Raw genomic sequence first — 143,497 nt, forward strand, 5'->3', positions numbered from 1 at the left:
CTTGCTTTTTGGGTCAATTTTCAACGTGCTATATTTTGGTATTTTTTGGCAGTTTTTGCAGGTTTTAATGCCATGGCGTAACTCAGGACGCTATTTCATGCTGTTTTGAGGTGTTTTTAAAGCTGTTTTTGGGAAATGCCATTTTTTGACATTTTTGCCATACTATAGCCTTGCTTTTTGGGTCATTTTTTTGACATGCTATATTTTGGTATTTTTGGCAGTTTTTGCAGGTTTTAATGCCATGGCGTAACTCAGGACGCTATTTCATGCTGTTTTGAGTGTTTTTAAAGCTGTTTTTGGGACATGCCATTTTTTGACATTTTTGCCATACTATAGCCTTGCTTTTTGGGTCATTTTTTTGACGTGCTATATTTTGGTATTTTTTGGCAGTTTTTGCAGGTTTTAATGCCATGGCGTAACTCATGGGACGCTATTTCATGCTGTTTTGAGGTGTTTAAAGCTGTTTTTGGGAAATGCCATTTTTTGACATTTTTGCCATACTATAGCCTTGCTTTTTGGGTCATTTTTTTCAACATGCTATATTTTGGTTTTTTTGGCAGTTTTTGCAGGTTTTAATGCTATGGCGTAACCCAGGACGCTATTTCATGCTGTTTTGAGGTGTTTTAAAGCTGTTTTTGGGAAATGCCATTTTTTGACATTTTTGCCATACTATAGCCTTGCTTTTTGGGTCATTTTTTTCAACATGCTATATTTTGGTATTTTTTGGCAGTTTTTGCAGGTTTTAATGCCATGGCGTAACTCAGGACGCTATTTCATGCTGTTTTGAGGTGTTTAAAGCTGTTTTTGGGAAATGCCATTTTTTGACATTTTTGCCATACTATAGCCTTGCTTTTTGGGTCATTTTTTTGACATGCTATATTTTGGTATTTTTTGGCAGTTTTTTTGCAGGTTTTAATGCCATGGCGTAACTCAGGACGCTATTTCATGCTGTTTTGAGGTGTTTAAAGCTGTTTTTGGGAAATGCCATTTTTTGACATTTTTGCCATACTATAGCCTTGCTTTTTGGGTCATTTTTTTGACATGCTATATTTTTGGTATTTTTTGGCAGTTTTTGCAGGTTTTAATGCATGGCGTAACTCAGGACGCTATTTCATGCTGTTTTGAGGTGTTTAAAGCTGTTTTTGGGAAATGCCATTTTTTGACATTTTTGCCATACTATAGCCTTGCTTTTTGGGTCATTTTTTTCAACGTGCTATATTTTGGTATTTTTTGGCAGTTTTTGCAGGTTTTAATGCATGGCGTAACTCAGGACGCTATTTCATGCTGTTTTGAGGTGTTTTTAAAGCTGTTTTTTGGGAAATGCCATTTTTTGACATTTTTGCCATACTATAGCCTTGCTTTTTGGGTCATTTTTTTGACATGCTATATTTTGGTATTTTTTGGCAGTTTTTGCAGGTTTTAATGCCATGGCGTAACTCAGGACGCTATTTCATGCTGTTTTGAGAGGTTTTAAAGCTGTTTTTTGGGACATGCCATTTTTTGACATTTTTGCCATACTATAGCCTTGCTTTTTGGGTCATTTTTTTGACATGCTATTTTATGGTGTTTTTGGCTGTTTTTGCAGGTTTTAATGCTATGGCGTGTACTCAGACACGCTATTTCATGCTGTTTTGAGGTTTTTAAAGCTGTTTTTGGGACATGCCATTTTTTGACATTTTTGCCATACTATAGCCTTGCTTTTTGGGTCATTTTTTTGACATGCTATATTTTGGTATTTTTTGGCCGTTTTTGCAGGTTTTAATGCATGGCGTTACTCAGCACGCTATTTCATGCTGTTTTGAGGTTTTATTAGCTGTTTTTTGGGAAATGCCATTTTTTGACATTTTTGCCATACTATAGCCTTGCTTTTTGGGTCATTTTTTTGACATGCTATATTTTGGTTTTTTTGGCAGTTTTTGCAGGTTTTAATGCCATGGCGTAACTCAGGACGCTATTTCATGCTGTTTTGAGGTGTTTAAAGCTGTTTTTGGGAAATGCCATTTTTTGACATTTTTGCCATACTATAGCCTTGCTTTTTGGGTCAATTTTTTGACATGCTATATTTTGTGGTTTTTTTTTGGCAGTTTTTGCAGGTTTTAATGCCATGGCGTAACTCAGGACGCTATTTCATGCTGTTTTGAGGTGTTTAAAGCTGTTTTTGGGAAATGCCATTTTTTGACATTTTTGCCATACTATAGCCTTGCTTTTTGGGTCATTTTTTCAACATGCTATATTTTGGTTTTTTTTGGCAGTTTTTGCAGGTTTTAATGCCATGGCGTAACTCAGGACGCTATTTCATGCTGTTTTTGAGTGTTTTAAAGCTGTTTTTGGGAAATGCCATTTTTTGACATTTTTGCCATACTATAGCCTTGCTTTTTGGGTCATTTTTTTGACATGCTATATTTTGGTATTTTTTGGCAGTTTTTTGCAGGTTTTAATGCCATGGCGTAACTCAGGACGCTATTTCATGCTGTTTTGAGGTGTTTTAAAGCTGTTTTTGGGACATGCCATTTTTTGACATTTTTGCCATACTATAGCCTTGCTTTTTGGGTCATTTTTTTTGACATGCTATATTTTGGTTTTTTTGGCTGTTTTTGCAGGTTTTAATGCTATGGCGTAACTCAGCACGCTATTTCATGCTGTTTTGAGGTGTTTAAAGCTGTTTTTGGGAATGCCATTTTTTGACATTTTTGCCATACTATAGCCTTGCTTTTTGGGTCATTTTTTTGACATGCTATATTTTGGTATTTTTTGGCGTTTTTGCAGGTTTTAATGCTATGGCGTGTACTCAGCACGCTATTTCATGCTGTTTTGAGGTGTTTTTTAGCTGTTTTTGGGACATGCCATTTTTTGACATTTTTGCCATACTATAGCCTTGCTTTTTGGGTCATTTTTTTGACATGCATATATTTTGGTATTTTTTGGCAGTTTTTGCAGGTTTTAATGCTATGGCGTTCTCAGTACGCTATTTCATGCTGTTTTGAGGTGTTTAAAGCTGTTTTTGGGAAATGCCATTTTTTGACATTTTTGCCATACTATAGCCTTGCTTTTTGGGTCATTTTTTTGACATGCTATATTTTGGTATTTTTTGGCAGTATTTTTTGCAGGTTTTAATGCATGGCGTAACTCAGGACGCTATTTCATGCTGTTTTGAGGTGTTTTAAAGCTGTTTTTGGGACATGCCATTTTTTGACATTTTTGCCATACTATAGCCTTGCTTTTTGGGTCATTTTTTCAACATGCTATATTTTGGTATTTTTTGGTAGTTTTTTGCAGGTTTTTAATGCTATGGCGTGTCTCTCAGTACGCTATTTCATGCTGTTTTGAGGTGTTTAAAGCTGTTTTTTGGGACATGCCATTTTTTGACATTTTTGCCATACTATAGCCTTGCTTTTTGGGTCATTTTTTCAACATGCTATTTTATGGTGTTTTTGGCTGTTTTTGCAGGTTTTAATGCTATGGTGTTACTCAGCACGCTATTTCATGCTGTTTTGAGGTGTTTTAAAGCTGTTTTTGGGACATGCCATTTTTTGACATTTTTGCCATACTATAGCCTTGCTTTTTGGGTCATTTTTTTGACATGCTATATTTTTGGTATTTTTTGACCGTTTTTGCAGGTTTTAATGCTATGGCGTGTTTACTCAGCACGCTATTTCATGCTGTTTTGAGGTTTTTTTAGCTGTTTTTGGGACATGCCATTTTTTGACATTTTTGCCATACTATAGCCTTGCTTTTTGGGTCATTTTTTTGACATGCTATATTTTGGTATTTTTTGGCAGTTTTTGCAGGTTTTAATGCCATGGCGTAACTCAGGACGCTATTTCATGCTGTTTTGAGGTGTTTTAAAGCTGTTTTTGGGACATGCCATTTTTTGACATTTTTGCCATACTATAGCCTTGCTTTTTGGGTCATTTTTTGACGTGCTATATTTTGGTGTTTTTTAGTTTTTGCAGGATTTTAATGCTATGGCGTGTCTCAGCACGCTATTTCATGCTGTTTTGAGGTGTTTTAAAGCTGTTTTTGGGACATGCCATTTTTTGACATTTTGCCATACTATAGCCTTGCTTTTTTGGGTCATTTTTTTTCAACATGCATATTTTGGTGTGTTTTTTGGCTTTTTTTGTTTTAACAACTTTGGCTATATCATGCATGGAAGTTTTCACACGCTATTTACACACATGCACACACATTTCAAGGTGTTTTTAAAGCTGTTTTTGGGAAACTATGTCATTTTTTGACATTTTTTGCCATACTATAGCCTTGCTTTTTCGGGTCATTTTTTTGACATGCATTATTTTATGGATTTTTTGGATAAGTTTTTGCAGGTTTTAATGTGTTGAACTCACACGCTTTACATGCTGTTTTGAGGAATAAAATAACTTTTTGAACAACAAATCATTTTTGACATTTTTGCCAAACTATAGCCTTGCTTTTTGGTCAAAACATGTGATTTTTTGAATTTTTTGACATTTTGAGGTTTTATCAGGTGTTTTGAAATAGTTTTGATGCAGGTTTTTAAAGCTGTTTTTGTCAAGGATCCATTTTTTGCAGAGAGGCAACCTACTAAAACTTTTTGGAAAAATTTTTTCCAATTTTTAACTCCATTTTCATTTTTTTAATTTTTCCTAACCGAGGTTAACACTTTTATGTGTCCTTTAAGATGCATGTTTTGAGGTGTGAAACAGCAGGAAAGATGCCATGGTGTCACCTTCCTCAGACTCGCTTTTTGAGGTGGAAAAAGCTGTTTTTGGGGAAAGTTGCAGTGTTTTTTGACATTTTTGACGGGCAGCTCGCTATTTCATGCTGTTTTACCTTGCGGTTTTTGGGTCATTTTTTTTAACATGCCATAAAATTAGCTTTTTGAATTTTTTTGCGATGTTTTTGCATATTTTTTTAATGCTATGGCATTGTCCTTTCATTGGCTCTTTTCATGCTATTTTTGAGGTTTTAATGCTGTTTTTGGGAAATGCCATTTTTTGACATTTTTGCCATACTATAGCCTTGCTTTTTTTTTGGGTCATTTTTTTGACGTGCTATATTTTGGTATTTTTTGGCAGTTTTTTGCAGGTTTTAATGCCATGGCGTAACTCAGGACGCTATTTCATGCTGTTTTGAGGTGTTAAAGCTGTTTTTGGGACATGCCATTTTTTGACATTTTTGCCATACTATAGCCTTGCTTTTTTTGGGTCATTTTTTTGACATGCTATATTTTTGTATTTTTTGGCAGTTTTTTTGCAGGTTTTAATGCCATGGCGTGTCAGGACGCTATTTCATGCTGTTTTGAGGTGTTTAAAGCTGTTTTTGGGAAATGCCATTTTTTGACATTTTTGCCATACTATAGCCTTGCTTTTTGGGTCATTTTTTTGACATGCTATATTTTGGTATTTTTTGGCAGTTTTTGCAGGTTTTAATGCCATGGCGTAACTCAGGACGCTATTTCATGCTGTTTTGAGGTGTTTTTAAAGCTGTTTTTGGGACATGCCATTTTTTGACATTTTTGCCATACTATAGCCTTGCTTTTTGGGTCATTTTTTTGACATGCTATATTTTGGTTTTTTGGCAGTTTTTGCACTTTTTAATGCCATGGGTGTAACTCAGCACGCTATTTCATGCTGTTTTGAGGTGTTTAAAGCTGTTTTTGGGACATGCCATTTTTTGACATTTTTGCCATACTATAGCCTTGCTTTTTGGGTCATTTTTTTTTGACATGCTATTTTGGTATTTTTTGGCAGTTTTTGCAGGTTTTAATGCATGGCGTAACTCAGGACGCTATTTCATGCTGTTTTGAGGTGTTTAAAGCTGTTTTTGGGACATGCCATTTTTTGACATTTTTGCCATACTATAGCCTTGCTTGCTTTTTGGGTCATTTTTTTCAACATGCTATATTTTGGTGTTTTTTGGCAGTTTTTGCAGGTTTTTAATGCCATGGCGTCAGGACGCTATTTCATGCTGTTTTGAGGTGTTTTAAAGCTGTTTTTGGGAAATGCCATTTTTTGACATTTTTGCCATACTATAGCCTTGCTTTTTGGGTCATTTTTTTTTGACATGCTATATTTTGGTATTTTTTTTGGCAGTTTTTGCAGGTTTTAATGCTATGGCGTGTCTCAGCATGCTATTTCATGCTGTTTTGAGGTGTTTTAAAGCTGTTTTTGGGACATGCCATTTTTTGACATTTTTGCCATACTATAGCCTTGCTTTTTGGGTCATTTTTTTCAACATGCATATATTTTGGTATTTTTTGGCAGTTTTTGCAAATTTTAATGCCATGGTGTCTAACTCAGGACGCTATTTCATGCTGTTTTGAGGTGTTTAAAGCTGTTTTTGGGACATGCCATTTTTTGACATTTTTGCCATACTATAGCCTTGCTTTTTGGGTCATTTTTTTTCAACATGCTATATATTTGGTATTTTTTTTGGCAGTTTTTGCATTTTTTGGTTTTAATGCCATGGCGTGTCTCAGGACGCTATTTCATGCTGTTTTGAGGTGTTTTAAAGCTGTTTTTGGACATGCCATTTTTTGACATTTTTGCCATACTATAGCCTTGCTTTTTGGGTCATTTTTCAACATGCTATATTTTGGTGTTTTTTGGCATTTTTTGCAACTTTTTAATGCCATGGCGTACTCAGCACGCTATTTTCATGCTGTTTTGAGGTGTTTTAAAGCTGTTTTTGGGAAATGCCATTTTTTGACATTTTTGCCATACTATAGCCTTGCTTTTTTTTTGGGTCATTTTTTTGACATGCTATTTTTTTGGTATTTTTTGGCAGTTTTTGCAGGTTTTAATGCTATGGCGTGTCTCAGGCACGCTATTTCATGCTGTTTTGAGGTGTTTTAAAGCTGTTTTTGGGACAAATGCCATTTTTTGACATTTTTGCCATACTATAGCCTTGCTTTTTTGGTCATTTTTTTGACATGCTATATTTTTGGTATTTTTTGGCGTTTTTTTGCAGGTTTTAATGCTATGGCGTGTCAGGCACGCTATTTTCATGCTGTTTTGAGGTGTTTTAAAGCTGTTTTTGGGAAATGCCATTTTTTGACATTTTTGCCATACTATAGCCTTGCTTTTTGGGTCATTTTTCAACATGCTATATTATGGTATTTTTTGGCAGTTTTTGCAGGTTTTAATGCCATGGCGTGTCTCAGGACGCTATTTCATGCTGTTTTGAGAGTGTTTTAAGCTGTTTTTGGGAAATGCCATTTTTTTTGACATTTTTGCCATACTATAGCCTTGCTTTTTTGGGTCATTTTTTTGACATGCATATTATATTTTGGTATTTTTTGGCAGTTTTTTGCAGTTTTTAATGCATGGCGTGTCTCAGGCACGCTATTTCATGCTGTTTTGAGGTGTTTTCAGCTGTTTTTGGGACATGCCATTTTTGACATTTTTGCCATACTATAGCCTTGCTTTTTGGGTCATTTTTTCAACATGCTATATTTTGGTATTTTTTGGCAGTTTTTGCAGGTTTTTAATGCCATGGCGTGTCTTCAGCACGCTATTTTTCATGCTGTTTTGAGGTGTTTAAAGCACTGTTTTTTGGGACATCCATTTTTTGACATTTTTGCCATACTATAGCCTTGCTTTTTGGGGGTCATTTTTTTTGACATGCTATATTTTGGGTTTTTTGGCAGTTTTTGCAACTTTTTAATGCTATGGCGTGTCTCAGCACGCTATTTTAATGCTGTTTTTTGAGGTGTTTAAAGCTGTTTTTGGGACATGCCATTTTTTGACATTTTTGCCATACTATAGCCTTGCTTTTTTTTGGGTCATTTTTTCAACATGCTATATTTTGGTGTTTTTGGCAGTTTTTTTGCAAGGTTTTAATGCCATGGCGTGTCTCAGGCACGCTATTTTCATGCTGTTTTGAGGTGTTTTAAAGCACTTTTTGGGACACATGCCATTTTTTGACATTTTTGCCATACTATAGCCTTGCTTTTTTTTTTTTGGTCATTTTTTTGACATGCATATATTATGGTTTTTTTGGCAGTTTTTGCAGGTTTTAATGCCATGGCGTGTCTCAGGACGCTTTTTCATGCTGTTTTGAGGTGTTTTAAAGCTGTTTTTGGGACATGCCATTTTTTGACATTTTTGCCATACTATAGCCTTGCATTTTTTTTTGGGTCATTTTTTTGACATGCTATATTATGGGTTTTTTTGGCAGTTTTTGCAACTTTTTTAATGCCATGGCGTGTCTCAGCACGCTATTTCATGCTGTTTTGAGGGTGTTTAAAGCTGTTTTTGGGAAATGCCATTTTTTGACATTTTTGCCATACTATAGCCTTGCTTTTTGGGTCATTTTTTTTTCAACATGCTGCATATTATGGTGTTTTTTTGGCCGTTTTTGCAGGTTTTAATGCCATGGCGTGTCTCAGGCACGCTATTTTCATGCTGTTTTGAGGTGTTTAAAGCTGTTTTTGGGACATGCCATTTTTTGACATTTTTGCCATACTATAGCCTTGCTTTTTTTTTTTTGGTCATTTTTTTGACATGCATATTTTGGTGTTTTGGCAGTTTTTGCAAGGTTTTAATGCTATGGCGTGTCTCGGCACGCGCTATTTCATGCTGTTTTGAGGTGTTTAAAGCTGTTTTTGGGAAATGCCATTTTTTGACATTTTTGCCATACTATAGCCTTGCTTTTTGGGTCATTTTTTTGACATGCTATTTTTATGGTTGTTTTTTGGCAGTTTTTTTGCAAGGTTTTAATGCCATGGCGTGTCTCAGGCACGCTATTTCATGCTGTTTTGAGGTGTTTAAAGCTGTTTTTTTGGAAATGCCATTTTTTTGACATTTTTGCCATACTATACTATAGCCTTTTTTTTTGGTCATTTTTTTGACATGCTATATTTTGGTTTTTTTTTGGCAGTTTTTGCAAATTTTAATGCCATGGCGTGTCTTTTTCAGGACGCTATTTCATGCTGTTTTGAGGTGTTTTTCAGCTGTTTTTTTGGGACATGCCATTTTTTGACATTTTTGCCATACTATAGCCTTGCTTTTTGGGTCATTTTTTTGACATGTCTATATTATGGGTTTTTTGGCAGTTTTTGCAGGTTTTAATGCATGGGCGTGTCTCAGGACGCTATTTCATGCTGTTTTGAGGTGTTTAAAGCTGTTTTTTGGGAAATGCCATTTTTTGACATTTTTGCCATACTATAGCCTTTTTTTTTTTTGGGTCATTTTTTTCAACATGCTATTTTGGTGTTTTTTGGCATTTTTTGCAGGTTTTAATGCCATGGCGTGTCTCAGGCACGCTATTTCATGCTGTTTTGAGGTTTTTTAAAGCTGTTTTTGGGAAATGCCATTTTTTGACATTTTTGCCATACTATAGCCTTGCTTTTTTTTTTTTGGGTCATTTTTTTGACATGCTATATTTTGGGTTTTTTGGCAGTTTTTTGCAGGTTTTAATGCCATGGCGTGTCTCAGGACGCTATTTCATGCTGTTTTGAGGTTTTTAAAGCTGTTTTTGGGAAATGCCATTTTTTGACATTTTTGCCATACTATAGCCTTGCTTTTTGGGTCATTTTTTTGACATGCATATATTATGGTGTTTTTTGGCATTTTTGCAGGTTTTTAATGCTATGGCGTGTCTTCAGCACGCTATTTTTATGCTGTTTTGAGGTGTTTAAAGCTGTTTTTGGGACATGCCATTTTTTGACATTTTTGCCATACTATAGCCTTGCTTTTTTTTTTTTGGTCATTTTTTTGACATGCTATATATTATGGTATTTTTTGGCAGTTTTTGCAGTTTTAATGCCATGGCGTAACTCAGGACGCTATTTCATGCTGTTTTGAGGTGTTTTAAAGCTGTTTTTGGGACATGCCATTTTTTGACATTTTTGCCATACTATAGCCTTGCTTTTTTTGGGTCATTTTTTTCAACATGCTATATTATTTTGGTATTTTTTGGCAGTTTTTGCAGGTTTTAATGCCATGGCGTGTCTTCAGGACGCTATTTTCATGCTGTTTTGAGGTGTTTTAAAGCTGTTTTTGGGAAATGCCATTTTTTGACATTTTTGCCATACTATAGCCTTGCTTTTTGGGTCATTTTTTTGACATGCATATTATGGTGTTTTTGGCATTTTTGCAGGTTTTAATGCTATGGCGTGTCTCAGGACGCTATTTCATGCTGTTTTGAGGTGTTTTAAAGCTGTTTTTGGGACATGCCATTTTTTGACATTTTTGCCATACTATAGCCTTGCTTTTTGGTCATTTTTTTGACATGCTATTATTTGGTGTTTTTTTGGCAGTTTTTGCAGGTTTTTAATGCTATGGCGTGTCTCAGGACGCTATTTTTGCATGCTGTTTTGAGGTGTTTTTAAAGCTGTTTTTGGGACATGCCATTTTTTGACATTTTTGCCATACTATAGCCTTGCTTTTTGGGTCATTTTTTTTGACATGCTATATTTATGGTGTTTTTTGGCTTTTTTGCAGGTTTTAATGCCATGGCGTAACTCAGGACGCTATTTCATGCTGTTTTGAGGTGTTTTAAAGCTGTTTTTGGGACATGCCATTTTTTGACATTTTTGCCATACTATAGCCTTGCTTTTTGGGTCATTTTTTTGACATGCTATATTTTGGTGTTTTTTGGCAGTTTTTGCAGGTTTTAATGCCATGGCGTGTCTCAGGATGCTATTTCATGCTGTTTTGAGGTGTTTAAAGCTGTTTTTGGGACATGCCATTTTTTGACATTTTTGCCATACTATAGCCTTGCTTTTTTTTTTTTTGGTCATTTTTTTGACATGCTATATTATGGTTTTTTGGCAGTTTTTGCAGGTTTTAATGCCATGGCGTAACTCAGGACGCTATTTCATGCTGTTTTTGAGGTGTTTAAAGCTGTTTTTGGGACATGCCATTTTTTGACATTTTTGCCATACTATAGCCTTGCTTTTTGGTCATTTTTTTGACATGCTATATTATGGTGTTTTTTGGCCGTTTTTTTTTGCAGGTTTTAATGCCATGGCGTTTCTCAGTGCACGCTATTTCATGCTGTTTTGAGGTGTGTTTTAAAGCTGTTTTTTGGGAAATGCCATTTTTTGACATTTTTGCCATACTATAGCCTTGCTTTTTTTTTGGTCATTTTTTTGACGTGCTATATTTTGGTGTTTTTGGCAGTTTTTGCACTTTTTAATGATATGGCGTTTCTCAGCACATGCTATTTCATGCTGTTTTGAGGTGTTTAAAGCTGTTTTTGGGGAAATGCCATTTTTTGACATTTTTGCCATACTATAGCCTTGCTTTTTGGGTCATTTTTTTGACATGCTATATTATGGTGTTTTTTTTGGCTTTTTTGCAGGTTTTAATGCCATGGCGTGTCTCAGACGCTATTTCATGCTGTTTTGAGGTGTTTAAAGCTTTTTGGGACATGCCATTTTTTGACATTTTTGCCATACTATAGCCTTGCTTTTTGGGTCATTTTTTTGACGTGCTATATTTTGGTGTTTTTTGGTTTTTTTTGCAGGTTTTAATGCCATGGCGTTTCTCAGCACGCTATTTCATGCTGTTTTGAGGTGTTTTTAAAGCTGTTTTTGGGACATGCCATTTTTTGACATTTTTGCCATACTATAGCCTTGCTTTTTTGGTCATTTTTTTCAACATGCTATATTATGGTGTTTTTGGCCGTTTTTGCAGGTTTTAATGCCATGGCGTCTTTTCAGGCGCTATTTAATGCTGTTTTGAGGTGTTTAAAGCTGTTTTTTTGGAAATGCCATTTTTTGACATTTTTGCCATACTATAGCCTTTTTTTTTTTGGTCATTTTTTTGACATGCTATATTTTGGTGTTTTTGGCAGTTTTTGCAGGTTTTTAATGCTATGGCGTGTCTTTCAGCACGCTATTTCATGCTGTTTTGAGGTGTTTTAAAGCTGTTTTTGGGACATGCCATTTTTTGACATTTTTGCCATACTATAGCCTTGCTTTTTGGTCATTTTTTTGACATGCTATTTGGTATTTTTTGGCAGTTTTTGCAGGTTTTAATGCCATGGCGTGTACTCTCAGCACGCTATTTCATGCTGTTTTGAGGTGTTTAAAGCTGTTTTTGGGACATGCCATTTTTTGACATTTTTGCCATACTATAGCCTTGCTTTTTTTTTTGGGTCATTTTTTCAACATGCATATTTGGTGTTTTTTTTACCGTTTTTTGCAAGGTTTTAATGCTATGGCGTTCTCAGCACGCTATTTCATGCTGTTTTTGAGGTGTTTTTTCAGTTTTTTTGGGAAATGCCATTTTTTGACATTTTTGCCATACTATAGCCTTGCTTTTTGGGTCATTTTTTTTGACGTGCTATATATTATGGTGTTTTTGGCAGTTTTTGCAGGTTTTAATGCCATGGCGTGTCTGGGACGACGCTATTTTCATGCTGTTTTGAGGGTGTTTAAAGCTGTTTTTGGGACATGCCATTTTTTGACATTTTTGCCATACTATAGCCTTGCTATTTTTTTTTTTTTGGGTCATTTTTTTCAACATGCTATTTTATGGTGTTTTTGGCTGCTTTTTTGCAGGTTTTAATAATGCCATGGCGTAACTCAGGACGCTATTTCATGCTGTTTTGAGGTGTTTAAAGCTGTTTTTTGGGACATGTCACATTTTTTGACATTTTTGCCATACTATAGCTATAGCCTTGCTTTTTGGGTCATTTTTTTCAACATGCTATATTTTGGTGTTTTTTGGCGTTTTTGCAGGTTTTAATGCCATGGCGTCTTTTTCTCAGGACGCTATTTCATGCTGTTTTGAGGTGTTTTAAAGCTGTTTTTGGGACATGCCATTTTTTGACATTTTTGCCATACTATAGCCTTGCTTTTTTGGTCATTTTTTCAACATGCTATATTTTGGTGTTTTGGCCGTTTTTTTTGCAGGTTTTTAATGCCATGGCGTACTCTCAGGACGCTATTTCATGCTGTTTTGAGGTGTTTAAAGCTGTTTTTGGGACATGCCATTTTTTGACATTTTTGCCATACTATAGCCTTGCTTTTTGGGTCATTTTTTTGACGTGCTATATTATGGTATTTTTTGGCAGTTTTTGCAGGTTTTAATGCCATGGCGTGTCTCAGGACGCTATTTCATGCTGTTTTGAGGTGTTTTAAAGCTGTTTTTGGGACATGCCATTTTTTGACATTTTTGCCATACTATAGCCTTGCTTTTTTTTTGGGTCATTTTTTTGACATGCTATATTTTGGTGTTTTTGGCAGTTTTTGCAGGTTTTAATGCCATGGCGTCTTTCTCAGGACGCTATTTTATGCTGTTTTGAGTGTTTTAAAGCTGTTTTTGGGACATGCCATTTTTTGACATTTTTGCCATACTATAGCCTTGCTTTTTGGGTCATTTTTTCAACATGCTATATTTATGTTGTTTTTTGGCTGTTTTTGCAGGTTTTAATGCCATGGCGTGTCTCAGGCACGCTATTTCATGCTTTTTTGAGGTGTTTTAAAGCTGTTTTTGGGAAATGCCATTTTTTGACATTTTTGCCATACTATAGCCTTGCTTTTTTTTTTTGGGTCATTTTTTTGACATGCTATATTTTGGTGTTTTTGGCAGTTTTTGCAACTTTTTAATGATATGGCGTGTCTTCAGCACGCTATTTCATGCTGTTTTGAGGTGTTTTAAGCTGTTTTTTGGGAAATGCCATTTTTGACATTTTTGCCATACTATAGCCTTGCTTTTTTGGGTCATTTTTTTGACATGCTATATTTTGGTATTTTTTGGCAGTTTTTGCAGGTTTTAATGCCATGGCGTGTAACTCAGGGACGCTATTTCATGCTGTTTTGAGGTGTTTTAAAGCTGTTTTTTGGGACATGCCATTTTTTTTTGACATTTTTGCCATACTATAGCCTTGCTTTTTGGGTCATTTTTTGACATGCACATATTTGGTGTTTTTTGGCGTTTTTGCAGGTTTTAATGCTATGGCGTGTCTGCACGCTATTTCATGCTGTTTTGAGGTGTTTTTCAGCTGTTTTTGGGACATGTCATTTTTTGACATTTTTGCCATACTATAGCCTTGCTTTTTTTGGTCATTTCATTTTTTTGACGTGCATATTATGTTGTTTTTTGGCTCCATTTTTGCAGGTTTCTATGCTATGGCGTGTCTTTCTCAGCACGCTATTTCATGCTGTTTTTGAGGTGTTTAAAGCTGTTTTTGGGAAATGCCATTTTTTGACATTTTTGCCATACTATAGCCTTGCTTTTTTTTGGGTCATTTTTTCAACATGCTATTTTATGGTGTTTTTGGCAGTTTTTGCAGGTTTTAATGCTATGGCGTGTCTCAGGACGCTATTTCATGCTGTTTTGAGGTGTTTAAAGCTGTTTTTGGGACATGCCATTTTTTGACATTTTTGCCATACTATAGCCTTGCTTTTTGGTCATTTTTTTGACGTGCATTATATTTTGGTGTTTTTGGCAGTTTTTGCAGTTTTAATGCCATGGCGTAACTCAGGACGCTATTTCATGCTGTTTGAGGTGTTTTAAAGCTGTTTTTGGGACATGCCATTTTTTGACATTTTTTGCCATACTATAGCCTTGCTTTTTGGGTCATTTTTTCAACATGCTATATTATGGTGTTTTTTGGCGTTTTGCAGGTTTTAATTCTATATGGCGTGTCTCAGCACGCTATTTCATGCTGTTTTGAGGTGTTTTAAAGCTGTTTTTGGGAAATGCCATTTTTTGACATTTTTTTGCCATACTATAGCCTTGCTTTTTGGGTCATTTTTTTGACATGCATGCTATATTATGGTATTTTTGGCACCGTTTTTGCAGGTTTTAATGCATGGCGTGTAACTATTTAATGCTATTTCATGCTGTTTTGAGGTGTTTAAAGCTGTTTTTGGGAAATGCCATTTTTTGACATTTTTGCCATACTATAGCCTTGCTTTTTGGGTCATTTTTTTTTCAACATGCTATTTTGGTAGTTTTTTTTTTGCAGTTTTTGCAGGTTTTTAATGCCATGGCGTGTCTCAGGACGCTATTTTATGCTGTTTTGAGGTGTTTAAAGCTGTTTTTGGGACATGCCATTTTTTGACATTTTTGCCATACTATAGCCTTGCTTTTTGGGTCATTTTTTTCAACATGCTATATTTTATGGTGTTTTTGGCAGTTTTTTGCAGGTTTTAATGCCATGGCGTAACTCAGGACGCTATTTTTCATGCTGTTTTGAGGTGTTTTTAAAGCTGTTTTTGGGACATGCCATTTTTTGACATTTTTGCCATACTATAGCCTTGCTTTTTGGGTCATTTTTTTTTTTGACGTGCTATATTTGGTATTTTTTGGCAGTTTTTGCAGGTTTTAATGCTATGGCGTAACTCTCAGCACGCTATTTCATGCTGTTTTGAGGTGTTTTAAAGCTGTTTTTGGACATGCCATTTTTTGACATTTTTGCCATACTATAGCCTTGCTTTTTTGGTCATTTTTCAACATGCTATTTTTTGGTGTTTTTGGCAGTTTTTGCAGGTTTTAATGCCATGGCGTAACTCAGGACGCTATTTCATGCTGTTTTGAGGTGTTTTAAAAGCTGTTTTTTGGGACATGCCATTTTTGACATTTTTGCCATACTATAGCCTTGCTTTTTTTTTTTGGGTCATTTTTTTGACATGCTATATTATGGTGTTTTTGGCAGTTTTGCAGGTTTTAATGCCATGGCGTAACTTGCAGGACGCTATTTCATGCTGTTTTGAGGTGTTTAAAGCTGTTTTTGGGACATGCCATTTTTTGACATTTTTGCCATACTATAGCCTTGCTTTTTGGGTCATTTTTTTGACATGCTATATTATGGTGTTTTTGGCAGTTTTTGCAGGAATTTTAATGCTATGGCGTAACTCAGCACGCTATTTCATGCTGTTTTGAGGTGTTTTAAAGCTGTTTTTTTGGGAAATGCCATTTTTTGACATTTTTGCCATACTATAGCCTTGCTTTTTGGGTCATTTTTTCAACATGCTATTTTTGGTATTTTTTGGCAGTTTTTGCAGGTTTTAATGCTATGGCGTTTCTCAGGACGCTATTTCATGCTGTTTTGAGGTGTTTTAAAGCTGTTTTTGGGAAATGCCATTTTTTGACATTTTTGCCATACTATAGCCTTGCTTTTTGGGTCATTTTTTCAACATGCTATATTTTGGTATTTTTTGGCAGTTTTTGCAGGTTTTAATGCTATGGCGTAACCTCAGGACGCTATTTCATGCTGTTTTGAGGTGTTTAAAGCTGTTTTTGGGAAATGCCATTTTTTGACATTTTTGCCATACTATAGCCTTGCTTTTTGGGTCATTTTTTTGACATGCTATATTTGGTATTTTTTGGCAGTTTTTGCAGGTTTTAATGCATGGCGTGTCTCACGACGCTATTTCATGCTGTTTTGAGGTGTTTTAAAGCTGTTTTTTGGACATGCCATTTTTTGACATTTTTGCCATACTATAGCCTTGCTTTTTGGGTCATTTTTTTGACATGCTATATTTTGGTGTTTTTGGCTATTGTTTTTGCAGGTTTTAATGCTATGGCGTTTTCAGCACGCTATTTCATGCTGTTTTGAGGTGTTTTAAAGCTGTTTTTGGGAAATGCCATTTTTTGACATTTTTGCCATACTATAGCCTTGCTTTTTTTGGGTCATTTTTTTGACATGCTATATTTTGGTATTTTTTGGCAGTTTTTGCAGGTTTTAAATGCCATGGCGTAACTCAGGACGCTATTTCATGCTGTTTTGAGGTGTTTAAAGCTGTTTTTGGGAAATGCCATTTTTTGACATTTTTGCCATACTATAGCCTTGCTTTTTGGGTCATTTTTTTTGACATGCTATATTTTTGGTATTTTTTGGCAGTTTTTGCAGGTTTTAATGCCATGGCGTAATAACTCAGGACGCTATTTCATGCTGTTTTGAGGTGTTTTAAAGCTGTTTTTTGGGACATGCCATTTTTTGACATTTTTGCCATACTATAGCCTTGCTTTTTGGGTCAATTTATCAACATGCTATTTTTGGTATTTTTTGGCAGTTTTTTGCAGGTTTTAATGCCATGGCGTAACTCAGGACGCTATTTCATGCTGTTTTGAGGTGTTTAAAGCTGTTTTTGGGACATGCCATTTTTTGACATTTTTGCCATACTATAGCCTTGCTTTTTGGGTCATTTTTTTTTGACGTGCTATATTTTGGTATTTTTTGGCAGTGTTTGCAGGTTTTAATGCCATGGCGTAACTCACGACGCTATTTCATGCTGTTTTGAGGTGTTTAAAGCTGTTTTTTGGGACATGCCATTTTTTGACATTTTTGCCATACTATAGCCTTGCTTTTTGGGTCAATTTTTCAACATGCTATTTTTGGTATTTTTGGCAATTTTTGCAGGTTTTAATGCCATGGCGTAACTCAGGACGCTATTTCATGCTGTTTTTGAGGTGTTTAAAGCTGTTTTTGGGACACACCATTTTTTGACATTTTTGCCATACTATAGCCTTGCTTTTTGGGTCATTTTTTTTGACATGCTACTTTTTTGGTATTTTTTGGCAGTTTTTGCAGGTTTTTAATGCCATGGCGTAACTCAGGACGCTATTTCATGCTGTTTTGAGGTGTTTAAAGCTGTTTTGGGACATGCCATTTTTTGACATTTTTGCCATACTATAGCCTTGCTTTTTGGGTCATTTTTTTTGACATGCTATTTTATGGTATGTTTTTGGCTGTTTTGCAGGTTTTAATGCCATGGCGTAACTCAGGACGCTATTTCATGCTGTTTTGAGGTGTTTAAAGCTGTTTTTGGGAAACGCCATTTTTTGACATTTTTGCCATACTATAGCCTTGCTTTTTGGGTCAATTTATCAACATGCTATATTTTGGTATTTTTTGGTAGTTTTTGCAGGTTTTAATGCTATGGCGTTTCTCAGGCGCTATTTCATGCTGTTTTGAGGTGTTTAAAGCTGTTTTTGGGACATGCCATTTTTTGACATTTTTGCCATACTATAGCCTTGCTTTTTGGGTCATTTTTTTGACGTGCTATATTTTGGTGTTTTGGCAGTTTTTGCAGGTTTTAATGCCATGGCGTAACTCAGGACCCTATTTCATGCTTTTTGAGGTGTTTAAAGCTGTTTTTGGGACATGCCATTTTTTGACATTTTTGCCATACTATAGCTTTGCTGTTTGGGTCATTTTTTTGACGTGATATATTTTGGTGTTTTTGGCAGTTTTTGCAGGTTTTAATGCCATGGTATTTGTCAGGACGCTATTTCATGCTGTTTTGAGGTGTTTAAAGCTGTTTTTTGGGACATGCTATTTTTTGACATTTTTGCCATACTATAGCCTTGCTTTTTTGGGTCAATTTATAAACATGCTATATTATGGTGTTTTTGGGGCTTTTTTTTGTAGGTTTTAATGATATGGCGTTTCTCAGTACGCTATTTCATGCTGTTGTGAGGTGTTTTAAAATCATTTTTTGGACATGTCATTTTTTGAAATTTTTGCCATACCTGCCTTGCTTTTTGGGTCAAATTTTCAGCATGCTATAATATGGTTGTTATTGGTTGTTTTTGCAGATTTTAATGCCATGGAATTTCTCAGCACGCTATTTCATGCTGTTTTGAGGTGTTTAAAGCTGTTTTTGGGACATGTCATTTTTTGACATTTTTGCCATACTATAGCCTTTCTTTTTGGTTCATTATTTTGACGTGCTATATTTTGGTGTTTTTGGCAGTTTTTGCAGATTTTAATACCATGGCGTTTCTCAGCACGCTATTTTATTCTGTTTTTTACATTTAATGATGTTCTGAAGTTTTTCAGCTGTCTTTGGGTCATGTAATTTTTTTGATATTTTTCACCACACTATAGTATGACTTTCGGTTATTTTTTCAACATACTATATTATGGTCTTTTTAGGCTCTTTTTGTAAAATAGCATGTAGAGACACGCCATACATTAGAATGTTGCAAAAACGGCCAAAAACATCATAATATGGCATGTCAACATGGTATATTATAACGTTTTGACATTTTTCGACATGCTATACGATGACCTTTTGGACATGTCATATTTTGACATTTTTCAACATGTTATACGATGATGTTTTTGACATGCTATACCATGATTTGTTTGGCCATTTTCTCGACATGCTATACTATGTGGTTTTACTTGTCTTTTGGACGTCATATTTTGACATTTTTTGCCCACTATACTATGACATTTTTGGTTGTCTTTTCAACATACTATATTATGATGTACAATAACATGTAATATAACATTCTATACTATGACGTGTCCCACCATGTTATTTTATCTGGTTATGGACATGTGACATATTGCTGTACTTCAGTATGGCAGTGTTTCCCATTAATATCAAAGACTAAAAATGACCCGAAAATGTTACAAAAACGCCATAGCATGTCGTCAAAAATGACTCCAAATTGTCATAGTCTCATATGTCATCAAAACCACACGGAAAATCAAACCAAATTGCTACTTTATCGATTCGAGTCTTTATCTTTATTTGTACATATACAACGCAGCCAAAGTCAAAGAGCTGGAACATGACGAATTTGTGGGAATTATCTATTGTGGTATTGCTTTTTTCCTTATTTTAACAGACTCTTGATGGTGATATTAAAAGATAGTTTCAGCTATAAATACATAGATCACAAAGTTATAGAGATGTATGGTAAGTTGCAGCATTCTGTTTATGAGTGATATTTTCATGCAGATGGATGAATGATTGAAAGAGGCTCTCTGGTCTCAGTAGTATAATTCCTGATCCCACCAACCTAAAAGATTACAAGCCGTAGATTAATAAAACCTGAATAGTTACAGAGGTGTTAATGATGAGAGGATGTTAAATGGTTAGAGAGAAGGATAAAGAATCATGGCTTACTTCCTGGATATCTGCGGACTCCCAGCTTCCTGATCTCGTCATAGACGAAGATTAAAATACCATAAGGAAGAGGAACAAACCACCACTGGACTCTGGAGAGAAAACACAAAATGTAAAATTAGACAACAGACTACCGTTTTTTATTTTTAATATCAAATATTAAAAAAGCATTGATTATAGTGGAATATTCATGATGTTTTTATTGTTTTAATTAAAATGTGTTTTCTCAGAACTCACAACAAACAGACCAAAGCAGCGTAGCTAAGTCCATGACTGAGTAAACGCCACCACTTCCTGTTTCAAGTTTAAAGCCATCTAGTGAGATATTCACAGTCCAGCCATATCCCGGCTTCTGACTTTTGTCTTGTTCCTTCTAAACCAGTCTGAGTCTTGTGTTCAGATGGTAACCACAGTCGGTCTTTACCTGATAGGCATGAAATTGAAGATGTTGGGCATTCCAGGGCAGTAACAGAGCAGGTTACCCAGGCAGAGCTGGAAGATAATGGCAGTAACCAGGACACGATTCCTGAAAACACACCAAAGTAACAAAACAGAGTCACAACATGCAGATTAGTTTAGGTTTAATTATTCCCATATAAATGCAGAGTTTTATAACCGTGACAGCGCGAGATGTAAATAATAATGGCGTCCCTCTCAATTGAGCTGCAATGCTAACTACCTCAGTGGTGCTAGGCGAGCTAACAGCAGATGCACACTTCTTTCTGTGCAGTGATTCGTATGGTGAGTTTAGTTCAGTGAGAGAAAATAGTTCCTACATGAAACTGCTCTCAAGGTGTTTGGTGGATTCACTTGATTAACCAGGTCATAGCTGCTGTAAAGAGACACTGCTGTCGAATTTTTCAAATGTACTTTATTGGCGTTTCTAGCACCACAAACTGAGTGTCAGCTGGTTTCATTATATTGGAGAAAAGGCAGACGTCTCTACCGACATTCGGCAACTCACACCAAAACAATCTAGACTGATAAATAGCACTAGAGGTGAGAGGAAAGACGTGTAATTTTGATTTCGGGATGAACTGCCCCTTTAAGAAACATTGTGCCTAACGATGTGTTGAGGATGGGTTTTCGGTGACCTGAAGAAGCCTTGCTGGAACACGGAGAGACGGCGAGTTTTCCTGATCAGCACATCTGAGATCTGACAGATCTCTATGCTCACGAAAAACACCGTGTAGCAGGTATACTCCTGGTACAGCCTCTGACTGAAGGTCTGTTTACAGAGGACATGAAGGAGGAGTTATTTGGTTACTATGCTGATAAAAAACAAAACATTCACTCCACCCATGGACTTCCTGTATGATTAACATGAGACAGAAAGTGTATACAAACTAACCCATTCTTGTCCATAGCTGTCCTGCAAGTCCTGAAGATGAACGTCCTCCCACTGAGAGCGCAGGCCCACACACAAGAGTGGAAACCAGCCCTCCTGCGCCATAGCTGTGAAATAATCTGTAAAACCTGCAAAAGACTGGATGGCTCCTAAAAAAGAGAAAGAAGAAATTAAAAAACGACATAAACGGCTGTGAGACATCATTCTGAGGGTGTATGGGGTCGTGGCTCAGCCTCCTGTGGAGGGATTCTGAGTTTACACCGTACCATCTTATTTTATGACATTGTAATTTATTTTTCAATTTATTTTTGTATTATTAATATACTGGTAATTTTGTTTTTGGTCTTTGTTACGGGGTTCCCCTACTTTTTCATGGACAAAATTCAGGGTTCCTACAGCTTAAGGAAAGTTAGATTAAAGAGTTTTTAAACTTCTATAATGCCACTCGGAATTAAGTTTAAGGCCAATTTTCTGTTAACAAAAACTGAACACGGAAAATGTATTTTGCCCAAATGTTTTTTGTAAAAACATATGCCATTTTTGTCCAGTAAAAAAGTTAAATTATCTATGTCAAATGTTGGAAAAATAACTCTTTTTAGAGTGAAGCACAGCAAAATCTGGCATTTCTGGACATTTTTCTTTGTGTTTTTCAATCTGCATGTGAGGACCCACTGCTTTGGTTCCCATCATGGTGAGTTTAAGACATGGAATTTATTTTTTTTAAAAAAATTTTAAAAAAAGACTTTTGAAAGATTAATTTAAGTCAACTTAAGACCAATTAAGGCCTTATTTTTTGGATTAATGAATTCAATGCCTTTTAAGATTTTAAGGAGCTGTGGGAACCCTGAAAAATTTCCAAACTTTCCCATGACACTTCAAAGCTACATAATAAAAAAATTTTGTCTTGCCGATTTGACAGGCATTTTTTTTTCATACACTTCTTTAATTCAAAGTCATTTATTTAATTGTGCAAGGGTGTAAAAGTGAATTAGCTGTCTATTAGCAGGTTATGCATGGATTCATTAACCCAGAAACATTCAGGAAAGTTTTAAGTTTGTTCAATTTGTGTTTTTTTTGGAACCAACACACACACACACACACACACACACACACACACACACACACACACACACACACACACACACACACACACACACACACACACACACACACCGATCTGGAAGTACGAGTACACAGCCAGGGCTTCGTTTACAAGGCGATCACGTCGAGGGTTCCTGGGCTTCAGGTGCATGATGTCACTCTCTGCTTTCTCATAAGCCAGAGAGACGGAGGGAAACTACGGGACAGACAGGAAGAAACAATGATTTGTCATTATTACAGCAAATACGGTGGTGAGGAAGGTTATGATGGAGCTGATTCAACACTAATGTCACCAGATCAGTTGCTGTAAGGGATAAAGGTGATATGTGGTCTTTCAAAATAAAAGCCAGGGGTCTTATGGCAAAACAGCAAATATAAGACGCCGTTATATTTCATGAAAATAAATAGCCAATTATTAACCGGAAATAAGTCACTTGTTTTCTAGCTTAAATGGTACAAATAACAATTACTCACAATGTCAGTGGCCAGTTCAATGAAGAGAATCGTGATGCAGCCCAGAGGAAGAGGCACGCTGACGGTGATGTAGATCAGATATGGAGTCAGCTCAGGGATGTTCTTGGTCAGTGTGTAGGCGATAGACTTCTTCAGGTTGTCAAAGATAAGACGGCCTACACACACACACACACACAGGCACACACACACACACACACACACACACACACACACACACAGGCACACACACACACAGGCACACACACACAAACGCACACACACACACACACACACACACAGAGGCCTCAACTCAATAAAACAGCTCATGTATGCATGTAAACATACAAACTGTTCATTGTTCAGTAGTTTGTCCTTTTACTGCATACAGTGACCACAAAGTTAATAAGGTATAATCCTTTCAAATAAAGTGCTCTTTTGTAGTTTCTTGTACTGCTTGTTTTTTGTTTACTCTGATAAATACTTATGTTTTACTTCAGATTCAGTGATAATATTTACAATATCAGAGACAGGATTGGGAGACATCCTTGAAAAGAGACGGGGGGTTTTATAGTGTCATCTCATGTATGACCACCATCCCGTAAACAGATCCACGTTTTAGTCAAGTGTTGATATGTGAGCCGTTCTCCCTGACCGTGGACCTTGAGTTATGATTAAGCCACAACCTCCAGGGCTGAAAAATTAAGCCAATGCTGAAGTGCCGTAAACTGCATGTTCTCCAATGACCTCTTGAGGCTCCATAAGCGAGTCAATCCCCATTAACCCCCCATTGCCTTGAACAGGCGGTATAAAAGGGGTTACCCTTCACCATAGCTGTAAATGCACTGTGCTAACCAAGCTAGCAGCTAGCTCAATTTTAGTAATCCTTCTTCTCTAATTCTCACCCTGCTCCACTCCGGTGACGATAGAAGCAAAGTTGTCGTCCAACAGGATCATGTCTGCGGCGTTCTTGGCAGCATCTGACCCGGCGATCCCCATGGCGACACCGATATCAGCCTTCTTGAGAGCCGGAGAGTCGTTCACACCATCACCTGTCACAGCAACGATAGAGCCCTGGAGAAAGATGGAAACATTCAGACACAAGCCTGGAGATGTAGTCTGATCAGACACTGGATATGAATACATGCAAAACAACATCTTTCCTGCTGTGTCCTCATAAACGATCCTCTGAGCTTAGTCAGCTTCACAGTTATCTTTGATTTCTTTTAAATTAAATGTATAGGAAAACTTATTTGGATACATGTTGTTTTTAAATTATGAAATGAATTTCACTCATCACAGAATTAAGAGGTCACCGGTAGCAAAGTGTGTGTGTGTGTGTGTGTGTGTGTGTGTGTGTGTGTGTGTGTGTGTGTGTGTGTGTGTGTGTGTGTGTGTGTTTACCAGACGTTGACAGCTCTCCACAATAATCAGTTTCTGTTGAGGAGATGTTCTCGCAAACACCATCTCAGGATGATTTCTCAGCGCCTCATCCAGCTCGTCACTGCTCATCTCTTTAAGCTGACCACCGCTGATCACGCAGGCACGAGCGTCCCTGCATACGGACAACACAGCGTTGGACAGAGTTACAATAACTAGAGGAAGACTTGTGCATTCAGGCAGTTCAGTGAATCTCTGGTGAATAAGACGGCGGAGAAGGATTTTGTAGCTCTGCACTGTTGTCAAACACTAAGAAATACACATAGTGCGATGGACAGACAGCCTCTTCTTTGAGTAATGCACGTCTCTGTGACATATCGAGTGTGGACGACAGTCGTGTGAATACCTCTTGTTGACTTGCTCCACAGGTATGCGCTTCCTCGTTGCAATGTCTTCCACGGTTTCACTGCCCTCTGAGATAATGCCTACGTTAGCTGCTATGGCCCTGGCTGTAATTGGATGGTCCCCAGTCACCATGACAACCTGAAGTTTCAAGATGAAATGTTATGACACAGTGAAGTTTCGAAGTGAAAACTCGTTTACGTGTATGTGGGGCGATGTGAACACACCCTGATACCAGCGGTACGACATTTCATGACTGCGTCGGGCACAGTGGCTCTTGGCGGGTCAATCATTGAGATGAGACCAGCGAAACACAATCCTGACGTGGGGAAGTTCATGTCATCAGTGTCGAATCGATAGCCCCGAGGAAACTCCTTCTCATTCAGATAGAGATGACAGAAACCTGGGAGAGGCAGATACAATAAATGAAACAAAATATATATGTTGTTTATCACAAAACGTGTCTGTGTACTAATTAATTTATTATCAGAGCATTTTTATATCAAATACTCACTCCATTATATGTTGAATTTGTGGAGAAAATGTTTTTTAATAAGCCTCCATGGTGAACAAGAATTAAAAATCTGATCTCAATGAATTAAAGGATCCATGTTTAAACGGCAGCTAATCTCTATCAAAACATCCGTTTGCAAACTCTGACAAAACTCATGCAGTATAATCCAAGCCTCATTTAGTTTGGTTTTACCAAAGTCCCACAATAACACTAATTGATAAAGGTAGCAGTAGATGAGCCGCTCCTGTGTTCAGCGAGTTAAAATAACTGTTTTGTTGTTATGGAGTCTCGTTTTGAAGTTTAGCTCCCTGTCAGAAAGGGCTGTCTTTTTGGGAACTACTGGGATAAATGAGACTTGGATTATATTGCACGAGCTGTGTGCGAGTCTGTGAATGGATGTTTTTGATATTTTCACTCTTGTTAAAGATGGAGCCCTTTACTTTCATTCATGAAGAATTTTTTATCAGTTTTTGGATTCTTTAGAAGCATGCAAGAAAAAATTTCTTCACACATTAAACATAACACTGGGTGAGTAATTTGATATACAAATGTTTATTTGAAAGGTTTAAGTATTACTTTGAAAACTGAAATGTAGAAATATAACTGATTGTGTATGATGTGAAGAAGACATACGCTCTTACCCAGTACTCTCTCTCCCAGTCCTCCCAGGTCCATATAAGCTGTCTGAAAGGCTTCACTCCACTGCTCATCCAGAGGCAGCTCCTGGCCTTTTATCAAAATGGTGGAGCAGCGCTGTAAGATACGTTCTGGTGCTCCCTTCATCACCAGCAGGTAGCGCAGGTCCAGAGGATCCTCCAGTTCATGGATAGACAGCTGGAGAGAGGAAAGGGTTGATAGAAACTGAATAAAATTAACCAGAGCGCTTAGATCTTCAGTGAATCGCAGAATTAAAACAGAGCATCACATTATCAAAGTAGGAAACTCCAGATGATATATTACTTCAAAAAACAAAACAAAAAAACACTAATATTTTGCCCATTATTCTTCTGGTTTAAAATGCAGTGATTGATCAAGGATCATGCTATCTGCTCCCACCTGGAACTTGTTGGTGGAGTTGAAGGGCACTTCAGCTGCTTTCTTGAAGCGATTACGGTAGTCCATAACGTTCCCGACAGTGAGCTCGGTGAACTTCAGCAGAGCGGTCTCTGACGCATCTCCCACTACAAGCCTCTGTGTGAAATGTCAGAGATACAAAGAGACATAATTAAATGAACAAACAAATAAACAAATATATCCTCAGAATAATGACAAAAAGTGGAGACTGGCTTCTTTAATCACAGCAGACCCACAGGACTGTTGGCTATCTTAAGGCTGTGAAACACCAAGCCGACATCCATATAAAATGTATAAAATTATTACACTTCCACTTCTTGTGAACTGAGCTGAATAGCCAATCAGAGTGACGAGACAAACTTGACACACAGTGCTGAACTGCATCTCAAATAATTTTCAGGTTCACAGCTTTCAAATTATGTAAACTGCTTCTACAAGGCAAAAACTGTTGACTAGTTATTCCCCTTAAAAAAAAGAAAAAAATATGTCTTTGGTAGGTCTCAGTGGGTTAAAAAAAACAAAACAATGTAGGTAAAACTTATATATATATGTTCACACACAGATGTTTACTATAGGTGTCTTGTAACAACTTGTACCTTAGGAATCGGCACACCCTCCTGATCAGGTCTGAATGTAGCTCTGTTACAGAGGGAGGCCACTCTCGCCAGTGAACGCCATGTTTCTGAAGACTGGTCAAAACTCTGGCCTGGAAACAACACAATAATGGGATTACTTAACAATTACTTAACTAAAGCATTCATCCACCTTTTAAATACATGTAATAGTTAAAATTATTTCATCTACATTATAACATTGCTAACAACAACAGTACTGATTGATCTGTGTCATCCGTTACCTGACTGATCTTCAGTGGTATCAGCAGCGTGGATGTGGTTGTCGAACCAAAGGTGAGCTACAGTCATCCTGTTCTGGGTCAGAGTGCCCGTCTTATCAGAACAGATCACCGAAGTGGAGCCTAAACAAACACAGTTTAAAGTTACAATCTCCAAGATCTCTGTTGTGTTCTTTAGCAGCGTTTATGGCGATAAGCACTCATTGCAGGTGTGATTTTGGATCTCATTCCTCGAGATCCAGTTTTTTAAGCTTCTGTTTCTGTGACTGCTAACTCGCAACACTGGCGAAGACTAAAAAAAAAAAGGCGCGCCACTTCAGACACAAATAAGTTGAAGAGTGAGTCTGTTGCATTAGCTCTGCCTGCTACGGCTGCATGATATAGGGAAATATGCAATGTGCAATAATTTCTAATACCGCACTGACATTATTTGCAATAAAAAATATTGAAATGATGGCATCTTTTAAATTGCTGTGTTTGCCTTTTCTATTATTGTGAATCCTCGCTCTAAAACTTTAGGCTTCTATGGGTCCGTAGCTCCATGACTTCTTTTTTCCTTAGCAGCAGTTTGTCACTCGCAAGGTGGATAACTGATCTGTTGATCTGTTAACAGCTGATCAGATAACATCAATGGATGAGAGGAGCTGCTGTTTGTGAGTGAAAGCAAACCTTTAGACCCAGCAGAATGAATGGATAGTTTTCACTTTCAATGTGCCTCACTTTCTGCTGCACAATATCTGACACAATATATACTATAATAGTGGCATACATGCTGAAATAGCTTAATAAAGACCAAACTTCTCAAGTCAAATTTTTATATCATTATGTCACTGAATAGTATGTAACTGGTATTCAAACTAACCTAGTGTCTCCACAGCCTCCAGGTTCTTCACCACGCAGTTCTTCCTGGCAAGTCGTTTAGCAGTCAGAGACAGACAAACCTGTTAACAGAAGACACTGACTGTTACAGACTGACTGAGCCTACAGTATAAAAAATACATAATCATCCTCATTCTTTAAGTACACCGTTCACACAGGATGTGATTCTGCATTGGTGCTATTCAAAATGAGCATTCATACAGTCCATATCTGATATTAAAAGATAATGGAAACTAGACACAACACAACAATGGTGTTGAAATAAACTTATGTTGCATTGACTCACAGTAACTGTAGCAAGTAGCCCCTCTGGCACATAAGCCACCACAATAGCCATGAAGAAGATCATGGCTTCCAGGAAGTAATATCCGATGAACATGGCGACGACAAAGAAGGTGAACCCGAAAAAGATTGCCAGACCGGCGATGATGTCAACAAAATGTTCGATTTCAATGGCAATGGGTGTCTTCTCGTTGCCGACGCCGCTCGCCAAGCTGGCAATCCGGCCAATGATGGTACGATCGCCTGTGTTGATGATCATACCAGTAGCTACGCCTGGAGAGGAGAGAAAAGAGGTTCCTCTTATGTTCACCAACAAACAAATACTAAGATTATATCTTGTCCAGGCTATGGGTATGCATGTTCAGTTTACTGCACTGTACCTTCCAGACAGGTTGTGGAGAAGAAAGCAATGTTTCTGGTCTCCAGCGGATTCTCATGAGTGCATTCTGGACTCCTGGTTTGCGGTTCAGACTCACCCGTCAAAGACGAGTTGTCCACCTGGAAAACAAAGTATATTATATACACAAAAAGTACATTAAATATCCACATGATAAAAGGACAATGTCTGATAATGGATTGGGCTACATCTCAATCATCCCCTCAAATAAGAGTTCTAGTTATTGGTTATATGCTGTTAAATGCCATGTTTTCAACACGATTTTCAACAGGCTTTGTATCAAAACAATACGTCACCAGGCTCTTGGGCTTTTGTTCAAACTACAGGCTGTATGCATTTTCATACTGCCTGCCATCCATGCTGTCATCACAGACACAAAGAGTGAAGTAGCAGATCAAGAGACATACCCGCCCGTCTGTCTCTCTCTCAAATTCGGACCGAAATCGAAACAAAAAAAAACTAGAAAAAACTAGGCAATGCTGACAGAATATAAGTCAAGATAATGTTAATGCACTGCCTATTCCTCTCCCAAATGTTTTCAGAAACATATTTGAATGTCCTATTTAGCTATAATAGCAAAAGTTTGTGAACAGGAAGCAGGCGTCACACTGCTTTCTGCACAGTTAAACGAAGGTTGAAAAATGGAGATCAGAACTAAAACTGAGCAGCAATGATCAAATATAAAGCAAGATTCTGTTACTGAGTTGTCTATTTCTTAGCATGAGTTTATTGGTCTGTGTGGCCCAGTGCATTCTGGTAGTTGTAGGTTTTCTACCTCTTCTCAAAAGCATATGCAACCGTTCTTTTTCTGTTCTCTCAAAAGTATTTGCGTCTTTCTGCAGTTTAGACAGCCTAATTTTGTGTGAGGACCCTTTTGATATCAGTGAAATATTTCTTTAAAGAGTTGAAACGGTATTTCAGATACCAGTTGGCCAACTTTGACTACATGTAGACATTTAGGGAATACACACTGATTTCATTTGGACTTTAAATAAGCAAAATTCAAAATCTATTGTTCAGCTTGCATTATGACATTTCATTAGTCTATATGTGTGTAGGATCGACAGTATATGTGCGCCACCTACCTTGCAGCCCTGCCCAGAGATGATGCGAATGTCAGCAGGGACTCTGTCTCCTCCTTTGATCTCCACCAAATCTCCCACCACCAGCTGGTTGGCATTGATCTGGTTTTTCTGGCCATCACGGATCACAATGGCTTGCTATTTTTGGGCAAGAAAAAAAGAAATGAACGCGTGAGAGAGTGAAACAAGTGGGTAACAGAAAAGAAAAAAAGATGAGAAACGAAAAGACATACGAAAGACAAGCCGTTAATATTACATTCCCACTCTGTGTCCATTTCTTAAAGTTTCAGTGTGTAGGATTTACGGGGATACATTGTCAGAAATGGAATATAACTATAGTGTGTTTTCTCTAGTGTAGAATGACCTGAAATAGGAATCGTTATGTTTTTGTTAAAATAAAATGAGCTGTGTATGTACTTTATAGTATACAAATAATGCTGTAAAAAATAGTTCACATGCAACATCAAAAAACCACTGTGACATAAACTGCTTTATTCTGTGATTTACCAGTTAGCATCACTGGTTCTGTTAGTTCTAGAGTCAAAGAAAAATAATTATCAGAGATAAAAATGTGAGCACCCATTAGCAGGTGCTGGACTAGCGGCCTGTCCCCTACAAGACACACAGCATCAGAGATACACTGATTTGTAACGTCACACTGATTTATTCTTTGTTTTCAGCAGTTTGAATCACCTTTTCCATTTGTTTTGCAAAGGGAGAGACCTCTGCAGCTAACTGATATCTACCTAAAAACCTTCTAAACAATGAACACTAAAGGAAATCTAACAATAAGAAGTATCATGAGGTTGCAATCTGCAGTCCTCACCGCTAGAAACCACTACATCCCCATAAATTTTGCACACTGTTCCTTTCACTTATGTGAAACTTACCTGTGGCACCAAATTCTTGAAGCTAGCAATGATGTTGGTACTCTTGAATTCCTGGTAGTAACCGAAGCAACCAGTTACGACGACGACAGCAATGAGAGTGATGGCCAAGTACAGCTGGAGTGAGAGAGAAGATGTCACTATAAAAACAGGTCAAATGTTTTGTAGACTGTCCTCCCTTTCCTTGTCTCTTTGTTCCACTCTGATCTGCCCTGCTAAAATATCCAGATAAGCCACAGAGGCATTTTTTCTCTATCTTATTTCCCACAGGGCACCTCGAGAGAAAAACTCTAAAGGGAAATATAACTCACATTGTCAAAGCAGGTGACGTTCCCTCTCGCAAGTTCAATTCCAAAGGCGATGAAGCAGATGACAGCGGCGACCCACATCAGACACTGCAGCCCTCCAGCCAGCTGCCTGGCAAACTTGACGTACTCTGGAGTTCCTTTGGGAGGCTTCAGTTCATTAGGACCGTCTCTCTCCAAGACTTGACAGGCAAAGGTGGTGGTCAAACCCTGTGGATGGAGAACAGAATAACAGATTAAATAAATGAGTATGATTGGAGAAAAGATGTAGCTCACTGATACCGTTTACATGCACACTAATATTCCACTACAATCTGACTTTGACGTCCTGTAAACAGAATGTTTTCTTTAGATACTTCAAATAGAGCCTTTTTCCAAATTGTGGGACGTGGGATATGCTGATATTATTCAGGTTTAACAGTATTTTTTAAGTATACATACAATGTATTTAGAATGTGTGCCAGCTCTGCGCGTTGTCATGGAAACGTTGAACACAAACCACCTCACAAACAGTTTGTAATGCTGTGGTAGAGATGCATGCCCACAAGAGAAGCCCACATGGTTGGAAGAAGAAACACGCCTACTTTCAAACATTATACAATATGTGGAACCCAGTAGCTCAGTTGGTAGAGCGGGCGCTCTATGTATAAAGGCTATGTCCCCACCGCAGCGGCCGCGGGTTCGATTCCAGTCTCTTTGCTGCATGTCATCCCCCCTCTCTCTCTGCCTTTCAGGCTTACACTGTCCTGTATGAATAAAGGAAAAAAAAGCCCCCCATCTGTTTGGATATACACAAATATCCTAACACTAACCTTTTCAAGAAGGTGGCTGATGGAGTGAAAGAGGTAGGCTGTGTTAGCATGGTCATACAAGTTTGCCACCAGTGGAAAACACTGAAAAAAATCCTATTTTGATGCAAAGAAGTAAAATGGCACAAGCTGCTTCAGCTGTCCCAACTGTCTTTATTTTGACGTTAACATTCACATGTTAGGGCACATTTATTGGAGTATGCACAGCTGCATGTGCACGTGAATATTTGTGCAATATTCACCTTCATCAGCCGTGTAAATAGCTTAATAAGAATACTGTCTTTTTCTGAATAAGAGCAAAAAATTGTGTATTTTGTGCATGTAAACGAAGTCAGTATCTTGTAACCTAAAAGACCCACACAGAGGGGAGAAAAAAAAAGTGGATGGAGGCTGTTGGATATGGGGTAAAGAGAAGAAGGGACGAAGAGAAGAAGTAGGTGCATAACATAAAGGAGAATGAAGTGAAATGACACCAAGAAAAGAATATACACTGAAGAAAGGGATTCATTAAGGACGAAATGTCTTACCTTGGTAACACTAGTGTTGTACCTCATTTCTAGTTCTTCAATTGTAATCTCATGGTCGTCCTGCAGGAGGAGACACACAGCAACATTAATGCAGAACAACTTGAACTTTTACAGGGAGTAAATACAAGATGTCTCACTCATATCTGGTCGGTTGCAACTTGGTGATTGCAAGTGGAAAAAGCTCATTGCAACATGTTCTAACTATTTTGCAGCCCTGAGGCCTCTGTCTTTACTTACTATGTCCATTTCTTTCTTCATGCCCTCCAGTTTCTCCTTCTTCTTCATCTTTTTCTTCTTCTTCTTGTCCATTTCGCCATCCATCTCAAACATGTTGTACTCGTCCTAAACACAAATAGCAATGAGAAAAATATTTAAAGTCAAGATTCAAGATTCAAACTAGAGACAGATCTGTGCCAACAAATCAAGTTATATTTTACATCCATGTCTGTCCAGACTTATATGTAGCCATGACAGTAAACAATGTTTTAAATAAGGATGTTGCTGAAAAGAAGCTATAAATTCTAAAACATGGATGCTTCACACACATCTTTCATGCCGATCTATACAATCAGCACAGTTTTAAATGTGGACGCTCGAGATGTGCAATCAATTCACCAATGTCACCAAATCAGTATCTGACTAAACGTCTCCCCTTATGTTTCTGAGTCATGACACTGAGTAAAGGCCACAAAAGTGTTTTTGCACAACATTATGACATAACAGTGATGATAACCTTTGACCTTTTGGATGTAAAATGTCATCACTTCATAATTTTATCCGTCTTGAAATTTGTGTGAAACTTTGTCATGGTGAGTGTATGAATTCTTGAGTTATGGCCAAAAACATGTTTTTGAAGTCGTAGTGACAGTGATCTTTGACCATAAAATTCTAATCAGTTCATCAATGAGTGCAAGTGGACATTTCTGGCAAATTTTGAGAAATCCCTCAAGGACTTCTTAAGATAAAGTTCATGCGTTCATGAAAACGAGACAGACGCAAGGTCACATTGACCTTGACCTTTGACTGACAAAATCTAATCAGTTTATGGCTGAACCAAGTGGACATATGTGCCAAATATAAGGAAATTTCTTCCTGGGATATTGCATTACAAAAAGGAGACAGACGCAAAGTCACAGTGACCCTTGCCCAACAAAATCTCATCGATTCATTTTTGAGTTAAAATGGATTTCTGTGCCAAATTTGAAAAAACTTCAGACAAGGCATCCTTGAGATATTGGACATTCTGATTACATGACTGATGCTTCTCAGAAGTTGTTTTTTCTTTTTTTTCGTTAAGGAAGTTTTACCAGGATACAAATATGCAGGAAACCTATCAATCCAGTGGCTTCACATTCTTAACAATATGGATGCCAAATACAGCACTTTGCTTTATCTGTTATTTGCTCATCAAAGTGATTGCATAACATGTAAATGAGCGACCGCTCTGAACAATCTTCTTTTGCATTAAACAAATCTCCATACACATTTAGTTTGTAGTAAATAAACAAAAGGACTCTTCATGGACTGGAGTACATGATGTCGATGCAGGTCAGAGAAAATGCATTCTCAAGAAAAACATCTTTAGGCATCTTTCAAAACTAGGATTTTGATAGTTATAATTATATTATATAAATGATATCATCTCTCCTTAAGAGGGAGAGAGAGAACATTGAGTGATTCACCAACAATTAAATGACCTTCAGCTACTATAACTTATTTACAGAATCTATACGTAATACGATTAAAATTATACATATTTACTAAATTTAGAAATTGTATGACAGAAAATATAAACACATAAGTGCAAAAGTAACAATTAAGGTCCAGTAGTCTAAAAACCCAACCAATTATAAACAAGATGAACCACCATTAACACATCTGCAGGGTCCCCTACCTTTTTACTCATGGTTGCAGGTGTGATAGGGGACTGCTCTCCTAAATCAATGGAGGTCCAGACCACTCGTTCCTTCTTCTTGGCCCCCGAAATTTTGACTGTCAGTTAGGGTCTAGTCCCAAACACACACCCTGTTTCGCTCTAAAACACACACACACATACACACAATGGTCAGAAACAGAACAAATTTTCTGGAAAAGCCTTTTATACACGACAACTCCCCTTTTTATATGCACATGCGCATTAATACCTTTGGACGCACAAATACACGCAAAATGTTTAAAGACGCACTTGAATGCGACAGCCTGCGTAAAACGGTAGCTCAGGTAGCAACAATGTCACCCCTAGGCAGGTCACACACAACACACACATATATAAATACACTCATATCATAAGCTTTGCTGGTATCTCTTATCGCCGCTCTGCACGTTTCTTTTCCTGATAAACTGATTCGAGTAAAGAGCAGAGGAACAGTGAAGGTTAAAACAGACCAATGTCATTCCTACTGTACCAGTCTACCCGACATTGAACTGCATCCTCTCACACCAAATAATGCACTGCACAACTACAGTCTACTGCCGGCCATCGAGACATTATGGAGGTTGGACTGATTGCCTTGTGTAGTAAGTGCTGCCTGAGAATCACTGGCTTTTACTATTCCAGAGAAAAGTATTTTGTTAGTTAGAGGAGATTTCAAAATATCTATAAATACATTGTGCATTGTGATACAGCCTAAAAATATTGTGCCATACAATAAAATAGAAGCCAATACAATACTAACCATAAAGAACAAGCATCTAAAACAGCAGCTGGAAACAAGCACACTAAGTTTAGTACTAGAAAGCAAGGCGTATCACACCACAAAACACGTAACATTTAAAAAAAAAAAAGAAACATTATTTGAATCCTATGGTCTATTCTCCTGTACTAAAGTAAAGTAAGTAAAATAGAGAAAAGGTCACCCTGTCCCTGAACTGTTTCTGCTCAGAGCATGTTTCATGCTGGGTAAATAAGAGCCAGGTATGATAAGATGTGTTTAAGAGAGCCAATATTGTTCTGTACTGTATACTCTAGAGTGACAGTGGCTGTGCAATCAAAGCAATGTTATCGGCCCGATTTTATCAGCTCTAATTACACCATATTTGAACATGAAGTTGGAGCTGTGGAGGAGCGAGGAGTGGATCTGACTCAGACTGTAGCGACGCCTCAAAGATAGTCTGTTAATCAAGGTTTCCTGTGCTAAAATATGCGTAACTTTGGGCCTAACACAACTTCACCAAAGGCAGGTGTGACACAGTCCCAGTGTGGCTTGACTGCGAAAGTGGGTGTGCAGAAAAGTTAATATGTGTATCCTGTTCTGAGGGTCTTCACGCATCTGCAGCGTCTCTGTGATAAACTTCCTTGCACACCCCCCACAGCTGTTTCCACTCAAGGCGCAACTGACAAATGCTTGACAGATATTAATAACAGGTTATTCCACTAGAACTACATACATTTTCTAATGTGGGAGAACATGGAAAGAGTACGCCATTATATGTTAGTAATGCATCAGCCTCATTCAAACAAGATAAAGTCAACCCTGCATGAGTAAAGGTCAGCCAGTTAATTGTTATTCAAGTTGAGCATAAAAAGTCATTCTTGACCTTGAAAAAGAAGCAGACAGGAAAATCTCCACTTAAGATCCACTTACTCACTTGTTGTGGAGCTTTCAATCATACAGTCTTCATCAGAAGTTCTTGTTCACATTTGCCTAAAAAGTTGAGCTCATGAGTTCATTCTCGATCTTGGAAAAGACAATCTCTATAACATTGCTTGCGATAAAGTCAGAAGCTCCAGAAAAGAGAAATAAGTGGACCTTGAGTGAAGAATGTTTTGGCTGACTGCTGTTTTCAAGATCAAGAATGAACTGTAAAGCTCAACTTTAAAAGCAATGTGAATGAGAAGTCGTATAAATGGTGAGAATAAATGACACATTTACAAGCCAACTGAACAAACTTAGTCTGTAGCCCCTTTTACACAGCCTGTTCAAGGGAGGAGTATTGCTCCATATTGCTGTATTACTGCTCTATATAAACAGTAAGATCGTGAAATGGAGGGACAGTATTGCCTTTGAGCCAGCAGCAGGGGCAGCATGGGATTATGGGTGCGATGTTTTGACAGTGTGTTTGTAGCTAAAGAAGAACAGCGATTATAAATAACCGCAAATTGGTAAATCTGAGATTTGGGAGTGTCGTACCCTCTAAGCAGAGGACGAAAATCAGCCACCATACAATAGGGACGGTAAATGATTGTTATTGCCATGTTAATGCCATTTTTATCATTGAGAAAGGGCTACCAATGCTTATGATATTTGTCAGGATAGAGGCCGACACTATTGTGTTAAACGTCACACCTGTAAAACCGTTTGTTTCTGAGATTCCAGCATGCTGTCTAAAATCACACAGTGGTAGTATGATGCCACCGTTGTTTTGGTTCTGTGTAAAGTTGCAAAAGCAGAATAAAAAGAGCACTTCTAAGTGGCCCTTTAGTGTCATCTCTTTAGAGGTGCTATTGTGATACAGTCAGCTTCACAACAAGCAAGTAACAGGATGCTGAATGGGGATTGTTTTATCAGCTATGTTGTTCTATTATTCTACTGTATATGAAAAAACATGACCAACTTCAGCTCTGTATTAAAAATCAAAGAACCACATCCTGTCACTGTGCTTTCAATGTTAACCTAATACTGTAATTTTTTAAAAAATAATTCTACTGCATTTTATTTAAAAAATCTCAAATTATTTGCCAAAGTTAAGAAATGCCATCTTGGTAGCATTAAAACAAGGATAAAAGAGGCATTTCTGGGGGTGTAAGAGCGCATGTTAGATTTGTTTACCTTTTGAAAGCCTCAGTAGTTGTACGGTGGTATCTATCCTCAGCGTTCAAGGAAGTGGTGGGACACTTGCCTGCATGTGCCTCATCTGCCTGCACACAAACATGGTAACATCTACCTTCAAGAAAGACATGTTGAAGATAATTTTGTCTGAGATGCATCACAGTTGCAAGGTGATAACATGGGGATGGACACAACAGATGTTTCTCTACTTTATGATCTCAGGTACAATTTACACAGATTCTTGATTCGTTGATGAAAAATGTGTGTCTGAGATAGAGAACCAATCCTGCTGTTAAAAAATGTAGGGGGATTTACTCATTTTGCAATTGAAAACAGTGTATTGGATCATAAATGCTTCACGAGTTCAATTGCAGACAATTTCAATGTATTTCTCAAATCCAATCTTAACGACAGACTGTTGTTGTAGCGATTGCATGTTAACCTTTCTTTAGTGATGTCTTTGCTGTGGTCTTGACAACACTGTGTGCATGTTCACTCTAGTGCATTTTTTCCCCGATATATGAAAAAGAAGCGTCAAGTTAAATCAAGAGGGCAGATGCAGCTCTAACAACTTATTTTAGAGTTTTTTTACTTGGCAAATTAGTTTTTTTCCTCTCTTGAGAACATCAGTGGGTGTAGGGGACTCCTGGTTGTGTTTTACATTTGATATTTCTCCTGTAAGCTCTTAAAAAACTGTTCAGGCTGAATAATAGCAAAGTAATTTTTAAAAAATGATGGGCCAACACTAACAATTTTTGCTAGATTATATTCTTCTCAATTTCTGGACTTTTTTATAGCATCTTTTGGCTCAAGAGGTGAGCGTCAAAAAAGCATGTGGGAGTAGCACAATAAAAGATTGATTATTTAAATTTAAAAATGATTTGAGCTAATGCTTACATCTAGAACATCCCTTCTTTACATGTTGGCACTTAATGGTTAAAGGGAAAGTTTAGTTACTTTTAACAAACCTTCCTAACAATGTGGGTAGTATGTGTAAATGAAGCGCAGTAAATTTTCCATCTTATCAGCAGCCAGATCTTCCTGTGCATATCTTAACTCAGATTTTCACTGGCTCTAGAGCTCCTGCTAAAACTACAAATTGATTGTATTTACTGTACTTCTAAAACTCAGACAAAACTGTAAAACTAAGCAGCGCTGATCAAATGTAAAACAAGATTTTGTTACTTTATTGCCTATTCCTCGCCACACAAGGACACTGTTTGGCCATAATACTTTTTTAAACTATTAAAGGGCATCATACTGTTTCTTGTATTGTGCAAATGAAGGCTGGAAAAAAGCACAAGCAGTGAAATTGAGTAGCTGAGATCAAATATAAACCAGAGTTATGTTACTCTATTGACTACTGCTCTTTAAAAAGTGTCTTCAGAAACATAGTTTAGCTTTATGTTTAACTGTTAATCAAAACTGTTGTCGGGCATCCGCTGTATTGTTATTTGCTGAAAAACAGCCAAGCTTGCATAACGTTCCCCACCAGCTGAGGCATTTAATGGTCCAGTGCAGCATGGTGCATTTCGGTAGTTGTAGGTTTTCTACGTCTTTTTCCCTTTGTTTTCTCTGGACATGTAGCACCAATTCAAAAGTACTTGGTCTTTCTACAGCACTGGCAGCTGTGAAAATGAAAAGACCTCCTTTCTAGCAGTGAAATATATATATATATATATGAAGTCACACAGGAAACAATAGGGAAAGAGAGGGGCCACCGCTTAAATTTGAGGCTGTTGCAAGGATGTGGTATGGTATGGTAACCTTTTTCTAAAAAAGGATCATGCAGCAACTCTGAGCTGACATTAAAAGTTAAACGTGTTATGTTGAAACTTTTGATTGACAGGTTGTTGGTTCTTGTTTGTTGGCATTTTCTGTAAAGTGAAAACCTCAACAACTAAAAGGTGAAGCCAACATTTGATGGAAAGCACATATCCTCCTGCTAGCATGAAAAATCCCAAATTACTCCACTGAGGAAATGTTCTGGGGAAAATAAAGTCCAATTTTACTTCTTCTTTATGCTTTGAATGTTTATTAGTTGAGTCTCAGAGAGAGAGATTTTAGTGAGGCGTGGTTAACCTGCAATGCTCAAGTGCCAACAGACAGAAAAATGTGTTTCAGTGATCAGGTGAGTCATCGCTGTTTTCAACAGCTTTTTAGCTCCCACATGTCAGCGTTTTTTGTAACCCACCTTTCTCCTCGCGGGGATAGTGCCACGTGCACTGCGCTCTTTGCCAGGAGAGTAACATGCTTGTTTTAAACAAAGACATGGCTGCATTTGCTGATGGAATAGCGCCCTGAAAAACAGACAATTTTACAAAGCCACTGCCTTTCCTGCCAGGGTTATGCCACAAGAAGTGATATTTTTTTACTGAGACATGGCTGCTTTTCCTGCCGGGATTTTACTACAAAAAGCAACTGACTACACTGAGACGCTGCGTTTCCTGCCAGGATAGAATCATACAAATATGTTGTTTGTTACAGAGATATTGCTGCATTTCCAGCTGGGATAGGGCCACAAAAACTGCTTTTTTTGAAGGCCAAAACATGATCAACCTACTACAGTGTTGCTGAAACCTAAATTTTCAACTTATCTGCAACATAATAACATGCAAATGTCGCACACTTGTGATTTTCAGAAACGTGCCATGGCAGCATTTTTTCTGGCGTTCGTGTTGCAGTTGCTTGCATCTAAGTCAGTAGCTGCCTGTAGCTATATTCACGAATATCATCACAAAACAACACAGGCTGAGCTGAAGCATTTCTGTGAAATATACCTAGATGGCTACCTTTGGAAGGAAATTATTATGGTTAACCAACATCCTGTCATTGTTTTATTTTTACGACTGTGTTTCAGGTACTCACTCTAACACAGTCACAGTCCACCAGCCTCCTGTGCTCACTGCGGCTCTGGGTCATGATGTTACAATGCTGTGTCATATAAGTCTTTCACACAATGTGAAAATGGTGAATCCACCTGTTCTGTATTGGGTGTACATACCAGAGGACGGCAAAGACAAACCCAGACTTTGGACGCCTTCGGCGAAATATGTCGGACGCGTCGACCTTGTAGACACCAGTCCAAAAACTTTAAACAAGTCCATACTCTTCAAGAACGTCCAGTGGGCGGACAGCGGGAGGTACCTGTGTAAAGTCTCCATCACAATAGAGAAGGACAACCGTTTCAGGAAGCTGGGAAATGAAACTTTACTGATGGTTTATGGTAAATACAAGATTTATATATTTTTATTTTTAATTTTCAATATATTGCTGACCTCACAAAGAGAGGAAAATGTACAAGTTTCTCATGTGCATGAACACTGGTCTTTTTGGTAGTCATGACTGAACTGAACAATGCAAAAGTCTGTGAGCCTGTTACACCTGGTATTGATATGCGTATTGGGTGATCAAATCACAAGTGGGCAGCGCTAAAAACAAGTGTAAACAACCACCGAGACACATCGTGATCTGATCACATAAATGCCTTGCTGAGGTGGTCTGGGACGCATCTGAACACATATCTTTTATAGTGTAAACGCTAATGCGTCCTAATGCATTCCCAACAAGAACTGTATCAGTAATGCAGGACTTGGTGGCTGTTTTGTTTTTAGAACATTAACGCTGTCTAAACTTCACTATTTTATAACAAGTTGGATGAAGTGTTGTGTGAAAGGCCATCGCTTTGCCCTATCGAAGGTAGGGGTGGAGGGAAAAAAAATCAGTGCAGCATAAAATTGTGATATTTTTGCGTGGCAATGCCGTATCAATACGCTGCACCAAGTATCCATTTTTTACTACATACATAATTAATTTTAGAAATACAAAATAAACTTCTGTTAGCATAATAGGATAATAAATCAGCATCTCTTTCATTTCATTAGACACAATCGGCTACAACAATAATGATTTGCTGGAAGATGAACAGACTGAAATTTCATCTTTTTAGATAAACACATTTTTTTTTTTAAAAAAAGTTTTTCAGTTGAAAAAAGGAATAAATGCCAATATATCGCAATACTCAGCATATCAAAACACATATAAATCACAATAATATTTTATCATGAATAAAATATCATGATAATATTGTATCGTGGGTCCTGTGGTGATTCACACACCTTATGGATTCTGATGACAGCAACATCTCCAGCTGTACCAACACAACTACTATTGTAGGAGCCATTTAAATTTTACATGTACTGCATATTGTTCTATATTTTAGTATGTACAGCCTACATAATGTTTTGCACCAAAACACCAAGTCAAATTCCTTCCTTGTATTTTGACCACTAGGTGACAGTGTGGATTTGCAGTCTGTGACGTCACTTTGGTCACTCGTGTTTGAAACGTGGTATTTTAAAGTCATGGAGGGGAAAAATCACTTTGAACATAGGTGCAGGAACATGTTTTTACCATAATCAGCAGCTAGTGAGTGTGGATGCAATAATTGTGTGCGGGGCCCCTTGATTTTTATGCGCAAGTGACGTAGGCAAATTTGAGCACAAGTGGTCAGCTGGAGACGCATGATGGACACAGGTGTTAATGGCATTGTGTCTCGGCTGTCCACTTGTGTACGGATCACAGAAATGCATTTTAATCCCAGGTGTAAACAGCCGTGCTCTCAAATACTGTGTACGTACCTGTGTATCTGCCTGCGTCTCTTTTCAGACACCATGACATTTAACCACAATGACTCTCTGCTCTCGTGTGAAGTAAACGTGACTCTGGATCCCGGATTTGTTTTGTCCATTTTTCATAATGGATGTAAACTCCAGCCCGTTGACTCTGCTCAAGAAGATGCTGGCACCGCTCTGGCTTACGCCACACTCTCTGAGACCATTTCTCTGAGGAGCAAAGGAGAATATGAGTGTCAGCTGCACCTGAACGGAGATCTGATAACAAAAAGCATCTTCCAATACCACCAGCCTGGTAAATAAAATGGCTACTGTCATATAATAAAGTGAAATTAAGATTTGTTACAATAAAAGTTAAACAACAGACTGTTATAAAGTTAAAGAAAGTGCATCTTCCCAAGTTTTATATTTTGTTTTCTCATTCACTATCTACTTTTAAATCTGAACTACAGGAGCATCAAGATTTTGATTAACTTTTTTTAAGAATACAATTAAAGTCAGAGAATTTGTCAGTGAGATAAACATTTTGGTCTGTTATCGTTATTTCCATTCAGTCACAGGTTTATTTGTTCATTTGTTTATTTGGATCCCCATTAGCTACCACATCAGCAGCAGCCACTCAACAAGGTTTGGCTGATAATACCACACAACTTCAATTTCTCCTTAAACATTTACCTAAATAAATAATTCCCAGTATTCAAAAACACCACAGTGATATTGTTATGAATACTAAATTCACAATCAGAAAATAGCCCACAGAGGCAAAAAATGAATAGCTGAAAAATATGCTCAAATTACAGTGCATCTGACAGTAATTTGATAAAAACAGAAAGCATGTTGTTAATAATGTGCAGGTGTGAGGGTTAGGTGTTGCTCTGGTACTTTACTGAGAGTTAGCCAAACAGCTCTCTCCCTAAAAACACATTTCCTCATTACTTCTCTTCTTTGTCCGATCAAACAGTAAAACAAAGCAATGCTGATCAAATATAAACCAACATTTTGTTACTATATTGCCCATCGCTTTCATGTAATGCTTTCAGAAACATATTTTGGCGCAATGTTTGAGAGTAACGTTAGTGGGAGAGTTGTAAACAACAAGTGGGCACCGCAGTTTACTGACAAAACTGACATCAAACCTTAAAACTGAGCAATGCTGATCAAATATTAACCAAAACCCAACACTGCGTCGTTTACCTTGTGGCCTCAAATGTCGACAGAAAGACGTTTTTAGCTTACCGTTTCACCGGAGCGCGACGCCGTTTGCGGCCGTTTGTTTACACGCGCGCGCCATTTTGTTTCCACTTTTAAAACGCTAGCATTACGTCACCGACCAGCAGGCGCGTTGAGGCGCGTTGCATTCTGGTAGTTGTAGTTTTCCCCCCTCTTAAGCAAAAGCCAAGCCCTTTTTCTCCGTTTTATCTGGTGATATAGCACCAATTTAAAATAGTATTTGAGTGTTTCTATTGCTTAGACTGGCTAGTTTTAATGTTAAAAAAAAAGTAGGCTATGTAAAGTCACTCTATTGATAGATAAGATTATTATTATTATTCTGTCACATCACAGCTCAGAAACAAGAGAAAAATGCAAAAAAAAAAAAAAAAAAAATTTTCTTTCTTAAAAAAAGGAAGAAATTTTTTTTAAAAAAAAAAAAAATTGAAAAAAAAAAACACTCAATAAATAATCTAATACACCTTTCACTTATACAGATACTGTATATAAATTAATTCTGGTCCCAATCAACTGTTTTTGCTTTTACCAGATGAAACTGAGTGACCTCAAGACTAAAAAAAATACATCCCTTGAATCAGAAATTGAAATAGGCTTACTGATATTGTGGATATGTGATGTTAATGTGTTCAAGCTTAAACAAGTTGTTAAGTTGGATATACCATTGTTGGCTACTGACGATGTAATGATTTAAATCTCGTTTCCTTGGTTAAGTTTTCAACCCTATCTGTTGTGTTTCCGTTCAAAAGTGCTACTGCTCAGTCGAGGGTGCCTATATATGACTCTCAATCTTTACTGTAGATTATATGCTATAATAAATGCAGCTACAAACAGAATGGTTGGAAAAATTATCTTGAAATGCTTCATTTCCACAAAAAATAGAAATCCAGAATTATGTCACGAAAATGAAGACTTGTTTGATCTTTTCTCCCTGTAGTGGCCGATGGTGAAGACACAGAACACAATGTTTCACTAACCTGCCCAACATCTGTCTCTGGTGAGTCCGTCCTAAACAGCAGCAAGTGCTCGCTTTCTGCTGAAAAACAAAAAGTTTCATATTTTGTAGATTATTAATTCACACACGTTATAATAAAACACCTGTAGACCTAGTAATACAGATTGGTTTTGGCTGAACATTTTCTTTCTTTTCAATTTGCTTTCACTGCAGAAATGATTATAAATCCATCACTGTATCAATACGTGATTAAATTTTAGGATTAACCTTCTTACCAGTGGTTTTGTGTTCCTCAGAGCCAGGCGTGGTAGTGTTTCCAGAGCCGTGGCTCCTGTATATGGCTCTCCTCCTGGTGCCCTTCACCATTCTGCTGATACTCATAATTGTCCTGCTGGTGTACAGATGCTGAGTTTGTTAACATTTTCAATTCAATGTTACTTAAAAAAAATACCCATTATCACAAATCACAATTGGACTCAGAGGGCTTTGCAGCATCCCTCTGTCCTTGGACTCTCACAGTGACTAAGAAAAACTCCGCCCAAAAAACCTTTAACAGGGGGAAAAAAATGGTAGAAACCTCAGGAAGAGCGAGTGAGGAGGGATCCCTCTTTTAGGACGGACATAGGTCCAATAGATGTCTTAAAGAACAATAAAATTACAGTAAACAATAGAATTACAGTATTTAGGGGGACATATCAGTGTATATAATACAATAAGTATGTTTTCTTTAATGTATAATCACTTAAAAATAAGAATTTTAGTGCTTTTGTTTCCTGAGAATGAGCCGTTTGTATCTATATAGGGAGAAGATCCTCGTTTATGGAGATCGGCATGTTGCACTGCTATGTTTCTACAGTGGCCAAAAACAGACAAACCAAACACTGGCCCCAGAGAGGACCATTTGTATTTTCACATCAACCACCGTAGTTAGCAGCAGATCTGCGAAGAGCAGCGTCGGAAAATCATTGATTCTTTCAAGTGAAACTGCTATATACAGTATTTTAATGGTTTAAATCACCAGGTCAATCTATTTTGGATATAAAGACAAAGATAAAATAAAATCCTGAATGTGTGGATCTAATGTTATCAGAGATAAATGATGAGCAAACGGGTGCTGAGCAGGCTGCCCATCTCCGAAATGCCAAAAAGCATAGAAGAAACATTGATTTGTAACATGATTTAGTGTTTTTACCAATTCAAAACACAGAGTCTATTTGTTTTTGAGAGGAATGAACTAGACGCCACTATATCCCCTAAAATTCTAACACACAAGTGATGATATGTCAGGGTTAAATAGACAAATTGCATTGAAGGCATTAAAAACAACATTCAAACAACATAACGAATGACTTATATCTTTAAAACATGGTAGCTCTCTGTATTATATACACATTTAAGGAGGACAAACAATTTATTTTTCCTGATATTTAGTGGAATAACCTACATCTGTGGCCCCCAAAAAACTATTTGTCTGGTATATTAAATAGAAAGGTGACAGAATATGAGGGGGACATTATGGATATACTCTTATTTATTGCTCTTATTGCTCTTCACCAGAATGTCTCAATTTGATATGAGTCATGTTTTTTGTAGTTTTGATTTCCAAGAAATGGTTCGCTTTAAATCAGAAAAACAATGTAAACCCCCGCCCACACAGGTTCCTTCTTCATCAGAAATATAAACATCTGGGTTTTTTTTTTTCTAAGATTTAAGCATCTATTCCTTCGTAAAAATGGGCTGGTCATTGCATTGAAATGATCAAAGGTATTTTCTGATACTTTATTGCCCCCTAATGCTGACTGAGGGCAGCTGCACAAAGTGAGAAACCATTAAGAGAGACCTTTTTTGTTCTTTAATGACTGAAAAATGTTACGATTATTTGACATATAGAATAATATTGGCCTAACTTTAAATCTAAACAACAAGCAATCAAATGCAAAATCATCGTCTACCGTTGCATCAAACCTGCCTTTTTGTACAAGAATCACTGAAAACATATTTGTGGACAACAAAAAACTTAAATTATCTTCAATGCACCCATCTGCACGAGTAAATATTCATGCTCACTATAGTGTAATGTTGCTGTGACTGAAGTTAATCCACATGTTTAAAAAAGAATCAAATGGGATGTTAGTGGAATTAGGGACAGGAAGGTCACTCACACACACACACACACACTCACACACACACACACACACACACACACAGGAATGATGCATTTGTCAGGACAAGGACAGGCACGCAATCAGCACAGTAATCCTCACTGCTGGCATAATGAAATGGCCAAAACGAGAGATCAGCACACACACACTCAGTATACTGATTCCCCTCTGAGCTGAGTCAGAGAGCGGGTCAGTGCACCTGTGGTCATGTTACATAGGTTGTGTTTGTGTGTGTGTGTGTGTGTGTGTGCCTGTATATGTGGGGGGTAAATGACTAAGACAGAGAGCGACAGTGATGAGAAAAGTAGGTATGAAAACTTGCAGTTGTCAGCTGAAATGTCTAACAGGCGTGTAAATAAGAAACTTTCCGTTGGTTATACATAAATTAATGACAAAAAAATTTAAAGGTGAAAAATCCCTTAAAAATCCACCAGACATCACCTCAAACCTTTCCAGTTGTTTACATATTATCTATGTGTGTTTGTATTTTGACAAACATTTTTAAATACAGTTTTGGTGGAATATACAGACATGAATATATAGTATATATACACATACATACATACATACATACATATATTTATATGTGCAGTACACAGCACTGAATAGCACAGTGATGTGTGTGTGTGTGTGTGTGTGTGTGTGTGTGTGTGTGTGTGTGTATTTGTATGACATTTTCTCACTTTAGCATTATATATTGGCAACCCAAAAGATTAAAAAAAAAAGTCAAATCTATTTCTTGATGTTAATAGTATATTCTTAAAAGAAGTTTTTTGTCAAGCTTTTTTATTTAAACTGTAATTATTTATGTGTGTTTTTTATCTGAGACATAAACAATTGGTTACTTAAGACCCGATGATGTTAGACAAAACAGAGTTAAGCTCTGACATGTTTTTTCTCTGCTTTGCTCTGCCATGCACATCTGTTACAGAGATTTTTTACCTTTACATTGATATTTTAAATCCTTTATAGACCTATTTCTTTTTTTTTATTTTATTTTGGTTATTTTATATTTAATTATTTTATACACAAGGCTTTTAGCACAACCTTGCATTTTAACTCAGATATTACTGTATGTGAAAAAATAAACCTTTGAATCTCGAATCATGTCCTGGAAATAAGGTTTTATTTCTTTGGATTCAGTGTCTAGTTTTTTTTAATAATAATAAATAAATAAATGTTTAATGTAAGATAGCGCTGTCTTGACATGATTTGCATATAACTCGCCTATAAAATAAAAGCCTACACAGTTTTTCGGTTAGTTCAGTGACTGTTCTCTTTGCCAACACGTGGTGTTTCTGAAGGAGATGAAAACATCACATAAAATCACTGTTGCCATAACAACGGCTCTATGTTTCGCTCTCCTCCTCCTCTTCTTTCTCCATCCCTCTGCTGCAATGCATCACACCCTCTCTCCTCCTCCTCCTCCTCCTGCATGCACCTCCCTCCCCCAGCCTTCACCCATCCCAAAGACTGATTAGCGCGGCATCCTTCCACTGACACACCATGCAATTTCTGGAGATTACCGATTTTGTTTCCCTTTCCGCCTTTCTTCCTTTTTGACGTCTCGGTCAGCTTCCAATGCGGCTCTCCAAAAGATAGCCTGTCTCCCACCGCGCATCTCTCCTTGAGGGCAATAAGAGGAAGAAGTAGGAGATTTTTTGTTTTTTTGTGTGTGTCGTGCTCAAAATCTCTCCGATGGTCCCCGGTGTGACAGCGGAGAGACTTGCAGCGTCTGACGCGGGATGGAAAGCCTCCACCTCTGACCCATCAACAGGACGAGACGTTTCAAGGATACCAGTGAGGGAATAAAAAATTGCTTTTAAAAAGGCGACAGGTAAAAGGACGCTGCGCTCGACTGTGCTGCGTTTACGGGATTTTTTTTTAAAAAGAGGAAAGCTAGAATTTAATGTATTTTAAGCAAAATCACTGATTCCAGACTAGTTGATTGTCAGCCTAAAAGACGTAACTCCCTATGATTAATTCATAGCCACACCGCTGGGATGCACAAGAAGAATAGCGCACTTTTTTAGCCTCCAAAGACGCACAGATGGGCGGGCAGCAGCGTAAATAAACCCCCTCTTAGCTGTTCAATGCATGCCTGTCAATCCGCCTTCAGACTGGTGTCATGTGCTGGTGACCCATCTGAGCACGGGGAGCCACCTGCACGAGCACCACGCGCACACAGCAGCCACACAAACCACATGGCTTAACTGATGTGCACAAAGAGCGGATGAGTTCAATTGAATAAATCAGAGGTAAACACACTCTGCCCTAGATCACTGCCTAGAGCTTAACTTAAAAGAGATATGTAGTTGTGCAAATGCAATATGGACTGCAGAAAGAAAGCAATAACACTGATATGAGGCAATAACAATTAAAAAAAGGGGGATTTTTTTGTTCCAAAGCCAAAGAGAGGTGGAAAAGCGAGAGGATTTCACACTTCTTCCAAATGCATTTCACTCAGACTGCGGCTCTATCAAACCCTGACCCTCCTTTCAGTTGTATCTGCAGACGCACACGTGGGAAAAGTGCAGCTGTTTCCTGTCGAAGGAATTCATGCATGCAACAGATTTTTATCACTCTTTAACTCATGCAAAACGCTCTTATACACTACGTCTTCCATTTTCGGCACACATTCCTCAGCATGGTCCCTAAAATATCAGTCTTCCAGTAGCCTTTATGGTTAATCTGATGGTACCATTTATCCACCAGTTCGTGTGTCGGGGCGTTATTTGGTGCATGCACATTGTGAGGCTAAACAGGCTGAAAGGGTGTGCCTCAGAGTATAAATAGTTGAACAAAGGCCCATTTGGAGCTGACGAGAGGCCGAAACCTGAAACTCGGAGTGATTCCTCCCTCTTGTAACTCTATACGCTCACACGCTGACAGAAAACTCTCCAGCTCAAAAGAGTGATTTAGGGACAAGGCAGTGAGCTGGGCACACACTGCTGGTGCTGCTGTCAGGGTTTTCAGGTGCTTAAGAGGACCAGATCAGCAAGAAGACCCACCTGCCCCTCCTTCCAGTCCTTGAATGAGCTGAGAAAAAGAAGAAGAAGAAGAAGACGGACCACACCCGGAGTCCCAACAGCATCAAGAAAGAGTCTCCTCCTCTCATCCCCCAGACTCTTAATCGCAGTCAGGACATTTCTGGGCATCTTCAAGGATTTCACCACAGAGCTGGAGTAGTTGTGTGCTAGATCTGTCTTCTGTCTCCCATTCTGAAGAGCGTGTGTGTGTGTGTGTGTGTTTGTGTTTTGACGCCGTTGAGAGCGACCACCGGTCTTCTTTCTCCTGTCAGGATGTCTTCTGTACAAGAGCTGCAGCTGCTGGTACCTCTGGCCCTCCTGGTGCTTCAAGGTGAGTGAGCAGCGGCGGTGTTGCCATGGTGACGCCGCAATGGCAACACCTTGGCATGAGCCACCATCCAATCTCACCCTCCATTCACTGACTGTGCACTTTGTCACTGTTGTTGAGGTGTTTCCTGTTGTCTGGTGTTGCCCTCTCTACCGCTGTCTGTCCTGTTATGTTTACAGGGTTTTCTCCCGTGTGTGTGTCTGTGTGTCTGTGTGTGTGTGTGTGTTCAGATTGAGATGTGTGAGTGAGTGTTTTATCATTGGGCTCGATTGCTTGCTAAAAGCCCAGCTGTTCAGGTTTTTTTTAAGAGTAATGAGATGAGGCCATGTGGCGGTGTTAAAATGGAGGGCACACACACACACACACATGTACACACACATGCACACAGATACAGCAGTGTTGTGAAATCAAATGACGAGAACAATGTAGATCATTCATTTCTCCCTGTGTTGCATTCAGCTATGTGTGGGTTTGTGTGTCCGCAGTTACTAATCAAGTAACTAATCATCATTTTCATCATCTGTTTATATTGAAATTATTTTCTCAAGTAATCAGCTTCATAAGTAGTTTATAGAATTACATTAAATGGTGAAAAGTGCCTGCTTTGATTTTCATAACAGCATTTTACCAACAGATTCAATTAACATTGATATGAGAGCAGAAGCAGCAAAGCTTCATGTTGGAGAAGCGGAAAATAGAGAATGTTTGTGTCTTTGCTTGAAAAATTGCTTCAACGTTTAATTAATTATATGAATAGTTAATTATCTGAGCTCAACTGATTTATAATTTGACAAATTGTTTCAGCTCTTGATCAGGTACGGACGTTTTCAGTGAGTTAATGTTGCAATTTCAGAACAAGAAATGAGTTGTTCTTAAATGTTCTTGTAAAAGGAACAGTGTCACAGATTTAGGGGGATTCAGTAGTATCGAGCTGAGAGGATTGCTGATTGCAACCAGGTGAAATTTCTCCAGTTAGTATTTCTTCAAAGTTCATTGTTCAGGAGGTTTTTACTGGGAGCAGAATTATCGTCAGAGGTCTCTTCCTCTCCAAAACAACCCGGCAATTAAAACTCATAAAAATGCTGAATAAAGCAGTTTGATGTTACAAATCAGTGTTTCTTCTATGCTGTGGGGGATGTCAGAGACAGGTGGCTCGTTCTGGATCTGCTAATGTGTGCTCACCTTATTATTGATCCAGACGTTCAGCAGGTTTTTATCAGAAGCCGAATTATCCAAAGAGATCTCCTCCTCCCCAAAACGAATGAACCTGGTGATTAAGAACAGTTAATAAATAAAACTAAAAACAAAAATAAGATGATTCTTATTTTCAGGTGTTTATACACTAAAGAAAATATATTTACTATATTGTATTCCATTTCTGCCAATATACCCCCTTAAATCCGACACACTGGACCTTTAAGGCACTTTTCTTTTTCATTTGATGCTTCTCACTGAGCAAATAATCCACCAAATTTAATGGGAAAGATTATAATCAGTATTCATTTCTGGATCAAATGGCTCTTAAGTCAGCATGGGTATTTATCGACTCAAACTTCAATCGGCTCCAACGGGCAGTGATGAAAACACAACACCCGAGGGGACGCACTCATTTTGGCCCCTCCGCTAGCTCGCTGTAATAACAGACAGCGCTCAAACGCTGTTCAAAATTTAGTTTGCACCGTGTTTGAGAAAGAGACTGAATCAGTAAGCGATATATAAAAAAGAAGTTACCACTGTAACATTTTTACCGGCCTCCATGACACCAGAAAAAAACACTAAAACAAAGGCCTGCTACTGCATGTCCATGCACGCGGCTCTGGTCTAATGGCAATGGGAAAGCCTATTTTTAACTGGGTTTCCCACGTTGAAAAACACTTGCGTCCATCTTTTCTACAGCACGCCGCAGCTGGTGTGTTTCACTCAAGTCAGCTGCATGTGCTATCTCTGTACTACTATCAGCCAAAACTAAAAAAAAACTAGTATCATGAATTAAAAGAGAAAATGCTCCTTTAAATTTGTGTCCTTAACCTTTCCACTCCTCCTGCTGGTGTCTGTATCATTTGAGATATCACGGCTCAATTTCCCACCTTCACAAGATGCCATTTACTGACATTTACTATTTTACAGCATGAAAAACACCCTTCACTGAAATGAAAATAGCCCGAGCTACACAGTCTGTCACCTTTAAGTTACTGTGGTCTCCTGACACCCACAGGAAGAGAAGCAATGCTGCAAGGAAATAATCTTTAACAGGCCTGTCTTAGGAAATTTACAGCTTCTCTTTATTTATGGCCTCTTGGTTTATCTGAAAACATAAATGGATGTGAAATGATCAATTGGCATGCATTGGCAGACAATTTAAACAAGATGAAGAGGCTGGTTATGGTTATGGAGAGAAAAAATGTTTTTCCTTTAAATAATTTGAGGTTTTCATTATGTTTATCAAATGAAAAAAAAAGCCAATGCCAGATTGTTTTTTTACTTGGCATGCTGTTGTCACAGATGATCTAATTTTAAGCACAGAGATTTAAAATTGAGCACAAAAAGGAAGCCATGCACTGAAAGAGAGATTTACTGAGCACTTATCACAATCAGCCAGCTGCTCTTTGTCTCGCACTCAGTCAAACAAAACTACAAACCACACATACATGCACAAGCCAACAATGCTTCATAATCTCAAAAAACATGGTACTTATAGCAATGACGTGATGTAAAAGTGGCAGTTTTTCAAGTGTATAAAGTTGAACCAAGCTGCAGAAAACTGAGCCAGAGAAGTGAAGCTTGGCAAAAAGTAAGAAGGTTACACAACCTCGATTGACAGAAACAGACAGTTCGAACGAGGAGCCGGCGGGTTAGTTAAGGACTGAAGCAAGTGAGCACATCTGGAGCTGGACGCAGTGAGGATGAGGATATAAGACCAGACAGGGAATTGGATGGAATCTCCCAAAACAAGAGCAAATGAACAGATTGAGGCTGATAAAAAATAGCAGCTTGTGCTCATTTTTTGTATTTTGACATGCTTTTGCATGTGCTAAAAAAAACAAAAAACATCAGATGGAGTTCAAGAAGTTTTTGGACGCCAGTTGATCTCGGAGGAAAGAAAACAAACATATTACAACCAGTTTTAACTAGGATGGTGTTCACAAGCTTCACCGAAACAGCTATCACACTAAGCTCTATCTAAGTCTGGTGACGGCTGCGGAGGGACCGACAGCTCTCGTTCTCGACACGTTCTCATTTACAGATCATCAAGTAGCGCTGCGGTCATGGGATGACCTAGACTTAATCTAGGTCATTTTACACGGACAGCAGTTAACATGAACATATTACACTTTACAGTGATCAAAAATTGATGTTTAATGCTTGAATTGATTTTAAAAAAAGTTTCTTACCATTGACCAAACTTGTCAATGGTAAGAAATGCCATGTTTTTGCATTTATGATGTCAAGTTGGCATCTCGTGTTATAAAACTACCTCTGAGTTACCAAGTTGTTTTTATGACATGAGAGGCCGTTCATGAGAATTTTGTCAGTGAGAAACACAGCGCAGAGACACATTTTTAAAATAGCATAACAGAAGGATTCGGTAACAGAGTGCCACAGGGATGATGTTTCTCTGAAGTTATTGTCGCTCTGTCAACAAAAATCCTGTGGGATTTTTCCATTGAATTTTTGATTATGGTATAAAATAGACTCTGTGGTAAACAAACGTTTATGATACTTACACATTTAGTTCAGTGAGATAATCTCCATAAATGAACACCACTTTCAGGATTCTTGAAGCCAAAGTGCAATCACCACAGGTTAAACTCTAAAGATAGGCTATAAAGTAACCACATAGTCGCATGATTTAACGTCGCCACCACAACAAGGCTGAGAAATCGTGTTCGGCACGGCGTGATGACGTTCTGTAGCTCATTCAGCTACATGTTAGCAACCTCATTTTTAGAGACACATTAAAGCTTAAATGTTTATGAGTGGGGTATTATGGTGACATATTTCATGTCGTAGAACAAAATGTGAAAGTCTCATAAGCTTGTGTTATCTAACCAAAAACCCATTCAGAAAACCTGCAGACTTTGAGACGAGGGAACTGGGAATGCTAAAATGTTAACTCATTTCTGTCAGAACTATTTAATGGCCTAAAAGCAGTCTAATAGCCGTCTGCAGCGCTGCCTCTGTTAAAAGGTACAATATTATAACTTCGTCCACCGGTACCTCGTTTGTTGGTGTCAGGAAGTTTAGACTCTGCTCTCTGGTGCCATCTATTGGCTGTATCTGCTCGAGCATAAACAGTGACGTTTGAAACATCTGAAATGAATGGGTCTGTTTTTATTTGAAAAGGGAGATTAAATGAGCTGAAAGCCTAGTGCTTCTCATAAACGCCTTTGGTGTTGATATCACACACCTCGGGGCTTGACAAAGCATCAGTATTTGAAGAGCTGGGACTGACAACGGGCGAGTAGCTCACTAACATAACAAACTTAATTTTTTTATGATACTCGAGAAGCCAAAATATTCCTCTCTTTCCAAACACAACAAGATTATTCACAAGTATAAACAGTGTAGTTGCTTTCAAGCCAGACCAGAGGCTTGTAAAACCTAATGTATCTGATGGTAACCTTAAGTAATGCATGCAGAGACTCTTTCGGAGCGGAGCCATATAGTCTGCAAATGGCTCGAGCACGGACTTATGGTAAAAGCACATCACTGTCAACAGGATGTTTGAACAACCACACCATCTTCTCCGCGCCGAGCCATTTGGATTCACGTCCATTCCATCGCTCCACTCCGACCACTGCACAAATTGGTAATCACATTACGGAGGGGCTCATCATCATTTTAAGTGGCAGGGGAGAACCTAAACTAATTATGACTACTCAAGTGGTGCACTGCAGCAAGTTCTGCACAAAACCAAGTCTGATTTATGGTCCGTGCTTTGGTTTGAGAATTTTCTAGAGAAGAGTTTTACTGTTTGTAGATTTTCTGGCTTAAATCGGAAAATAACTCATTGTGAAAGCAGAATTTGTGAAGCACCCAACACCCCTCCATTCAGACGCCTTTCAGAAGCATTTAAATCTTTAATATTTGGGGAAATCAGTTTGATTTCTTTCAAAAATATGAAAAAAGGCAACAAGCAAGAAATTGGCAAAAGGTGAAAAGAAAAGAATCTGAAAAATTGGTTTTAAAAACAGAGTATTATAAGAAAAATGTCCAGAAACGATATTTATTATTATTATATATTTGAAATTATGTCACAGAATATGTACATTATATATATATATTAGCACCTTTTATGTCATTTTCTTGTTATTGTTTTACATTTGTTGTAGGTTGCTCATTGCCTTCTTCAAAAAATTCAAGCAAATTTACTCAGGTTTCAAAGAGCTAACCTTTAAGGCAAAAAATATAGCCAATATTCCCTTAAAGTTGAATAATCTATTCAAATTGAGTACTCTTAATTCACCTTGTCTTCTGATTGAGTTTGCTTTCAAGCCCTGATAAAATATATCAGGTTGTACATGAATGTTATACGAAACTTGCAATAGCTGCTACAATTTAGTATACACAAAGTCTGGATCTATATTTATCGCCTTGTACAGACAGCAGGAGCTCTTCATTGATTCACTCCATCTGAGCGGTCCTGCAGTCTGGACAACAACAACAACAACAACAACAACGTGATTCTAGAAACTGTAAAAGCGGTTCACATGTGCCGCATCTGTCAGACTCTGAAGCCTCAAAGCTGCATGAATATTATTTCGAAAAGAGTTTAATTTAGTTTCTGTGTGAGGCTTTTTTTACTGCCAGATCTGTTCTAACCCTCAGATCCGGGGCGAGATACTGTGCCACGACCTAATTTGCAGGCTGCATGCATCCTGCTTATTTGTGTCTCACACACACACACATACACACACACCTGAGCCCGTGTTCATCCAGCTGTGTGACAGAGGTCTGTGGCACGGTTTCCTGTGGCTGTAGGAGGGGGGTGGGAGTCAGGGGAATGACAGGGGCTTTGAAGGACGAGGTGACCTTCATCACAGCTCGATTTGTATTTGTAGCGCTGCAACCTCATTGGTTTATTAATTATTATTATTGACAACACCGTCAAAATAATTACGTATTTTTGGTTATATAAAACACATATCAGCTTGATGAGAAGCTGCAAGTTTTTTGTGTTTATTGGAAAAGTACTTTGTTATTCACCTGTTGAATACATAAACCGTCTTTAACTAAAGTAGTACAAAATACACAAATGCAAACAATCTCTCTGAGGCTAAATAACAAAACTGAAGCTACCACGTGTACACTCAGCTGTGCAGGCTGCTTGTTTGGATAATAGCTTCAGCTAAAGTAAAATAAACTGACAGTCAGGAGGCTGATAGCCTGGAGACAGGCCAATAAGAAGAGAGACATGAAGCCTACACTGGGGTAGTGCTTCTCGAAAATGCGTACGTGTATGTGTGTGTGTGTGTGTGTGTGTGTGTGTGTGTGTGTGTGTGTGTGCCAGAACTGCACAAGGGCAGAGAAGGACAAATACACATTATGAAGCAGATCATGCAGATAATACAATGTGTGCGTGGAGGGAGTGTTTTTGAACAATGTGTCACCTGTCTTGACAGAAAGGACTGCCAGCTGGCAAAGTGAAAAATCAATAAAGTCATTAAATGTCTATGAGCTGTTTTAGCGCCTTTAAGCTCATTGCTTTGGTTTCTGTAGCATCACTATTTTGGTTCAGCCTAATCACTCAAGCAACCATTTTGCTTCAGCAGCTGTTCACAGCCAAAAAGCTCTAATGAACCCACTTAGCGCTACCTGCTCAGCACCAAACAGCAGACGGACACAAATACTGACAAGCTGGTAAACATAGTGGAGCATTTAACAACTTAAGAGCCAGATATCTCCCTCAGGGGCAGGTGGAGACCAACAACAGAGCTGAAAGAGACAAATAATGGACTTAAGTCTGCAACGTTAGGGGTGCCTGGTAGTTTACCTGGTAGAGTGGGCGACCCACGAACCGAGACTGTGTGCTTGATGCAGTGGCTGCAGGTTCCACCCCAACCGGCGTTCATTTGCTGCATGCAATTTCCTCTCTCTCCCTGTCCTATAAAATAAAGGCAAAAGTTAGCAAGATTAACTTATGGGTGATAATAGGTTGGGTTTAGACCTTGTTTTTCTGCCAATAAGTGGTCAAAATTTAAGTGACGTCTGTAACATGAAGTGTGTTTTTTCAAAACACTCTTAGGAAATTAATAGTTTCTTCTCGTTAGATGCATGCAGTCTTCAAAATAGACTTGCAGCATGTGTAGAACACCTCGTATTTACATTTACTTTCTTGTCCGACAAAAGCACGTGGCTAGGTTGAGAAAAAGAAAAAAAAAACAGTTTGGCTCAACATTCATATGGGAAGCAAACAGCTGGCTTCTGGGTGAAAGTCTGGGGTTTGTTGGACATATCCACATCGTTTCATGCTCCTTATATTACCACATAAATGGAAACATTTAAAACTGATGCTGTGACCGAGCGACGGTATTTGACATTTGGGAATAAAAACGGGCTGGTGGGACAAAAGCTCTGAGTTTCACCAACAAGTTGAATAGAGTTGTAAGACGAGGATTTTGAGAGAGGAAGAATGCTCGCCTTGTGTTTCATTCTCCAGAACAGATCCAGATCTATTTTGAGGAACAAAATGTCATTGAACATGCAACACTAAGAGTCTTTGTGCATGAATTATAGAGAACAGAGCTCACAACAGAAAGGAATGAAGTGAGATCAACATGAAACTAGACAGCAGATACAGATCGCAGTCTACATAAAAACACGCTCACTGTCGTCCTTGAGAACTGAAAATGTGGGTGGCGTCGTGTTTCTCTCAAAATGTGTTTACTGTTGGAAATTAAAAACATATAAACATCATTTCTAGGAGACGGGACTGTGTAAAATAATCACTGGTGGTTTTTGTTGACTTATTATTATTTGTTACAGTAATAAAAGAAAGCTGATTTTGGGAGAGAAATATGGCTGTCCTGAGAATCAAAACACAACAACAACTCAGAAAACACTATAACATGTTCCACAACAAAATGACACTTCAAAAAACAAAACAATGTTTTGGGAGGTGGTGTTTTTTTGTTGTCTGAAATGTACAGAATTTTGGAAATGTAGGTTTTTTTCCTTAAATGTTTGTTTGTTTTTGGAAATGTTGTAGTGTTTTCTGAGCTGTTGTAGTGTTTTGACCCTCAGTGCCACCTTAGAAAAGAGATAAATGAAAAAGGACAGGTTGGATTTAACTGACGTTGTGATGTTACTCTCTAGCTACTGAGAGATCCTCTTTTTGTTGTTGGAAACTTTCTACATATCTGTGCCATGTTTGTGCATTTGTTTTTCACAATCACATGTTGATGCCTTATTTCAACTTTTGGACTCTACAAATGAGAAATTGTGCTCTTGAAGTAATGCGGTAGCTGTTACCAAAAACACATTGTTACAGACTAATTTTTTTCTTCATTTTTTGTTGTGACTTGAGAATTATTTAAGTAGCAAAAGAGGGCAGCGATGAGCCAATGAGCTGATAGGTGTAGTAAAGAAAGAGAGCTGCTGCCTGGCTCTGGCGTGAACGTGTGATGCAGAAATGAACAGAAAGCAGATAGGAAGTCCTCAGGGTTTTTGTTTACTGATAAAGCAGTGTGGTGTCGCTCCACCAGCTTTGTTGGTTAAAATGAAAGGGACGCTCTATCTCAGTGTGCGTCTACTTGTTCCAATGGAAAGTCTCTTCCTTGCTCAGTCTCAGGGGAAATGTCATGGATGTTTGGCATTTCCCCAGGTTATATATGCCTGCAGTATATGCGTGTGTTTTTGTCTCTGGTAACCCAGTCATGGAAACAGATGTTGTCCTCCCTCGTCTCTTTCGCTGTCTCGCTTATCCAATTTTCCTTTCTCCCTGCGTCTTATGGCAAACTCAGCAAACACCCTTGATCCTTTTTGTGTTTCCTTTAGCTCTCGGCCACATGCTAAGACAGCTATAACCTCGGTGGGTCGATGGTCTTTTGTGCTGCTAAAGCTTTTGGTCAGGTTATTTTTTGCTTTGTAGGCCTCGGGGGTATACAGCAACTGATATGAGGGATTAAGCAGCCAGCCCCCATCAGAAAAAAACCCTCCTAATCTGCAATTTCTGGAATATCCGTTGCATAATCCTGAACCTCCATCCACAGATTACGCAATGGATTTGCATTTCTGATGTGTGTATGTGTCCTGCTGCTGCTGGTGAGAAATGTTGCCGAGGCAGTTTGGCCTCTCTGTTTAGTCCGCACTTTGAATGTGCAGTTCCTTTTGTGTCGGCTTTCATCTTTGTCTCCCTGTCTCTCGCTGTCTTCTGAACTCGCTGTCTCAGCTTCGGACGGTCAGCAGCATCCCTGCCCACCTTGCACAATCTCGCCTCTCGCTGCGTCACCAACCTCCTTCGGGATTACTGCCCCACGCTGTCTGTGTGTGCCGCTAGATTTTCACCTGTCTCTCTTCATTCTTCTTGTCCTGTTACTTAAGTGCTGTCCTCTGTCCTCAGACACCCCCTTAATTTCTGTCCCGCTGTCAATCATGTGCTTTGTTGTAATGTGTCTCCTCTGTCTGTGTTCCAGGTCTCACCTCTTTTTCTCTGAGCAGTCGATATGCCAGCCATCTCAAACCCTTCTGTGTTTCTCTGCATGGGATGTCTTGCTCTTGTGTCTGTCTGGTGTCTCTTTCTGCCTGTCTTTCTGTCTTTTCTGAACAGTAGATCAGGGATACTCAACTTGCTTTACTTGAGGGCCACTTTTGAAAAACTACAGGAGGCCAGGGGCCAGTCACAGCAGCCCAATACATGTCTGTAGGATTTTAGGACATTTCAAGGATTTAAAGACGTTTCTAAAAATTCAGGACATTTCTAGGATTTTAATATGATTCTCATATTTTAGGACATTTCTAGGATTTTTGGGAGTTTCTAGGATTTTAGGATGTTTCTTGCATTTTAGGATATTTCTAGGATTTGTAGGATGTAGGATTTTAGGATGTTTTTGTACATTTTGTAACATTTCTAGGACTTTGACATTTCTCAAATTTTAGGAAATTTCTCAATTTTTTGTCATTCACATAGGATTTTACATTAGGATTTTAGGATCTCTGTCAGATTTTAAGACTTTTCTACGATTTTAGGGCATTAGGGGCTTAGCTAGAACCTCAGTTGGGGGTGCAGGGGATCCTTCACTGGCACTATTTTTGATAAAACAAAAATAGCACTATGGCACCTAAAGTATACTAAAAGTACAAAAACAATTCCCAGTGTGAATTGCTTTATTTTTATTATAAATTACAAAATGTTTGGGGGGCCCCCGGCATCCTATTGGGGGCCAGATTTGGCCCACGGGCTGTAAGTTGAGTATCTCTGCAGTAGAAGCTGATATTATACAGTAGAATCTCTCACAGACTTGAGTCAAAATATCATTGTACATTTATGTTTAACCACAGATTTGGTGGTGACTATTTGCAAAAATGTTGAATTTGCTTACCTGTGAAGTTTTCGAGAGCTTTAAGAGATGAATGACTTTCATCGACCTCTGCTGAGGATTAGCTGCAGCGCTGACAGGTGATGCAGTTTACAGCAGCCTGTAATTAACACAAACAGTCACATTTGGAACAGACAGGAAAGCTAATTAGAGCAGAGATTAAGATGAAAAATATAAAACAAAATGTATTTTTCACTCACTGTGTTGCTTTTTGTATAAGTGCAACTGTTCTCTAAGCAGGATTTGCAAAATGCTGGTTGCCTCAGGTCTGCTTGCTATAATCTAGTGGTCCTCGGCAGACCTGCCTCCCAGAAAACCCCAGAAGGCAAAACCCCGGCCTTAACTGAACCCTGTTTTATAGGCTCAGACTTGCTCACTTGAGTTACTGTGGTATGTCTCATGTTTGTGTAAATCCTATTTAAAGATAAATTGTGGTTAAATACAACTTCACTCATATTTTCATAGTTTTGGAGATTCATCCTGTGGGTGAATATAACATTGTACTCACCAAAGTAATTGCTGAGATTTGCGAAAACAACAATGATGATGCTACAATGAAGTTGGAATCACAAGCACCCGGACATGTAGACTGTAACTATGTTTGCATGCATAAAAAATATTCCACTTTTATGCCCTTATTCCAAAAAAGGCAGTATTTCCTATGAGCTGTTTACAAGGCTAACAAAAATACATTTTTCACTAATACTCCTGGTTACATGCAGCCATGCCTATTTCGATTAACATATCCAAAAATTACATTTATGACATCAAAATACTGAAACGTGGCGCATCTGGAGCTGCTTGTCATTTTGATTTGTTGCACTGAAACAGGATTTTTTTAAAAAGTTTTCTGGTGGCAGACTTGTTGGATAATGTGAACACAGCTTTCCTCTACCATTCATTTAACCACCTTCTTGAAAAGGTCGGCATTTGGATATTTGTGCCATCCAAAACCCTGTTGATATCCAAGTCTTTCAAAATATTTAAAAGTTGTTGAGTTTCTCCTTTCAACCACGGACACAAGAGGTTTCTTCCAGCTGCGTTCACAACAGACGCTGCCTGTCCGCGCATCATGCTGCAGCGAGAGGAGGCTTTTGGCGTCGGGATCTTACACCAATGACTGATCATCGGCTTGGTGTATCAGAGCCATAGACTGTATGTAAAGATGGATAACATGACATTCCCCCTTAAAGTGTAGCTTTTGAGTCTGGATCGCCCCCTGGTGTCTGTCTGCAGTATAGGTCATAGAGCCTGTCTGTCCATGTTAGTGAATGGGACATAGGCCAAACTAAAAATAGCACACCCTAAAATAATTTTTTCCCAAAGATGGTTTCTGTCACTGAAGTTAGCTCTATCACCCTGATGTTTGTTTAAATGATCATTTTTATGATAAGTTTGGTTTTAATGAGTTATTCAATTCCACTAAAATGGGGATTTTTTCGCCATGATTGACAGCTGTGTCAGCCAATCCATGTGCATTCAGTGGAGCTGCTTGTGATTGGTCTGACGGGTGTTTTGGCGGGAACTCCCCAATGTGGATAACATTACTGCGCAGACTCCGGCTTTCAATGACACCACCAGCGCAAGATGGCAGCGCTCGTATCATAGGATATTTTAGCCTCACTTAAGCATAGAGGGGATAGGTGGAGGCGTAACGCCCGTCTTTATATACAGTCTGTGGTGGGGGCCTTTAGGTTGTCTAGTTATGCTTCAAAACAGTAATTTTGGCCTCTGAATATTTTTCCCAGAGGGGGGGGCAGCAGTTCAGGGTGGCCATGGCTCCTCCTCAGGGGCGTCATTGCTGTTCAGGTTCTCTAAAACTAAACCTGGAATTAAATCAGTGACTTTCAGGCCGGGGTTCAGTCTTTCACGGGTCCAGCTGGGTTCAGGTCTGTCTTTTGTTTAAATGCACGTGTCCATCTCTTGTTTCAATACAATAGCATTTACGTTTGGGTTTATATTTTGGGGCCTGTGAAATTCTTACATTATGTTCTTAACTTTCTCTCCTTTTCCCTCCCTGTTTTCTCTCCCTCCCTCCCTCTTCTCTCTCTGCAGTGCATCAGCCGGCTTTAGGCCTCCTCCCTCCTGCTTCCCCATCTCCCCCCATGCTTTTGCAGAAATGGCTGTTACTACAGAAGCCTGTGCTAACTTTCTCTTTCTCTCCTCCTCCCTCATCATTCCCCCTCTTCATGTTTCTCTGCGGTGTGGTGGCATTTCTATTTGTGTCATTTTTTTTTTAACTCTCACTTTGGTGCTGCAACATTTGTATCCCAGGGAGTAAAAAGTTAGACCTTTGTTTTTAGATATTTGTGCACGTGAGGCCGTGGACGCTGTGGAGCCTCTGTGAATCTCAAACTTTTAATGATTTCAGTTCATCTGATCAGCGTTGTGTTTCCTGTCCTCTCCCTCATCTTCCTCCCTCCCGTCTTGCGATTCAAAACAAACACATCCCCAGAGGTCAAAGTTGAGAATAGCACAAGATCATTGGTTGAGAGCCATGCTGAGGCCTCAGTGGAAACTGCAAGGTGCAGTGTGAGAGAGAAACAATTGGAGTTACAGGTGTGTAACTCCTGGCCGATGAGGAGTATGTGTCATGATGATGATGGCATATATAGACTCACGCTTCTATATATGATTTTAGATCAGTTAAAAATTAACAGAATGCAAGAAACTAGTATCGCACACTGCAACCTCTTTATTTCCCCTCAGATTCACGGACTGAAAAACACCTCAAATGTAAATGACGACAAAACTCAAAAGCAAATGATTCAAATTCACAACAATCTATGATTGATGAGTGGAAATAAAAACATGCAAGAAAAAAGCTATGCCCGATACAAAAGAAAAAAAAACGCATGCAATAAGCATTGGGAGCAAGCACGCAAAAATATAAAAGTTACTGTAGCATATATGTTTCGTTAAGTACTGTTAAGTCAGTTTGCCTGCAAGTACTGAGATACTAGAAAACACTAGAGCTCTGCCCATGTCTCAGCCTCTCCCTCGTGTCACGGGTACATGACAGAGAGGATGATGGCCTCCCACGGCTCTTACCTCTTAACCCTGTGACCCGCAAATACACAAAGAGCAATGAGGTGACACAGGAGGTTTCTAACTGTGTGTTCTTCACCCTTTTTCACTCTGCAGCGGCTCTGTGCCGAGGAGCCTGCGTGGAGGTGGACCCGGACACAGAGGCGGTGGCCAACGAAGGCTTCAAACTGGGCTGCATCTCCTGTAAGATGAGGGGCGAGGTGCCCGCCAGAGCCACTGTTGACTGGTACTTCATGGCTTCGGATGAGACCGAGTTCACACATGTGAGTAGTCACAAGATAAACGACAAGGTCGCAGTGACCGAGCTCAGTAACTTTTTAGCATGACTCATTACAGAGACCGTTCAAAGGGTTTTATGCTCTCAGCAAAGTTTTACCCTAAAGGTCAAATCTAAGTGTTTGTTTCCCTGGTTCAATAATCAAGAACCAACAGGCTGCAGCCTTCTGATGTTAAACTCCAGGGATAATCATTTTTGATTGGGGGCCACTTTTGCAAAAAAATAAATAAATAAAAAAATTTCTAGGATTTCAATACATTTCTAAGATTTTTGGACAATTCTAAGATTGTAAGGCATTTCTAGGATTTTAGGATGCTTCCCAGATTTAGGAACATTTCAGGGATTTTAGGATGTTTCCAGGATTTTAGCATGTTTCTATAATTTTACAACATTTCTGGGATTTTAGGACGTTATTAGGATTTCAGAATATTTCTGGAATTTCAAGACATTTTGGGAATTAAGGATTTTTCCATGATTTTAGGGTGTACCTAGGATTTTAGGACACTTTGGGTATTTTAGGACATTTCTTGGATTTTAGAACATTTCTAGGATTTTAGGACATTTATCAGATTTTAGGACATTTCTAGGATTTTGGGCGCTTAGCTAGCACCTCTGTCTGGGGGTTACAGGGATCCTCCACTGACACTTTTTTGATGAACCAGCTCTATTTTGATGCTGTTTTATGCACACTGACACCCAATTGCCAGAAAAATGCTGGCATTTTACATTTCTTCAAACCACAAATAAATTACATTTATGGTTAGGGAAAGATGATTTTGGGGGGCTTAAAAATGGTTTTGGTGGCACAATCATTACTGGAGAAGCTGTCAATATCCTGGTAAAAAAAAAAAAAGCAACCACTTTTCATGACAACTACCGTCGTTCTTGATATGCTGATGTGATACATATGAAACGTACAAATGTTACATATTCGTGGGTTGCAGAAATGTACAATGCCAGCATTTTCTTCTGGCGTCTGGGCTGTAACCCTTAACTTCCTGCAAGTGGCTAAAAGGAAACCAACTCTCCAGATTTTCCTGAACATTTAATGAGGGCAAAGCCTGCTGCTGAGGGTGTGGTTGTGTTGGTTGTGGTTTAAACTTTGGAGATCGTAAATTAAAACAAAAAGAAAAACAAAATGTTGACAGTTTTGCCATTTAAGAAATGTCTGTAAAATTAAATGCAGCCAGTTTTCTCTCTGATGTATTTAGTTATCATGTATCCAGATAAAGCAATAGATCAAATCGGCATAACGCCCCAAATACATCCATCACAACAGGGTCATTTGTCTTCTTTTCCGGGAAACGGCTGCAATGCATTTATCATGAGAGAGAGCAGTGTCTTGCATTTTTTATGACAGGCATTTTTTTCCCCTGTGTGTCGACTGGAAGGCAGCGCTTTTGCTGAACCAGGGAGTCCTCACTAGCCATTATGATACATTACTTTAGCAGGAGAGATCCCATTAGCCCTCAGCTGCCATTTAAAATCTCTATACACTAATTCACCAGGAAGTGCAAAGGTGAGGTTGTAACTGCGGCTCAGTCGATACGGGGAAACAGAAGCAGCAGCGATGTGGAGACCGGCCGTCTGTTTGCTCGGGACATGAACTGAATTTATCAGCACAGAACAGTTTGTTTTACATCCAGCAGCATCCACGAGGGAACGGCAGCTCTCTGTATTTTAGTTTTAGTTTTATTTATTTACGTGTGTAAATAAACAGGACTGCAAGCCAGATTCAAAAACAGGTGTGTTAGGAAATATCTTTGTTGCTGCTTTAGTTAAGTTTGCTTAAAAGTGCAGCTGTTTGACAGGCACATGTGGATAAGAAACTTTTTCCAGGCACAGTTTTTGCCCTTGGAGGCTGAAATTTGGCACAAAGGTCACAGTTATTGTGAATTTACACTTGTTAAAAGGTCCAGTGTGTAGGATTTAGGGGGATGTATTAGGAGTGATGGAATGTAATATCATAAGTTTTTGTTCTTTAGTGTAAAATTGCCTTAAAATGAACCGTTTATGTGGGTCCTCATCTACAGTCTGCCATGTTGCACCGCCATGTTTCTACAGTAGCCCAGAAAGGACAAATCCGACACTGAATATTGTGAGGGCCATGTATGTTTTTGCAGTTAGCAGCCCCTCCACAGCGGGCAGGGGTGGAAAAACACTCATGTTTTAACATGAAACTGCTTTATTCAGTGTTTTTACTGGTTTAAATCATTATCATTTTGTTTTGGAGAGTAAAAAATACTGTCCTGGGTTAGAAAAAAAAAAATACAAATTCATGGGCACCAAAATCAAATTATTATAGATAGCAAAGAAGTGACGAGTAAAAACTGAACTTGTTGTTATAACTAGCACTGTAATGGTTGAACCATATTTTTTCACTTTTTTATACAAGTTGTGGTGAGAGAAAGGCAATTCGTGGCATTTCATGTCTGTTTATTTGTTTTCTTACCTAACAAACAAACATAAAAACTAAAAATGGCTTGTATTTTATTTCTCATTTTTGGATTTCGAAATGAAAACCAAACAACTATTTGTTTTTTGTTGTTTTTTCCATTTCAGTTTCTAAAAGGAAACGTCAAAGACCAAATGGTACACGGACCATTCACAGTGTCTATGTCGCTTTGCCTCCTTTTCAGAGAAATCCCATTCTGCATTTCTTTTTCAGTTATACAGCTATGAAGAGCAAAGGCCCTACACCAGTGATCCACGTTTCTTCGATCGTCTACACTGGAACGGCAGCAAGTACACGGAGGACCTTCAGGACGGCTCTATCTACATCCTCAATGTGACCTTCAATGACACGGGAACCTACAAGTGCATGTTCAGCCGCACCCTCATGTACACCAACTACGAGTTTCAGACCAACGCCACTAAGATTTTCAACGTGACAGTGGTGCCAAAACGTAAGAGCACAGAGGAGGGATGTTGTACTGAATGCTTAAGGAGGGAAGAAGGAAACTGAATTAGCCAGCTGCACAAATCAGCAGCACGGTCCTAATGTCCATCAGGTTACACGCCTGAACGAAAACAGATGTTTCCGTTCAACAGAGAAAAACTGTCACAGCTGCCATTAATTAAAACCGCTTTGGTTAATATTTTCATATTATCGATTGACGAAATTAATATATCAATGTGAAAGGGGTTGCAAATTGTTAGAAACTCACAAAGAACTATCACCAAACCCTGCAGTTACCCATAACTTTCTACAGAACTTTTTTTTTTTTTGACATCTCTCAGCCAAAACTTGTTTTGATAAAACTGAGCAAACCGGCATGATTTCTTTCAAAAGCATGAGATGAAGGCAATGAGCAATTAAAGAAAAAGAAATGAAAAATCTGCAAGAAATTAGTAAAAAAAAAAAAAAAAAAAAAGTACATGAAAATTACCAAAGAATTTGTATTTTTTAGCCAAGGAAATTATCTAGACAAAGTGCTAAAATTCTAATAATTTTGAAGCATAATATTCAATATTTAACTTTTTTCCCTAGCCATTTTTCCTACCTTTAAAAAAAAATCTAAATCTTCAAATTTCTTGCAAATTGTGAAACATTAATGATCTAGTTGCTCGATGCCTTTTTGAAAGAAATCACACCAATATGCTGAGTTCAAAGGTTTAAATACTTGTGAAAAGATCTGAGAACAGAAAAAGACTCTGTTTCGGTGTCTGTTTCTTGTTTACAAATTCTCCAATAACAGCCAAACAGTGCACTAAAATTATTTCTGGAGACCTTTTAGAAAGGCAACAGAATCTTGGTTTATATTTGATCCGTGCTGCTGCATTAAATAACTGACCTGAGTCAGTGGTGGAGGGCATATGAAAATGCAGAAGCATAAACTGTAGTTGTTTAAGAAACGACCCCAAATCCTGAGAAAAAATCTGCTGGGATTTGAGCTCAGACATGAGCAGGGAGATCTGGGCACCAGTACTAAAGAGGGAAGTTTACCACAGTTCATTTACACAAACTTCACAGATACAAAGCTGGTTGAAAATCAGCAAAGTATCCCTTTAACTGTATCTGCCGCAGGATTCAGCGATGAGTTATGACTCTGTAATTCAGGACAGGAGGCCGTGACTTATGACTCACATCGTTTAAAAGATGTATGGCCGAGGCAGCCCTCATCCTTTTCATGGTACAAATTAAACCCAAGCTCCTTTCTGTAAGCACACAGACACAATATATCTCACCTTATCTCCCTCTGTGTCTCTCTAGTCACCAGAGGAATGGCATCCATCTTGTCTGAGGTGATGATGTACGTCTCCATCATCGGGCTGCAGGTATGGCTCGTGGTCGAGATGATTTACTGCTACAGGAAGATCGCAGCGGCAGGAGAGGAAGCTCTGAGAGAGAGCGCGTGAGTCACACTTTAAAACACACAAACACAAACACAGCCGGCCTCTCTCCAGTGCCCGTCCTCCAGTTCCAGATCCTGCTGGGCCGTCCAAATGTCCTGACTTCACACCGACCGCTTTCACCTTTGTTTTTCCTCCCTGACACTGTTTGGGAAGCAGAGACACAATCTGTTTTAATCTGCTCTTCTCAAAAAATAACAAACATTTTCCTCACTGAACTGACATCTTGTTCTGATTCACTGATCTTGACCGCCTGTTTCTTTCTTTCCATCACTCTTTCCTTCAGGGCGGAGTATTTAGCTATAGCATCGGAAAGTAAAGATAATTGTGCAGGTGTACAAGTGGCAGAATAGCACCGGTAGGTCTCACTAAACTTCATGTCTGAATCTTCTTTTGCTTTCCTTTGATCTCTGTTTTATACCTGGATTTTAGCTCCTCAAAAATTAGGCTGAAAACACGTGTAGACTGCAGACATTTGACCTTTTGACCAATGAGTTGTCACAGTGAACATTTAATTTTTTTCCCAACTTAAATGACCAATTCCCACCATGTCCCCTTCCTAAATAAAGTAATTTGTACCCTAAAATTATTATGATAAATTGCACCCCAAAATTACTTAAAACTTTGAGCTCTGAGCAAATTGGTTTGATATTTTTTTCGGTGGGAAAAATAGGGAATTTGCATATTGCATGAAATTAGTACATTAAAATTGTTTTTTTAAAAAGCAAGGGTAAAATGTCCAAAGAACTATATTTATAATGATCATAATTCTATATATAAAATAATTTTACTGAATTATTATAACTTTTGGGTCATTTTCCTTGATCATTTCTTTTTATTCTTTTTTTGTTTTTCATTTTACTTTTTTATATTATCCAATTTTTTGTTTGTTTGACCTGTTTTTTTTTTTTTGTTTTTGTTTTTCTTGCTATTTTTTTAAGGTTTTTTTTGTTGTTTCTTTTAACCAAATCCTTGCTAATTTCTTGGTCATTTCCTCTTAAAAGGCTCATTGCCTTCTTTCCCATGTTTTTGAAAGAAATTAAGCCAATTTGCTCAGGTTTCAAAGGGTTAATGTATTGCCTTAATTAAATTGCATTACTTTTGTTTCTTTTCATCCTTCGCCCCTCTATACTCTTCCTAAATGCCTCTTCAGTTTAGAACAAGTTTATTATTATCCAGGTACTGAAATAAAATACTTATGCTGTCTTTGTAATGCATTTAACACTGTTTAGGTTTTAGAAAGAGCTTTTTGTTCTCCATAAACCAGCGTGTTTGGGCTCTGAGAAAGGTGACGTTTTACTGCTCGTAGCTGTTGTCTTTTATATGTTAATAATCCTGACAGTTTTATATTTTTGTTTTTACTTCAGGTCGAGGAAGAGTTCAAAATTGCATCTTTGAGGAATCACACATTCCCGCTTTCATGCCCTCTCCTCTCACCGTCAGTCGCATCCCGCCATCCTCTCCACACGATGGAAAAATCAAACCACAGAGAGGAGAACGATCGCCACTGAAAGGTTTTTTTTAAGTGACTGTTGGCACAAGGAGGTAAACAGTCATTTATATTTTGTCCCGAGGGACACGAAGGATGCACCAGGTCCTGGTGCAACGAGACACACAAAGAGAGAGAGAGTTGAATTGTATATAGGTGTAGACATATGCACAGATACTCTTATATATACAGTACACGATATATATATTATTGGCCTACATTGTATATCCACTATCTGCATGCTAACGAGCTAATCAAAACAAACAGCATCATGCTTCTGATGTGAATTAGTCTGATTAGAGTTTTCCTGAACCTGTCAGTGTTTCCTCTGTGAAGCTTTGGTCAACATGAATTTTTTTTTTTAAATGATAAATCAACATTTTGATAGCCAAAAAATATATCAAAAACTTTTATTTTTTGTTTTGCCTTTCAATAATAGTATATTTGAATAAATTTAACAGCAAAATTTCTTGCTGTTGTGATGTAACATTGCTGGAAAATACAGAGGAAACACTGTTGCAGCAGCTGATATTTTGTCCTGATGTATTCAGTGTTTCATTTTGACCAGTTTTAATGCAAAGTACTCACAAGTATTTGGCAGAATATCCCCCCAAATCATCCTAAAATGGTGTCAGAAAACAGCATTAATAGACCATAAATGAAAAGTGCAACAGATAAAAAAAACACAATAGCACGCCCATCATACAAGCAGTGGCCACACAGGCAAACGTCTAAACTTTTGACATTTTTATCAGTCTAATAAATTTGGAAACTATTATCAGTGGTTCAACCCCAACTTATAACGCAGCTAATCATTTTTGTGTTTCCTCTTAAGAATTTCTGATAGATTTAATTTCATTCTGCTCACCAAGCAAAGCGATGCATGAAATGTGAATTCTGCGAAGTGTTCAGCTCGTCACTGGAAGGCGTTTGATAGAAAATGATTAGTATTCGCAGAGTTTTTAATAATCAGCTCTCAATTAAAGGAACATGCAATCATTAGGTACTGTATATTCTCAGTTAGAGGGATCATTTGGATTTTTTCAAGTGGTGCTATATGATATAATCAGTGTTGGGAAGGTTACTTTTAAATCGCAATAGTTTACAGATGACTAGTAAAAATGTAATAAGTTACATAATTATTTTAATTTCTTCATCAAAGTAATGTAACTTGTTACTTTTTGATTACTTTTCTAACAAATGTTTTGCACAGGGCAATAAGGCTGAAAAGACATAAAAACATGAGTGCATAAATGTTGCGCTCAGATTTGTCTCTGCAGCTTTACTGACCTGTGTTGTCCAAAAATATGCCAAAAAGAAGACGTTCCTGCACGGCAAAAAGATGCAAAGCAACAGAATGAACATTTTTATCGACATCTAAACTTTTTACTGACTTTTTTCATAAGTAATCACAAACATTTTAATTAGTCACTGTAATTTAATTGCATAATGTTTTTCTCAGTAGCTGTAACTGATTACAGTTACATTAATTTTGAAATTTAACTAGTTACTTGAGACTAGTTAAATGGGGACGTGAGGTCCATCTTTATATACAGTCTATGAAGTTTCCCCTCTGTTAAAGTTTCTCCTCTGTATAATTTGGTTTAATATTTGTCTCCACAGCGACATTTTGTCGCTGTCATGATCACTCAGTTTTCCTGTTTCCTGTTTGTTATTTTCTCAGTAAACTGCTGTTACAAACAGCTGAACGGCGGCGTAAAACAGCTCACGGCAAAGGTGGACTTTTGCGCAGGAATACAGAAGTTATATGGTTGAGAAAATGTAGTGCCAAAGAAAAGGACTGTCTGATAGAAAGATAAATCACTAAAAAAACTTTAATATAGCGTTCACTAAGACTGATATTGATTATTTTTTTTTAGGTAGGACTTTTTTTTAAAGTGGCTAAAATACATGTAGTTGTCAGCCCCTCTCGGCAGCAGAGTAATGCTGAACTTCTAGGTTGCTAGTCCCGTCTGTTTCTGCAAACACAGAGCTCATCGACTGCCATCTACTGTATGTAATACACTGACTATAGATAAGCATCTCATACAGCCCCACTTCAAAAAACCCAAACTATCCCTTTAAACTTATTAGAAAAACAGAGCAAGTCATGTTTTAACGTTTCATATCCGCCCGGGGCAGCAAGTGATTTGAGATCCTGTTTGATCTCAACTTCTCAACACTGATGTTTTTACTGTGTTTACCCGCATCCCTGACAACTCATGATGATAAAAACCAGCCATAAAAAGTGTTGACTTTTGAACGATCTCGAAGATAATTTCAGTTGAATTCCCTTTTAATCAAAGGCTTTTCAGAGGACCGCCGCCCTGTTTGAACTGGCTGCAGAAAGTGCACTCACAAAAACTGCACCTGCAACCAAAGTGTGACTTCCTGTGAGAACACCATGCTCTCTTCATTTCACCGGACTAATTTGTAGCACACCAAAAACAAAAAAAAAGATAAATAAATGAAATGCAGCTTTACCAATTTATCCCAAGTGTTATTACAGTGTCAGTAAATTTGTCTACAGTGGAAACTTTCCCACTGATGTGTAATTTCACACAGATGTCTTAGTGTTTTTGTAGAAACTTAAGGGCTTGGCTAATCGCTATATATCTAGCTGCCGTGGGTAAATGTACCACAGAAACCTGTCCAGTGTGCCTCCCAGGGTGAAGCCAGTGGAAACCAAAAAGTGAAGAGCTGAAGCGTTGTTACTAATCTTTTAGTGCTGTGCTGGCTTCTCTTTCCACACAGCCTGACCTTGAGTGTCGGTGAACACTAGAGGGCAGCAAAACACTGCCGTTCTGCATGTTTACTGTTCATTTCTTTTGTACCAAAACTGAGTTTGATACAGTTTGAGATACTGAGAAGGGGAAACACACAATCTTATAAATTAACACAGACTAACTGCATGCTTATTGATGGAATAAGCAAAGTATAGAACAAACACAGAGCATCCAATGAGATGCAAGCTACGAGAAAAACAAGCGAAGCTCCAATATGCCTACTGAGTGATTTACTTTTTGGGTTTGCTGCACCAGTCAACATCTGAACGCCTTTTCCTGCACAGATGAACCAACCAGTGAAAAGACAACCACACTGCTCCCCACATTGTTGGTCTGCTTTGTGTGCACGTGAATAAAACTGCAGTTTTCACTTCATGTGTAGGTGTGAAAATGTTGCTTGCCACAAAAAAAAAAGTTATACAAAGAAAAAAATTAAAATTTGTGAGAAAATCAGCCGGGTCTCGCTTTAAGTCTTTCCATCTCATTTTCAATTTCCATTTAAAGTTCATCTTCATCCACATTTTATTTTAAACATGCTGACTGAAGGCACACTGTGCTTCTCCAAATCCAGCAAGTGTTTGTTTTAAATACTTATCAATTTGTTCTGTGACCTGTATGTGAATTTTTAATAACACCACGCATCACAGCCAGAAACTGTAAAAACAGAAATTATCACTGAATTTTTAAATTTCCGAATGTCTTTGAACACATCATGTTTTGTTATACAGGTTTGAGAAAAACAATTCCCTGACTTTTCCAAAACTTTTCTACAACTTTTCCAGGCCTGGAAAATGCTACTTGCAAATTCCATGACTTTTCTGTGTTTTTCGTGACCATACGAACCCAGATTGACTGACGTAGTTAAACTTGTACAGAGGATCACACGGAGGGATTTCTTTACGTTATAAAAAATGTTGACGACAATATTCTGGAAACATCTCAACACATCCCCTCTCTCCTCTCATAAAATTATGTACAGATATCAAACTTTAAAAACATCATTTGTTTAGTTGCATTTTTCTAAATTTTACTCCAGAATATGTACGTTTCAAATGTTGGTGCAAAGCCTTAACTACTCTTCATTTTGTTGACTTTAAAGCAGTCAAATTTACACACATTGAGTCAAACTTGAATTGTTGCCTCCTGGTTGTATGCCTCCAAAAAACAGCCAAGTTTCAGTTTAAATCCACGTCTGTCCTGACTCACGTGTAGCCACGACAGTTAACAGTGTTCAAATATGGACTTTGGTAAAGCTACATATTCTAAAACGTGGATGCTTCACAGGCGTCTTCAACGCGGCAGCACAGAAGATCTATACAAACGGTGAAGTTTCAAGATGAGCGTTCAATTCAGTGTCTCTCCTTCTGTTTCTGAGTTGTGATGCTAACAAAAGGCAAGAAAAGTGTTTCCAAGTCACTGTGATCTTGACCTTTGGAATATAAAATATCACTTCATCATTTTATCCTATTTGACATTTGTGTAAAACTTAATCAGAATTAGTGTATGAATTCTTGGATTTTGACCAAAAACATTTTGTGAGGTCACATGACATTTGAACACCGAAATCTAATAATTTCCTCATTGAGTCCAAGTGAACGTTTGTGCCAAATTTGGGGAAACAAGGCGTTCCTTTATTACCAGTGTCTGAGAGGCTATTTTGAAAGGAAAGCTGGAAAAGGTTGAACTATAGTGAAGCTAAACAAGAGAGGAATATCGTTTGGTCAAACTGACAATGTGCATGCAATATGAAATTATAACAAAATATGCCAGTGAAACATTTGAGTTGAGCGCACCAGGTCTTTTGTTCAAACTAGAGCTGAAACAATAAAGCAATTAAGCCATTTCAATAACTGATTACCTGAGTAATAAATCTCACTGGTGCCAACTTCTCAAATGTGAATATTTGCTTTTCTTTGTCTTCTATGATTTGAAGCTGAATATTCTGGAGTTTTAGACAGTTGGTTGGACAAAAATTTAACCCTCTACAAACCTGAGAAAATTTACGGGTTTTCTTTCAAAAAAATGGGAAGAAAACCATGAGCAATTTAAGAATAAATGACACACAAATTAGCAAGTAAGAAAAAAGAAAATGACCTGAAATTTAGCACAAAAAGAGGTTAAAAAGAAAAAGAAGGAAAAGGCCTGAAGAAAGTCTACTAATGTCATGCAATTTTCGGAATATTTCTTGCCAAATTGCTCAGTGTCGTTTTCCCCATATTTTCAAAAGAAATCACACCAAGTTATTTAGATTTTGAAGGTTTTTAAAACCTGCGAATACTTTGTGAATTTGAACTGTGAATATGTCGATCCAGGTTTTGAAGGGTTAAATATGCCAACTTTGGGATATTGCAAAAAAACTTTTTTCCCAAACCTGTTTTGAACCAAATAAAAGACAGATGAATCAACCATTTCAATGCAATCAAGTGCAACATTTGACCCAGATCTTTTGACAGCGAGGACACACACAGATTCAAAGATTAGCGAGGAGCTGTTGCATTTTGTAGAACTTTTCATTTCTCTCCATGGCGTGGCGTACAATCACATTTTTACAGTACATTCTCATCCCCGCTCCTCATCCGTCTCTCTCTCTCTCATTCAGATCTACCCCAGACCCCCTCCCTCCCTCCCTCAATAAATATTACACCATTTTGATTTCTGCGGACGGCCATGCACAGCGTGGCCCACATGCTTCTGTAACCGCCATTTTCATGGAAACAGAGAGAGAGCAAGAAGACGGGGGGAGAACAGAGGAAGGAGAGGAAGAGTGGGGTTGAGTGATGAGAAGAAGATAAACAAAGTGACGATGAGATGCTTTCACATCATCGGAGGCCAGAATCGAGTGGACGGAGAGGACGGGCTGAAAATAAGCGACAAAATAATAAAGATAGAAAATGAATAAAAAGAGAAGACGAGTGAGTCAAATTAATCTTACAAACAAATACACAAAAAAACAATACTGCAAAACAGATTCCCTTTTTCTTCACCTGGGCCTACAAAAATCTGGTTGGTCCTTTTGTTTTTGAAACGTCCGGCCCAGTTGGACAACAAAGTCTGCTGAGATATTTCCGCCTCATCAATCCTGCGGTCAATCCTGAAGCTCAGTGAGCAACCGAACATGAAAGAGAAATCTTGAAGAAAAAAAAAAACAACTCGAGAAACGCTAATATGAAAATGTAACATTTGAAATATTGAGGACTCGTCGTGAACACTCACGCACACATCTGTCAAGTCATAGTCTTCCTTGCTTGTTTTTTTCACTGCCTCTACACACATTCACACACAATTTGTCATTATTATTATTATAATTATCATTATTATATACTACTTTGTTTGAAACATTCAAAAAGTACTAGCATTACTATTGTCTTTTATTGCTGTGACCAGTAATCGTGTAGCTCCTCTTGGTCCGCACCGCAACAGCAAATCAGAGCACAAAATACCCAACGGATGAACTCTTAAAAGAGCAGGACGGGACTTCAGATCAAAAAGTCACCGGTAATAATAAATACTGTAACAGTTCAGTGAGACGCAGGTTGGTGCCCAAACAAACCAACACACTGATTCTGAAATAAGATAAAACCCCAAAAGGACTGCGAGGGAAGTGTGATGGTGTTTGAAGTTCAGATGTATCATTTACATCCTAAAAAATAAAGGTGAGAGTGTCTGGTGTTGAAATATTCGCGGATTGACGGCCTTTAAGAGGGCGTCAACTCGGACATGGAGGTACAAATACCCGGTGGAAAGAGCGAGAGAGGCGTCCTGCTCACTCTCCCCTCTCTTTCTGGGCTTTCGCTCGTCACATCCACACAGCAGATGACATAACCCCCCCCCCCTTTTTTTTCGCTTCAGCAGGCGTTCACTAGAGGCATCTAATCTAACTGTTCCCAGCATACACATATACAGAGACGCTGCATTGGCTGCGTCAGCCTGTTACATCGGTGGTGTCGCCGTATTGGTCAGGTCAATACTAGCCTGTAAACAAACGACAGTAAACAGGACAGCTGCAGTTTCTCTGGATAAAAACACCAGAATGTTTACATTTCTCAAGCTATTGCAATAAGTCTTTTCATCATCGTGGGTTTATGATCTGCAGTACTTTTCAAACCTTAGGCCACCTTACACTTTGTTACTTTAGCACAGTTCTAATGATCATACATATTTATTTTCAGTAGTCTCTTTATTCCAGCTCATCCTTGAGTCCAAGTGGGAGTTTGTGCTAAACTGGAAGAAATTCCTCCAAGGCGTTCTTGAGATATCACGTTTGCACGAATGTGCCGTACATACAACCCGGAAAACATAAAGCCTCCGACCACGGCTATCAGCTGCACAGAGGCATCACAAGAGTCACTGCAATCGGTTAAGAACAATAAATGTTGTAGTGCTTTTTATCCTGAAAAAACACAGCTCCCTGTTTGCTGTCATTTGTTCACAGGCTTGTATTGACCTGATTAACATGGCGACCCTGCTGACGTACGATCCAGTGGCCAGTGCGGCGTCTATATATACATGTCTACGGTTCCCAGGATGAGGAGGAAGAGCTTCCCAGAATCACTGATCCCTATGAAATGTCAGAGGAAGGTGTGAGGTCTGTGATAGTCATAAAATTGTGAGTTCTGGAAAAATTGAAGTTATCCTGAAACGCGGCTGGCCATTTTGATATGAGTCTTGAGGAGACGATGGTCTGGATCGGCCCACCAGTGGCCTGTTTACACATACACTACATACAGGAGACTTGCAGCTGCAGGTAAATTATTGCTGTGGTCCTGATAGCTTCCGGTCTGAGAGAGAAGTTGTTACTGGTTGAGGCTGAAGGCGAAACATCGCCATTTCAAGTCAGTCAGGTGAGGAGAGTTGTGGGTAATGTGGTCCCCCTGCGTGTCCCATTCCTGGTTTTTGGAAATGAGGCAACGGGCAAACTGTGTGCCCCGTTTCTACTCTACCGGTCCGCCGGGACAGTCCGAGGGGGGGGTGACGTTAACCAGAAGAGGCAGGGCTCAGGCCTCAGTCAGGGACTCTGTGAGGGGATCGTCGGGGGGATCCTGCTGCACCTCCGGGACCACGATGCCCCGATGAAGCTTTTCTAAAGACTGCTTCATCTGGTGGATAAACACGGATGGGGTGGTGGGGGTGAGGTGAGAGAGGGGGTCGGGTGAGATATACCGGATTACATAATGCAGTGACGATCCAGCACATTATGAGCACAAGCAGTTTGCATGACGCATGAGATTTCTTGCTGACTGGTCCCTGCAGAGGTGCGCTGAAAGCGTTTTGCTTCACAAGAGTAAAATAAACACAAACACACACACACATACACACACGCACACACACCTGGTCGAGGAGCGTGACGGAGGACTGCAGGATCTGCTGCCACTTGCTGAGCTGTGCCTGATGAAACTGCCTCTGAAGCTGCAAGACCTGAGCCCACTCTCCTGCTGTCTGAGGCAGAGGACTGAGGCGAGGAAGACAAGAGGAGAGAAGGAGAGGAAGAAGAAGCAAAAGACAAGAGAAGGAGAGAAAAACAAGAGGAGAGAGAGAGAAGAAAATGGGAGAACGAGGGAAAAGGAGAGGAAGGGGGGGAGCACAGGACAAACGCAGATTCATTAAAATTTCTATATCTGTCAGTTGTGAAATCGTGGTTCTAAAACCTGAAATAACATGTTTTTGGCCTCTGGGGGGCAGCAGACACAAACTGTAAGCTCAACACTCACATATCACTTTTGTTTTAATGATGAATTTCTTAGCTAACAGTTGCCTCTTTGCACATCCAGCCTTTTACAGCGCAAAATCAGTATTCATCATGAATTTTCTCAACATGATGAATGCAAGTTCGTCCGTTTTTTTGATGGTATTTAAAAATCACACGAGATTTCTAAACACCCTCGTATACCATGGTTCTACGATACTACCCATACATGTAAAGTGATAATTCTTTGTGGGTTCAACATTAGTACTGATTTCTTTCACATATCATGTGATCTGTTGTCAGTATTAATCAAATATTAATTAGCTTTTCATTTACTTACCTAACAGAGGGTAAGAGAGGATTTGTTGCTGTGCAATAACTTAATACTCTGAGGAATATTTCACACTTTAGATCCCACAAGATCTGCTCCATGAGCCTGAGACCTCACGCCAATTAACATCCTAACAGAGAGTCTATATTTGTCTGGAAAACTGTGCGATGTGTTTACCTGTCAGCAACAGAATACGAGTGCCATGTCTCCAGTGTATGGGCCGCTCTTTCCAGAGCGTACAGCTTGTAGAAGAGCAGCATGTTGAGAGCCACGAGCACCACGAGACTGACAGGGACAGAGAGAGAGGACAAGTGTCTAATCTACTGACTGCTGTGAAAATAATCCAAACAGTGACAATGCTTCGACAACGAATCACTCAACATTAATAAAACATGAACATTACAAAGCCAATACTGCCAGTGCAAAGTGAGCAGACAAATATCTCTGTGTTTGTCGATTCAGACACAACCTAGAACTTATTCACAACACAATGTGATTTTTTTTTTGCAGGAAAAATCCACCCTGGCACAAATGTCAATGTTGTTGTTAATTTCACACATGTTGCATTCCTCACTCATCCTGTATATTTTATTTCCTTCCTGTTTATTTTTGATCAAATATAATGTCATGATGAGATATGTCCAGTTTAATACCAGAATAGGGACAACTTTCCTTATTTTTAGATTATTGTTTTTGGATTTTGCCTTTGTTATGCATAAGAAAGCTGAAGTGTAAAAGGGGAAAAGAGAGAAATGTCATGCAGCAAAGGGCCCTAGGTTGGAGACAAACCTTAAATTCAGATTAAACGGTAAAACTAGGCAGTGCTGATTATTTATGGCCTAAGACGCATTTAAAAACAGATTTTAGTGCACTGTTGAGCTGCAATAGTGATAGTTTATGAGAGGTAAGTGGGCGCTCTGCACGGTGAAAATGGAGACTGAATAAACAGAGATCAAATGGTAAAACTAAGCAGCGCTAATCAAATATAAACAGGGTCACTACATATTTCAAGGACAGAATTTCAAAACTTTTAAATGACTTTTCAAGGACTCATAATAACATATTTTATTTTCCTGCCCCATTTGCCCAGTGTTTTTAAAACACATCAAATCCCAACTCTATTCAAACATAATTTCAGTGAACTGGCACACACGAAGGAAGAGACGACAAATTTCAAAAGTATTTGCATCTTTCTACTGCAGAGACATCCTCGTTTAATGAAAAGACCGTCCCTCCAGGAGTGAAGTACTTCTTTAATCAAAAGGGTGGATTTTTCCTGTATCATTTACATAGCTCTAAATAATGCAGCCAGTGGTGAAAAATCAAAGCCTCTCATACGAACCTGATACAGATCCTATTCACAAGAAGTATTGCAGAAAAGAAGGGAAAAGAAGAGAAATAGCAAGAAAGGCATTGTGAGGCTGTTAGTTTGCAGAGGAGAGATATCCAACATGTCTGAATGAGGGAGCATTCAGACGTGGATAAAACGAGGACAGCAGAAAGCCAATGTAATCAAAACATATACAATCAAAATCAGGGATTTGATCAAGTAGGAACTCCTTAAATTCTACTGTATTATGTACTGTAATATGACACAGATATATGATCAGTAAAAAAATAAAACATGCTGGAATATGTTAAAGTTAAAACAGCCAGAAAAGAAGCCCAGAATTTAGAAAATCTGCTCATATTCAGGGACTCAACGCCACAAACACACACGAACTTACATGAAGCTGACGATGAGGAGGATGGTGGATATACTGTTGGTTCCTCCTCCACGTGTGCGCTCTCCCAGCTTCATATACTGAGCACCTGAAAAAAATACAAATTAAGACAGACTGATTAGTGATCTGTTATAATTTTGTTTTCAATGTATATTTATAACAGAGATAACACAGATTGTTATGATGTTATTTTCTCTTTTAATCAATTAATTGTTTTGGTCAACAAAACCTCAGAAAACATAGATGCAAAGCTTGTGTCAATATCCTGGAGCTTAAAGCGACTTCACTGAATGTCTTACTTTGTCAGCATTTCTAAACCCAAAAATAGAAAACTGATTATCATGTAAAAGCAAGGAAAGCAGCAAAACCTCCCATTTGAGAACCTGGAAGACGCACATTTGTTGCATTTTTGATTTGATTTTGACTGAAATATTTTTCAACAAGGACCACATTTTCCAACATTTTTGTGTCTAAGTGAGTAATGTGAACAACAATTTTTAAAATTGGTCTTGCAGTGAAAAAGAGCAATGGAATTTCCAAAACATGCTGCAATTTAACCGTTTGGGGCATTTGTGATCAATGTGTCTCCACAGAAAGTGTTTGTTTTTGCTGCTGACGGACTCTGATTACTATCCTGAGGGTCTGAGAACCTTATGAAAAGACTGCTTCAGAGGTCAAACTTTTTTGTACAATCCTTTTTGTTCAACCAGAAGCAGACCTAAAACTGCTATCCCCAAACCCACCAAACCCCAAAAAACATTAATTTAATCATTGTAAAAGTCACTTTATTCAAAGTCAACCGAAATACAACAAAACTCACTGAAGTCATCTTGGTTCATCTTACTGTTCCAACAAACTCCGACTCTGATTGGTTGCAATGAACCCTTAAATCACGCAGTTAGATGTGAAAATATGCTGGCTGTATTCACACATAAATTACTATTTAATTGGTGGGTTTAGCAAAAGTGATTTCAGGGCTATTTATGGTTAAAAAGGAATGACTGTACCGAAACCAAAAAGGTCAGTCTCTGTGTGGATGCTTTCCATAATGTTGTCAGACACTTAGAATAACAATCTGAGTCAGAAGCATAAACAAAAGTAAATGGACAGCTGTTTTATAACTGGGACTTACAAACAGTTGTGTCAGAGTTCGATGTTCGATAAGTTCGATAAATCGATGTTTTTATTTTGCTAATAATGGTCCCTGATGCATCGATAAACCAGTATGTTGACCACTTTTTGAGGTGGCATGCAGGAGAAATTTTCCTCACAGATTCAAGTTAACAGTCTGAATAACTGATACACAAATAGTCATTTTTTGGGTGAAGTATTACTATCAGTGTGCTCAGTTCCCTTGTTTCTATATCTGTAATGTAGCTCCAAACAGAGCCACTAGAGGGCAGCACTGCACAGAAAATAGATTTAGGCTTTTTGTTCGAATGTGGTGACGGGGGTTTAAACTGATCAGCATCTCAACGACTGTATCCTTACTGGTTTCTCTTCTGTCCCTCTCCTCTCCGACTCCTCTGTCCCCTCGGTCCCCGGTGCCCATGCCTCCTCCCTCCCGCTCTCTCTCCTTCTCGCCCTGCCGTCGAGAGCAGGTGCGTTTGCGGCGGCGCAGGGCCGGTGGAGTCTTGGCAGCGTCCGCGCCCACTGCTTCGCCTGTGGTTACCACGGAAACCTCAGTCTGCAGCAGCGTCTCCAGCTTGCACACCTCGCTCTCTGCCCGGGAGGAAAGTAAATAAACGTGGGAATTAAATACCCAGAAAAGTAAGAGGGGGGAAACAAGCACAGGTTCTCCCTCCAAATTTTCACAACAGGTCCTAAACATGACTGCAAAGCCAGCAAGAAAGTATTAACACTTCAGCCTTAAACATTGTACAAAAAGTACAGAATAACAGTAGTTATTAGTAGTCAAGTAACAGTAGTCAAGTTTAGGTTTGATTGGGTAGTATGGGCCTGAAGTTCCTGTGTGACAATGTGAAACCATAAACATGCCGTTAAATAATTTGCTAAAATACATGTAGAAAGTGTACAAATATTTTTTAATTTCAAAACTTTAGTGACTGTATAGAAGACATCTCCCACTTCACAGACAAGTCCACTTTTGGTGTTTGTGCACTGGAGGTTTCAAAATAAAACATCGCACTCAAGTATTATTATACTGCAATTGGCATTTAACTCCAAAATCCTATTCACAGGTAATTGTCTTGAAATTAGATTTACCGTAAGCACAGAAACACTATCCTTGAGAAGATGAACGTAACTAACAGGGTTTATCAGACATTACAAATTTAAATTCAAGGACTTTCAAGTACTTCTTCAAGCACTATTTTTTCATTTTCAAGGACTTTACTCACTTTTATGTATATACTCACATTTTATGCATATAAGTGTTTATTTGATGTAACTAAAGGATGTGATCTGCACAGTGAAGCTTAAGTCAAGTGAAGTAACAATAAGCAGAACACACCCATGAGTGGAAGGGGACTTAAAATACAAATCAAGGTATCGAAAAAACATTTTTTGGTATTGATAATGAAACGCACACAGTGTTATGTGCAAACAATTGCAAACGAGTTTCTGTTAAAATCAAAATACACGTAAACCATGAACCACATTAACAGAGTCTCACTTAGAAATGTAGAAATGACTCAAGTATTATTAATACGGAAACATGACATTAGTAACGATACTCATGCTACAACACACACAGATAGACAATGGGTAGTGTGGTTTTCAAATGAAACTCTACATTTGGCTTTCATGTCAAGTGTGTCCTGCTTACGTTGTTATACTTCCCTTTTGTTTGGTTATTTACAAAAGGGAAATAAGCCTGAATAGGTCAGTTCGGTTTCCACAAGCTGTGTGTATACAGGCGTAAGCTGGAGGAGGCGGACCATGTGACTCACCCATGTGTCTGTAGTATTCCTCAATGCCGCTCCAGGTGTTCTTTTCAATCAATGCTTTCACCAGGCTCCACGGCTGCTTCCTGTAGCAGATGTCTGAGGAAATTCTGCGCAGAGGAAAAGAAAAACAAACATACGCATGATCTCATGGTTTTACAAAGACAAACCTCACACATGTTTCACGAAGGAAGATTCACGCTGCTCCTTATTGTTCTCACATTAAATCAGCACTGTTCTCAGTTATAATGACATCACACATTTCCCATTAATTTCAGCCTACACGTGAAAACAAGCAGGTGTGCAGGCGGCAAAAATATCTTTTGAAATGGATCGATTCCAACTGACAAGTTTTTACGAGAGCTTCATTAATCTGCTAAGATTTCATGTTTCCATTTTCTGAAAATAAGCAATGAGAAAAATGAACAACAAGCCAATCACAGTCCACTAAAAATTATCTGATCAAAAGGACCTGTGTTACGTGCCTGACCTGTTTTAAAAGTTTTCCTCACCACAAACATATACTACTGTGCATTATTAGTAATAATTAACTATAACTTTTGGTTGAATTACAAGTTTGACAGAATATTCCTTATAACTAAAAAAACATTAGAGTCAATATTTAGCCTGTTTGCCTTGATTAGGCAGCACTTTCTTTAGTTTCAGGAACTTGACACAAATAGGCCTGCATGTATTATTGGTTTGTTTGCAAATAGTTTTTATTTTATCAGAGAATACATACGCCTAAAACTGAAAGAAGTTATTGCATTTAAGTGTTGTGCCAATGAGTACATGCTACCATAATTTTTATGTGTTTTCAAAAATCATTGTCATGTCCTATTTTCTATTGCCAGGACTTATTTTTTATTTATTTATTTTAAATATAATTTATGAGCAAAAGTAGCTTACGTTTCGATTTAAAAACGTTATTAATGACGGCATTCCTCATATAGCCTGCCTATCAAATGTTTATAACCTCAATAAACACAAGTAATATTTGACTCGAGTTTTTCCCATTTGTTCGGGACACTGAAATCTTTCAGGACACCTTTTCTAACGTAAACCCCGGCTTGACCGGTGATGTCTGCAGGACTGAGAAAAGAAAGTTAGATTAAAGTGCCAGGCAGAAACAAGTAGGTGTGTCGTATTAGGACTGACTTTTTTCTAGCATCAGGAAAGCAGCAAGGGACAAAACAAGGGAGAGAAAGCTCTGATGGGATTTACTCACATGAAAGTTTCTGGTCCCCAGGCTGAGACTAAACCACTCAACAGTTTGCATCATCTATTTTGCTGCAAACTGTCATATGAACAAGGACCGTATGGATCAGATGAAAGAGATGATGAAACATGATGCTGCTCTCTCTGCTGTTTTTTTGATTGAGCTGGACGCTGACAAGTAGAGTGCACTGAGGTCATCAGTGGAAAACCCTACACCTGGGTTAGTTCATGGGCCAATGTTTGTTGCTCTTTATTGCTCTTTCATTTGCATATATTTTGCACTCAACATTTTCACTTTACACCCCACTGATGCTTCTGGCTTTTACAACATGTGGTGCTGCTGATCTTTATATCAGGTTTAGTAAAAGTCATTGGTTGAAGCTTCCATCTTGACCCTTTATATTCTCGTGGATGGGGCTGTTGTCAACTGTAAATAACTCAACTTTGCAACTTTGAGTCAAAGAGAACGTTTTTTCTATATCTGTGCTAGCGGTTGTTTTAGTTTCGTAAACACAAGCAAAGCACTAGGGCTGTCAATATTGGCCCAAAATGACCTTCAATTATCCCTTCAAAAACTAGAATTGCTGCCAAATGGCAATTGCGAAATGGCATGGTCATTTCACAGGCATCCCTTGCCCTCTGACCTCAAGACATCTGAATTTAAATGGCTTTTGTGGGTACCCATGAGTCTGCTCTCTACAGACATGCCCACTTTATGCTAGTCCCATGTAGTTTTTTGCTGTAATTTGATTCCTAATCACGACAATCTATTAAGAATTGCTTTATCTTGTCAATGTGAAATCCAAAGTGTTTTGTAATGCAAAATCATGAAATTCTAAACATGTGATTAAAAATAAGATTAATCACAAATAACTATAATAATTCTGCAATTAATTGTGATTTTAAAAAATTAATCGTTTGACATCCCTAATAAAAACACATGGCTAAGAATCATTACTATACCTATTTATGTGCATTATGTCCATAAGAAGGGAAATCAATACAACAAGAGACATAACTAAACGTGCCTTTTAAAAGATCTAAATGCCTACACATCACGAAGACTTTGTGTTTGTCACTCCAAGCACCAGAGTGCACTCCTTTACAGACAGGACTGTTTGTAAATTTGGAGCGTTGTTAGAATACACTGGTTAATCACAGCACCACACTCTTGGGACTCCATTGGAGAGGTATTTGATTTGATTTTAAGTGTCTATTAATTCATAACATTCACAAGCAGAATTGTAGATTGCTTCCAACAGTATTTGCATTTAAGTGTAGAGCAAAAACAAAATATTGTTTTCTCTTTCAGTGATCAAATAAATTGGTTTGTAATTGATGTGTTATTTAAATTTTGTCATGTATCGTCATGCAGTGCATTCAGTGCAACATCCTAGGCAAACACTATAACTTGCACAACAGACCGCCACAGTGGTGACTTTTTTTCTCAAATTGAATTTCTGCTTAAAAAACATGTATCAGCCCTACAGACCATATCTAGAAGAAACAATCTGTCATGAAACTGATAAGACCTAAAAAGGAAAGCAACACATTCAACATGAGGGTGATGAGTGTGATTATCACTTTTGGCTTTTCCGTTTTGACTTTTTTTATCGTCAGTGGGTGAGCTCAAAAGAAAACCCCGCCCACAACGAATCCCACCACATAAGACAACAACAAACCTACCTGAGCCGACTCTTGTGCTTGTTGATGGAGGTGAGGCAGTATCTGTGGACAGTGTAAAAGTAGTCCTGGTAAGGGATGCCTGAGGTGATGACCTCCGAGTCCACCACGAAGCACTCGCCCCGGGCGCTGTTCTTATGCAACGTCTGGAAACAGGAAGAAAGTGGGAGTACATGGTTTAATTGCAAACTTATTTGTTTCCTCTATTGCATAACAAAACCATTAACAGACCAAGTTATGGCTTTTTTGACTGATAATTAACGTCAGCACGCTTGTCAGAACTGCTTGTTGCTCTCCCAACATCGTTCCAGTACAACAATTTATGTAATTCTCTGTTTCTGTCTCTTTGTCGTTAGCAAAGCCTGTGGGCCAAAGGACAAAATAATGAAATTTCTTATTAAAAAAAGCTGATTTTTGACAGGGACTGACCTGCGTCTCCACCACAGGGGCGGTCTTTGGGCCCAGGGGGTTGTTGAGCGCGATGGTGTAGCTAAGCACACGGCTGGTATTCCCACTGCTGCTGTCCTGCTGCCATTCACCGACCGACAGGTCTGAGAGAGAGAGAGAGAGTTACAGAGCACAACAAATAGTCCAGAGAGATTATGTAAAAATACAGCAAAAGGACAGGAGAAGTCGAAAATTTCTAAATGGAAAGGAGAGACCGAGTGATCCAGAGGAGCTGGAGGGAGAAAGAGTGAAAAACAGGAGGTTCAATCCACGCTACTTCATGAATTAAAAAAAAAAGAAAGAAAGAAATGCCCCAATTACAGCTGAACAATGTTCCCAAGCCGGCCGAGCTTCCAACTGGGGTACCACCGGCCAAATCAACTCCACGGCGTCACCTCTGTCCTCATTTAAACCTTTACAGAAAAAAAATGTTGTGTATGCAAATGTGACCCTTATTATGGGTCTATGAAATAAAAAAAATGATGTACAGTTACAAAGCAGGGCATGAAAAAACTGTGCGGCAAAGAGGAGAAGAACCAGTGATGGAGGGGGTTAACACAGCGTTAACAGCTAGTGTGGCACCCTCATTAGCGACACAATACAGAGGGCTTCAGCGTGTAGCACAGCTGCTTCACAATATGACGCTGAGTAATGAACAGAAAAGTACTTTTTCAGAGCATTATAATGTTGGTGTTGACCTTTGACCTCTTGGATATTAAACATCAAAACTTCATCATTATATCCTATTTGACATTTGTCTGATATTTTGTCAGAGTTCATGCATGAATTCTTGAGTTATGGACAAAAAATTAAGACAATGACCTTTTGATCACTAAAATCAAGTTGACGTTTGCGCCAAATTTGAAGAAATTCCCTAACGGTGTTTTTGTGATATCACATTCACGAGAACTGTACAGACAGACAGACTGATGGACAACCCGAAAACATAATGCTCTGGCCACAGCTATCACAGGCATGGCGGCACATTAAAAAGCAACATGAAGAAAATTTTGCAGCCTTTGTATTTTTCCAATTCTACTAGATAACTAAAATTAAGGCAACAACACTGTTCGTATCAAAATCAACAGCAAACAGCAGGTTCTGGTGACAGACACAAAGCATGAAAGAGTGAGTGATTTTTCCAACTACAAGCCTCAATAGTCCGGTAAGCAGCAGCGCAACAACAAACACCAGGCCCTAACCGTCACTGTGTCAACAGGAAAAACCCGCTCTCTTGCACTAAGTGTTATTAAACAAGTTAATACAGGTTCTGTGCTGGTTGCTGAAATGTATTCTGGGCAATGTAGGGAGATCAAATCATTATAAAAGCGAAACACAGTTTCATGGCGTGCGAAAGAGCTCAGAGGGGTCTCTAAAACATCACTGACGCAATAAAAACAAAACACGCCTTAATATTCCATCATTAAAAATCAATGGGAGGAGTGTGACTTTGGAGAAAACTGTGCACAAGCAAATGCAAAGTTCTGACCATCATATTTTTGTATGTGAAGAAAAACTGTCAAATTATAGCAATAATCAGGATTATTTGGGTCAATTTTGAGATTGCAATGCAGACATTTCCTAAAAAAACACAATACACTCCTACAGAAGTAATCCCTCTCAATCATCACTTATAAACCACTAGAAATGTGCGGCAGTGTAATTTTTTGCAGAGACTCTGCCCTCTGCCTGTATCTTCTTATTTTCTTAGTTCTGGACATTTATAGACGTGTACTCCCACAATGCTCAGGTGATGTTAGGGCTTTATAAAAAGGTAGCTATCAGCAAGGTCTCTAGAGGTATCAAACACTTAAATATAATGCGCTTAAAGACCCTCTGAAGATAATTTTAACCAAATTTAAGACTGCTTTTTGGACAAATCATTATTTTCTTATATAAGCATTGAAGCATAAAGGTAATTTCGATATTTGTAGTCCTGTGGGAATTCGGTTAATCTACATTTTGCCAACAGGCAAGTGCAAGTATAAAGTGAAGGCAGCTCACACACTGAAAAGTCTGTCAACAGTTATCAGGGACTGTGACGCATATCATTCATTTCAAAATAACCTCAAATCAAGGCTAAAAGACAATCAAGTGTGTGATCATACTCTTTAACTTGTTTAAAACCTTACATGTGCTTTATTTGTATATTTCGTGTACTGTTGTCCCTGTTTTTACATATTTTATATGTTCTTATGAAGCGTTATCTGTCCTATGTACAGTACTATTTTATGTCTTTCTGTAGTTGTCATTACACCTGCCCTGGGACTACAGCTGAAAATGAGCCAAGCTGGCAAATTGAAATTAAAGACTATTTAATGACTCTCAAGGCCTAGTATTTATGGACTTGAATTCAAGACATTTGAAGACACTTTAAGGACCTGCAGACACCCTGTAACAGTTGTCAAGTTGGTAATACTGAGCACATTGCTATAAAGGGGTGCGCTTGATTTAGTATACAGGGGCATTGTTACCTCGATTATGTTGTTTATATCACTGAAAGCCAAAATCAAAACTGAAAATAATATCTGATTAATGATCAAGCACTAGAGTGTAGGTGTGTGTTTTTTACCCGTAAAGTGTCGCTGCGAAAAGAGGTGCTGGATGAAATGTGTGTCAGCGGAGAAGAGCAGGTCGTGCAGCTTGTCTACACTCATACGGACCGCAGCGTTGACGTGCAGCCGCCCGCTCAGGTCAGCGCAGAACGACTCCACCTCACCTGTAAGTCAAGAGACAGTAACCAAAAATGAATCACTTCCCTTTAGGTTTTATTTTAACTCAATATTTTTAGCATTTAGCACTGTTTAACATTTGTCTCCTTTTTGTTCCGCATTATAGATCCTGTGCAGGTTCCACATCATGAAATGCACCTATAACTAATTTAAAACTTTAAAGCATTTGTGTTGTGAATGTTTTATAATTTATCTTAGTAAGCAAACTTACTGTAGAGTAAGTGAGAGCGATTTTATTGCCAAATGAATTCAGGGGAAACATGGATTGCTGCTGTATATCTTTGCTGAGCAGTTTCTGGTTTAAACATTAACATCTGCTGCTATTACAAGGATCCTAAAGCTTGAGGCAAGTAAGATTTAAGACTTTTAAGATTTTTTCAAACGCTACCTGGAACGAAAGTTAAATACAATTTTACAGTAACAAAAATAGAGGAAAATAACATGAACCAACATAAATTATGTGCAGGGTTTCTTCAGCTTAAGATAATATACTAGATTTAAGACTTTCAAGACCAATTTTACACCAGCAAAAATTAAACAAAAACAAAAATATGAACCAGTATCTATCAGGGTTAAGGATAGAATGCCCAAATGTTTATTGTGACATAAAAACATGACTTTTTTTGAGAGAGAATTGGTGTTTATTGGCAGATTTTCTGGGCGATTTTACATTTCTCTTTCTGCATGTGGGATTCAACTGCCTTGATTCATCTGTCATACACATATGTTCTATTTCTGTCTTTACATACTAGTTTTATACATTATTTTGTAGCATAAGGCACATTCTTTAAAAAAAAATTACACACGTTATAAATATTTTCAACTTATACTAGTGTCGATTGTTTTAATTAGTACTGTATTTCTATTCCATACTTTGTTTTTTTTAATCCTTTGTGCTTGTACTTATTTCTATAATAATATTTCCATAATTCCCTATGTTTAGCATCAGGACGACTGTAAAACAATTTCCCCCTGAAGATCAATAAAGTATTTCCGTTACATTTTTTAGACTTTTGTGAGATTGATTTAAGACATTTTAATGACAATTAAAGGCTCCATTTTTAGGTGAATTAATTCAATGCCTTTTTTAACACTTTCAAAGCATCTGCGGGAACCCTTTATTAAATATTCTTTCTGCACTTAATATCAAAACCTCCAGGCATATCTCATCAATAAACCTGTCCGTTTGGAGGCTATTTAAGGTTAATCATCTGACAATATGCCAATACAATATGCACAAACTTCAAAAGGAATTATTTGATGTAGTTAAAGACAGATCTGACTGCAGAGCAGTATATCACTCCATGTTAATGCTTGAATAACTTTTCTGCAAATACTGATGGAGGAGGAAGAAGCAAAAGCATTGAAGCAGAAAGAAAAGGAGGCAGGAAAATTATCAGAACTAAGATAACATTTCGCACACTCATAAAGACAAGGTTATAGCCAGATTACAGCTAACATCATTAAGTGAGCACAGTAAATTAAGAGGACACCACAAGAGTGAAGAAGAGAGTTTAAAAATAGAACAACTGCATAAAATCCCACAGGAGTTTATAAGTCCTTAAGATGGATTTAACCTTGGCTGCAAGTTCAGAACAATTGAATTTTGAGTGCTTTTGAGTTCACTCAATTAGCAAAGTAAATTATAATTATTTTTTTAATTCAAAAAAGAAAAAGGGTTGCCATTCAAAATATGTATTCTTTTCTAATCTTCATATATTTTACACTTTACTATCTTTACTGGGTTCTTGTGGTGGTTCGTTCACCCAAACAACACTCACTCTCTTCTTGCGTATCAGAGGAGTTGCTGGGGTCTGTGGGCAGCTCCTCATCGTTGGTGATGTCCAATGAGGAGAGGTTTCCCAGACTGGTGGTTGGCGGGGGCAGCATGTGATTGGCTGACTCGGACAGGCTGTCCCCACCCTCGTCCAGATTCTGATGCAGCGAGGGGGAAAAAACGCACACCACAGGACAGTTAGCAAGAGGTTAGTAGGGAAATCACCCCATTGTCATATGACTTGAGAGGGAAGAGGCCTCGGCTGAGCTGACCTCGTGTCGACACGGTCTCAGCACACACTGCAGCCGTGCAATTAATCTGAAACCGGCACAAAGTCAGCACAGCACTCCATTTATTCAGCTCGGCTTGGCTAGAGCTTGATCTGTCCCTATCAAGATGAAGACTGCAGCAGAAATAACCACGGCAGCTGTTTTTGAGCAGAACTGACTGGACACAGAACCAACTGGAGCAACAGCACATAATTCAACATCCTCACTTGAATTCATCCTGTATTTCTTGTGTTGCATTTTTCATCTTTTTGTATTCATTTTATTCAGTTTTTAACTGATTTTATCTGTGTTTTTCTGTTGATCTAATGCATTATTTCTACCTTATGTAAGCAGTGCTGCTGTGTTTGAAAGGGTGCTATACAGAGAAGACTGCCATGCTCTTAATTATTTACTTCTGTAATCAAGCGTCTGTTTTGTTCAGTACAGTAATTTGAATCCAGTTCATAAAAAAACTATCAGAGGCACAAACAGGACCAGATTTGTTTGAAGGCTTTACTGGGGCTGTCGCGGGGAAGAATTTCCCCTGCCATCATTAAGGGCGGCTCAACAGTGCAATCCGTGCTCCATTTTTACCTCAATTTTTTACTGTTTATGCAAATAACTTCATTTAACCTGATTTCTGTGTTTTGTAAATAAGCTCTATTGTCGGGCTTTTATTGTGTATATTGTTGCTTTATAAATGACAAAGCAGACTGTTTTAAAACAAATTAAATATTTTTTTGTTGTTAAATGCAGAACACAGAAAGGCAACTGGGTACGATAAAGGGCGCAGCGATTATTCAGCCGAGACAGTTTGGTCATATCTGGTCACTGTGTTACGGAATAAACCTTTCTATTTTTGTGTATCTTTTCTGTATTTCTGTATTTTATATTTTCCCTTTTAAAATTTCTTTATTCTTTGGTAAATGTTACACTGAGCTGCTGCAACAAGTGAATTTCCCCAGTGTATGGTTAAATAAAGGGCATCTTATCTGATCTTATCTTATTTGCAGTAGTTAAACTGTTGGCACAAGGTTGAGTAGTTGCTCTATGAAGGAAAGACTGAAGCATGTAGGGAAAGAGGATGAACCAGTATTTGTATTAATTTCACCTTCATTGTTTTTTTTTCTCAATGTGACGGTTGGTCTTTGAGTAAGGCCTTCTGTCCTGCCTTTCCTCCACTGTGATGAACACCTGGGTAATAAGTGACAGTGATAAGCGGCTTTGGCATTTTACCCAAAGTTGAATATTTTTCAACTCCTGGCAGCCAGAAAAAAAAGGCAAACTTGCTGAATAGTTGCTCAGTTCCTCAATATTCTAGTATCGGACCTTAACTTGTATAGTGCCTTTATAGTATTCTGACCACTCAAAATGCTTTCACACTACTAACTATTAACACACACACCTTCACACACTTGTGGCTGAGGCTACCGTGCAAGGTGCCACCTGCTACTCAGTTTTTATACATTAAAATACACAACCACACATCGATGGAACCGCCAAAAGGAGCAATTTGGGTTTGTGACATACCGACTGGAGGAGTCAGGGATCAAACCGCCAATCCAAGCTCTACTACCTGACCCACAGCCGCACCACTCTGCTGGAATTTGTAGCACAGCATAAATATGCAGCTCTCCCAAGAAAAAAAGAAAAAACATGAACATAGCAGTTGTGGCAGTTGCTTGCTGTCCCCTGCAATTGGCTTGTCAAAAGCACGATATTGCAATATGGCAGTTGCAACACTTTACTAAATCCCCAACGGTCATGTCATGTCATGCTAGTTTCAAGAGCCTCTGAATAGTTGACGATGGGGAATAACAGATTAAAGTTGAGTGTTAAAATAAAACTACAGAGAAGCATTAATGTCAGCTCGCAGTGGATATGTTAGCAGGTGTACAAATCTGATTTGTAAATCAAATAAGACACAGCTCATAGCTGGCTACATGCCACTATTTGCTGGCTTTACACAAACACAGAATCTGCCAGATCCATCAGTGATTACACTTCCTATAAATATCTTTTAGGTTTAGATTAATTTTTTCTATAGTGTGTAAAATGTCTAAAATGGAAAATCCATATATTATATGTGCAAAGAAATAGTTTTATCTGTCATGAAGTAACAATGATCATAGCGGCTACATTAGCTGTCTTGTGTCACAACAGTCTTGTTAATTGTGACATCAGCATTTCCCACACATTTATTGCCACAAATTAACACATCTGCCACTAGAAACAGATTTGCTATTTTTGGAGCAAATTTGATCTCTCATTAGGAGCACATTTGTAATATACAGTATTTACTGTTCGGTTATGTTTAGCACCACATTCTGGGAGCACAGAGTTGTGGGCACAGACAGAGCACAGAACATGAAAGTGAACCCAAACACTTCCCCGTGAACGGATCTACAGATCAATTTTCTACCCCACGAGCCAAAAATTCAACTTGTGCTGCATTCACTGACCTGCAAACACCCCAAAATTTAGAACGGGACACAGAATGACACAAAGCAAACAATGGACGTGAAGAGTTAACCTACTGCTACGTTTAAATGGAACTTAAATGGAGAGGAGGTTCATATGGACTGTTTGCAATAACACAGTAAACACGACCCCATTTGAATGAAGCACATATGCACACCTGCTGTAGTATGCAGGACTGTGACTACAGGGTCTCTAGTCGTCGCAGTACATCTTATGGTCACATCTACGTGAGGGACAGACCGATAAAACAACGACTCGCCAGCGCGAGGAACTCACGGAGAACTCTGCCTGCACAGTGTTCATGGACATGTGAAAACCTCCAAATTTAGCGAGGGAACACAGAATGATCCAAAGTGACACACAAATATTTAACATATTAAAAAAACTCATGTTTTCTGTCTATGTCCCCCCACCACCCATCAACTTCTGCCAAAAATACACTCCAATTCTTTGGGGAACGCTTTAAGTAATAAAAAAATAGATATCTAATGAGATCAGACTATGCAAAAAAATACAGGAAGAGTAGCTCTTGCAAGGTTGCGTGTCTAAGTATTTGTGGATGTCAAGAAGGGCACTCACAAAGGAGGCAGCTGCAGAGGCCGGAGCAGAGGCAGAGGCATTGGTGGGAGCGTTGGTGGGAGCAGTGGATGGTAGCGAGCTGTGGGAGCTGGGCGGGCTGTGTTCGAGGTGGTCAGAGCTCAGTCTGCGTCCAGATGACGAAGGCACCTCTATGGGCAGACAGGAGGCGGAGGAAGGGGGAGAGGAGCCCCCGACGCTGGTAGCTGAGGAAGGGCTGGCTGGACCGCAGGGCACCAGGGGAGGGGGAGAGCTGCCCGTAGAGGGAACCGACACTGAGCTCAGGTCTAGTAGATCTGTAACCGACACTGACTCGTCTCCTGGCCTGGGGGACAGAAGGAGAGGACATGAGAGTGTGTGAGACAGAGACACATTCAGAGAAAGTCTGTGAGAGAAAGACACAGCCAAGTGTTTGTTAAGGAACTTAGGGACAAGGGTCAGAAAACTTAAACTGACCAGGCATTTAATGCAGTTGTTATGCTATATGACATCAGATTGTGATGTGTTACCATGTCTTAAGATATATTAATATAGTCTTTTAGATTTTGGATATAAGTGAGTGTTGTCTTTCCTTGGTTTTAAAGGCTGCATTACAGTTAAGTGATGTCATTTTATGGATTTATCAGACTATTATAGCTATTTTATAGTTTGTTTTTACCTATTTAGTCATTATATCAACATTAATACATTTTTTTAAAAACTCTCATTGTGTAAATATATTGCAAAACCATCAACAGACAGCTCTACAATATTGTTGCAATATTGTTAGTGAAGTATTTGGAAAAAAAAAGTGATTTTTAATTTCCTTCATATCAATGTCTGCCCTTGTCTGCATACACAAACAATACACATAAACAAATAACATGCAGTACGCCACATACTGGCATGTTTTTATGCATGAACACTCACAGTAGGCCGTTCATGTGTTCGGCGGTGGGGGAGACATAGTCGTCGTCTTCACTAGTGAGGCCCAGCTCAGTGCCGTAACACTGGTGTACGATGTGCCAGAGCTCTTTTGGGGATAGAGACTGCAAAATAAACACAATATTCTCATTTGAAAGTTAATCAGGGTCAAATTAAAATGGCTGATCATCAATGGGGTGCATTCAAACACTCAGGACAGCTACTTCATTATCAGCCTAACACAGTGAAAAAAATTCTTAAGTAGAGTCCAACCAATATTATCAGCCAGTTTTATCGGCCAATATTGACCTATCACAGATAGAATGGTTTCAGCTTATAAATTATCAGATATGTATGATATGAAAAGTTTATTTCTCATAGAAGATAATGCACGAAAAGAAGATTAGAGTAATTTAGAATCATTAATTCCCAACTAGGTTTACTGTTAAATTTCATTTTAGACAATAAAGCTAATTGTTAAACTAAAATATCCTGCCACCATTAAATATTTTTGTCACAAGTATTTATTAACCATATCTGAGGGATAGCTGCATTGCATAATTGGATAATGACCAATATATCAATATCTGAGCTGTATTGGTATTGTACTGGTCGAATTAATGTCATGCCCTAAACACAGCTAAATACAACCCCTTTTCCCATTGTGCCTTACATAGCGCCCAGAATATGCATTGTTTAACTCTCAAAAGTGGAGTCAGACATACCCCAAATGCACCTGCACCCTGCACTTGACACCATGTGCCATAGATCTTTTAAACAGGGCCCTATGACAGTATGTGTCATCTAAACGTCTGTTACCACTTAGCTTTAACACTACCCTGCTGTGTTTCTGCACCAGCGCTGTGCAAATAAATGTCTCTATTCAAACACAGCAAATAACAGTGATTTAAAGTGTTCTCCAAAGCCTGTGTTTGTGGCCATCTCCTGCTCTTGACACTGTGTTCTATTCTAAGACCTTAACTACTAGTCATGTCACACCAGTGGGGAGGGTGGGAGAGGAGATTGTACCTTTTCCAGCAGTGCGTTTTGCCACAGACGGAAAATCATCATGAAGCTGCGATCCCTTGCTCCGAAAGATGTGAAGAAGTGCTGAGAGGAGGGATTTCAGCCAGACAGGAAGAAAAGGGGGGAGAGGAAGGAAGAAAGAAGGGAGAAAGAAGAAAAATGTGATTTCAATGATGCTTTCTCTCGACTGGGATGTTTGCTTTGTCAACGCCAGAGGAGAGAAAGTTGAGTCAGCTCATTTCATTATGCTTCACTAGCAAAAAAAAGGATAATTTGAAGCAAACAGTCAGTACGTTTACACAAAGTTAAATTATTGTGATGATCCGACTAAAACTGGACTTTAAGAATACACGTTAACATGTTAATCTGACTGAAATCGTACTAAATCGATTTTTTTACGAAGTCAATCAATAACAGTTGAGTGTTCTCTATGTTTGTGAATATTTGCTCCTCTTTAACTTTCACAACAGCTGATGGAGGCAGCGGTAGAGCAGCGGTAGACCCCGTCTTTAAGGGCGGTCTTACGGCAGGTAATGGTAAAGCGGGGAAAATATTATAAACATTGCATAAATTTAAATGTATACTGACTTTTTTGGGTGGCTTAAAACTAATCAGTGAAGGGAGAGTTTGCTCAGCGCCGTTTGATTATATGTACGTGACGCAGCACTTTTCTACCCCGAAGTTATTGTAAATAAATGTTGTTGTTGTGAATGTGATTCAGTCTATATCATGAACTTTATAAATAATATAGGTCTAGCTGAAAGGGGGCATATCTCCACCATCTGTGGCAGAGGGGGACATACTTTCGTATCTGAACAATTCTTAACCTGTGCTCCCCAATGCTCTGTATCAGCAGTTAACTTTAACTGTAGAGGATGGAGATGTGTTAATACGCTACAAATATGTGATTTGGTACAACAGATTACAATCAAAAGTCCTCATTTTGAAAATGGGCCCAAACTACAATATTAATTGTACTCGAGTCTGACCTTCTCGTTGTCAGTGCTGATCTGGATGGCGTTTGGGATGAGCTTGGCAGTCTTCTCCTTGGTCATAGAGGTCACGTCTTTCAGCAGGATAGTGATCTGTACAGAGAAGGAGAAAAGATTTACCATGTGTATGCTTCAGTGTGTATTTCTGCGCGCAATGCTCTTATCTCACCGAGCATATCTATATTGATCTGCAAACAAGTGCATTAAAAGGGCTTTTTATCTGATTGCAGGTGTGACACCAACCAGGTTACAACAGGCGTTTGTTTGACTGTGCGCGTGCAACTGTGTACACAGTGTGTGCATGACTTACAGTGGTTTCCCAGCGGAAGATGTTACTGTAGAAACAGAGCCAGTTCTCCGACAGATAAAGGCGGCCCTGAAGCAGTATGTCCTTCTGCAGCGCACAAGAGTAGTCTGAGGAAAGAAACAGATAAAGAAAAGAGGTCAATTAAAAACAGAGACACCAACTTGAATAAAAACTCTTTTGAACAAATCAAGAAGTTCACTCAAGAATTTTAACCTTCTTGAGTGTGTGGTGTAGGGCTACAGACCAATGAACCCTGCCACTGGTGGGTGACGTGATGCGTCCTCGCCCATTTTGAAACAATAGCGGCCCGCTGGCAAGAAACAATCTCGTCTTGAGGCGAGAAATAGACAGACTCCCGGTTTATATCTGATCAACATTGTGTAGTTTTACCGTTTGATCTCAGTTTTTTCTGTTTGCTCCAGACTCATTTTCACTGTGAAGGAAACAGCATGGCGCCTATGGCAGAGGTCAAAATGAAAATGCGAAGTACAGCCTACAGTTTGAGCAACAGCCCCGAGAGCCAGCAAAATAACGTATGTTGAATTAATTTGGGTCATCCAGCAGAGTCTTGCTGGGGGTGTAGGGGAAAGGAAGGATATCTATTGACTAGTTAGATGGAGGGAAGTTTACCACGGTTCATTTTGATACCAAGCTGGTTGACATTCAGCAAAGTGTATTTTTAAGTTGCTGTGAGCAGTAAATTCACCACTTCTGTGCAGAGGGCAGATGATAACGTTATCTCATAGCCTGATAAGATAAAGCCTGTCTTCCACTGGGCAGCTGCCTCTGTGTCTGCAGCTTCCTGTACACAAGAGCAACTTTTAAAAAAGTGCTCGTTCTGCAGAAAAATCTGGGGACCGGAACGTCCCCAGAATTACACTACAAACAAAACCTCACAAACAACAAAATAACCTCTCGACGTGGGAATCTCAGTGTGCTGAGGGGTCTCTGATTATTCAAATCTCCAACTTTCAGGGGTGCAGCCCTTGTGTGGTATGTAGCTCGCTCAACATGAGTCCAATACACATACAGTATGACTTTGATACTAAGGTCACACTCACCCACTATAAGTCGCTCTGTGTCAGGAAGTTTCTTAAAGAGTTTACGAAAATCCTCGTTCCGCTGTTTGTATGTGGGACTGAGAACCTGTGGGGGAGGACAGGAAAGAGAAAAGAGAACATTGTATTTGACTTCAGAAAGGGCTGGGCAATTAATTGATATCCATATGAGACTCGTGCTGGGTACCGTTCATATTTGAACCGGTACCAGTACCTATAATTCGGTACCAATACCCAACAGTGTCATTTTTCTGTACTTAGCTTTCTCTGTTAAAAAAGGTAATTTTTGAACAAGCTGCAGGGGTGACATAGTAGAAGTATTGCAATTCTCTTCTTTTCTAATCAAATAATGTCCTCTGTCTTCTGTTTGTCTGTCTGCTTGTGTATCTGTGGTTGACTGCTGGTCTAGCAGTGATGCTAGGCTATTACTAAAACAATACAGACCAAATGCTGAACCTATCATGGCAAATATTGCATCCACATAATGAGTCCCAAAACCTGGATATTAGTTAGCATTTCAGCACTCCCAGTTCCCTTGTCTGGAAGTCAATGTTTTTGTTTTTAAAGGGTTTTTAGTTAGAAGCCTGAAATAAGGTCTACGGTTAACAGATGGTTATGTGTCTTAAAAAAGGCAGTTGCTAACAAGCAACTTAACAAAACTACAAAATATCATCATGCCGAGCTGCACTGGCGACATTGAATCTTGCGACGATAGTGTAGTTTGTTTATAGCCTAACATTAGCTTTTTTCTTCTGGCAAATGCATTTAGGCCTCAAAAATCCCAACAGTGGTGTTCATTTGTGAAGATTTTCTTGCTGAACAAAATGTGGAACTATATTAAGTGACTGTTTGCCACAGAGCTTAGCTTCTCCAGTAATCCAAAATCCAATGGAGAAATCCCATGGGCTTTTTTGACAAGGACACCAGGGCAGAGCTATCTTCAACATTGGCCTACAGAAAAACTTCATCCCTGGGGCACTCTTTTGGCACTGCAGCAATAGTTTGGTAACTGGTACCAATGGATTAAACACAAATGAGTACTCTGTAGTACCAACATAATTCAGTCAATACCCTTAAATGTACAGAGTGGAGTGCCAAAGCCTATACGAAACTAGACATCGATCTAGATTTTGTATGTCATTACACCTGTTGTCTTGGTTTTAAAGGCTGCATTACAGTTAAGTGATGTTATTATCTGCACTTATTAGACTGTTCAGGCTGTTCTATTATTTGCCTTTACCCACTTAGTCATTATATCCACATTACTAATGATTACTTATGAAAAATCTCATTATGTAAATATTTTGTGAAAGCAAAACTAGTAAACCCCACAATATTATCTCAGTATAATAGATGTTAACATGTGATATTTAATATTTTTCAATATTGCCCAACCCTTATTGCAGAGCCAGCCTGCACAACAGCTGATTCACATGGGTTAAATGTCTTTAAGGATTAACAGTGTTTCTTAATGATTAGCATTTTACTGCGTCAACTAGTTCCGCTCACCTGAAACTAAAAAAACAAGACAAACATCAGCTAAATGAAGGGCTGTTAATGTATACTTACATTGTACCAGCTCTGCATTTTCTGTAAAGAAAAGAACAGCATAGTTAGTGGTGAGCAGGACTAAGATTTCTATCTAACAATACAAAGATTTCAGTTTAAACTTGTTTTATGCAGGTATGGAAAATCTATACACACATTTGATTTAGTAACTCTCTTGAATATCTGTATGCACGTGATCCTGCCCGTCCAGTCCCTAGACTGAGTCTGTTTTATGTAACCTTGAGGTTTTGCAGTTTTCAGCACTTCTCCATTTAAAAAAAGGACATGTCACTGACGAGCTGTAATAAACGGTCATTAGTGTAATAACAAGCTATTTTTTTTCTCAACAATGAGCCTGAAATAAAGAGATGTGAAAGCTTAAACAAAAGCCCCAGGCTCACAGAGGTATAGACACTGTGTAGGTAAATTTACAAAGAGCAAACATTTTACAGTCCTCTGACAGAAACAGTCAACACTGTAACAGCTCACATGGTTAAAATGGGAGGTAACGCAAAAACAAAACAAACATTTACACTCACTCAACGTATACGCTGTAGATGAGAATTTACTGGCACAGAAATGGAGTGCCAGACCTGAAACATTTATATTAACAATTTCTGAAAATGCAGCAGATGGTTAAAGTATTTTACTGGTAGAGAGATGGCCTTTAATAAAAGTAGGATGTCTCTGCAGTAGAAAGACGCAAATACTTTTGAAATCGGTGGTACATGACCACACAAATCTGAAAAAAGAGACACTTTTGATCAAGGGGGAGAAAACCTACAATTACCGCAATGAACTGCGCTGCACTACAAATGCAACATAATGCGGACGTGTACATGTGAAATAATGCCACCTGGCCAGCAAGAAACAATCCTTTATTTCAGTTAAACGGTACACTAAAATAATGTTTAATTTGAGACAACAAATACCCAGTACCCCAGTAATGAGTCCTAACACCCAGAAATCATTTCAGCAACTCTGGTTCCCTCCTCTCAAAATCAATGGGTTTTTTGAATGAGTTTTTGGTTATATACGTATCATAAACAATTGTTTACCACAGAGCTTATTTTCTGCAATGATCCAAAAAATCCCATACACTTTTTGACAAAGGAACCAGGGGGAAGCTGACTTCCACGTCGGTCTACAGAAAAACGTGATCCCTGGAGCGCTCTACGGCCAACTCAACGACAGAATTTTGGTTTATATTTGACCAGCACTGCTTAGTTTTACCATTGGATCTAAAGTTTTTAGATTTCAATAAAATCGATAAAATGCTTGATGAAAATCAACAAAGTATCGCTTTAAGATTGACTGAAAACTCCACCAGAATGGTGCCTCCATGTTAGCTTGTTATATGTTATTCCACATCAAACTCTGTATATTAGGGCACCTGCACATTTTCATGGACAAAATTTCAAAACTTTTCTATGACTTCTCAAGGATCCATAATAAAAATTCTTCCCACACTTGCCTTTCACAAGATGAGATTTCAACTCTATTTGAACATAATTTTAGGTAGATGGCACATATGGAGGAAGAGACAGAATACGGGTGGAAAATGAAGACACGTACATGATGGAAAAACCAAACGCCCCACATCAACGCATATTAGAGCTACGTTATGTCCACAGCCACAGAAAATAAATTTGCTGTTATGTTACATTAAGTGGAAAATTATCCATAGAAGATTACTGTAACTATTTTAATAATAACAATAATACATTTATTTGCTTTCCAGGAAACTCTAAGACACTTAATAGACTCAAGATAAACCAAAAAATAAAATACTGATAATTTTATTTCACACAACACAATTCCAGGACAATGCAAGGACTTTCAGTGAGTTTTCCTAGTTCCATGACTTTTCCAGGCCTGGAAAATGTGATTTTTAAATTCCATAATTTTTCTGGGTTTTTCTATGATCATGGGAGCCCTGATACATTAACACCGGCAGTTCTTGCCTTTGGTGTCTCCTCTCCATATGTGCATGTCTAGACATCTCTGCAGCCGTGGTTTTAGGATTTAAGCTTAGCAATTCAAGGAGGCTTTACTGGCATGACCATAATCAACCATAATCACTAGCATGTATCTGTATCATATCACCTTCATCAGTGAATATTCTGAGTTACCTTTGCATTGCGGCTGAAGTGGCGAGAAGCAAGTGGGTAGGCTGATGTGAGGGAGGAGGCAGAGGGTATGGACGGCAGGGGGCTATCTGAACCTCCTCCTCCTCCTCCTCCTCCTCCTCCACCTCCGCTCTTCTCTCCTCCTCCCTCGCTCTCACTGGCCCTGCCACCCCCGAGGACCCTGCGCCGCAGGGAGGGAGAGCTGCCAGGGGTGCTGCGTGGAGAGTTACTGGCCGTACTGGAGACAAAAAAAGACAGAGAGAGAGCTTAAACCCAGGGGAGAACAGAGGAAGCTCTTTCATATTTCGCCGTTTAATGTTTCTCTGCGATGTCTTCAATGCCAGACTGTGAGGAAAAGCTACAGGCGTTTCCTATTTGATAACAGCATGCCATTTTGAATTGCCTACTGAAGACCAAATAAAAAAACATGTACAGCCAGTGCTGTCAGCTGAACTGATTTTGACTAGTACAGGGTATTTAAAGCCATTCACTAATGGGTCTTAAGGTTGTCCAATCAAGACGCATTACTACAAAACGCTAGACCTGCAGTTTGCTTAAGGATAAAACACAGGCAAGAGTTTGTGCTGAAACTGCAGATCTGATCATTTCAGGACTGAAACACACCATTAGACACAGATCAAGGCTGCACAGCAGTCTTGACTTTGAAAAAACAGTGTGGTCAAGACTCAAACAATTAGTCAACTGACAGAAATGTGATCGAAAACAACAATCACAATCGACTGCTTTAAGTAAACAATTTCAAAACAACAATTTAGCCAATTGTTGACTTTTATTTTATGCTTTACACTTAACAGACAGTATATTGGTTCAGAAACTTCTGTCCTTATAGGCGTCATCCTACTGCTGCCAAAACATTTGCATCTGATGTTCAGGCCAGTGAAACATGAAAATGTCTATATTTACGCCACAACATAGTTTCCATGGTTTCACCTCATTCCTCTGTAAGTAAATCAACCGCCACATTCACCGTTAGTCACCTTAGAAATTTGCTTGTCTTTAAAACACACACACACACACAAACTATTCATCATTCCCTTACCCTGAGCAGACACCATGAATCCAATTTTGCTGCTTGAGTGATAGACATAAGTCAGTAAATGCCATACTTAAAGAAGTATTTCACAGCCGGAAAGACAGCCTCTTAGTAAAACTAGGATGTCTCTGTGGTAGACAGACGCAAATACTTTTGAAACTGGTACTACATGACCACAGAAAGCAGAGGACAAAAAAACCTACAACTACCAGAATGCACTGCATTGCACCAGACCAATAAACCCCAGGAATGAGTCCTAAAACACGGAAATCAGTTAACATTTCAGCACCTCCAGTTCCCTCGTTTCAAAATCAATGGATTTTTTTTGGATGGGTTTTTTTGTTAGATGCCTGAAATAAGGTCTGAGGTTAAAACAAGCTGAAGAGAATTTCAGTAAGCTGTATGGCATCTTTTCCTGTTTGCAAAGTCTCATTAATACAGCTAAACGTGGCACTACAGTGTGTCTCTAAGAGTGTTTTAGGTTAGAGATTGGCAATGCAGTTACATAATATTGATATACATTGATCAGCATTGCCTATTTTTACCATTTGATTGGATTTGGGACCGAGTTTGCGAGAGGGAGAGAGGCGGGTTCGTCTCTTGATGCACTCATATGCTTTTCGTGTCTGTGGTGGCGGGCTTTAGGATAGTGTGGAAGTACAACCTTTAGTTCAAGTAACAACCCAGAAGCGCCAGCGAAACTCCACCAGAGGACATATTTTGCAACTATTTAAGTCAACAAGTAGAGTTTCTAGGCACTGGTAGGTCAAGGAAAGTTTACCACAGTTCATTAACACACACTACCCACATTGTGTTGATACAAAGCTGGTTGAGATTAAGCGAAGTATCCCCTTTAATCAGCAAAGTCCACACTTAAGATAGCCTCTGACTTGATGAATGCTCTGCTCGATCACTCAACCGCGCTGAAGAGGCTCCTTCTGGGCTGAGTAGCTAATTTCATTAATGAAGTCACACTAAGAGCTCATCACTTCATTCACTCCTTCCCGGCCAAACTGTTCTCCACACACCGAACCACATCTTTCCTCAAACTATCCACACGTTTATCCTTTGCTTTAACATAAGCCGTCGTGTTCTCAGCTCCTCCATGATGTTGATTTCTGCACCCCCCCACCCCTGGTAGTTTAGTACCTATTTGTTTCCATCTAGCTCTCATGTTGTCTTAACTGTCCTGAGCAATGTTCGGACAGAGTTTCGCAAATACACTTTACAAATATGTTTTCTACTGGAGCTCTATACAGGAGACTTGAAATGGCTACTGTTGGCAAAGCAATGCATGTTCTTACTTTTAAAAAACTGTTTACAAACCCATATCTTATCATGCATTTTAACTGAGTGTTGTCAATGCTCTTTTGTGGTGTGGCAGTTATCGTTGCGTGTCTGTGTTGTTTGTACACAGTGGCACACCTAAATGCTATAATGAGCAGTTGACATGTTAAAAAACAAACACAAGGATAGTAATATTAGAGCTCATGACCTATAAACATCCTTTTAAAATGAAAAGAAATATAATACTAGTTGATCTAAATGAAAAACAACGTTAAGAGATTATATTTTTTAAACCATGCATTCCAGTACTCTTGTTTGTTCTATTTTAACTACTTTCTTTTTTTCTTTTATTTGTTTTAACTGAGATGTGTTTTAGTTTTTTACTGATTTATTGCTTTATCTATCATTTTATCATATTTTGTTGGTTTTACTACTGGTTTCATCTTTAAGTGGTCTATTTATCATATTTTATTCTGTTTACATCTCTTTTATTTATTTTAATTTATATGTATTAGTCTCTTTTATTAGTCCACTTTTAGTATTGTTCCGACTCAGACTTTGTTTTGTGCCTATGACTCCTGCAACTTTACTTTGTGAAGCACATTTTGCTTCCAGCTGGAGTGAAATGTGCTACATAAATAAAGTTTTGCCTGCTTGCATTTGTTATACAAGACTTATTTTACAACTTATTTTTACTCTGAGAAACATTTTCCACTGCTTGTATTTCATCTGCATTGACTGTTGATGTGATAACTTTGCATAAAGTTTATTTATACATAAATAAATAAGCCCAGGCCCTTGAGAGTGCATTGAGTGGTAAAACAAATATATTAACTCACGGTTGCCAGCATTCTTCTGTCATTTCAGTGTGGCCTTTTGCAGTCATATTTTTTTGATATTCCTCATAGCTCTCCATTATAATGACCAGCTCCTCTTGACTGAAGTAGGCAACCCATGATCGGTCCATTTTGTGCGTTACAAGGGTCAAAAGACGCCAAACGCCCCCTTTTATCGGATCATCCATTTGATATTTACTTGTTTAAAAAAGGGAAAAATATCTTTCTCAAAAATGCAATGAGCACAGCTCCAAACGTGGTTGCAGCTGTCAGTGATCGGAGGTAGAGAGGAAAAAGGATGGGTCAAAGTAGTCACCTCCCAGGCAACAGGGCTGGGAGAAGGAGCTACAGGTCCATCCCTGAAACTCACCAGGTTTGTTTCATAGAAAAATAATCCCCAAAATATTACTACTGCAGCTATGTTATTCAAAACAGCATGACAGGCAGCATGAAGCCATGTTGAAGTAAACGCACATAAGAGTGCTGCAAAGAAGCTTTCTGTTTGTAAGTCAACGAGTGTGACCAGGACACTGTGACGTGAATCTGTGTCAACATGTGTTTACAACCCGAGGCTAAATCCGTCAGCAGCACTAATTTAAAAAAATAACCAGCAGCATTGCCAGAACTTTCTACACAAACCTCTAGTGAGCCATCTTTCCCGGTGTATTTAACCCTAATATTGGTACAACCTTAATATTGGTGGAATGTAACTTTTGTATAAGAAAAACATAAGAGTTTAAAAATGTGTTTAATTACAAATTAAATAGACAAACAGTTTAGTCAAGTACAGCTGTAATTGTTAGTTGATTGATCAATCAGTTAAGTGACAGAAAATTAACTGTTAACCATTTTGATAGTCTTTTTCTAATTTTCTTTTAAAATAAAAGAAGGTTTTATGGAGGGTTGTTTTTCTTTTTTTAATGACTTTGAGTTTTGGGTGTTTTTTTTTTTTGTTTGGATTTGTCATCATTTGGAACTTTTACTTTAATACTTTAATAATTTTACCTGAATATACTTACATACTTTTACTTGAAAAAACATTTTTTTTTACTGAATAAAATGTTCAATGCACTATTTTAACTTACAACAGAGTATTTTACACTGTGGTATTAGTCGTTTTACTTAGTAAATGATCTGAATACTTCTTCTGCCCTTTCTCCTGTTAAAGCGAAGGATGCAGAGATCAGCTAATGGGCAGCTAGCACACCAGCTACCCAAAACAAACCAGTCCAGCAAACTCAACACTTAAACTACACAAGCATGCAAGAAAGAGACAAAATACAACTCGTTTCAGTTACACACTGACACACTCTGATGTGCAAGGATGGACGCTGCTATGGTCAGTGAAATGAGGTGGAGGGGTGGAGGGGCTCCAGTGTGACCGCACGAGCATCCACAGGACAAACATAACCATGCAGCGAGCTATCTGTTTATGCAGCTAACAGCAGACTGTGGCTGCACACCTGCGCTTTTGCATAAACTACACCTGTCCCACCCATGTTATCAGTGAGATTTGCAAAGCTGTGACTCACTTCACCGCGCCAATGAACGATGAGAAGGACCACAGACAGATCACTGCACAGCATTCGCCATTCATCACGCAAGATCAGACTGTTTATGTCACTTACTCGAACATGTCATGAGGCGTTTGCGATCCAGCTGATATCCACAAAAACACACTGCTCACTGTTGTATAAAATACGGTGTCCCTGGTGTGTTTGCGTGTGTGTGAGTGTGTGTGTGTGCAGCTAAAGCAAGCCAGGCGCTACGGGGCTGTGTGTCCGCTCCTCTGCCTTGTTGTCTTCGCTTAGCCTCGGGGTGGATTTGCACCCATCGTCCACCGTCCCGCGGTCGGATGTTAATTTCTCATTTTGGCTGACACCCCTGCACCTCGCAGCCAGGTACCGGACCGACCGCTGCTCCCTACGCCGTTAGCAGGACCCGGTAACGGGCTGCAGCCGCTGCGTCCATCCGTAATCCCCTTTGCAACAAGGGAGAGGGAGGAGGGAGGAGGAAGAGGAGGGAGGAGGCGGCTCCATGTGTTGAGTGGGGCTTTTCTTTTTTTTTTTTTTTTTTTTTTTTTTTTTTTTTTACAGCGAGGTGGTGCTGAACTAGGGGGCACCGTTGAGGATGATAAGGCAGAGTCAAAACAGGGGTTTTATCTTAACAGACAGGAGGTCACAAGAACATTTACTAACATTATAATCTTTGCAATGAGCGACTTTTCAGCACGTTAAACTGCATGATGTATATGTTTTTTCTATTCATTTATCGTTTGAAACCCGAGCAAACTGGCTTGATTTTTCTTTCAAAAATATGGAAAGGCGGCGATGAGCAACTTCACAAGAAATGGTATAAAAAATTGCAAGAAATTATTAAAAAGGTACATTTAACTACTCGAAAATAAGTTAAAATAAAACCATTTGCAATAAATTAGTGAAAAGTTACAAGAAAATTACCTTAAAATAAGTTTTAAAAAATTAACAATAAATTAGTGAAAAGTTACAAGAGAATAGCCTGGAAATAAGCAAAAAAAAGCAAGAAATTAGTTAAGTTATGAGGGGGGGGGGACTGAAAAAAATAGCAAAAGGTAGTGCTACAAAAAAACATATATACAGATATAGGTTTAAACAATAAGAAGAATTATGAATACAGTTCTATGGACAGTTTTGCTTAGTTTTTTGATAATATCTAATAATATTTTTAGATCATTTTCCTGGTCACCTATTACATTTTTTTTTGCAATTTGTGGGCAATTTCTTGCCAAGTTGTTATGTATTTTCTTGTGTTCGAGAAAAAATCAAAATAGTTTTCCAGGTTTCAGAGGTTTGATTGCTTGTGAAAAGCATCGGCACGCAGCACAAGAAGTCGATCCAGATGTTAAAGGGCTAAACAACAAGCTGATCAAAAGAAGCTTCTGCAATCAACCTCTCTTATTCACTGGCCGGGATCTGAAGCATTTCCAACACAGGCACTGTGTGTAATAAGTGACTTAAGATTGATCCTCATGAGTAAACAATTAAACTGGGCACTTTTGACTAAGTTTTTAGACCGAATAATTATTCAAGAAAAAGATAAAAAGATGAAAAAAATAACAGAAATAATCATGATTTAAGGTTGAAGCCCCTTTTAAATCTTTATGTTCTAAACAACCTGGATATATCTCAAGTATTACAGGGATGTAATTCAATTGCATATTAATTGGGGTGAAAGCCATCATCATAATATCAGATGGGGGCTCATAAATATATTATGCTAAAAAACAAACAGGCTAAAACATGAGTAGCATTGTAAATACAGAGACCATGGCTGCCTGTGGTGGATCCACCTGGACAAAGCCCAGAGCCCACGCAATCCCTTAACCCCCAATCTCTCTGTCCATCCCTGGATTAGAGTCCACATCATAATCCATGCTGGGCTGAGCCAGGCCGACATCTCCACCATTCAGTCTCTCTCTGTGTAATCTGTTTTTCTGAGGTCCACCAATGGCCCATAATAATTCATGGGCTGGACAGACATTGAGAAAGGGGCAAGAATGAGAATAAATGCAGTTTCAAAGAGGCGCTAAAAAAATGTACAGGAAGTAGGTATACAAGAAGAAAAGGTGCTACTCTTAGGCCCTGTCCTAAATCTGTTTCAACGGAGCAAGATAAAGATGAGGGGTGCAAATGGACTTCTGTGAGTGCACATATCGATGTCTTTGGGCTTGTTAAGAGATTGCAGCTTCCGACATGCACACAGTGCAATATCCAAATAGACTAGGGTACACACTATCCATAATGTAACACAAACAGATTAATATGACTATAAAAGCTGATTACCAAAAACGGGTAGTAGCTACAATGGAGCTGATCATCTCCAGCAATATTAATAAATCAAACTAACAATTCCTCAAATTGTGATACTGTCAAAAGTGGATCAATCATCACAGAGTGTATGTAAACAAACCAACTGAATGCAGACTACACAACTGATAGTGTATGGCAGAAAGACAAAGAGAGGTCACAATGACAATCAGTCACACTCAGTCAGCAGGTCACCTTGTTGATGATTTGGCTGTGCTTAACAGCGTGCAATTATGCCATTGTAACTTAGACTTTGTGTGTGTACGTTTGCACCGTAATTGTATGTTTATACATTATACAGTCACGAAGCACACAAGTTTAACATAGCTGATATCTGATATGCCGATAATTTCTAACTTAATTTGGCCAACTGTCATCGCCGATAACAAAATATGTTTTTCCACCTAATTACAGAGAACATCAACTCTCTCCTGTAGTGAAATTCACATACTTTGCCTACTCGTATCATAATGGCCCACTGGTTGCAGATGCAAACATTAAATATGGTGCTATTCAAAATGTACAAATTAAACGGGCAAAACAAGAAAGCTAAGTAAACCGAGGTTACGTGTAAAACATGCCATATTTATTTTTTTGTAACAAATTTTGAACAAAACAGTAAAATTCATCCCATTTTAACAGGCTTGGATGATGCTGACAAGGGCAAAACCAGGGCAAATTTGACCTATTTCACTTTTAAACAAGAAAAAAAACATTTGCCAGGAAGCCGCAGGGGCAGCTTAGCATGTTGCCATTGGGGAAGACTTTAGAGCCTCGTCCAAGCTGTTTGAAATATATAAATCAACTGTGCCTTGGGAATTTCTCATGGTATGCAAACACTTAACTGTCTACACTGTTTCTTTTTTTCCCATCATATATTTGATTATGAAGTTGCTGAAATTAGAGCTAATAACCTCGAATTAGATGATCAAATATTAATTTTGATGTATGTATGAATGTAATTATTTTTTCTCTTATGGATTTTCTGAATTATAATTTCTATAACCTTTGTTTGCAGGAGTGTTACTCTCAAAAACAGTTCAAGTGCTAGGATTTACTGAACATCACTGAACCTGAATATTTCTATTGTTTTTAAAAGGCCACAGTAAAACTATCATCGAAAGGGTTATAACAGAAATCGGGGGAATTAAAGTTCATTAATATCCAGCAAAACAATATAACTGGGTCAATAAAATGGTGTGTAAATGAAGAGGACAAGGGCACAGCTGTTCATATGGAGCACAAGAGAGGATCACCCTCTGCTTGCCCTCTGCAGTGGTGCCCAGACCCTCCTCTGATTGGACTCACATGACATCATCAGACCAAGAGCCCGCTCCTATTGGCTGAAGGTGATGTCATGCTTAAGAGGAAGGATAAATGGTGCATGAACCCCGCCGCTAGCTCCTTGTGACTGACCCAGCTCTATTTTTCCTCACCGCCACAACACAGCAGTCTCACTTTCTTTGTTGACACTTTACATAACCTTGCTGCTTCGCCTGTTTGGGGAAGTCATCTTGCTTTGAAGCCTTTACTATTCTTTTAAAATACAAATCAATTGACATACATATGTTTTCTCAGCATCAAGGACATTTCATGTTCAACACTGAAATTTAACCATCGGAGAGTTGGCCTGCTTTTTAATCTGACATCATAGTGGGCCATAAATCAACTCAACTTAGGCAGGATTTTAACAGTGTAATCTGTTCTCTCTAGTTTAAGCCATTAGCTAATTAACTCCACCCCGTTCCAAAATAGTTGACCTCGTGTTGCATTTGAGCAAAGTCGACTAAGAGTAAATCTGGCAGATGTAAGGCCTTTTTATTCCCCACTAACATCCACAAATGAGAGGCTACTCACTCCAGTCAGTCACTGCAGCCAAATGTGCTCTCGTAAGGCCTGAATGCAAATTGGCTGAGATTTCACAGAGCTACGAGCGCAGAATACCCATGAGACAATCAAACGTAGTGCTGACGGTGTGGATCCTCTGTTCTAAGCCACTGAACCTTATGTGGTGCCGCAGCTGTAAGATAAGTGAGCCCATCCTCATCGAGAAAACCTTCAACTGAACAATGACTAAAAAAACACTTCAGTTTTTGCCTCATGAGGGAGTAATAAACTGCTAACACTAGTGCTTAATTTTTTCATGTCTTTCATTATAATATCTTTAATCACTGGCTGGTTAGCAGTGTTGGGCAAGTTACTTTATAAATTCTATAAATTACACACAAGTACTTTGGTTTAAAAGTAATAAGTTACAATACAATATTATTCTCTATGTGGAGTAATGCAATACTTTTATGTTACTTTTGCCAAAATGACACCAGAAGTGTGACTAGCTAAAAAATTTAGGATGGTCATATTGTTAAATAACCAAAGAACAGATATTTATTGTAGTTCCATATCATATTGTCCATGATAATAATAGTATCATTTTTAAAATAAGAAAAATTCATATTGTGATAATGGTAATACATTGACTTGTTGACATAATGGCATCATACCACAACGCACGGTAAAAACAAGTGTGGCTGAAAGCAAAATGGCTACAGGCCAGGGGCAACTGTGAAATCAGTGGTCAAAGTATCCTGAATGTTTTATGAACTGAACCAAACTTCTCAGACTCTCAAACAGCTCAGAGTGTCAGCGGCTCTGAGCAGCACAGCGTCTTTCTCTCGATTTCCTCTCTCGCTGTGTGCACACAGAAGCTGTGTCAGCTGACGCTCGCCACACAACAAAAAAACCACACATATGAATGTATGAGAGTGGCTGTAACATAACAGCCTGTAAAAATAAATGCAGGTCTGTGTGTGAGCAAAGGTCTGATCATCAACGCTGAGTGTCACGTGCTAAAGCAAGAAGAGAGGAGGCAAGACAAAATCATAAGTAAAGTATTCTCACTATTTTTGTCATATTGTCAACACAAAAATACCCTGAATATCGTGATATTATTTTACAGCCATATTGCCTACCCCTATTCACCAATGTACAAATCCACTAGTGGGCGATTTTGTTTTGTTTAAAGAAGGCTCTCCTCCTGAGCACAGATCTGAATCATTCATGCATTTGCCTGCAGTGGTTATCACTTGTATTAAATCACTCCCTTATATTAACAACAGTGTGATAATACAGAGCAATTAAAAAGCCTTGACCTTTTTAAACAAACGAAAATCCATGGTCACATAGATGAGCAAACAGAGGGATGATCAAAGTCAGATAAATTATGAGATATGGATAAATATTTGTAGGCCTGTCATGTAAAACACAATAAACAAATGCCAAAATTTGCACAACAAGCTGATTGGCATGCGAGTAAGTCACTATGAGGAACGCAACTTAATACACCCGAACAGGAAGAGCCGCCTGCTGGTGGTTCCTGTTGTGCCGGTCAGCTGCAGCACCAGAGAGAGTTGTGATAAGAAGGGGATGGCGTGTCTGCGATGTGCCGCCATTTCAGGAGATATGAAAGGGATAACCTTCAACATGCTAGCGGACATTGAACGACACAACCTCAGTGTGCTGATCACCAGGAAGAGCAAAAAAAACACATCAGAGGCCAACTCCTTATCCCCCGCTGCGTTCAAGCAGACTTAAGACACCAAAACTAAACGGGACACATTACTGACATGTGATTGGAAGTCCACTGAACATGATAAAGCACAATAACGCATCATCCACATATGCAGATCACCAGCACCCTTCTATAACATGGCCTATAATGACATGACGACACAAAAACCCTCAGAGGATCTTTTTTCTGGAAGCGAACTTGCAGATGTGCAGTGTGGATAAATTAAAAATGGAAACAATGAACACTTAATTTTGGTATTAGATTGTAAATGTAGTAATCCCCTAATTCTTGTTGGTAACGCCTTACATTACTCATTACTGCTAAAAAGTAATATATTACTGTGACGCTTCACTTTTGTTATTTAATACATTACCCCCCAACACTGCTGGGGTTTCAGCATGAATCTGGCACACTAACCTGCAGGTCTCCCAGTCAGAGTCTCTGCTGAGCAGGCTCCTGAGGGACCAACGGGAGCGCCGGCTGGGAGAGGGACTATGAGACCATGAGCGAGACGGTGGCAGGAGGAGGTCCTGTGATGGCACATCTGCACCTTGCTCTCCTGTTTCCATCTGACTGGCAATAGACGGAGAGGGCGAGGGACTCCGATGTCCAACAGTCCCCTTCCCTGAAGTCTCCTCTATGACAATTTGCGGCGTTTTGTCCCATTGTCGCTTAGAAGTGCAGCCCTGCTCTTCATCATTACGTTTCTTGGTTCGGATCCTGCTGCGGTGGGAACGACCATGACGGCTTAAGCGTGACGGTCTGGGGCTAGGTGAGCGAGACCATGACTCTGTATCCGAGGATGGCGGCAGGATAGTCAGCGTTGGAACGGGAATGGGCTGAGTCAGAGTGATGCCTTCTAGTCCCACAGGAGAAGACATAGTCATCTTCAGAACTTAATTTTCTCTTTCAGTACAGTCAAGTGCACCAACAAGGGCTTGTTGCATCTTTATAGCTGAGGCTGACCCTTGATGGGACTGATATATTTTGAAAAAAGGATTGGTAAACACATCAAACACTCCCACTGGGCAAATCCACTCTGACAACAAAGGTTAAACTAAGTGTAAGAAAAGAGGATTTAGTCTTCCCCATATTTCCTGTTAACTTAAGAAAGTGTCTTCATACCGAGCACGAAAAATTCCCCGTAGTAGTAAAACTGCAAACCAGTTCACAAGTTAACAGTTTTGTAGGTGTTCCTTCACAGTTAAACGACACAACAGGAAGCCAGGAGGAAGTCTGTCACATAATTTTACACGCCTTCTCAATCTGCGGTCATTAGGCAATCCATTTCCAAAGAGTGACTAAACGCTCTATCATCTCTTTTCTAAGTTAAGCTTATGCGCTTCACTCCTTCCTCCTCTGCACCTCTTGCAATGTCCAGTGTCACTCTCTTTCTTCAGTACTCCTCCGCTCTCCTCCCTTTCACAGACGTCAAGCTTGTATTTGGATAATCGGGCTCATCTTTGCAAGAGTTGAAGTATCAGACAAAGACAGATCTGTGTCTGGAAGTAGCTACCTGAGGAGTGACAAGAGCAGAAACTTTCAAAAGGCTGGCCTGCATCTGACCACCACTGTTTTACTTATTTCTCAGAATAAAAATCATTAAACTGTCCCACAAATGACTGTGAGTAGAGCTATTTCTGTCTAGTCTTTGATACTCTCTGCTCAGCCAGTTCTGGGAATACTAGGTATCATATGATGATGATGTATTTGTAATGAAACACTGTTCCCGTTAGAGGGCCGATCAATAGGATTTATTTATAGTGAGGTAGTTTATGTTACGTGTGTTTTTTGCCTCAGTTTGGCAGATTGATAACTTTAGCTGCACATTTAGCCCTTTCGAACCCAATCAAATTGGCCTGATTCCTTTCAAAAACAATGGACAATGGCAAATGGCAACCAGACAAGAAACGACCCAACAATTAGCAAGACATTAGTAAAAAATAAAATAGTTATCTGAAAATTAGTACAATAAATAAATAAACAGAAAGTTGGGTTTTTTTTATGAAAATGACCTGAGAAAGCTGCTTATAAAAATAATGTTTTTTAAAATAATTTAAAATATGTAACTATGAAAACTATAAATATAGTTTTTCCCTAGCTTTTTGAGATAATAATCTACATCTATTACTTTGTGGAACATTTCTTACAAAGTTGCCTATCACCTTTTTTCCCCATGTTTTTTCATGTTTTTTGAAAGTAAGTACACCAATTTGCTACAGGTTCATAGGTTAAAATACTTGTAACAGGCATCTGAAAGCTGCACAATAAAAGTTATGTCGCTCCAGATTTAAAAGGGTTAATGGTTTTCTCCCTTCAAGTACTCAGAAATAGCTAAAACTGGGTGTACAAGGGACTGACTGACGCTGGTCACTATGCATTTATTAGTGGATGGAAACAAACGGCAAGAGAGATCATTTTGACCCGTGTTTGTTGTCAGGAAAGCCTATACAGATCAGTCCCTGATAAAATGCCAAGCCCTGACTTACAAAAACACAGCTGGTCCTTAAACTTTCCAAAAAAAACAAACACACAATCTCACACAGCAACTGTCAGACAGTGTAGCGGACATAAACAACACCGGAATACATACAGTACTGTGCTTTGTGTGTGTGTGTATATATATATATTTATATATATATATTAATTTAAATAGATACGGGATATATATATATATATATATATATATATATAATAAATATATATATATATTAATTTAAATAGATACAAAGAATCCGAAGAACATGTATAATACATTAAAGCACCACTAAAAGTCAGATTGAAATGGCTTCTTCAGAGCGAAGTCAATATTGGGTTTGACGTCCCTTTTCACATAGCTTCCTTTATACCAGAATATTAGTTTGTAAATCTCATTTGTAAATCTAATAATTGCCTTCCAAAGACAGTTCAAGACATGCTAAGTGGATAAGGAGGTCACACAAAATACCTGCAACTTTAGCCTGTTCAGTTGTTTTTTTTATTCTGACATATTTGCATTTTTAATACTGTAAGGATGCACGATATTGGATTTTTTGCAGATATTGGATTCGCCAATTTATAACAACTCATTTAGCTGATAATTGATACATCCACTGTTTTCCCCAACCAAATTGTAGTGATGATCAAGTCTCTTCTGCAGTGGAATTAACTTCATATTATGCATAAAGCCAATATCTGCTGATCCAGATGATATGCTGATATTATGTTCTGTATGTATGTTCTGGTTGCATTTTGCTTAAGAGACTGCTGAGAAATAAATATGTATAATCATTATAAACTTGCTAAAATAACAAGATTTAAGGTGGCTTAAGACTTTTGCACAGCACATACTTCAATTCATACTGCCAATAACAGAGTTTAATTATCACTAAAGGCTACCAAGCTCAAAACTACATGGAAACATTCTGCAGATGTGTCCTCCAACAGGGAAGGGTTGTGTGTGTGTGTGTGTGTGTGTGTGTGTGTGTGTGTCACGCCATTGTTTGCCCTCAAAGCAGACACTTCTGAGGCAAGGACCCGAGAACGCCTGACAGTATTTGCTGTGATCTGTTTGAACAAGACCAATCTTGGCGCAGACTTGTTTGTCCAGAGTAATCCACCATAATCCCTGTGCAGCCTTCACTCCTTGGTCAGCACACCAGCCTGATCTTTTCACCATTACATATCACAGTCATGGAAAAAATCTCCAAACTTTTCCGTGACTTTCAAGGACCCACAATCCTTTTTTTTTCTTGCCGCATTTGCCTCGCCTTTTTCCAAACATATCAAATCCAAACATAACTTCAGCGGCTAGCACAAATGAAGAGAGAGCTGGGACGCAGGGAAAAAAATGAATAAACGTACGTGATGGTAAGACAAAGCGTCACAAACAGATGCACATTAAAGCTCCAATGCAATGATCGCTTCAGAAAATAAATTTTGTTATATTACACGGAAGGTTTTCCACGCAGGATTCCTGTAACAATTTTACTACACACAACAAAATTCCATGACTTTTACCAAACTTTTACCAAAATGATTTTTAACCCTTTGAAACCTGGATCGACATCATTTTCTCATACTGTGTTAAGATGCCTGTAAGAGGAATGTCAAATAATTATCCTGAAATTTGCAGGAAATTAGAGGATTATTTTTAAAAAGCTTATTGTAGTGTTGAGACGACTATATTTATAGTTATCATATGCATATTTAAGATTATGTATTTTTATTTTTTACTTTTTATTTATTTAACACAAAGACAACACATACAACACAATGAAGGTGTACACAAGAAAGTTAACATCATACATTAGGCCTTTTCATGTTTATAGTCAACACTTCTGAGTACATCTTCAGTGGTAATATTGCTTTCCAAAATCTACCTATCAATTTAGCATTTTCCTCAAGGTTCATCATTTATAGTTGATGAGAAAGATATTAGTATAACAAGACTGTAATAATAATAAATATCTAAAGCTAAAAACAAAACAGAATACCAAGGGAGAAACTAAAAATAAACAGAAAGCAAAGAAAAGGGGAGGGATAACACAATTATTATTTTAGGAGTATTTCCTTTAACTCTTTTTCAGGTCATTTCCTTGATTTTTTAACTGTTTTTTTATTTCCGTTTCTTAAACTTATTAGTATGTGTTTTTTTTTTGCACTTTAAAATCATTTACTTTTTCCATTAATGCCTTTTTGTTACTTGTTTACAAGTCAATTTGCTCAGGTTTCCAAGGGTTAATTATTCCATGACTCTCCCAGGCCTATAAAACTTGATTGAGAGTCTATGATTTTTTTTCTCCAGGTTTTCCATGACCGTGGGAACCCTGATGTAAATAAGCCACGTTAAGCAAACATCGCACATCACACAGCCATCGCAGACGCGAAACACGCCGACACAAACACGCAAATTCAAGTTACTGCTGCGTGAAGCAAGTGTTCAGGAGCAGCTGCTCCTCGTTGCTCAATGTTGTTGTTGCTCTGTTCATCTTGGCTCGCAGCACTTGAATGATCTGCAGTTACAGGAAACACCCCAAACCACTGATATCTGTTAACGCGACACCGTGTGACTCCAATGGGTAACGAGATTGCAGAAATGGGTTTTAATAACATTGCACAGAAAGAAAAAGAAACTTTGCAGCCCGGGGGAAGTTTAAACTCCTACCTCCCATTGGACGAGTTTCCTCCGTTTCGGTTATCTTGCTCGGCCTCGAAGACGAGCCGAGCGACGGTGCGGGAGGTGATGTTAAAATCCACTTTTTCACAGGAACACATCAACATTCTCGGACGCGTTAAGAAGCATCTGCCGGCTGTGGCTAACAGTTAGCCTTTAGCCAGCTAACGCCAAACACAGCCGAGTCGAGCTAACGTTTACCCCCCCGACCTCCGAAGGCCGACACAAAAAGATGACTATCTGGCTAGCAACCTTTAACTTTCAGAAGATAGACTACACCGCCGACGCCTTCCATTTTCTCTTTAAAAACACTCCGCGATAAAACAAAGTTATTAAACTAAATTTAAAGCTAACGGACAAAGTTAGCTTAGCACTGGCAGCATACTAACTTAAAAGTAACAGACAATAGCTTTTTTGTCGAAAAGTGAAAAGGAACGCCACTCGGTCGGCCCATTAACTTAGTACGTAGGGGGCTAAGAGAAGTCAAATCAAGAAAAGTACACCCCTGCTATGTATTTTAACAAGACACAAAACCAGTAACACCTTCGATATCACAATTAATACAATTATTTTGAAAAAATGTTTCTCGCAATGTCCTCAAACCAACACAAATAACAGCAAAACAAGAGGATCACCCCTCCGGCAAACTTTGTGGTACGGTCCGGGGAAAATAACTGTCCAGAGGATGTGGCGAGAGAAGAACAGTGTTTACATCAAACAACCAGCTGCCACCGAAAATGTGTTTTATCTTTCAACAGCGTTTATTCGCAAATTTGAAACAAATAGACCATGAATTGGCAAAATGATTTGATTTCTTTCAAAAACATGGGAGGGCGACCAGCAACTTAACAATCAATGCCCCCAAAATAGCACTACATTAGTAAAAAGTTATACAGATTATACGCTGTTGTTTTTTTTTTTGTATTATTATTCAATTTTAAATCAAGAAAGAACAAAGAACTCATACCCCACCACACACACACACACTTAGAAATGACACAATAGTAGCAAGAAATTTGGAAAAACTCACACGAAAATTACCAAAAAAGACTACCAAAAGAGTGAGAAATTGGCGAAAATTTTCAAGAAAATAAACTGAAAACAAGAGAAAAAATTAAAGTAAGTTGTAAGAAAACATAGCAATAAACTAGAATTTACAATACGCAAAAAAGCAAACAGTGAAAAGTTACAAAATAGGACTACGTGAAAATGAGCTTAAAAAAATGTGTAAGTGTGTAGTCAAATTACTCGAAAATAAGCAAAAAAAGGCAAAATATAGTAATAAGTTACAAGAAAATTACCTGAAAACTAAAGAAATAAGCAATAAATTAGTAAACGATTTAAAGAAGATTATGTGAAAACAAACAAAAATCATTAGCAATAATATGTAAAAAGTTCTACAAAAAATAGTTAAGACAAAACACAAAGAAAAGTTAAAAAAAAAAAAAAAAAAAAAATGTTCAGATCATGTCCTGACTTTTTACCATATTTTTTTCAGTTTACAGAACATTTCTTGCCAGATTGTACAGTGGTTTTGAAAGAAATCAAATCAGTTTTTTCAGTGCTAGTGAAGAACACTGATGTCGATCCAGGTGTTAAAGGGCCAACTAGACTCACTGTTAAAATCAAAATGTTGTATTGCTAGAAGTAACATTTAAAGCAGTAAAGCAGTCCCATAGTATACAGCTTCAGTAATTGGATTTTTCTAGCATGAAAATGAAGTCTCTCACCACCTGTTTCCCAGTACACCCTGACCAACAATTGAAAACATCCACAGGTTTAGCATAATTTCAGAGTTACTTTGAAGGGAGCTGAACCGAAATGACCGAAATTAGCCGACAGAAGTATGGCGACCCCTTGTGTCTAACACTGTTGTGTGCAGTCAGTATTTGTAACCTTTTGCCTCATACCTCACTAACTTTCTATAAATAAGCATATAATGAGAGGATTGTTAGTCTTTATTAAGTAGAAATAAATTCAATAAAGACTATTCATTGATTATGGAACATTATAGCAACAAAAAGGCAATGTGGCATAGTATGGCATGTAAATTCAATCTCACCCCTCGCCTCCTGCAGCAGCATCACTTCATGTGGTGTCATAAACTATTATAGGTAGGACGTAGCTTGTAAGAGATTGAATATCTTCTCCTCCAGGACACAAGCAGTAAGCAGGGTCAGTGACAGGTCACCTTGTCAGAAGCTGAAAACAAAAGCTGCAGACAAAAGGACAAACACTGACAAGAAACCTTGAAGGGGGAATTAAGAATTTCAGTATGTTATTTTCACTGCCAAGGAAATATCAAATCAATATTTGTGAACACTTTGGACTATAGTAGACCACAGGAATAACATGTATGAATTTTGAAGTTCCCCTTTAACCCTTTGAAACCTGAAAGAATTGGCTTTATTTCTTTCAAAAACATTGGTGGAAGGCAATGAGTGACAAAAGAAGAAATGTGCCAAAAATTAGCAAGAAATGAGTAAAAATTAGCAAGAAATGAGGTACGATGAAGTTACCTGAAAATTTGTTTAAATAAATGAATAAATAAGAAAGTTAAAAAAAAAAAAAAAAAACAGACAGAAGTGACCTGGATAAAGTGCTTAAAAGTTATAATAATTCTGTAACATAATTTGAAATATGTAATTATGATCATTATAAACATAATTTTTACCTAGCGTTTTCTTTCTCTATATATTTTCCCCAGATTTTAAAAAAATCTCAAAATTTACTAATTTCTTGCAATTAATTAAATATTTATTGCCAAGTTAGTCATTCCCCTTTCCCTATGTTTTTGAAAGAAGTCAAACCATTATGCTTGGAGTTCAAAGGTTTAAATACTTGTGTAACACATTTGCTGAAAGCAGCACAAGGAAAGTTATGTCACCCTAGGTTTCAAATTAGGTTTAGTTGATGCATTAATGTTGCGATTTTAAATAACAGAGACACCTGAGTTTAAAATACACTCATGGATTATACAGAAAAACCTGATTGTTGTTGATTTTAGGGTGATCCTTTTCATTTTTTGATTGGTCTTCCAGACTAATTGAGAAAATAATTGCATCATTGTCCAGTTAATAAAATAATGAGTGTTAATGGGTTTATTTTTTTAAAATCCATAGCATTTTCCGTAAGCCTAATTTATCAGTTTAAAATTGCTGGTTTTTGTTGACCAACCATCAAAAACTTAAAGATACACAGTTACAGTCACATAAGACAACAAATCTGCAACAAATCCTCACAACTGAGGGTGTGAAACAAGCAATTTTGGGGCATTTTTACTCCAAAAGCAACTGAAATAATCATCAAAATAGTTGCAATTTAGATTCAGATAATTACAGCTCTTTTGGATTTAAAAGACACTGACAGTTTTAGTGCACTGCACAGGAAGTACTAATCTCCGATGCCTAAGTCCCATCAGCATTTGCACACAGTTTGCATGTTTCAGTCCTATATCTCTAATGTTTATCTCTCAATGCACCAGACTTTTTTTTAATACACTTTATGACAGAAATCCTCACACTTTTAAAAACTAAACTTCAGAGGCTATAGAAGAAAGAAATGTACAATCCAGATGAAAACAGTCATCTTTTCAAGAAGTGTTTTTTAAAGGATATACAACACAGCTACATCCTGAAAATATGTATTGTTGTAATAAATTTGCTTTTACCTGCTCGTCAGTTTTGGTCCCCAGCCAGCAGTTGCTTCTGCATCCTTTCAAATCGAAGGCAGAGCATCACAATGACTTGGCAATTTCAAATTCTCCATAGGTTTTCTAGACATCCTCCGTCCTCTCGGTCCCTGTGAACGCCTGCTGCAGTCAACACTTCACTGGCTCCGCTTCAAAACAGAGAACCACCGTGTGTGTCTGAACTGAGCTGAACTGTGTTACATACGCAGCCAGGCGGGTGAGAAACTGCTCCAGGATACAGAGAGTTGTGTTGCTGAGCACCTCAGGCTGCTGAATCGGGGGACTGGAAACTCGATCTGTTCTAAAAATAAAAAAACATCACCAGCATAGCGAGGAAGGAGGTGTGTCACTCACTGTGTGTATGCGTGTGTGGGGTCACAGAGGTGCAGCCCACTCCCCCACGTACACACACACACACACACACACACACACACACCCCCCCACACACACAAATACACACACAAACACACACACACACAGGGTTTATCATATGTCAACATTTCCTTGAAGTCCCCCCCTTCGCGTGTGTGTGCGCATCAACCCAAGGTCTTTCTTTCACCCTCACGTGTGTAATTTTAAAGATTGCTCAGGCTGATTTTTATTGTCATTATCATTCACAGCAAGGTTAAAAGAGGCAAGGACCCTTATCACTGTGTCATCTGCTTACATCACATGACCACATCCCTGACCTCCAGCCAAAATACACACGCAGAGCACATGCACACAGTCTGGCTGCCAGAAGCTTGTATCCTACCCGAGTGTGCTGTGCATCTTTTTCATATTTTTGTAGAGCGGGACGTGTTTAACTTGACCTGACGTGTGACAAGGCATCCCCTCTTTAAAAAAAAAAGAAAAACAACTCATTACATTCATCACATCAACACGCTGACTGTACCGACCACGTGTGTCTTTTTGTCGCTGTGGTCAGCACGCGAGCTGAGGCCTTCAGTGGCAGCCTGTCTGTCGGCCTTGACTTCAGGGGCCTTGTTTTTGTGACATTGACGGACTGTTAGATTATTTGATGGCAGATATTAAAACTGACAAGAAGAGAAACTGTACAGTTAAAACATGAGACCTTTTCTGGTTTTACTTACTGTACCAGAGGGAAATAAATGAGTTGAAATAATTTATTGATATAATTAATTAATATAGTTTAGTTTAAAATAAGTTTTTTTAACTGTTTTTATTGCGCTTGAGTTTGCTTTATTATTATTTTTTTTTCTTGGCTTATTTTTACGTAGCTCTCCGGTGACTTTTAACTTATATCTTGTTAATTTCTGGGCCATTTTGTGTTAAGTTGCTCGTCGCCCTCTTCCCATGTTTTTTAATTTTTTTTTAAATTTTATTTATTTTCTTTTTTAAAGAAATTAATTTGCTCAGGTCTCAAAGGGTTAAGCCCTGCATCGTTGTGTGCTTCACTCTGAACTCGTGTTTGTCTGGATTTGTTTAACAAAACATGTAAGAGATGAGTTTGCATGCCAGACTTGCTGCTTCTTTTGTCTTATTACCAACTAAGAAAGGACATAAACGCCTTCAAATAAAACAATATGAATACATTTTTGGCAAATAAAATATTTAAGCAAGCAAAGGTAATAACCAAAACCTGCATAACATCTCAGGCTGTGTGTCAATAGCTATAAATATTAAAAAATAAAGCACTAATAAAAAACAAAAGAAATCTGTAGGATGTTGTAAATGTTCCCTGTTTGAGAGAGCTTTCTTTTATCAATCAGAGGAAATATGACTGAGGTCTTCTTTAGACGGCCATGCTGTAGTTATGGATCGAGTCTCATCATCTCGGGTTTCCTGCTGGCTTTCAACACTCACAACCTCCAGCTCTCCTGGATTCACACACTCTAAATATAGCTGCCTTAAAGTCAGACGGGATTGAAGGGGAGACTTAAAACTACTGCGAAGAAACTCGGAGACCCAACTGTTTTTAAGTAAACATTTTCAGTGCTATAAGGCGTTTTGGGCCTTTGTGAAATACATTGTTGAACTAATGGACTGACAGTGTGGATTAAATGGTGGACTGGCTTGTTGAGAAGACCATGGGATTAATCAGGGATCAAAGGGCATTATGTCAGTAATGCAATCTTAATCTCCACAGTTATTTCTCCGCAGGTTTAAGTCAAGGAAAGCTCAATATTTGGTTCAGCCGCTGGTTTTAAGTTGCTCCAGCAGAAATGACATGCAACTTGTCTCTTTTAGTTGTCTTCAGTCTTTTCGGTAAGTCCAAAATCATTTGTGTCCTCAACTTTAAGTATGAAAATATTGTTGGTGGTGGCTCAGGTTGAAACTTTTTAAGTGCGTTCTTTCAGTGTTTAACAACGCTTCCTCATGAAAGAAAATCCTTAAATACAAAAAAAGAGGGCCAAACTGTACACTGTAAATAACCAAAAAAAAGAGTTAAAAATAAAACATGAGTGAGAAATTTGCAAAAAATTTCAAGAAAGTAAACAAAACAAGCACAAAAAATAAAAGAATGTATTAAAGTAAGTTGTAATAAAACATAGCAATAAACTAGAATTTACAATACGCAAAAAAGCAAACATTAGTTAAAAGATACAAAATAAGACTACCTGAAAATAGCTACAAAATATGCGGAAGTGTTTAGTCAAATTACCTGAAAAAAAAGCACCAAAAAAAAGTAATAAGTTACAAGACAATTGCCTTCATTTCACCTGTCACTTTCAGAAAAGGCATCATTGGACTAGAAAATGCCTTTTTAAAATGTATTAAAACAAAGTTTTCAAACCCTATATGTTTTATGCATGTCTGGTTGAATCTCAATCAGTGTACACTCACTACAATTTTAACTGTAAAAAACTTACATTTAAAAACTTTAATCAATAACAGATACCCCAAACTGTCTTTAATTTACTGGACTATTATATAGGTCACCTACTGTACTAACAGAATAATATTTACACTGAACCTGCCGTTCATCTCATTTTCTGACACTTATACTCGTTTTGAAACTCTCAATCAGCTTCGTATGAGACACATTTTATCATGGACAAGCTGTACTCTGAGACATGAAATATTGTCTCACCGAAAAATGACTAAAGAAATATGTTTAATTACCATGGCTAATAAATCTAATCCTGATCATGCTGAATTAAACAGAAATCAAATTAAATAAGTGTATATGCTCACTCAAACCTCATTTCTTTTTATTCTCTGGTTTAATGATTTAGTTTTATCTTCTATTTTATTTTAAATCCTATTGTTATGTGTCTTTTGATATTGCTGTTTCTTTTATATTCTGTCTTTTTTATGTTTTGTGTGAATCACTTTGGTTTGTTATTGAAAGATGCTACACAAACAAAGGTACATTGCCTCTAAATGCAGGAAATATTTTAAACCTGTTTCTTGGCACGGCTACGAGTGCTGTTTTGGTTAGCTATTCCTAATTTAAATACATCTTTCCTTCAAGTAAGATGAAGACTAAATTATATATGAAAAGTGATTACTATAATAATACGCTTGCATATTTATCTTCTTTACTCTTGTGTCATTGTCTCCTTTTCTCTCTGCTTCTTGTTTTTTTTTAATCTTTTTTTTTCTACCTCTGTGTCTTTATCTTCTTCTTCCCCTCCCTCTTTAGTGTCTCAGTGCCATGGTGGCTGTGCAGAGGTGGACTCTCTGACCGAAGCCGTGGCAGGAGAGAGATTCCTGCTGGGCTGCATCTCCTGTAAGAAAAGAGAGGAGGTGTCCGGCCGAGCCACTGTGGACTGGCACTTCAAACCGCTGGAGGAGGAGGAGTTCAGGCATGTGAGTTCGCCAAAGGAGCTGTTGAATCTGTCTGCGATTTGTGAATGAAAAAGGGGATCTCCTCTGCTATCAAGGTGCTTTGAGCATCTCTGAAACTGTGCCATGAATATTACCAAAAACAGAAGTACATGTTATTGTTTCATACCTCTGACAATGCCATAACTTTGCTCTATATTTTTGTACGTCTCTACATTCACATCATGGACATTCTGTGGGCATTAAAGGTGCAGCAGGGATACTAAACTTTTAAGAATGACAGGGGCCAGGGGCCAGGGGCCAGTTGTAGCAGCCTCACACGTTTCTTGAATTTGAGGACATTTCTAGCATTTATTGACGCTTTTGGGGTTTAGGATGTTTCTAGGATTTAAGGACATTTGTAGGGTTTAAGGATTTTTCTAGGATTTTAGGACATTCTCAGATTTTAGGACATTTCTGGGATTGTAAAACATTTCTAGGATCTCAAGACATTTCTAGGATTTCAGGACGTTTCTAGAATTTAAGCACAGATCTTGGATTTTAGGATGTTAGGGGCTTGCTAGAACATCTGGCAGGGGGTGAGGGATTCAGGACCAGGAGATGGCGGTAATTTTCTTCTTCTTCCTTGTTCTTGCTCTTCTTCTGCTTTAGAAGGACATGTTACAATGTGCACCATATTGCTACCATAAAGAAAAGTTATAGTAATGCACGGCATAATTAGAGTACAAAATCTAAAGAGGGTGTGCTTGCTTCTTTCTTGGATTACACAAATATTCATAAATATCTCACGTTTCCTTCTCTTAGATTTTCCACTATGAACACCCCAGTGCTGACATCCTCCATGAAGATTTCAGCCACCGCCTGGAGTGGCATGGGACACAAAACGAAGATATTCAGATAGGATCCATTTACATTAATGACGTCATCTTCAATGACACAGGGACGTACCGCTGCACCATCCACCGCACCCTCTTCCTGCCACGGTATGATGAGCACGTCACTGTGGAGAAGGAGGTGGAGCTCAACGTGGTGGCTGTAGGTAAGGTGGGATTTACCTGTGAAAAGATTAGCTGTCAGCAGTGGTGGAGGAAGAATTCAGATCCCTCACTTAAACAACAATAATGTAAATACATTTTTACAGGTAAAAGCTCTTTTGTTAAAACCCTACTTCCTTTTTAAGTACATGTTATTAGCAAAACATTCTTAAAGAAAAGTACTTCACCCACAAAATAACCATTTGTATATCAATTACTTATTGTGTGTTACACTGAATTGGTGAAGAAAACAGAGAAACCAAAAAGGGAGACAGAAGTCATTGTCAAAACAATATTGAAACATCTATTCTCAAACTCCCACACAACCCATGTAGTAAATTAATCTGAGTCTCATTTATCCAGGCGTATGCTCAGTGCTTCCCAAACACATACATTTTCATTAAAGTCATTACAGAATAAAACATGCATGCACGTGCGTCTGAACCGTCCATTTACAAGTGTGTTTCTCAGCCATGCATGAGTCTGGCGTGTTTTAAATCACAATAAGAGAAGAAACAAGACAGCTCTGCAACACAGATTTGCTTTTCTCTCTAATCTTTGCTTTTTTGAGAATTTTTCATGACTTTGGGCCTCAAACAGTCATTTAAATGAAACTGAAAATGAATCCGTGAAGTTCAATTATTTTTTGTATAACTGCTCATGGATTTGTGTATGTGTGTAACACCACCCTGAGTATAAACATTTCACAAACCAAAAAGATTGGGATTCAGAGGTTTAAATACTAAATTGCTTTTAATTTCATAAATGTACCCTATATTTTCTATGGTTTGTCTTAATCTAAAAGTAACCAGTAACTCAGATAAATATTGTGTTACAATAGTTACAATACGTCCCTCCTCTACTACTTTTATACAAGCCTTGTTCAGCAGCAGCACATCACAAAAGAATAGTGTCTTTTGCAGAGTGTCTCCTCAAGGACAAATGTCTGTAAGAGTCTGCACAGAAGACACACTCCTAACCCTTCCTCTGTCATGCCTCATTGTTGGTTTCTCTCTTCCAGCCAATCGGGAGCTGACAGCGGTGATCTCAGAGATCATGATGTACGTGCTGATTGTAGTTCTGCAGCTGTGGCTCATTTTGGTTCTGGTCTACTGTTACAAGAAGATTTCGGAGGAGCATGAAGCTCGGGAGGCCCGTATAGCTCTCAAGGCTCAGGCACAGTGAGTCATCTGTCTTTTATGTCATGTATTATGAAGGTGTTTCATTTCAGATTAAGCATTAAGCCTTTTAACATTACACTGGGGTCAGGGGTCTTACAAAGAGGTTTAAAGGGACAGTGGTGAGGATTGCAGATTGCATCCAGCTAAAACTCCCAGTTAGGATTCCTTCAGTGTTCATTGTTGGTTGGTTCATTGGTTTTTACCAGGACCTGAATTATCTGCAGTTTTTTTCTCAACAAAACAAAATGATCAGGTGATTTAAAGTAGTAAAAATACTGAATAAAGCAGTTCCACGTTAAAAATCAGTGTTTCTCTATAGCTGTTTGGCACGTCGGAGATGGCCTGCTAATGTGCGCCCCCCCCAAAATCCTATACACTGGACCTTTAAGTAAATGTGACCTAATAATAGTAACAATAATTCACCTTTTCCTTTTATATTTCCAGGCTGTTAGAATCAAAAGACAATTGTGACGGGGTGCAGCTGGAGTAACATTAATGGTAAGTTATATTTGTCTTTCAAATTACACAGATTTACTGATTTGCACAACGTCTAATATAGGAAAATGTAATAGTAAATTGTGACACATAGGTCCATGAAAGCATATCTTTCTCTTAAACATTTTTTTTTCATTTGTATCCACCAGGTAAAAAGATCATCTCTGCAAGAGTAGTGCTTCATTAACGTATTAAATGAGTGAAAGATTTTTAAAGAGGCCTTAGAAGGATTTTAAAAGCAAATGGCATTTAATGTAAGGAATCCAATTAGTGATTATTTTTATTTTAAGCTTATAGAATAATAAATTACCAAAGCTCAGAGTTATGTTTTTACTTTTCGTGTGATGTGTTTGAAAATGATGTGGCAGGTACTCTCCTGCATCTATTTGGATGTTCATGTGTGGACGGCATGTCAATGTCTGCTTGTTACATGTATCGTGTCTTTTCAAAATACTTTATATATGCATAAAGTCTTTTTCATAATAAACTCAAAACCTAGGTAAAACACTTTGTTTTTAGGTTGATTTCCTTAAGTTTAGGCGACTAAAACGGTAGTTGCCAGTGTTACAAACTGATGCCGACTAGTACGTATCATACCGCCACAAGAGGTGCTTCTCTGCGTCTGTGTCTGAATCCAACGCCCACTGACAAAGTGGCAGTATCTGAGAAATTAGGCTGTCGCCCGCAGCCTCCATAACTGATGTACCTGGTGCGTATCATATAGCTGCATAAGGTGCCAATGTGTGTCTGTCTCTGATGCAGCAATGTTTGACAAGTTGGGAGTGAGAGCGTGCTGATTCACCTGAAAACAATGAAACATGCAAGCAAAAGAGAAAGATACATAATGTACATATACATAATCTTTAGCAGGGATTGTGCCGTTGAACCATGGTCTTTTCAAAAGCTGTTGCAGCATTTCTAGTGGTGTTTGTGCCACAAAACGTGGGTGTTTCAAGCCATAAACCATACAAACAATGTGGTTTGTGTGCCTAAACATAACCACACATTGAACACAGCGTTGTTAAAATATAAAGTTTCAGAATATCCACTTCACAATAATGTACAAATGTAATGTTTGCAGAAATGTACTATGCCAACATTTGTTCAGGTGATCGGGCTGCGAATCATAACTTGAAAGACTTAAAAAAAGATTTAAAACATCCCAGTAACAGGCCGATTAATCAGTATGCCTAAGCTCTCTGGGCCGCTCTCAGTTATAAAAAGCAGTTTTTTAACAGAAATTTGTATTGATAAAGCAGCAGGTTTAGAATATACGGCTTCAGATGAGCTGTTGGCTCACGTGCGTATATTTAAATATGCTGCGGTTAATGCAGCCCACGACATTTGTTGCTAGTTCCTCTTTTGCATCTCTTATGACCACACAGCAGAAGCAGAATGGCCCAAAAGAAAAATCCATCTTTGAAATGATTTTGCCGTTACCTAAAAATTACATGAAACAAATGAGGCCTCTAAGTGTTGAATTATGACGAATGTCTTAATAATACAAAATGAGAGTTCTATAGTTTCATTAATGTGACTTTCTAGGTATCTGAGAGGTCTTTGTATCTTGAGATATAAACAGACAGTGAGTGGATACAGCAACACTATCAGGACACTGACATCATGTACTGTTAAGCTTAAGCAGGATGTCTTCATTTATCAGTGTCAGCAGTGTTCAGTGTTCCAGTTGGTCTTATCTGTGTCCTTTTTATGTCTGTCCAAGTTTGTCAATCAACTTGAACAAATGAAATGTTTTTGTAATTTTTTTTTTTTTTTTTTGTCTGCTGCACTTGCTGCTTTTGCTCTGGTTGGTAAAAAGAAAGTGAACTTAATCATTGTTTACGATGACAATGATGCACTGTTGGAAAAACTGCATGCATTGTCTGGATGTTTCATGTGCAAAATCTGTGTAATTTACTTCGTCTGAAAATATTTAGGAGATTTTTTCCCCTTTTTCTTAAAAAAAAAAAGAATAGTTTAAGGACGTTTGGAGGTGATTGTGTTGTAACTCAATCTCGTCTAAGCTGTGCCGCACACTGTCCACATTGACTCCAGTCTGAAAGCAGCTTTGTTCTCCTGCTGCAGCCCGGCACCTCCTACTAAAATATGGACATTGTTGATTTTCAGTAATTAATGAGACAATATGATCAGCCGCATACACTCTTAACAACCTGGGTTCAGACACCAGTCTTGAGCCACAATGAATGATAGAAACTGTATCTTCAAGTAATTCTTAATATTAGTTTGTCCCTGATTATAAGACTGTCCCAACATATAAACATCTGAGCCAATTTACCATATTTTTCTAATGATTTTCATTATGTCTTACCAGATCAGCACTGCCTAAATGAGATGGTCTGATGTAAAGACAATGACCTAACTGCAAACATGCTCATCTACAATTCATGTCAGCTGATTGTAGCAGTATAGCACAGTGGTTAAAGTCATGCTACACTACTGCCTCTCTATGCTGAGCTCTTTTGACCTTGCCCTGTGACCTCCTTGTTTCATTAAAAGTGTTGACAAGATGAACGTGCTGCATATCTCCTCTGCGTAAAAGCATAAGGGAGGGAACATTATGACCAAGACAGGAGGGGGATGTACGTTTCTATTCGAAGTGCGAGTGTTTGAGACCAGCTGCTCTTAATCCTACTGGAGACACATGACTCGAAATCATCGCTGTCTGCTGCTGCCAATGACGACAGGAACTGAATCCGGATACTTGAAAGGTAGGTTTTTCTTTCTACTTAATAAAGCTTGAAAAATGATGTAGGAATCAGTTTCTATATCATTTCACCTTCAATCTCCTACCACCAAGACTAACTTTGAAAGGTGAGTAACCAGTCTTTTTCAAAATGTAATTTTAACATATGATGACATACTAAAGCACCAGATGCAAACCTGGGGGTCCCGAAACCTACACTAAAGCTTCATGGGGGGCACAAGTCTTTGATTTTAAACCTTTAACACCTGGAACTACATCAGTTTTCTTGTGCTGCATTCAGACGCCGTTTACAAATATTTAAACCTCTGAAACCAGGGAAAATTGGTTTGAGTTCTCTCAAAAACACAGGAAATTAGAGATTTTTTAATGGGGAACAGGTCCAGAAAACTATATTTATTATTCTCTTAATTATATATTTAAAATCATGTCACAGAAAAGAGGGGGAAAAAACAAAATCTTATTTTTTAAACCCTTTCTTGAGTTATTTTCTTGTTTGTTTGTTTTGTTAGTTTATTTTTTAATTTTTTTTTTAGCTTATTTTCAGGTAATTTTCTTGTAAGTTTTTGCAAATTTCTTGCTAATTTTTGGGCCATTTCTTTTTTCTCTTTCTTAAGTTACTCATCACCTCCCTCTAGTGTTTTTAAAAGAAGTAATGCCAATTTGCAAAGTTATCAAAGGGTTAAGGGGTGTTAATTTTTTTAAAAAAAATAACTATACAATAGGCCTGTATCTCAATATTTTATTCATCTTTGTGAAGAAAACTTTTTTTTTTATTTGTTTTTTATGTTTAGATTATAATTCAAGATATAAACTCAAATTTGTGTAAGTATCATACATGTTTGTTTGCCACAGAGTTTACTGTGGTTTTGAAAAGAGCATGTATATAAGTTTAACTTTCAGTTCAGTTTTAAATGTGAAGGTCTTCCACAATAATTTAAGGTAACATGGCATGACTAATTGATATACAATTGGTAATTTTGTGGGTGAAGTGTTCTTTTAAGTAAAAAGGTTGGGAAGTGATGTACTAAAGTGTCACTTAAACACACTTTATGAAAGTCTGAGAAATAGGAATTTCCTGAAATAGATTTCTCCTTATTTCTTCTGTGGGATAAATTTGTTTTATTTAAATCACTGTGTGTTAATGTTCTGAGACTCTAAAATTTATTATCAGTCTTACTAATTATGCCTGTCACTTAGCTCCTCCATATTTTGTTTATATTGTCTTAATATGCACTCATTCTATCAAATCAGAAGGAAAACATAAAGTATTTAGCAACTTGGGGGTTTTCTGCAACTCAGAAAGCACATTTTTCTCATTTATCTGTTGCCTCTTGAGATGTTGTAAGCGAATCAGATGGAATAACTCACATTTTGATATTGCTACATAATACAATAGTAATATATATAGTTTAATTTCTGCAGAGATAAACTGGATTTTCTCTGAGATGAATCTTTTTCTTACCATCTCCTCCGCCTCAGTTGCAGTTTGCTGAGCGTCCAGCAGAGGTCAGCCATGCCACACATCAACACCACCGAACTGCAGTCGCTCCTGCTCTCCCTCCTGCAGCACTGCCTCAACAGCACAAGCATGCTGCCGCCGCCGATACCTCAGAACTACACTACCCAGCAGGCTGTGCACCACATGGCTGGATCCAGGGCCCACACTGAGTCTCAGGGCATGATGTATATCCTCCTGGTGGTTGGCATGTTCAGTTTCTTCACATTCGGCATCATGCTCAGCTACATCCGCTCCAAGAAGCTGGAGAGCTCTCAGGATCCGTACCACCAGTACATCGCCCACGACTGGACCAAGGTGATGACTCCGTCCAGGGCCGTTGCTCAGGCGCTGCAAGCTGCAGGTGACGGAGCCAGTGGCAAGGAGCCCATCGTCATCTGCAACCCTGCGACACTGGAGCAGCTGCCAGACTAGAATGAGACAGTCAGCTTTTTTAACCTTTTCCCACACCCAAAACATGTAAAACTCTGTAACACAAAGTTTTAATTTACCTTAACTTTTAATGTCACATAGCAACCAAAAGTTAGTGTTAGGTTTGTATTTTCAGAGGAGCAATTTCACAGAAACAACACGTGCAGTTCCTCACACTTTACAGTCATGATTGCTCAATACTTGTTTTTTCCAGCTAGAGTTGCCAAATGTTTTCCAGTGAACGCAGCTAGCACTTAAGTTACTAAATGACATCATACGCTCATTTGCATGTTGGTGACATCATCACGCATTAATCGATGCATTCAAACCTCGCCGAGTTAGACTCAAATCTTCAATAAAAAATTTGGAAGGGATGAGAACTACAGGGTTTACGCTGGACAGAAAAGCGACCCAATATGTAAATTGTCCGATTTTTCTTCTCTGCTGCTTCTAATCACACTGAGAGCTCTGTCCCTGCTTGCCTGTGTGTCTGAGTGTCTCTCTGTGTGCCTGTATGTTCCTGTGTGTCCACTCGTCTCTCTCTCTCTCTCTCTGTAGACTCAAATGTGGAAGTACCAGATGTATATTTTATCATTTATCACAATCAAATCATTCATATCATTTCTAATATAGCGCTTATGTTGTTGTTAATAGAGTATTTAGTGTGTTTTCCTGCCGGATTCGCTAGCAGCTTTTTTTTTTTTTTAACCTATTTTCAAGATTTGATCCAATCTGATCAATTTCTTTTGAACAACTCGTCCCTGGTGACAATCCTGGACAAAAGCAGCAGTAACACAGAGTTAATCAGTGGCCCCATTGTTTGATTCAGAGTGTATATTAATAAGTAGATTAATAAATCTGTCTGAAATATTGCCCCGTGAACTGATATTATTGGTTTAAGTGGGGAAAAAAACCCTTAGAATCCCAGTTTTACTGGTTTGATCTGAGCAAATTCTTCATCCAAGACATCAAGCCTTGTTTGTTTTTTTTAGGCTTATTTACAGCGTTGGCTCTTTTTTTCTCCTCCTTCCTCCTCTCTCTCTCCTTCTCCCTCTGTTTCTGCTGGTCCAGTCTGTGTTGTTGGGCTCCTTTCACAGCGCGCTCAATCTCACGTGACAAACTGAAGTGAACCATTTGCATTTTGAGCATCGGTACGATGAGGTTGTAATTGTCCACCGTCTTGTTAAGTTTCACCAAATCCTCCTCTACGGATGCACACAGCTCCTCCCATTGGCTTTGCTCTTTGGGGGTCATGGGGTCGTCGAGCCTGGCTCTGCCTTCCAATAACCTATTTCGGATGTGAGCAGTGCTCTCTCGGATGTCACGTTGCGTGACGACCCAGGGTGGCTGGTAGCCGTTGTCAATGAGGATGCGGTTGAGGTTATGGGTCATGGGATCGGCATACGGATTGTGCTCAAACTTGTTGAGAGGCTTTCCAGCTCCACTCAGGTTCCTGAAGTCTCCCCGGGCCATCGACTCCTGGATCAGGTCCTCCACAAGCCGCTCCACAGCCTGGGTGATTTTGATCTTTCGACTGCGCTGACGCATGTCCCGTTCCACCAGCGCCCCCTCTGCGGCGGCAGCCCTCTCGTGCTCCTTCTGCCGGTAGTCCAAAACCTGCTCTGATGCGCGGTCGACACGAATCTGCCGGTACTGACGCTCACGCTGGCTGGGCGTGCCTGAGCCCACACCCTCGTAGCTGAGGTAGTGTCTGTGCTGAAGTGCAGTACCTCTGAACTTCTCCTCACTCTCCACGTCCGTCCCTTCATCAGGTCGCTTGGTTTTGCTCTGATGTGCCAGCACAGCACGGTAGGCCTCCTCAACCCGAGCAAACAGCATCGCATCTGCAGTCGGAGCCCCAGAGTCCGGGTGGTAGAGCTTGGCTAGGCGCAAGTAGGCCTCTTTCACCTGCGCAGGACTGCTGTGTCCCGCATCAGGCAGCTGCAGAAGCCTGTAGCTCTCTTGCAGGCTGCGGCTGATCTGGGGCACGGAGCTGAGAGCTCTGAGAAACACGGACTGTCGAGACGACACGAGCAGAAAGTGGCCATGAGAGAAGCCGCTGCGAAGATGGAAAGTGCAACTCATTTCTGGCACGCTCCTGTGGATTTGAAAAGCATAAGTTAGTATAAAAGACAACCAGTCATATTAATGATCTTTACAGTAGCTCATTCTGCCAGGTAGGAGATTTCCGACCGAAATAAATCTTTCTAAAAAATGAATGGAGAGTGGTGTGCTCAGTTTGTGTCGAGTTAATTGTGGTAAAGCAATGTGGTCTGTGGTGGGTTAAATGATTAAAAAAATGGAGACAAAAAGAACCAGCTTACTGAAAAAACTTGAAGTGGTCTTTTAAAGCTGTCACAGGCACTCTTGTATCGTCTTTCCAAATAAATTATCAGTAGTTCAAATAATCTTAATAATGACTTAAGAGTCTTGCTGAAGTATTAAGTCAAATTATAAGAGTAAAACTGGTCCAGCTCTGAGTATCTATTGTTTGAGTTATGGACTAAATCGGTCATGTCCAAAGTCCGGTCCAGGGGCCAATCGTGGCCCTCAGACCAATTACACATGGCCCTCGGCTTGTCTTTGAAAATATACTATATGATTAATACAATATAAAATGATCAATCAAAATAACTTTGCACATTTCCACGCACCCTTACAAATGACAGGACAACCATCAGTGTTATAATGTACCAAAGTAGTAATACTTACTTGAGTTTTTTGTAATAATTACTTAAGTATGTTTTGGAAGTATCTGTACTTTACGTTTATATTTCTGTCAGTGTTAACTTTTAGTCCACTATATTCCCAAAATATAATGTACACTTTTACGCCAATACATTTCTCCCAAGCACTGTATATATTTTGTATATATATTTGGCCTTTTAGCCCTTTAGGTTGTAAAAAAAACTTATTCAAAACTTCAAGCATAATATATGATCCATTTTTAAAGTGGTGTATGTTACAAAGATGTAAACATCATCATTCTAAAAATTGTGACTGCTTGCTTTTTTATCAAGGCCATTTACTTGAACTTCAACATTCAATACTTAAGTAGAACTACTAGCGATCATGATATACTTTAAGATTTGCACTCAAATGATATTTTAATAGGTGACATTAACTTCACACACAATCATATTTCCCTCCCACAGTATATTTAACATTGTATATTCATTCAAAATATTACAGCTTATCGTGTATATTCATTACTCTGCACTTCATTTTTACTTTTATTTTAGTGGTAACTAACTAAGACAGATGCTACAATAAAAACTTATTTTGAGGGTTTTTTTTCAATTTTGAGTTTTTGTGTGGTTTTGTTTTTAATAAATTTGAGTTTGGGGGTGTCTATTTTTCTTCTAAACAATTTTGAGGGCTTTTTATTTGGACTTTTTGGTTATTTTATTTCTATTATTTTGAGTTATTTGGGTGTTTTTTTTTAATTTAGAGATTTTACTACATTGAGTACTTTTACTTTTCATAATGTATGTACATTTTTGTCATTATGCTTACTTTTACTTACTATTTTAAATGCAAGACTTTTACTTGTAACAAAGTATTTCTACTGGGTGGTATTAGTACTTTTACCTACTTAAAGGATATGAATACTTCTAACACTACAGATGACGTTACTGTCACCGTTACCTGTCTGTCTCGAGGAGTGTTTCACCTGTGGGCCTGTCTTTGAGCTGCGTCTTCAATAAAGTTTTGAATTGAATTGTTCACCCTTTAACGGTCAGGCGCGAGACTGCACGCTGGTCATCAATAACTGACAGAAATATGGAGGTTAAAGCTGAAGGCTGATTCACCGACGTTAACGTTAGCTAGGAAACGAAACGACTAAACGGGTTCGTTTAACGCTAACGGACACTTAAAACGGGACGAAACGAGCGTGTTTACGGTAATTTAATGAATGTAAGTTAACGTTATGACCTTCAACTCGGAGCCACGGAGGGACAGAGAGGACTGTTGGAGGAAGGCGGCTCACCTCTCCGTTTAGCTTGTTGTTTGTTGTCATCTGGACCTTCTTCTTTTTCTGCTGTTTCCTGTCGCTTTTCTCCACAGCTGTCGTTTTACCGCCCTCTGTCGACCCCGACCGCCGAGGAGACGGAGCGGAAACGGAGAGGAGAGGAGCGGAGAGGAGGGGAGGACAGCGCGGGCAACGGCTCTCACCGGGAGGGAGGCACTTCGGGAGGGGAGCAGACCTCGAGCCAAGCCCTTCAACCATCCAGAGATGATTTGCCGCGATCATAAACACTGAAGCTGCAGCTGGAGACACAAGCTGCTTTAAAACGGTTTGTAAAACTTACCTTAACTCTTACTTTCAGTCTTATGGTTTTAACTTCCTGTTGGGCTCTTGTTGTTAATGCATGAGAACGGTTAAATAAGCTAACGATACAGTAACTGATTGCTAGTTAAAGTGCTTCAACACAGTTTTCTACAAGTTGAATAGCTGATAGGAATCAACAAAGACAACGTTCAACGAAGTGTGTGTGTGTGTGTGTGTGTGTGTGTGTGTGTGTGTGAGTAAACGCCGATGCTTATCTGCTGTACTTGAGGTACTTCTTGTTTATGCAAAGTTATAAAACTTAATACTCCTACTCCACTATGTTTTTAAACTAAGTATTGTGCTTTTTACTGAACTACAGTACATCTGACAATGTCACTTGTGGCTTCTTAGATTCAAATTATCAAAACAAAGTATCCGCAGATGAATTATGATGTACTTTTATGGATTAAGTAGTTAACATTAGCTCAATTTTTGCCAGCTTTAGTGCCTCTGTTGTCTGGATGTTTACATATGGGTGTATGCATATGTATGTATAGGTATGTAGCCCATATGTATATAGATGTGTGTATATTATATTTGAATTGCATTTTATGGAAATTATGTTTTAACTTGTTCTCTTGTATGATATTGCATTGTGAAACACTTTGGAACTGGTTTAGAAAAGTGCTATAGAAGTAAAGTTTATTATTATTATTATTATTATAATTATTATTACAGTAATGAAATGGCCGTTATCAAAAACTCGTGAAAAGAAATATATTTTTCAATCTTTTCAGTGTTAATGCCCTATTTAAAATATCTTTTAGGAAGTAATCAAATGTAATAAGTTAAATTACTTTGATGAAGTTATTAAAATAGTTATGTGAGTACTTCTATTCTTAACAGGGTAACTAGTAATCTGGATCCTATTACATGAAGTCTGTTTTCCTTAAAAAATGTTTTCTTGTTTGTTTTTTACAGCCATTTGATCGTCAGCAGCTTATGTAAATACAATGGCAGACGGTAGGTGTATTATCAACACAGTCATTTTACTCAATGCCGGTTACTCACTGAGTTCAGGTTGCCTGCAATATAACAGTAGCTCAAGAACACACAGTATATATGTGAAACAAATTGAACAAACGTAACAAAAAAATAATTGGAATTTAAAAGAAAGAAATGTCTTGTGAAAAACATACAAAGCATAGAACATTGCAGGTAAAAATAATAAAACAGTGTAAAGATTTGCAGCTGAAAATGGGCCATAACAAATACAATATTTAGTCCTGTTCCACTGAGGTTGGCAAAAACAGGAACTAATGGGCTGTGGGCTGAGTGTCACAGACCGGCTAGAAAAGTGGAAAAGTATTTAGAGAGAGAGACTGACACATTGTTGGTTTTGCTCTTCATTTTGTTTTTTTGACTGGTATATATTAATAGAATAGCACCAGTTGTAGCATTTAAAGTATTTTTCAAAACTAGTTACAGATCAGGACACTTGGAAAAATGGCCTTACATCCAAGAAGATGAAGCTACAGACAAATTAAGTGCAGCAGTGCAGTGCAATTAAGTGGAACAGGAACAAGTCTCTTCTTTTTCCCCAATACCATAAAAGACAGTTTTTTTTTGAGTGTATGATTTAATAGTAGTGTGTATATTTGTCAGTCGAGTCCATCATGATGAAAATTAAAATTTTTTCCATATATTTGTTTCAGCTTCAAGACCCTCAGCCAAAGCAACTAGTGTAGGATCCATGGCAGAAGGTGGATGCACTGGTAGTGTGATGTCTTCTCCGTGAATGACTTGTTCTCTGGTTGTGATCAGTTACTGCTCAGACTGTCAAGAAACCCAGAATCTGACAATAAGAGCCCTGACACGATGGCCTCAGACCTTCGTCAGGTTCAGGAAGTTACTGAAACTGATGACCGTTAAAATTCTATAATGGGTTTCTGCTTTTGACAAAATTCAGTCATTTACACTTTGATTGTTGACAATATAAGTTTTAAAGCATCTTAAAATGAAATCTCTCTTCAAAAGAAATGTATCAAGTTGGCTTCATGTCATCTCCAAATCCGACCAGTCATTGTTCAGTCATTTTTATCCCTCTTTCCTCAGACGAGCACTTTGTGGATAAACATCGAGTCCAGCTGATTCAGAGAGTGAGCAACATTAAAGGCATTTTGGATGAACTCCTCCATGAAAATGTCATCCATGATGACAGTTATGTTAAAATCTGGGCTCTGCCCACCTCTCAGGACATGATGAGGGAGCTCTTTAGTGGGCCTTTGGCATCCAGTGGAGGTCAGGGAAAAGAAATCTTTTACAAAATCCTGAAGAAGCACGAGTCATATCTAATCAGTGACCTCAAGAAAAAGGAAGCACCAGTAAGTAAATCCTCACTCATAAAGCATTCTAAAGAAACTATGGATTTTTCATGTTGTACATCTCATATTATCACTGTTTTTTGATAGTTTTTTAATAGTGACTAAAATTGAGAATCAAATTTAAATTAAATATTATACATTAAGAATATTTTGAATATAAGTCAAACTTTGAATATTGAATATTTTTAATGTAAGTCAAACTAAAACCCTAAAGCCTTTTTTCCCATATAAATGACACTGTGCCTATAAATCACTAAATATACTTCTGTTGATGGAGGTTTGGAGCTACAAGCAAAATGGAAATGGTGTATTCTGCTATATGAGGGAAACTGAGTGTTGTGAACAAAATATAGATCGTATTGATTAATTACAGCGAAACTAAAGGCGGAAGAATTCGTCATGACTATTTCTTTAACCAACTGTGGCTTACCTTGTTTGGCAGAAACAGCAAAATTTAGTTATCATGTCCAGGTTGTGTGTTATTTTATGGATATTATATGTTAAGGGACTTTTATCACCTGGTGCAAAATTAGCTAATAATAATGCAAAGACATTGGTTTCCAATCACAGTAGATCACACAAACAACATCCTAACCTGCACTGCATATGTCCCTTTAATTTTCCAGGTAGACACAGTGACGGCGGAGAAGGTGCTTGTTGAGACATTGAATGATTTGAGTTCAGAGGAGCTCGATGAATTCAAGTTACTGACTGAATTGGAGAAAGACTTCCCACCCATCCTAAGGAGACAACTGAAAGTGGCGAACACACATGACACAGTAGAGCTGTTGCTGGAGACGTTTAGTGACAAGTGTGTGGAGCTGGCCCAAACGGTTTTAAGAAAGATGAACAGGACTGATCTGGTGCAGAGATTATCAGACAGCAGTTCAGGAACCAAAGGTAAGCACACACACACACACAGTGCGCACACGCACACAGTTAAGTAAAAATAGTAAGCAAGACTATATTAGCTGAGGTAAAAAAAAAAAAAAAAAAAAAATCTTGTATGTATGTTTGTATGTATTGCAACTACAAATAAATCTAATAGCATTCAGCACCACTGGAAAATCTTTAACACTACATATTATTTTGTCAAAGAAAAGCACCCAACACAAAGAATAGTTTATCAGATCGAATTCTTAACTTAGCTGATCAGGGATCATACACGTAAAGACAGTCAGCGGAGGCAGAAAAATCCGTTCAGAGAAATCACTCAAGAAGACCATAAATCCAGGCAAAGTCAAAAACCAAATAATAAAACATGAGGAAAAGGCTGATAAGCATGAGTACACTATAACACCAATGACAATTTCCCAGCTGAAGGGGAAACATTGGGCTTTAAGTACACAAGGGCTGATTACTAATCACACACAGGTGAGTGAAACAAGACACAGGTGAATCACATAAAGTAATCAACAAAGGCAGGAAAACCCAGGAAGTAAAAGTAGCACCAGACAATTAAAACAAGTTTCAAAATAAAATCGGAACTGGACACAAAAACACAAAGAGAAACTTGACAGAATATCACATAAGGAGGTTCAAGTGTTAATTTGGGATGAAATAATTTGGATCATAAATGTCCATAAAGCCTGATGTTAAATAAGCTTTGTCTCTTTACATTCTTTACATTGTAATTATTGAGATTTAGGACAAACTAGACATTGGAGTAAAAGATATATTTCATGACTAATGTAAAATAAGGTCAAAGATTTCAGGAAAGGGGGCAATTATCTGATAAATTATCTGTCTCTCTTCTCAGGAAAACACTCTGTGGATGAACGCCTGCCTGCACTGATCCACAAAGTGAGTGATGTCACATCTGTCTGACCATGCAGAGTACAGCTTTTATTCAATATTTTCAATTTGTATTATTATTATTGTTATTATTATTATTACTGATGAATTAAAACAAACTCATGATTTAGTTTAGATGTTTTTCACAGAACTGCTGAGATTTATGACAGCACAGTGAAAAAGTTACAGCCTGGAAATAAAACTAAATGAGCATCAATCAGGTAAAAGATATTAAAGAGTAGAAGGAAAAGAGGATCAATCTCTGCTCTAACAAACAGATGATTACCAAATGTATCAGTAGCTTCAGTAACATTGTAGAAAAATACATCTTGCAACATTCAAATGTCTAAAACGGTAATAATGACAAGATGAAATAAAGATAAATCTAATGAATATAATTTTCTCTGTGAACATGTACTTATAATTTTCCAGGTGGCAACAATGAGGGCTGTTAAAGAGCTGCTTTCAGAGACACTCAGGGATTTGAGTGACGAGGAGTTCACGAAATTCAAGTGGTTACTGCAGTTAACGTTCTTCCAGAGGAGCCTTGAAATCATCTCATGGAAACAACTGCAGTGTATTTGTGAGGCAGACCGACTGGTGGATTTGATAGTTAAGATATGTGGTCAGCAGTCTGTGGAGGTGACCAAAGACGTTTTCATGGACATGAAGAGGACTGATCTGGTGCAGAGGCTGTCAGAGACCAGCTCAGGACTCCAAGGTAAGAGAAAGAAAACAGCTGTCACTTTAATGTAATAATAAATATGCAAAACAGCAGCTTATAGTAAGCAGTGTGTTTTAACATGTAGGCCTGCCATGACAACAAAACAACCAGAGCTGAAACGACACCTCTCAAACAGTCTCAAAAACCAACCAACTGAACAATATCAGCTTTTCAAAGCTACGTATCTGTCATCCTGAAAAACAAGGAATTATAATCACTTACTCTGTAAAATGAATAAAGTAATTCATTAAAAAAAATAAATCGCTTGCTTAAAAAATAGAAATTAAATATGAAGTTAGATAAGGATCACCTCAAAGGTGATTTTTTATTTGTATTTCATCTTTAAATATGTTCTGAGAGGTTAATGAAACTTGATTTTGGTCCTTTTTTGTAAATGTCATAATTTAAAAAGTTTGTCAACATCTTTTCTTTAAAAACATATTTATTGATAAGGATCCATGTTGGTTTTTCTTTTGATCCATTCAATTTGTATATATTTCTTTATCTCATTATCAGTCTTGTATTGTGTATGACCTGATAGGAATCTGACAAATGTTGTCTCCATGATTTCACATGACGCTGTTGACTTGGCTTTTTGGTATAGCTTTGATTTGACTTAAACTATGCTTCAATATGGAAGATTATTACAGGATTTTCTTATTGGTTCCCTCTGTGGTCGCTGTAACACTGGCTTCCTCGTGCCTTCAGTCCACACCCCTAAACAATGAAATATTTCAAGTTTTTTTTCTCAGGAGGACTCAATATAACACTCAGTACAAGAGCACATAAAGGTGACACATGTTGTATTTATTTTTACAATTCTAATTGTCTTTAAATGCGCTGCAGCTGTGGGATCATCAGCTGAAGCATTTGGTGTGAGTACCATGGAGGAAGGTATGTATTTTTAAAACATAAATAAACAAACTATTCAGTTACCAAAAATAATGTTTCCTGAAAGGGCTATACTTATTTTAATTTACTATTCAGGGTATGAGCCTTTAACACAGAGTTGAAAAGCAAATAAAACATCAAGTGAAACTGTTAACTGATTTTTATGATGTTACTATTATGTTGATTTTTTTTTAATTTCTAAAATACTATTGAAATTACAATGGTCTGACAGTGTCCAAGTATAAATCCTGATGTAAAATACATCATTCATTCATTTATTTTTCTTTTCTCCTCAGAGGAACACTGTGTGGATGAACAGTGGCCTGCACTGATCCAGAAGGCAAGTAATGTCACGTCTGTCTAACTTTATGTGATCAGTTGGACAAATATGATCCTTTTTTCATTATTTTGTGTGATATTACTGATGTACTCAACATCCACATTTCTAAAACAGACATAGATGAGATGTAAACAGAAAAATCATTAATCATAGCTGAAAATTGCACTTCTGGTCCTTGAACATTTCCTTTAAATTTACCAGGTGGAAACGATAGTGGCTGTTATAGAGCTTCTTTTGGAAACACTGGCTGATTTAAGTGACCTGGACTTCGAGGTGTTCAAGCAAGTCTTTCAGAATCAAACTAAAGTCTCCAGAGACGTCTCAGACATCCAATGGGAGTTGCTGCTGATGACAGACAGACAGGACACAGTGTTTTCAATGGTGCAGATCTACGGCCAACAACGGTCTGTGGAGGCGACAAAGGAGGTTTTAAAGGAGATAAAGAGGACTGATCTGCTGCAGAGGCTTTCAGACAGCAGCTCAGGATTCAAAAGTAAGACAATGAAGACAAGGCTTTTTTAAAAGTCATGAAACTGGTCCTTAATATGGTTCTTATACATTTATAATCTATGCCTATGTCCCTTTACATTATAATTATTAAGATTTATGATAAATTAGACATTGGAATACAAGTTATACTTTATGACTAATGTGAAGTATGGTCAAAGTTTTTAGGAAAGCTGGCAAATATCTGATAAATTATCTGTCTCTCTTCTCAGAGAAACACTCTGTGGATGAACACCTGCCTGTACTGATCCATAAAGTGAGTGATGTCACATCTGTCTGACCATGCAGAGTACAGCTTTTATTCAATACTTTTAATTAATATAATCACTATTGATTATATTATATAACACACACACATTATATAACACTATATCAATTTGAGCTCCATAATGTTCCCATTATCAAGTCTTTGTATTTTGAACAGTTTTTCAAAGACTTAAACAAAGTGCTAAACATGAAACTAAAAAAAATATCTTCTTTGTGCGGCCACCTATTTCTACAGTGACTTCATTCACGATATCTTATGTTCAGATATTGTAGCTCATTTCAGC

The 143,497-nt window shown here is 38.4% G+C and overlaps 8 protein-coding genes across 21 annotated transcripts in view; 5 read left to right on the plus strand and 3 right to left on the minus strand.

Annotated features, from left to right (window-relative positions):
- Positions 1–19,406: 19,406 nt before the first annotated feature.
- Positions 19,407–39,949, minus strand: LOC121946001 (potassium-transporting ATPase alpha chain 1). Of its 5 annotated transcripts, XM_042490395.1 has the most exons (27): positions 39,871–39,949; positions 39,061–39,166; positions 35,682–35,741; positions 33,992–34,132; positions 32,335–32,439; positions 32,098–32,157; positions 30,768–30,971; positions 30,460–30,573; positions 29,573–29,707; positions 28,471–28,588; positions 28,095–28,363; positions 27,792–27,870; positions 26,933–27,052; positions 26,673–26,782; positions 26,059–26,193; positions 25,644–25,836; positions 24,716–24,891; positions 24,493–24,629; positions 24,111–24,261; positions 23,612–23,780; positions 22,731–22,885; positions 22,329–22,452; positions 21,159–21,304; positions 20,902–21,035; positions 20,232–20,333; positions 19,808–19,899; positions 19,407–19,700 (listed from the first exon to the last, which is right to left on the minus strand). In XM_042490395.1, exons 4-27 carry the CDS (start codon positions 34,001–34,003, stop codon positions 19,672–19,674), a joined length of 3,069 nt encoding a protein of 1,022 aa, XP_042346329.1. In that variant the 5' UTR covers positions 34,004–34,132; positions 35,682–35,741; positions 39,061–39,166; positions 39,871–39,949; the 3' UTR covers positions 19,407–19,671. The 5 variants fall into 5 exon arrangements, with proteins under 5 accessions (XP_042346329.1, XP_042346328.1, XP_042346327.1 ...); XM_042490394.1 differs by lacking the exons at positions 39,061–39,166; positions 39,871–39,949 and adding an exon at positions 36,867–36,942 and having other exon boundaries at positions 35,686–35,741; XM_042490393.1 differs by lacking the exons at positions 39,061–39,166; positions 39,871–39,949 and adding an exon at positions 36,867–36,942.
- On the plus strand, positions 36,941–46,291 carry LOC121946004. The gene is made up of 5 exons (XM_042490402.1): positions 36,941–37,088; positions 39,727–40,092; positions 41,535–41,795; positions 43,665–43,724; positions 43,979–46,291. The coding sequence occupies exons 1-5, from the start codon at positions 36,941–36,943 to the stop codon at positions 44,089–44,091; spliced, it is 948 nt and encodes a 315-aa protein (XP_042346336.1). The 3' UTR covers positions 44,092–46,291.
- Positions 46,292–47,282: 991 nt separating this feature from the next.
- On the plus strand, positions 47,283–74,313 carry scn1ba (sodium channel, voltage-gated, type I, beta a). Of its 2 annotated transcripts, XM_042490403.1 has the most exons (7): positions 47,283–49,204; positions 62,884–63,050; positions 65,733–65,970; positions 67,278–67,419; positions 67,704–67,775; positions 68,785–68,931; positions 74,292–74,313. In XM_042490403.1, the coding sequence occupies exons 1-5, from the start codon at positions 49,147–49,149 to the stop codon at positions 67,768–67,770; spliced, it is 672 nt and encodes a 223-aa protein (XP_042346337.1). In that variant the 5' UTR covers positions 47,283–49,146; the 3' UTR covers positions 67,771–67,775; positions 68,785–68,931; positions 74,292–74,313. The 2 variants fall into 2 exon arrangements, with proteins under 2 accessions (XP_042346337.1, XP_042346338.1); XM_042490404.1 differs by lacking the exon at positions 67,704–67,775 and having other exon boundaries at positions 47,285–49,204; positions 74,292–74,311.
- On the minus strand, positions 73,807–117,635 carry gramd1a (GRAM domain containing 1A). 4 transcript variants are annotated; one of them, XM_042490397.1, is made up of 20 exons: positions 112,490–113,150; positions 101,486–101,720; positions 99,375–99,395; positions 97,809–97,893; positions 96,751–96,854; positions 96,438–96,533; positions 95,452–95,532; positions 94,429–94,547; positions 93,523–93,844; positions 90,198–90,351; positions 88,257–88,403; positions 85,667–85,788; positions 85,241–85,383; positions 82,343–82,446; positions 80,922–81,152; positions 79,434–79,518; positions 79,049–79,060; positions 77,884–77,991; positions 77,021–77,141; positions 73,807–76,788 (listed from the first exon to the last, which is right to left on the minus strand). In XM_042490397.1, exons 1-20 carry the CDS (start codon positions 112,957–112,959, stop codon positions 76,687–76,689), a joined length of 2,862 nt encoding a protein of 953 aa, XP_042346331.1. In that variant the 5' UTR covers positions 112,960–113,150; the 3' UTR covers positions 73,807–76,686. The 4 variants fall into 4 exon arrangements, with proteins under 4 accessions (XP_042346331.1, XP_042346332.1, XP_042346333.1 ...); XM_042490399.1 differs by lacking the exon at positions 112,490–113,150 and adding an exon at positions 117,219–117,635 and having other exon boundaries at positions 73,809–76,788; XM_042490400.1 differs by lacking the exon at positions 112,490–113,150 and adding an exon at positions 106,288–106,670 and having other exon boundaries at positions 73,809–76,788.
- Positions 117,636–122,484: 4,849 nt separating this feature from the next.
- si:ch211-225p5.8 (uncharacterized protein LOC555567 homolog) lies at positions 122,485–127,874 on the plus strand. Its single transcript, XM_042490248.1, has 6 exons — positions 122,485–123,147; positions 124,529–124,695; positions 125,476–125,710; positions 126,727–126,886; positions 127,331–127,384; positions 127,531–127,874. The coding sequence occupies exons 1-5, from the start codon at positions 123,105–123,107 to the stop codon at positions 127,374–127,376; spliced, it is 651 nt and encodes a 216-aa protein (XP_042346182.1). The 5' UTR covers positions 122,485–123,104; the 3' UTR covers positions 127,377–127,384; positions 127,531–127,874.
- Positions 127,875–131,580: 3,706 nt separating this feature from the next.
- LOC121945882 (potassium voltage-gated channel subfamily E member 1-like) lies at positions 131,581–132,036 on the plus strand. Its single transcript, XM_042490249.1, has one exon. The coding sequence runs from the start codon at positions 131,620–131,622 to the stop codon at positions 132,034–132,036; it is 417 nt and encodes a 138-aa protein (XP_042346183.1). The 5' UTR covers positions 131,581–131,619.
- Positions 132,037–132,146: 110 nt separating this feature from the next.
- Positions 132,147–136,124, minus strand: dnajc28 (DnaJ (Hsp40) homolog, subfamily C, member 28). 3 transcript variants are annotated; one of them, XM_042490658.1, is made up of 2 exons: positions 135,970–136,124; positions 132,147–134,131 (listed from the first exon to the last, which is right to left on the minus strand). In XM_042490658.1, exon 2 carries the CDS (start codon positions 134,116–134,118, stop codon positions 132,964–132,966), a length of 1,155 nt encoding a protein of 384 aa, XP_042346592.1. In that variant the 5' UTR covers positions 134,119–134,131; positions 135,970–136,124; the 3' UTR covers positions 132,147–132,963. The 3 variants fall into 3 exon arrangements, with proteins under 3 accessions (XP_042346592.1, XP_042346593.1, XP_042346594.1); XM_042490659.1 differs by having other exon boundaries at positions 136,025–136,110; XM_042490660.1 differs by lacking the exon at positions 135,970–136,124 and adding an exon at positions 135,682–135,945.
- Positions 136,125–136,194: 70 nt separating this feature from the next.
- Positions 136,195–143,497, plus strand: part of LOC121946190 — a 25,537-nt gene continuing 18,234 nt past the window's right edge. For 3 of the 4 annotated variants that reach the window (XM_042490661.1, XM_042490662.1, XM_042490664.1), the window contains exons 1-8: positions 138,175–138,690; positions 139,317–139,590; positions 140,450–140,493; positions 140,917–141,205; positions 142,055–142,102; positions 142,396–142,439; positions 142,641–142,932; positions 143,159–143,202. In XM_042490661.1, the coding sequence (XP_042346595.1) occupies positions 138,346–138,690; positions 139,317–139,590; positions 140,450–140,493; positions 140,917–141,205; positions 142,055–142,102; positions 142,396–142,439; positions 142,641–142,932; positions 143,159–143,202 (1,380 nt within the window). In that variant the 5' untranslated portion in view covers positions 138,175–138,345. Of the gene's footprint in view, positions 136,332–137,287; positions 137,330–138,021; positions 138,082–138,174; positions 138,691–139,316; positions 139,591–140,449; positions 140,494–140,916; positions 141,206–142,054; positions 142,103–142,395; positions 142,440–142,640; positions 142,933–143,158; positions 143,203–143,497 lie in introns of those variants that run through there. The other variant, XM_042490663.1, reaches the window with a different exon arrangement.

The sequence above is a fragment of the Plectropomus leopardus genome, chromosome 7 (assembly GCF_008729295.1).
Source record: "Plectropomus leopardus isolate mb chromosome 7, YSFRI_Pleo_2.0, whole genome shotgun sequence".
Classification (NCBI taxonomy): Eukaryota; Metazoa; Chordata; class Actinopteri; order Perciformes; family Serranidae; genus Plectropomus; species Plectropomus leopardus.

Excerpts from the sequence above, each read along its gene's own strand:
- scn1ba (XM_042490403.1), top strand. The coding sequence starts at position 49,147 with ATGTCTTCTGTACAAGAGCTGCAGCTGCTGGTACCTCTGGCCCTCCTG. Across the intron at positions 65,971-67,277 it reads CGTGACAGTGGTGCCAAAAC|TCACCAGAGGAATGGCATCC; the intron begins GTAAGAGCACAG and ends GTGTCTCTCTAG. Across the intron at positions 67,420-67,703 it reads GAAGCTCTGAGAGAGAGCGC|GGCGGAGTATTTAGCTATAG; the intron begins GTGAGTCACACT and ends TCTTTCCTTCAG.
- gramd1a (XM_042490397.1), bottom strand. The coding sequence starts at position 112,959 with ATGACTATGTCTTCTCCTGTGGGACTAGAAGGCATCACTCTGACTCAG. Across the intron at positions 99,396-101,485 it reads ACTTCAGCCGCAATGCAAAG|AAAATGCAGAGCTGGTACAA; the intron begins GTAACTCAGAAT and ends TTTTCTTTACAG. Across the intron at positions 81,153-82,342 it reads GGAATACTACAGACACATGG|AGAGCGAGGTGTGCAAGCTG; the intron begins GTGAGTCACATG and ends CCTCCCGGGCAG.
- LOC121946001 (XM_042490395.1), bottom strand. Across the intron at positions 29,708-30,459 it reads TCAAGAATTTGGTGCCACAG|CAAGCCATTGTGATCCGTGA; the intron begins GTAAGTTTCACA and ends GCCCAAAAATAG. Across the intron at positions 28,589-29,572 it reads TCTCTGGGCAGGGCTGCAAG|GTGGACAACTCGTCTTTGAC; the intron begins GTAGGTGGCGCA and ends TTTGTTTTCCAG.
- dnajc28 (XM_042490658.1), bottom strand. The coding sequence starts at position 134,118 with ATGAGTTGCACTTTCCATCTTCGCAGCGGCTTCTCTCATGGCCACTTT.
- LOC121945882 (XM_042490249.1), top strand. The coding sequence starts at position 131,620 with ATGCCACACATCAACACCACCGAACTGCAGTCGCTCCTGCTCTCCCTC.
- si:ch211-225p5.8 (XM_042490248.1), top strand. The coding sequence starts at position 123,105 with ATGACATGCAACTTGTCTCTTTTAGTTGTCTTCAGTCTTTTCG. Across the intron at positions 123,148-124,528 it reads AGTTGTCTTCAGTCTTTTCG|TGTCTCAGTGCCATGGTGGC; the intron begins GTAAGTCCAAAA and ends CTCCCTCTTTAG. Across the intron at positions 125,711-126,726 it reads GCTCAACGTGGTGGCTGTAG|CCAATCGGGAGCTGACAGCG; the intron begins GTAAGGTGGGAT and ends TCTCTCTTCCAG.
- LOC121946004 (XM_042490402.1), top strand. The coding sequence starts at position 36,941 with ATGTGCCTCATCTGCCTGCACACAAACATGGTAACATCTACCTTCAAG. Across the intron at positions 37,089-39,726 it reads TCTCTACTTTATGATCTCAG|GTACTCACTCTAACACAGTC; the intron begins GTACAATTTACA and ends ACTGTGTTTCAG. Across the intron at positions 41,796-43,664 it reads CTTCCAATACCACCAGCCTG|TGGCCGATGGTGAAGACACA; the intron begins GTAAATAAAATG and ends TTCTCCCTGTAG.